The 121,387-nt window shown below is 36.6% G+C and overlaps 8 protein-coding genes and 1 pseudogene across 10 annotated transcripts; 3 read left to right on the top strand and 6 right to left on the bottom strand.

The window, feature by feature from the left end:
- The first annotated feature begins 493 nt into the window (after positions 1-493).
- LOC129273678 (E3 ubiquitin-protein ligase Midline-1-like) lies at positions 494-4,926 on the top strand. Its single transcript, XM_054910745.2, has 2 exons — positions 494-796; positions 1,271-4,926. The coding sequence occupies exon 2, from the start codon at positions 1,294-1,296 to the stop codon at positions 3,181-3,183; it is 1,890 nt and encodes a 629-aa protein (XP_054766720.2). The 5' UTR covers positions 494-796; positions 1,271-1,293; the 3' UTR covers positions 3,184-4,926.
- Positions 4,927-9,126: 4,200 nt separating this feature from the next.
- On the top strand, positions 9,127-10,512 carry LOC129283173 (E3 ubiquitin-protein ligase TRIM56-like). Its single transcript, XM_054919012.2, has one exon. The coding sequence runs from the start codon at positions 9,127-9,129 to the stop codon at positions 10,510-10,512; it is 1,386 nt and encodes a 461-aa protein (XP_054774987.2).
- An 8,101-nt stretch (positions 10,513-18,613) lies between these two features.
- On the top strand, positions 18,614-19,993 carry LOC129283185 (E3 ubiquitin-protein ligase TRIM45-like). Its single transcript, XM_054919023.2, has one exon. It carries the CDS (start codon positions 18,614-18,616, stop codon positions 19,991-19,993), a length of 1,380 nt encoding a protein of 459 aa, XP_054774998.2.
- A 37,089-nt stretch (positions 19,994-57,082) lies between these two features.
- On the bottom strand, positions 57,083-59,478 carry LOC129283195 (E3 ubiquitin-protein ligase TRIM56-like; annotated as a pseudogene).
- Positions 59,479-65,879: 6,401 nt separating this feature from the next.
- LOC135153279 (E3 ubiquitin-protein ligase TRIM45-like) lies at positions 65,880-69,856 on the bottom strand. The gene is made up of 2 exons (XM_064095798.1): positions 69,681-69,856; positions 65,880-68,577 (listed from the first exon to the last, which is right to left on the bottom strand). The coding sequence occupies exon 2, from the start codon at positions 68,379-68,381 to the stop codon at positions 67,215-67,217; it is 1,167 nt and encodes a 388-aa protein (XP_063951868.1). The 5' UTR covers positions 68,382-68,577; positions 69,681-69,856; the 3' UTR covers positions 65,880-67,214.
- Positions 69,857-74,561: 4,705 nt separating this feature from the next.
- On the bottom strand, positions 74,562-77,452 carry LOC135153278 (tripartite motif-containing protein 2-like). Of its 2 annotated transcripts, XM_064095796.1 has the most exons (3): positions 77,290-77,436; positions 75,048-76,324; positions 74,756-74,962 (listed from the first exon to the last, which is right to left on the bottom strand). In XM_064095796.1, exons 2-3 carry the CDS (start codon positions 76,316-76,318, stop codon positions 74,836-74,838), a joined length of 1,398 nt encoding a protein of 465 aa, XP_063951866.1. In that variant the 5' UTR covers positions 76,319-76,324; positions 77,290-77,436; the 3' UTR covers positions 74,756-74,835. The 2 variants fall into 2 exon arrangements, with proteins under 2 accessions (XP_063951865.1, XP_063951866.1); XM_064095795.1 differs by having other exon boundaries at positions 74,562-76,324; positions 77,290-77,452.
- A 4,371-nt stretch (positions 77,453-81,823) lies between these two features.
- LOC135157468 (E3 ubiquitin-protein ligase TRIM33-like) lies at positions 81,824-87,827 on the bottom strand. Its single transcript, XM_064113037.1, has 2 exons — positions 87,615-87,827; positions 81,824-85,292 (listed from the first exon to the last, which is right to left on the bottom strand). Exon 2 carries the CDS (start codon positions 85,284-85,286, stop codon positions 83,778-83,780), a length of 1,509 nt encoding a protein of 502 aa, XP_063969107.1. The 5' UTR covers positions 85,287-85,292; positions 87,615-87,827; the 3' UTR covers positions 81,824-83,777.
- A 4,938-nt stretch (positions 87,828-92,765) lies between these two features.
- On the bottom strand, positions 92,766-94,372 carry LOC129283204 (E3 ubiquitin-protein ligase TRIM56-like). The gene has a single exon (XM_054919041.2). It carries the CDS (start codon positions 94,370-94,372, stop codon positions 92,861-92,863), a length of 1,512 nt encoding a protein of 503 aa, XP_054775016.2. The 3' UTR covers positions 92,766-92,860.
- A 9,349-nt stretch (positions 94,373-103,721) lies between these two features.
- On the bottom strand, positions 103,722-106,662 carry LOC129283214 (E3 ubiquitin-protein ligase TRIM33-like). Of its 2 annotated transcripts, XM_064095794.1 has the most exons (3): positions 106,536-106,662; positions 105,988-106,113; positions 103,722-105,755 (listed from the first exon to the last, which is right to left on the bottom strand). In XM_064095794.1, exon 3 carries the CDS (start codon positions 105,747-105,749, stop codon positions 104,238-104,240), a length of 1,512 nt encoding a protein of 503 aa, XP_063951864.1. In that variant the 5' UTR covers positions 105,750-105,755; positions 105,988-106,113; positions 106,536-106,662; the 3' UTR covers positions 103,722-104,237. The 2 variants fall into 2 exon arrangements, with proteins under 2 accessions (XP_063951864.1, XP_063951863.1); XM_064095793.1 differs by lacking the exon at positions 105,988-106,113.
- Between the last annotated feature and the right edge of the window lie 14,725 nt (positions 106,663-121,387).

Here is a 121,387-nt window from a genome sequence, read left to right as displayed (position 1 = left end):
CCTCCCACATTTTTACTTTTCAACTACTAATATACCAATCATGTTTATAGTAATTTTAATTACTATACTTTCAGATTCCAATGGCTGAAATTACCATAGTCTTACTGTATGATTTTTATACAAGTACGCAATTAGAAACTCTGCTGTAAAAAAAAACTGACAAATGTTTTTGAGGGATTTTCTCCCTTTGAGGAAAATCTCCTGAACCTAAAAATTACTCTTTTCGCTTTCTTTTCCAAATGATGATAGCCTATAAATAAACCAATTTGAATTTGTTGATAATAAGTATACATCATTTAGTTTTAGTGTATATATTTGTGATGATAAAATCAAATCAGCACAATTAACATGGACCGTCCGTCATCTCAGAATCACTAGTGTGCACAGTGAGAAGGGAGTGAGAGAGAAAAAATAGAGGGCGGGCACGCCGGGCGGGAATATTGTTCGCGGGGAATCCCCAGGTCAACGTGCAGCTTCAAACGGTATCGTTTTTATTACACGTATTATCTGTGCAATATCGATATAAACAGGAAACGCACGTAAAGTAACATACCGCCATTATATGTGAAGCATCACGCGTTGTGATTTATTACCTTTAGTAAGCCAATGTCGGGCCCTTTATTACAGATGTAGCTATGGACGTAGGCCTAGGGCTAGGCTCTATCGACTATAGCTGGAAGTAATCTCGTTCTTTCACTGCACATGATCACTTGATATGCCAAGGAATATTGTTACACGATCAGCATTGACTCGACTGTACCAGAGCTTGCTCAACGCAGAATTCTGAATTCACGATGTAAGTAATTAATGTAGAGTTCCTGATCTCGGGCCTGATCTATCATAGTTGCATCATACTTCTTGCGATCTGTGTATGATTATCATGTAGTTTTTTACTGTTGTACCAGCAGATCAGCTAGCAACACTTCCAAGGTGTGAGACTGTGTGATACAAGAAATACTTGTGTGTCTAAATTGGGAGTGTATCGAGGTACAATATTACATATATGCAGTATTATCCTGAATGAGATTAAGAGTGTATTGTATTACGTTATCATTATTATCATTGAAGCTTATGGAGCTTATTTTGATTTACTGCAGAAGCAAAATGTCTATTAATGATCATAATGGTTTTCAGAAAAAAAATCTGTTGCACATACTTGTCTGTTATGATGTATAACTCACCATTGACAACTGTGATAAAAAGGAACAAAGCATCATTTGCGAATCTGCTTAGTTCAAAAAAATTTCCCCATTTCTTTCTTTACCATTAGACATTGGACCTGTATCAAGAAAAATGGCCTCTGCAACGCAACACTTGCTGAGTGATGTGACAGAGAGTTTACAATGTCCAATCTGCAAGGATATCCTCACAAGACCTAAGCTTCTGCCTTGCTCCCACACATTCTGCGAAGACTGTTTAATCCAACTGCACTCCATTCAATCACTTGGAGATCGAATAACATGTGCGGTGTGTCGCTCTGTTGCTCATCTGTCTGACAACACTGTTTCCAACTTTCCAACCAATCAAATAGTTCACAGCCTTGCAGAAGATTTCAAGGAAAGATCGGACCGGAAGTGTACAACAGATACAACAGATGGTAATCCCTCTGACCAGTGGTGCACTCTATGTCACCCTGATTGGCGCAACTTTGCGACACTCTACTGTCAGCATTGCTCAGAATTCCTGTGCAGTTCTTGTCTTGACCAGCACAAGAGGTTTAGACAGAATGCATTTCATGAGCTTGTTAGTGCAAGTGAGATTGCATCTGGGGAAATCAGAAAACAGCTTGCATGTCTGACGCATCCTCAAGAATTGCAGCAGTTTGTGTGTATCACATGTCTTGTTCACATCTGCTGTAGATGCCTAGAAATGGGACATCAACCTGATAAACATGAGGTGATTGGAATTGCAGAATATGAAGAAAGCCACAAAGCAGCAGTTGAACTCTTGCAGGAAAAAATAGAACAGAAGACTGCAGTGATTCAGAGCCACTCTTCCTTTGTGCAGGAGCAGATTAGCGCGGTACAAAATACAATCGGACAACAAAAGCAAGAAATCGAAAAAGCATGTGAGGATGCGTTCGAGCGAATCCGACGAAGGAAACAACAGCTCCTTGAAGAGTGTAACCTCTATGAGAGATCACTCATCCAAGACCTGGAAAACATTATCGAGTGTCATAATGGATTCCTTGAGGACTTGACAGCAAAGGCTTCTGTAGTTACAGAAGAGTCCACTGTGCAATGTGAGGACCAGTCGTTAACCGAGCGGGCAGCAAGGGTTGATGAACTTGAAGCTGTTGTGAATGGTGACCCTGATGCATCTCTTCCTGAAGCTATCGCTCGCCGGGCTGAATTCTTGACCTTCCAACAAGCTGCTGAGTCCGATGGTCTGAATCTTGGAAGCGTTCATGTCAAGGAGTGGGAACTTCAAGAAACAGTTAGTTTTGATGGAGGTTTGGCCTGTTCCACTGCGACGCCTGACGGCCAGTTGGCTATTGCAACTCGGGATGGACACATCAAGTTCTTCTCAACTGAGGGACAAATGCTTCAGACTCAAGCCATGGATGGTGTTCGCGGATTGGGCTACTTGATGGATGGCAGTTGCATTGTCCGCCAGATGAATAACAAAGTCACACGATACTCCTTACAGTGGGAGGAACTCGATGGGCAATTTGAAACGCTGAGCAGAGATGAAAATGGAATTGGTCGGATCTCGGTAGACAACCTTGATCACATCTATGTTGACTACAGGAAGAGCAGGATTATACAGGTGTTCTCTCCAGAAGGTGTGAAGGTGAAGGAGATACCATGTGATGGGTATGAACCATGGAGCATATCAGTGATTAGGTTTGGCAGTGAACTCTTGGCTCTGACTCACAGCAACTCGATTAGCATCATTGATGAAGAGGGTGAAAAGAGACATACTCTCACCAAGGAAGTAGGTACCCATATCCACCCTTCTGTGTGCAAAGATGGAACCATACTCCTGGCCTTCATGAACCACAGCAAGGCATCCCTGACTATTGAACAGTATACAAATGAGCTGGAGTACATCCAGACACTTGTTGCTGATCAGAAAATGGAGTTAACAGATGACAAATGGTGTTTCTTGCAAGAAGTTACCGGTGGGAAGGTTGTTCTTTGCACATCAGAGAAACTCTATTTTTATAGCAAACTTACCTAACTGCATATTCATTCTAATGAGGATGATCAATATCTAGGCCACTTTTCATAGCAAGCTTCATTATTTAGTTTGATTGGTATTTTTGTTTGTATTATGTCAGGATATGCTAAGGGGAATATTGGGTCTCAAGTAATTTTCTTTGTGAAATTGACTTTTTCTTTTAAAAGCAGCTCGCAATTTTTCTAAATTCTGTATATATCTCATTGATGGGCCTATCCATGGTGGATAGCAAGCTAAGGGATGGAGAAATTTTGATGCTCCTTTTATTTTATTTGTTGCAGAGGATATACACATCTGTGAAATTTAGACACTTCTTTCGCTTGTCATTTATCTGATGACGCTGTTTTTCTTTATCACAAAAACAATTATTCCTTTACTTGTGTAAGAAACCCACTTTGGTGTGGCTTTGATTATAGTCATTTAAAGGGCAAGTCCTTCCTAGCCATAAGTTCATTTGAATGAAGGAACTAAAAAAAATAAAACTAGCATAACGCTGAAAGTTTCATCAAATTGCATGTGAAAGAAGAAATTTATGACGCTTTAATATTTTGCATCATTCCATACAACAGTTATTTGCCTATCCCAGTCGGTATGCAAATGAGAGAAGCGATTATTATGCCAAATGCAAAATATCTTATTTTCCCCTCTTAATAATGTTTAACAAGGTTTGATTTTTCATGACAATGTTTGGTTGCCTTTGTAACCTGTTGCAATCCATAAAGATGATTCCTTGTTAAATCTGCAGAAAATTAAATGTTCTATATTCGATGTAATAACATAAACAAGTGGAACACCTCTGGCAGTCTCGCCTGCATTACGCAATTTGATATAGCAGCAGTGTTTCCTTTGAAAACAGCTAATGAATAATAATTCACAGAAGAAAACACTAATATGATAATAAAATATTATGTCCATTGACCCAAAATTATCTTTGACCATGATCATGTGACATAAGACATGTGCAAAAACAATCATTCATACATGTACATGTACTTGATTACCCTTATGTCGATGTTTCATGAGCTAGATCAATAAACCGTTATGATGCCAATTCAACACCAACACGGCCAGAGTTCATTGACCTTTAAATAACCTTTGATCTTGGCCATGTTCCTGACATGCACACAGGGTATTCAGGGATACATTGCTGCTCTTATATCCAAGTTTCATGAACTAGATCCATTAATAGACTTTTAAAGTTATGATGACAATTCCACAAATACCCCCAACATTACCAAAGTTTGTGGACCCTAAATCACCTTTGACCTTGGTCATGTGACCTGAAACTAGCACAGGATGATCAAGGATACTTGATTGCTCTTATGTCCAAGTTTCATGAAGTAGATCCATAAACTTTTAAAGTTATGATGATAATTCCTAAAAAACCCAAACATTACCAAAGTTTGTTGACCCTAAGTGACCTTTGACCTTGATCATGTGACTTGAAACTCGCACATGATATTTAGGGATACATGGTTGCTCTTATGTTCAAGTTTCATGAACTAGATCCATAAACTTTTAAAGTTATGATGACAATTCCTCAAATAACCCCAACATGGCCAAAGTTCGTTGACCCTAAATGACCTTTGACCTTGGTCATGTGACCTGAAACTCTGGCAGGATCTTCAGTGATATACTATTACCCTTATGTCTAAGTTTTATGAACTAGGTTCATGTACTTACTAAGTTATGACAACATATAAAAAACTTAACCTTGGTTAAGATTTTGATATTGATTCCCCCAATATGGTCTAAGTTCATTGACCCTAAATGACGTTTGACCTTGATCATGTGACCTAAAACTCAGGCAGGATGTTCAGTAATACTTGATTACCCTATGTCCAAGTTTCATGAACTAGGTCCATATACTTACTAAGTTATAATGACATTTCAAAAACTTAAAGGAGAATGAAACTCTTGGAGCAAGTTAGCTTTTGTGAAAGCAGAAAAATCAAAGAATAAGATCAACAAAACTTTGAGAAAAATAGGACTAGCAATAAAAGAGTTATGAGCATTTGAATGTCGAGATCACTAATGCTATGGAGATCCTCCCATTGGCAATGCGACCAAGATCTGTGATGTCACACACGTACAACTCTCCCATTTGGACACTGAAAATATACCCCAAAACATCTCTTTTTGCTCATTCTAATCATAATGACAAACGATTCATCAATGATATAATGTTGTGAAACCTCTGTACTTGTCATCTCATAAAGAGAACACCTCACCTTGTGATAGACTCTATAAAAGTGAGAATATAAGTGAAATAAGTACTAAAGTAATGAGGGAGTTGTACGTGTGTGATATCACAGATCTTGGTCGCATTGCCGTTGGAGGATCTACATGGCACTAGTGATCTCAATATTCGAATGCTCATAACTTTCTTATTATTCATTCAATCTTCCTCAAACTTTCAACAATATGTTTCTTTGATTTTTCTCTTTGATATGGATTCAGCTGGTTTCAAGGGTTTCATTCTCCTTTAACCTTGGTTATGATTTCAATGATGACGCCGCCGTCGCCACCGTCGGAAAAGCGGCGCCTATAGTCTCGCTCTGCTATGCAGGCAAGACAAAAAAACTGATTCTATATTTTTTGTCTGTCTTTTCTGTTTAAAATATTGAAAGTAGTGTTATAGTTGCCAAGTTAGGGACACATCGCACGGTGGTAACGAGAACTTGGCCAATTTATTCATGTATACACATTTGTTCAAATATTTTTCATGCTCGTACTTTGGATATAAAGGTCCATAGTACATACCATGTAAACATGCCTATTTGAGCGCCAGATGCCAGTAATTTTATCTGACGTTGAAATTCTTTTTTTTTTTTTTTTTTTTTTTTTTTTTGGGGGGGGGGGGCTTGTTAAAAGCTTATTTGCTAGTATAAAATGAGATAACAAACCGTTGCATGTTAATATGTACTTCCATAATATCTTTTGAGGCCTTTATCAATTTCAAGCTCTAAGCTTAAGATGAAGGTCTCCCACATTTCAAAATGTATTATTGTTGATATATGTATATATATTTTTTTTTTCTGCTATTTTTTTTTAACAATAAAAAAAGAAGAAATTTATCAGGTATAAGTTTATTTCAATTAGATTGTATATTATGCATATGTTATTAATTATATCATTTGCTTATTATGTTATGCTAAGAAAAAAAATGATTACACTTGTATATGCTTTTTTTGGAATGTGGAAATGAATAAATCAAATCAAATATTTATAGTGGGGCTGTTGTATGATATGGGGGCGTCGTTGTCTAGTGGTTACGGCTCTCGTCTTTCAATCTGAGGAACATGGGTTCCATTCCCAGCCATGGCGTGTTTTCCTTCAGCAAGAAATTTACCCACTTTGTGCTGCACTTAGCCTTTATGAAAAGCGCTTTATAAATCGAGCCATAATTATTATATTATTATATCATTGTTTCATATAAGCAAATGATGTTTGATAATGTTGATAGCACTATAGAATATTTACATTCAAATTCATTTATTTTCATTTCCAACGGAACGAAATAAAATTGTATTAATTACGACATTTTCATATGATATAATTATACGAAAAAATGTGAATTGAGATATGTATATGATATTTTTTCACGAGTATGCAAAAGAATATGTAAGCGCAAGGTATTATAATGTACATATTACAATGATTAAAACCAACTTAGAAACTTAGAAATACATGTCAGATAAAATATAACATCTGTAATAAACGGTATGAAGAAGATGTGGTTATTGAAACATTGATCAAGGTATGTCGGCTTTTCAACATGAAATAAAAGACTCACTAATGACCTGAAATATCTTAATATTTGTTTGCTTAGATTAATTTGTTTTGTGTAAATGTCATTCAAATGAATTTACACAACACAAAGAGAGGCGTTTGATAAGAGAGATATATTAAGAGAACTTTGAGAGAGAGTGAATGAGAGAGAGGGAGGGGGGAGGGGTTCGAACCAATAAGAGAGGGAGATGGAAAAAAAAGAGTATGCGAATATTATTGACTATTGGTTTTGGTTCAAAATCCAATGAATGGTTTTCTCTTTTAAAGTAAGAACAAGAATGAAAGAAGAGAGAAATAGAACGTAGGCAGAAAGATGACGAACAATCGTGTCCAAAGCCTCGCCTAAACTCCAAGCAAGGATAGATTTTAAAGAACATGACCAACCCAACAAAAAGTTGATTGAATAAAAAGTTTCGCTTAATTTACCAAAACAGCCAAGTATTAAAATATTAAAGTATTGTATAATTCAATCAATGAAAAAAAAGGAGTAAGGGTCATCATGGACTCTCTCATTTAAATATCAATGAGTTGGGAATATAACTGTTTTGTGAAAAGTGAGCGAAACTTAAAAATATCTTAATCTTATTGAACATCCGATTTTGATGAAATTTTCAGCTTAATGCTTGTTTGAATTTTTTCTCAATAATTGATCCAAATCAAACAGTTTTCTGGGGAAGACTTGAGCTTTAATAAATCATAAATAGGAGGGTTCATAAAGCACAAAATGGACAAATCTGTAGGTTTCCGTCCGTTTAATCACTAAGTATTCCTAATGATAAATCTCTGTGCAAATCATTTAAATATATATGTGGAAAACAAGAAAACTTTCTCCATGCACACGCTTGTAATCACAGGGCGGTCCGCATAAAATGGCGTCATAGAATCTTATTCCGAAGCCCAATGAAGCCAATTTTCAATGTTCTCAATTTAGCTGTTATAACGCAAAAAAATCAGCTAGAAAGAAATTTAAGTACATGAAACCGGCATAATTGTTTCCTTTCCATTAGCATAACTATGATATATAAGTTAATTATTCGCTTACAATAAGGTCTTAAAGAGCTCAAATCACATATTTATTCAAAGTAAATACTGAGTGATTGCCTGTGATTGTATGAAACTGGTACGAAATACTGGATTTTTGTTTGGAGTACCGTCTGCGGATTAAGGAACACTGGGGCAATAAATTCATCATATGATTGATCATCTGTTTTTTTCAAGTGGTGAGACACGGTAAGGTTTATCGTTAGGGAACTGATAGTGAGGGTAGTGAGGTGCCTGCCAGTTGTCGTCCTTTCTGGGATGCCTATAAAATCGTCCAAATACTTTTCTACAATATTCTGTGACACTGGGTGAGTAAATTATTTATTTCATTGATTTAGACCGAGTTTCGAAGATATCCAGATTCACGGATGAATCACATTTTTTCAGTGCACAACTAGATTGCACTTGCTAGATCATGATGTATTTTACACGTGGGAACAATAATTATGTGGGCATATAACCACAAGTTTTGGCCATGTTTATCTAATTTATGAAAGTCATACCAACCTTTTAATTGGGGAAGGGGGCGTCGCTGTCTTCTCTACGTATAGTGCATCTGCGTTCAGAAAAAGCGACGGTATTTGCCACTTCCCAACCACATGGCTCCGACAACGAGATGGGTTTTTATTTTCATCGCCGCTGGTCGGCAAACGCATGCCTTCAGGGGTGCAAATTTACATTCTTTGGTTAGGTGAAAACGGTTCCTTATATATTTACCAGGCTGTATATTTTCGATGAAAAATATAATTAGGGATAATGGGTATTAAAAATGATTTGGACGCCAAATGGATTATGCTGTTAAGAGTTGAATGGTTCAGTTTATAGAGTGGTGGTCTCGCAATTCGGGTTCCAACCTCAGTCCGTGTGCAGATGCCCTTTGGTAAGGTATTTATTCACATTTATTACTAACAGCATAATTGACCCTACCAACATGACCAAAGGTTTCACATTATCAAATATCCCATATTTGCTCATATAATTTTATAATGTTGACGAAAGATCACGAGAAGAGATCATAATTATCTTTCGATTTTCTAAAAGTATTCCACTTGGAGAAAATTTAAGAATGAGACGCTGAATTTAATTATCTCTTTTGAATTCTAGATTCTGATGCAAAAGATGGCTTCATCGAAAAAACTATCAGATAGTCTAGAATGTCCAATCTGCCATGAGTTACTCTGCAATCCTAAACTTCTGCCTTGTTCACATTCTTTTTGCGAAAGATGTTTGGCCGAACTTCACTCTTTTCATCAAACCGATTCTGAATTGACTTGTCCTGTGTGTCGCCAAGATGCAAATGTTATTGGAAATGATGTGTGTAACTTTCCGACAAATCTAATTGTCAAGTCCCTCGTCGAAGATTTCAAAAGGAGATCAGATGCTAAGGCTGAACGTATCAAAGGGAGTGGAACAACCGCCATTCAAACTTGCACGGTCTGTGATGGTGACGATCAAGACATTGCAACCTACTACTGCCAGAACTGTTCAGAGTTCCTTTGCGAAGATTGCTTGCAATACCACAATAGATACAAGCGGAATGCATGCCATGAGACGGTGAACGTAAGAGATATTGAGGCGGGAATTGTCAAAAAGAAATTCCCGTGCCCTGAACATCCACATGAACTGCAGCAGTTCGTGTGCACTACATGTCTGGTTCGGATCTGTTGCAGATGTCGGGAGGTCGAGCACAAGGAAGACGGACATGAAGTCCTCGAGATTACTGGGTATGAAGAAATTCAACAAAAGACAATAGATTGTCTTTTACTGAAAATAGAACAAACCTCTGTTGATATTCAAAATAACTTATCTTTTATGAATGAGAAATTCCGAAAAGTGAAAAATATTGTGTCGCAACGACGACAGAAAATTATTAGTAGTTACGAAACCGCAGAAGAGCAATTACGAAGAAAGAGAGATGAATTATTCGAAGAATGCAATACGTATGACAAAACACTCTGTCAGGAGTTGGAAGATATAATTGGGAGCCATTGTGGCATCCAAGAGACGTTTACGAACAAGGTTACACTTGTAACCGAGGGTCTAACAAGCCTACACCAGCAAGACATATCACTATCTAAACATGCAACGCAAGTTGAAGGTCTTGAAATTATTCTGGAAGAAGCCGTCCCCTTACTTCTCTCCAAGTCATCACACGTAGCACATCGTGCAGAGTCTCTCACTTTTCGTCCGGTTTTTCCTATCGGGTCAGTTGTAGGTACGTTCCATCGAGAGGAATTGTTCTTTGAAGATGAACAAGACGACAGCGATGGGGGAGGGGGGTTGGAGGTTATCCGCGAGGGTGGAGGAACAAACTGCTCGAATCAGACAGATAAACTTAAAGCATCTTGTGTAACTATGGCTATGCATGAACAAAGCAAAAATGCTTCTGATGGGTCTTTGCCAGGAAGTAAGAAGGCTCCGTTGCGTTCTTTCATCGCACGTCTTCCAACAAGAGGAAAACGCAAGACTAGGATTCGAGACCAGCCGCTGAATTGAGTCTGTAGTTCTCAGAAGGCACTTGAATACAATAGGGACTTCCCAATTCGCACGTTAATAGAGCATATGCAATACTGCCCGTCCACTGGATGTTATGGGAGGGGGTGAAAATACACATTATTTTCACGAACAGTTGATATGTCATGCAAAGCTGGCCATGCTCTGTGCAATGTGAGTGTGCCATCGTCAGCTATTTTGTGTAATGACCAGGCCGTGCAAAACTTATTTGACGAAATAGTTACGTGAAGCCTTAAAATGTCATAACTTTCTTTTTATGCATCCGACTTTGCCTGTTGTTCTTGACGTTTGTTTGATTTTCTTTGCATATGGAAATCCACTTGCGTTAGAGAAATTGACTTTTAAAACCACCTCTAACTATGCATTTTTCATTACTTCAAATAATGGGCCCTATTTCTTTTAAAAGTATTTTAAGTGCTATCATTAATATAGGCCTAGCTCATCTTTACCAATCAAAAGGCGTGTAAGAAAGTAGGAATGTGTTAAGTTACTTAAGATGAGACACACAATCTCTCATACCAACACAACTACACTCCAGTGAGCTCACACACAATTCGACATGTTCACACAAGCACCCCCCTCCGACAGGCACACACACAAACACATATATCCCCATCCATACTGCAAAGCGGGATAATTATATATATATATATATATATATATATATATATAAGCGTGGACACACACTTCCATATACAACTGTTATCCTGGGACGTCCGTGTATGTTTATGATTATTCACCGGTAACCGGGGACATAGGTGTACATACAAAGTTTTTTTTTTAACAAGTGCACACCTAGTTACCAATAATGCATTTAACATTTCCATTTATTTGAAGGCAGGAAACGTCCCCGGTGGGATAGACACACACCACCCCTACACATTTACACTAAGTAAAATATGTTCAACTTTGCACCATTAAAGGTGCAGACCAGATATCACGCTGGGTGCACCTTTAATGAGCAACTTTGTACCTTTTTGGAAAGGTGCAACTTTTCACCTCTCTGAAAGGTGCAAAGTTGAACATATAAGGTGCAGAATTGGACCCCAAATGTTCTTATTTGCACCTTCAAGAGAAGTACAAAGTTATACCTTTTCCAAAAAGATACAAAGTTGCACCGTAATGGTGCGCCCAGTTTGACATCTAATCTGCACGTTTAAACGTTGATCCAACATGTCCAACTTGCCTCGGTTTTTCTATCAGGATGTCACCGTGCCTGGCCGTCCACTTTATCTGTTTGGCCGATTTTTCAGGTGTTTAGGGAGTTCTTCTGCAATGCACATAATCAGACTCAGTGAATTCTGACTCTACCTTTAAGTCAGCAGTAATTAATTGGCACAAACAGGAAAGAAATTGTGGATCGTGTGTATGGGATACCAAACCTATGATTGCAACGTTTGGTTCCCCGTATTTATTGAAAAGGCAAGTCCACCCCTGCCAAAAGTTTTATTTGAATGAAAAAAAAATCATTCTAAAATAACGCTGAAAGTTTCATCATATTGGATCTGTAGTAAGAAATTTATGACGTGTCTATCCTGGTCGGTATGCAAATGAGGAAACCGATGACGTCACCCACCATTTCTTTTTTATTTCATTTTGCGAAATGAAAAATATCTTATTTTTTCTTTTTAATGATTATGTGGAACAAGGTTTGATTTCCTCTGACAATGTGAGATTGCCTCTGTTTTTACCTTTGTGCCATCCATAAAGATGCGTCCTTATTGTCAAATCTGCAAAAAAAAAAATACTCTATATTTGACGTCCTAACATACAAAAGAATCATATTCTCTATTTGTTTGTTGTTTTTATTTTCTTTTTTAATTGTTTAAAATAACTTCTTTCAATACGGTTTTTATTCCCCTTGAAAAAAAAATCATGTATTATAATTTCCTTGTTTCCCACAACAGTGGGCACACAAGGTGGTAATGAGGACGCAGCTTGCTTTTTGGCTAATTCTGTATGTATACTTAATCAAATATGCTCAAATACTCGTACTTTGGATATAGAGGTCCACAGTTTATACCCTTTATTGGTTTCATGTAAACATGCATATTTGAGTGCCAGAAACCAGTAATCGTACCTAGAGTTACAGTTCTTTGAAGTTTCGATTTATCATGGCTTGTTCAAAGCTTATTTGCTATTACATGAGATAACAAACCATTTCATGTCAATACATGTACTGCCATATCTGTGATATTAATAGCTGGGCTTTTGTAAGATTGTGTTTCATAGATCGTGATAATTGATAGCAGTATAGATTACATTTATTATAAAAACTCAAATTCGATTATTTTAATTTCCAATAGAACAAAAATAAATGTTAGCAATTACAATGACATTTCCATATAATACAATTGTGCACAAAATATATAAATCGAATTATGTATATAACATATTTATCACGAGTAAACAAAAAACTATGAATTTTTTTTATCTATGTACGTATTGAAATGATTTAAACCAACTTAGACACTTATAATTCTATATAAGATGAATTATAAAATCTGTAATAAAATGTATGACCAAGATGTGATATTGAAACACATTGACGATGAATCCATTGTAGTAAGCTGAAATCTTTTAATATTAGTTTACTTGAATTCATTTGTTTTGTGTAAATGTCATCCAAAAGAATTTACACAACACGCAGAGAGGCATTTGATAAGAGATATCTTATATTTAGAGAATTTTTAGAATGAGTGAATGAGAGAGGGGGTTAGAGCCAATAAGAAATGGTTAGAGCCAATAAGAGAGGGAGATACAGTAACAAGTATGGATTTTAATAATTTATAAATGATATAATTGTACATTCATATTGCACAATTTCTATACGGATATACTCATCTACGCATTACAATTGGAAATGGGTCCCTAGAATAATAAAATGGACAAAGTACATTGCACCCCTGAATCTGCTTTCATAGACATGCTCATGATTTTCCCTGAAATTATGTATGAAATGTATGAGAAATCTGGGCGACGCTGAAGGGGGAGGGGTATGAATATCTAGTAAAAAAGGGAGAAGAGGAAAGAAAAAAGAGAATTAAAAAAAATAATGAAGGAAGATATGGGTCGTTAAACTCTATACTCTAGTACCTCTTCTTTTGAACTGAGAAATAAGATTAAAAATTTCTGGGCGATGTCACTGCGGAAGCGTGCCCCTTAATATAACTTAGATTAGTACCTGGATGTTGGAGAGGATGTCCTTCGGGGAAAACCCAGAACACAACACTCATGCCTTGCGTACTGAAGGCCCACTCGCTCAATTATTGAAACAGCAAGTTTTGTATGTGCTAGTCTTTGCGTGGAGACGCACTTGTTGATCAAAGTTTCAATCAGGGTTTGTGCCTGCAGACTACGTACAAATGGTTACGTGATTGTTGTGTTTGTTTAGGTTTTTTTTTTTTTTGCATTGTCAGCCCCCGTTTTATTTCAGCGGCCCTTGTTTTTTATATCAACTCAGTGTGCATTTATTCTAGTATATCTGGAACAAGAACAACAAATTTCTTTACCTGGGCCCAGTCTTGCAAAGACTTACAATTGATCCAATCAATCATAACTCTATGGAAATCCATCAGTGTCATAATTTTTGTCTACTGGAAATTTGCACAATGTCCTTCGTAAACAAAGAGAAGCACAGTGAATTTTAAAGAAAACAATGTATGAATATACATCATAGTTTTAACAAATATTTTGAACAAACATGCATAATAGATGTTGACGTTGCTGGCCGTCCATAGTTGTGATTGATTGGATCAATCATAACTCTTTGTAAGACTGGGACCCTGACCCTCATGTACAACCCCCACAGAAGGCACATGCATATGCTCCTACTAATCTGTACGCCAGAAATGCTTGATGGACACAGAAGTCGTCGCTTTCTATGCTGATTTTCAGAGCATAGCTTTACACTTTCGAAGACTCACTCTTCGCCTTTTACACACGCATCTTAACCCTCATTTGACCAGATTCTCAATCGATTGAAATGGCGCCCTTTGTCTTAAAATCGGATTAATTTGTTAGTCAAATGAGTATTTCTGCATCTAAGAGAGTGTGCTTGACCACGTCAAGAGTTCATTACAGGACAAATCCTGGTTTCTCTACCTAGGGCCCGTTTCATGAACACTTCCGGCAATTCTTCCATTATCATGATTATCCTATCCTCATAAAAAATGGATATCAGGGTCCCGTCTTACAAAGAGTTACGATTGATCCAATCAATCATAACTCTATGGAAATCCATCAGTGCCATAATTTTTTTCAACAGGAAATTTGCAAAACGTCCTTTGTAAGCAAAGGAGAACACACCAAATTGTCAAGAAATCAATGAATTTATGGATATACATTCATATCTGGGGAAAAATATGAACAAACATGCATTTCATATGTTGACTTTCCTGGCTTTCCATAGTTGCGATTGATCGGATCAATCGCAAATTTTTGTGAGACGGGCCCATGAATTGTGATTGGCTGCTGAGCCCTGTTACCATTATACATGTAGTTGTCATAAATAGCAAAGTTAGCATAATTGTATTTTTTATGAAACGGGCCCCTGAACTAATTTTGATTTCCATAAAATCAATATGTTTTCGTCATCGTTCACCTAGGGAAATAATGAATACGATTGGCATGCACGTTGTGTAACAAATCTATAAGTGCTCGATACTACTACTACTACTACAGTCCAACTAATGAAACAGAGCCCATGCAGACATATCAACGCTTATAAGTTATTTGTTATGGTATGATATCATCGGTCGGTTTCAAGTCGGTTTCGTTGGTGTCAGTTGAATATATACCGAAGAAATGATTCACCAGAGAAGTTTACTTCAATATTTGATTAATACTTTATCATACTTGTTACACACGATGCGAGTATTCACTGGAATATGTATCCTTGATGATTTAAAATATCGCTGTAGAAAACAGCATATTACATATTCATCTTAAGTTTAATCTTAATATTTTACAAAATAATCTATTCTATGTCGATATTTTTTTTTGTTCACAACTTTCATTATGGATATAACAAAGCTTAGACCAAAGAAAAAAAAATATTGTTAAAGTTGGCATATCTGATCGATACTTTAAAAATTAGTGGAAATTGCCCCCTTTTCCCCAACCCTTTCTCTCCATTCTCCCTGTCTCTTATATCCCTCCCTTTTTTCACACATTGCCTCACTCTGTCTCCCTCTCCCTCCCTCTCTTCGCCCGTCTCTGTCTCTCCCTCCCTCCTTCCGTCTCTGTCTCTTTATATATCTCTCCATGTTTCTCCTAATGAGATTTTGGGGGAATTTAGAGTTCAAATTCCTTCAATTTTTGTTTATTTTGAGTAATGACCTTGTTCAAATACTAGATCGATTAAGTTCATTGTTTTTATCGGTTTTTGTTCTTTTTAAGGGCTAAGATAATGCTTGTTTAAACAATCATTGAAAAAATATAATTTCCAAAAGGAGCTTAATCAAATTTTATGATAATTAAAAAACTATGAGAGGACGATTTCACCGTCTCCTTAGTGTCTTAGGAAACATACATACATACATGAGAGTGGGACGGCCAAATAATACTATATGCCTACTGTATAACAATTTATAAGTTGTCCTTCAAATCTGAATAGAAAAGGTACATTTTTTTTAGATTATTCAATTCAAACTATGTATGCCATAACCTGTTTTCACATGCACATTTACAAGTTTTTCACAATTGTTTTTCACAATTAGCACGAGCAAGAAATGAAAAACGGTTACTCAAGAATTAAAAAAGTACCAGTTATCATTAGTTACATTCGATAAAATGTATCATATATAATTATTTACTTTATCTATTCATGGGACCACAGGTTATATTTTTCCTAGGAATAATATAAGTGTGGTTATGACATTTTACTATGTGGACGATTTGGACGAGAACGTCATGATTACGCCGTATATAGAGGAATGACGTTCCGCGTCGTATTCTTATTTGCTTGTTTTATATCTGTGAACATCCTCTTGCATTCACCTGAAGTACCAATTGTGGATTTATCGCCTTTTGGAATCAACTATTGATATTGTTACTGATATGAAATTATGGTATTTCATACGCTACGATATAAAACGATGGGGAAGTTTGGAACACGGAACTAATTAAGTGATACATCGTTCTCTCAACAGAGACCCAGTCGTATCAAGTGACACTATATGTAAGTATTGAGTACGTCTTTATTTGGTAAAAAATACAACTTTTCTTTAAGCTCAACAATTATATTTTGTATATAGTGTTGAATTTTTTATGCACTGAAATGCGTTTCCACTAATTAACCAATTAGAGTGGACCCTTATTCAGACTGGGACAAATGAACCGTCTTTCTATACATGGACCCTTTGGTATTTGTTGTGTATGCCAAGATTTCAATAGTCATGATGATGAACATGATAGAAAGGAAAAGTGTAGATTTTGTGTCCATAACTTCACAAGAGGAGAGGGTGAGGGTGGGGTGTCCACCCCGAACAACGGGTCGATTCGATTTGAATAAACAGAGAAGAATCGTATAAATTGGTTTCAAGTCCCAGTCACTTAATACAATCGACTTACGATATCGTCTGTCTCCGTATTACAATGTTCAATAGCGAGTTTTCGCAATGCAGAGGGTGCGGATTCTAGAACATAGTATATTTATTGGAAATGCCCGTCAAACCACAATGAACAGATGAGAGGTCTTTGTCAAAAACTGGTGAACCGGGACAGCAGATTCGGAACTGACAAAAAAATGCAAATATGTCGTTTTTGCAGGGTCCAGGACGACATCGCTGTTTTGATTCACCGATTTCGACAAAGACTGATTTGTCATAAAGCGCTATTGACAATAGGTTATTTACGTTCAAGAGATCGTCTGCGCCGTGTTGCGAAAACTCCCAAATTAGATACGGTGTTACACGACTGCATAATTTATTCAAGCATCGCCTTAGATAATAAACCAGCCTAAGAAAGAATAAAATGTAAACGCTTATTCTCATGCCGCAATCAGACCGACTAAACCGACACCAAATCGACCGATGGTTTGTCACTTGATATTTACTCGGTCTGGAATCTGTCTCACAAAATGTTTCTGTGGGATACCGCGTATCATCCTCAGATACGTGAGATAGATAACATTGCAGATTTATCTGGGAGATAAAAAAGATTTCAGAATGCCAGTTTCATTTCAAAGATAACATTTTGTTTTTAAAGTAAAAATAGATTGTAGAATCTCACCCGCTGACAATAATACATAAATGTTATATGAAGATTGAAGTATTCAAATTCAAGTAAATTTGGTAACTGAGAAGCTCTATACAACAAAACTAAAATCATTATAAGTTTCTATAATAAAATTGTGGAGCGTTGTGGCCAGTGGATTAGTCTTCTGACATTGAAAGAGAAGGCCGTGGGTTCGAATCCCCGCCATGGCGTGATTTCCTTCAGCAAGAAATTCATCCACATTGTGCTGCACTCTAGGTGAGGTGAATCGGGTACCTGGCAGGAATTTATTCCTTGAAATGCTACCGCGCTGTAAAAGGCTGCGGGACTAAAGCCAGGGAAATACTATCCAAGTCCTTTGGAAGCGCAAAGGGACGTTATGACATAATGTGATATGCGCTATACAAGAACTGCGTTATCATTATTATAATTGTATGGGTGTTCAATGAAGAATCAGTACAAAATAATTCGGGTGTGAGATATCATCGGGTTCGTCAGTAGTATACTTCTAATTTAAGCATAGCACTTTATTGTGCAACCAAGTAAAATTTGAAAACGTCAGAATGTTCCTATTTTGAATATAATTTATATCAGTCTGATGATTACGTGATCCTCTCTGTTTATTCAATTTAACTTGATATAGGTTGAAAATGGCATTTATTGAAGTATTTTGCAGAATTATAATATTAGTTTTAGAATAAATTAGCATACAAAGCAAGTATACTATTTTAGGGTTAATTGTTTTCTGTTTTATTGCCAAAAGGAGGAAAATAGGGGGGTCCGCTAGAAATATGGCTTGTTGATTTTTGATCCCTGAATCAAATTAGATTACGAAATCATTTACTTTATTTTGATTCCGGTTTAGATGCACAAGATGGCTTCAGCCAAGCAACTATCAGATAGTCTAGAATGCCCGATCTGCCATGATCTACTCTGCAATCCTAAAATTCTGCCATGTTCACATTCTTTTTGCACAAGTTGTTTGAACGAATTTCATTCTTATCAACAAGCTGATTTGGAGATACGTTGCCCAGTGTGTCGTCGAGGTGTAACTGTGCCGCGAAACGACGTATCCAACTTTCCGACAAATCAGATTGTCAAGTCCCTCGTCGAAGATTTCAAAAGGAGATCCGATGCTAAGGCTGAACGTATCAAAGGGAGCGGAGCAATCGCCATTCAAACTTGCACGGTTTGTCATGGTGATGATCAAGACCTAGCAACCTACTACTGCCAGAACTGTACGGAGTTCCTTTGTGAAGATTGCTTGCAACACCACGATAGATACAAGCGGAATACATACCATGAGACGGTGAAAGTTAGAGATATTGAGGCAGGAGTTGTCAAAAAGAAATTCACATGCCCTGAACATCCACAGGAACTGCAGCAGTTCGTGTGTACTACATGTCTGGTTCGGATCTGTTGCAGATGTCGGGAGGTCAAACACAAGGAAGATCGGCATGAAGTCGTCGAGATGACTGGGTATGAAGAAATTCAAGAAAAGACAATAGATTGTCTTTTACTGAAAATAGAACAAACCTCTGTTGATATTCAAAACAACATAACGTTTGTGAATAAGAAGCTCCGAAAAGTGAAAAACATTGTATCTCAACGACGACAAAAACTTATAAGTACTTACGACTCTGCAGAAGAACAATTGCGAAGAAGGAGAGATGAATTATTCGAAGAATGCAATATGTATGGCAACACACTCTGTCAGGAGTTAGAAGAAATAATTGGTAGGCATTACAACTTCCTAGATACTCTAACTGCTCAGGCTACACTTGTAACCGACGGTCTAACAAGCCTACATCAGCCAGACCAATTACTATCTAAACAGGCAAGGCAAGTTGAAGGTCTTGACATTTTTCTGGAAGAAGCTGTTCCCTCGCTTTTGTCCAAGTCATCACGCGTAGCACATCGTGCAGAGTCTCTTACTTTTTGTCCGGCTGCTACCACAAGTTTTGACTTAGGTACGTTCCATATAGAGGAATGGTTCCCAGAAGAAGACCAAGAAGACATCGGTGGTGAAGAGGGATGGGTGTTTATCCCCGTGGGTGAAGGAACGAACTGCTTAAATCAGACAGAGACAATGAATGCAACTTGTGTACCTATGGGAGAACAAAGCGAAGGGGCTTCTGTTGAGTCCTTGCCAGGAAGTAAGAAGGCTCCGTTGCGTTCTTTCTTTGCAAGTCTTTCCACAAGAATAAAACGCAGAACTAGAATTCGAGACCAGCTGCTGCAGTGAGTCTGTAGTTGGCACTTGAATAGGCCTACATTCATGACAATAGTGACTTCACAATTTGCACGTTATCAGAGCATGCGCAATACTGCCCGTCCAAGAATATTGGCGAAAGACGTTATGGGAGGGGTGGAAATACACGTCATTTCTACGAATAGTTGATATGTCAGGCAAACTTAGCAGAGTTGGTCATGCTCTGTGTGGTGTGAGTGCGCCATCATCGACTCTTAATTTTGATTAATGACCAGGAGGTGCATAACTTATTAGGGAAAATACATTAAATTTAAAAATACCATGCTTTCTTATTAGACATCCGACTGTTGTTCTTGTCGTTTGTTTGATTTTCTCTGCATATGCAAATCCACTTGCGTTAGAGTGGGCTTGACTATTAAAACCTCGTTTAATTGTTCAGGGCCATACCTAATTTTTTTTTTCAAGCCAGTATTTCTAAGTGCTAGATTTCTCGTTACCCTTGTAAAGTCGTATATCATTAACATAGGCATAGCACATCTTTACCAATCAAAATATGTGTAGGAAAGAAGAAACATAGGCTTAATTACTTATATAATAATGTGTTAAGTTACTCAAATTGAGACACACAATCTGTCATACCCATTCAACCACACTCCAGCGAGCTCACACACAATCCAACACGCACACACATGTACCCACAACTCCCTCCGACACACACACATATCCTAGCACATGCTGCAAGGCGGAATTTATACACTTCTTATGGAAACAAAAATATATATAACCGCATTCAAGCGTGGACACACTCTCCCTTATACAACATGTATCCTGGGACGTCCGTGTATGTTTATGACAATTCACCGGTAACCGGGGACATAGGTGTACATACAAATTTGGGCCCATTTTCTAAAGTAAAGCGCCATCTGCATTCGATATGAGAGGCTATAAAACGGAGACCGTCCCCGTTTTCGTAAAAGTCCCCGGTGTGACAGTCACATATCATCCCTACACATACACATAATTGTACAAAGAGCAGCATTTTTCATTGTGTTGCTCACCATACTCACTAGAGTTTGCATGACCCTATTAATTATTGCATCTAATTGCATATACAAAGACACGGATTATCTTTCTGACCAATTATTATGTGGTACCATTATGTACTGGTGACATAGCATGAATATAAGTCCCCAGAATTAAAAAAAAAAGACGGTTTACCATTGAAGGTTGTCTTTAAAAAAATATATATATCAGGAAAGTGTCGCTCCACGGATATTAATGCTGGAAATCAGATAGACTGCTAATTGGAATTTTGTAACGTGAACAAGGAAATGCAACAGTCGGGCCACAAATTTTCAAGTAGTTTGCATTCGGGGTGTATGATAACTGTCGTTGGGCTATTGTACTTTTTTCCTTCTGGTCGCGTCTGTTTATAAATCTACGGCGGGAACCGGAGACAAGAGGGAAATTGGATTTATTTAAAAAGCAGACGACGATAGCAGTACTCAAACGCATTTTTAGATAATCGATCACGGTCATTTTATATGCGTTGAACGTAACGACTGTGTATTGCTGTGACGTAATTATGGAATGGTCACGTTCGCTTGTGATATGGAGTGCTTCTTGCAAATACACAAATTAATTGCGCAAACTTTCGATCAGTATTGAATGTCGTTTCACAAACAAGATAAACGTCATTTAAGATATCATCGGCGAAGAAATTTGTTCTCTGGAATACTATAACACGTCATGAATGAAAATCGCAATCACTATATGATTAGCTGTATTGGTCAGGGAGAGTTTTTATGTCAGGGAATTCCAGCTCTTCCTGTCTCTCCTTTAAATCAAGCATTCATATCCCCAAGTCTTTTTAATTGTGACCATTTTCTTATTATTCTTATGTATACGTATACTTTTTGCATTACCAATCCTTGTATCAAAATTATCCTTATGTTGTTCATGCAAAATTACATATGCCTTAATTGCTATGATGTGTTTCTATGTTTAATATTTATAAAGACATGGGTGTGGTTAAGACTTTTGGCTGCGATATGCAGTATTGAATAAACCATTCAAAATCAATCAATCGCAGATCGGTAAAGATTGATCAATAAAAATAATTTGACGACATTATTTGTTTGTGCTTATTTTGACCATATAAGATACGTTTTCACCAACATATTGGTTATTTTTGGTGGTGATTTTTTTTTTACCTGATTGCTAAGAAAGCATGAATGCTTGTAAGCAAGCAACCAGAGGACCGACGGCTTAAGGTCCCCTCCGAAGGACCTGGTACTGAGGATTAATGCCTTACCAAAGGGCACTAGCGCACCAAGTGGGAATCGAACCCGGGTCACCGGAATAACGAGTCCCCGCTCTACCGACTGAGCTATCGCGCCTCCATTTTGACAAAACTTTTGAGAGCGCATTAGGCTTGTCATTTTTTTAAGTGTTGTATTTGTATAGCTATTAATAAAACAATCTAATCAGATCTTGTCTTCTTCAATTCACCGGTTCTTTACTGATGAGGGTGGAAATGGTGACATTTTCCAAACGGTAGATTCTACACTTTTTTCATGTGGAAGATTCAGTTTTTAGAGCTCTGAATTCGAACTAATCTTACATGAGATATTTTGTCACCCCTTTACGTGTGTAGGAATTTGTTAGGGCTATGACAATGTTTTAGTGATTAGATCGTCGTTTTGTGTCCATTTTGTAAATATGGTTAATATCAAATGTTTATTCATAATATACAACAGATTTTGTGAAATTTTACATACATATCATTAAAAGAGTAAAAAAAAAGCAAAGCAGGTTGGTTTTAATCAAAGCTCAATCTTGTTTACTGTTGTTTTCTGGATCGGGTTGTTACGAGTCATTGAATTTGTGATGAAGTGTTATACTGAAATAGAGCTTTTGACGCCCCTTCAAATGACGATTGATGAATGTTTGTTTGGTCCTAGTCACACAAACCAATTCAACTACGACTGGAATCATTGCCTCGTTCGTAATCCAAAGAAGTATCGCGGTCACACCTACAATATACATACCGTCACCCGGTTCGCATCCGTTCCATTTGCGCGACTTCAATATGACACAATCGTTTCGTTCGTATTTGGAGTCGGTTGCGTTCGTGTGAAACCGGTACACGAGAATGGTCAAGAGTCCGGGCGCTGTCCCCCTTGAAACTCAATATCACATTTAATTGGAATCGGTTGAAGGGGCCTTAACACCTCACCCATGGAGAAGCTAATCTACCGGTGACTATTTCAAATGAACTATTAAAGAAGCTTTTCAGCTGTGTTATTTCTTTTTATTTGATTTCCTCTTTGGATTGAAAAAGAAATGCTCTCCCGAAATAGAAAAAAGATTTATAGACAATATTTTTGATATCTTATAGCTTACAGAATGAATCATCATTTAAAGTTAATGGGTTGAAATAAGCCCTCTTATATATGTAACAGGATAATATTCATTGCTTTGTCTTGTCTTGGTCATCTCGAATAGTACGATTAAACATCATGACATTGTATACCTGAGGGAAGGGAACATGGGATCATAGAGTGTTGTTTAGCTTTTCCTGCTTCCTTTTTTTTATTATTTTTTTATAAATCTTATCATTATTCATATTTTTATTTATTTATTTTCATTAATTTAATTTTTGTGAGGGTGGGTGGGTGCTTCGGGAAATGACAGTGAACTTTGACCTCGTTTTCAGAAATTTATTGCCCATCTTGGCGTGGTTTTCCAGGTAGGCCACTGTTCATGAAATCTGCCAGGTAAATACACAAAAGCTAGGTTACACTGTAAAGATTTGAACTAATGTACAATTTACATTATACTGAGTCATTTCTATTTTGTAATTTACTGTAATTTACTTTGGCGAGATGAGGCGTTGATGAAAATAATCTCTTTATACATGGACACAAAAAAGGGGGAGGTTGTGTTCCAGACCATTCTTTAAAAATGTTCGTCTTATTTCTCTCTCCTAGGTGTTGAACAATAAAACCCTACGGGGTAACCTCTTGCCCCCTTGTAACTCCCCATGAAGAAGCGAATATTCTCGGTAAATTAACCCCTCTAGTATGGCTCAGGGAAGAGGACCAGATATACAACTCTCGTAATTGATCTCGAGAACTAGAACTATGATTAAGAATGCCTATGGAAACTGGCACTACATTGTTTATGTAGCCCTGGAGTAAATGTTACACAGTTGGCGGAGACAAGAAAAGAAAAGAACCCCGAAAACTGGTCAGGAGTAGTGCTGCCTCGTGTTTTATCTGTTTTTGAGGAATATAGACCCAACGTTATAATGAAGCCCTTACCACCGAAAAAACAACATTTTCTCATAACGATTGATTGGGATTCTTGCGTGGATTTTAATTAACTATGTAGTTTCCATCAAATGCACCATTTTCTGGCGATCATGATTCTGGGCAGCTTGAATTACAGTTGCGTGAGCCCTCTAGCGGCAAAACCAGGGGCATGGTTTTCCCCCATGAAGCTCAGAAAACTAGAACAAAATTATCAGGGGACATTATGATTGCCTCATTAAACTAGCCACCCCCACACGACACACCGGGGGGGGGGGGGGGGGTAAGGGATAGGCGAGGTAGGAACTCGAAATCGATATTTTGTTTTTAAAGATAAAAACCGATTGATTTATAGTCACAAATATTTCTAAGAGACTGAGTTTCATAGATCTTGATTGCCTATTAAATCATATAATTGTTTCAGTTTCAGTTTTATTTTTCTCATTTCCAACAAGACAGTAGACAAAATCCAGAAAAAAAATACAGTTATAACGTTTGAAATGTAATAAAGAAACATGTAACGCAATACATATATTCATCTTAATTATACATTTGAAACTTAATTTGGATCATTAAATATGTGTAGCTGAAATTAACATGCTGGAAATGGAGAGGTCCACTGTAAAGCTGTGCTGTAAATCGTGGACCCCTTGTTAAATATTCAAATTCTCTGTTTCTTATGCCAAGCAGGTATCAATTTGTTCTGTAGATGTCATTTATGTGACCCTCGCCTTGCCCCCAAAATGAGCATTTTCGCAAAAAGAAAATTTTTAGAAGATTCATGGCACATTTTGGTACACATCACACCAATCTTCCCCTAGAAAAAATTGGAGCACAAAGTGGATTATTTACTGTACACACCTATTTTTTTACATGGTTGCAGCATTTTTGAATGGTCAATGGTTTAAAGATTGTTTTTAAAGTTATTGGCAGTTTGCCAGGGTGTTCATACTAATTTCCAGTATTCGACTTTAATCGTTACGCTGATCCCAGAAATCCAAATCAGTTTAATTAACCGTAGCCGCAAAAGCAGATTGCTTAAAGATTTTTGGATTTTAATATTTAGTTGGTGCCATAGTTGGTTGATACTTAGAAATCTGAGAAGCACACTTGGTCATGGGGGGCCATGGGTAGGTGAAGTTGGGCAATAACACACAAGAGTGAAGATCTCGGCTAATTATTCCCTCGTACCTCATATATGACGCCATTATATCAGAAGACGAATGTAAGAAAGTGATTTTTCAAAATCATTCACAGAAATTCGTCGCTTTCTTTGAACAAAAAATGTCTTAAAAACATCTATTTTTGACAGATTATCGTCTTATTCCCCCTTCGAGAGTTATCTTTAACACGAATGTGTTATTATTTCTTTGATGTGATATATATCGTTAATTGACTCTTGAATAATTTATCTGAGCGTTCCCTTGATTCCAATTTACATCCATTCTGCGATTGTAAAGCACCCGTATCATATTCTTCACCAAAAAATAGCAATCATTTTTCTTTCGGATATATAACATTCCACGCAATTGAAAGTAAGAAAAATCCAACCGGTCAGCGAAGAATTTTGTTTGCTGATTGATGTCAATAATCTTTTGACGATTTCCAAGGGAATGAATGTTAACCTTGTAATACATCACATTACTGATCCTAAGGAAAATCACCTTTAATCCACTTTAAGTAATGTTAGAAATTTCCCATTTGGAATCTACTATAAGGTGATAAAATTTATATATAACCAAGTGCAGTTCATGGGAAAGCTTTCCTATTGTATGATCTTTTTATGGAATTTTCTTATGCATACACCTTTCTTTTGAAATACCTTGCTACGGATATGAGCAAAAAGTCATTGATTAGAAATCATTGGGCTTCAGTTGTGATTCAGGAATGTTGCCCCACAATATTTTGGGATTGACACGCCTTACTATTAGGCCTTCCATAAACATGATAAACACACAAAAAATATAAAAAAATCAAATGAATAAAACAGAAAATAAATGACGTCGAATGAGAATTAAGATAATTTTACAAAAAACCACAACATTGGACACAAACAGACTCATAATTATCCTCACACACAGTCCTTACACACCCTCACCCCATATGTACACCTTCCCGTGCGCTCACACACACATTTAGACCCACATTCCGCACTCACAAACCTACCTGCCTTTGCACACAAACACACACACCCTCACACACACACACCCGCACACTAGCCCAGTCATTTTAAGTCTTTTCACTTGGAACAAATTGCAACAGAATTTATTCCAATGCTGAACATTTCTTTGAGGTCCATAGAAGACCATTCTAAAAGTCCCCAAAAATCCGAGTAGGGGGAGTGTTCTAATTTGCATAAACAAAATGGTTAGTTTTGGTCTTATTCCCTTATTTAGTTTGCGTAGCAGACGACGCTAGTGTATACTATGTGCTTAGACCCGATTGCAAATCAAATCAATTCCGTACTCGATACTTCTATACATATTGGCTTTCTAAAACTATAGCTATATCATTAATATCAGTAAGCAAAGATTTATACTACAAGAACATTGTTACTATTAACATTAGATGCATAAGTTCGATTCTGTTTGGACTTTATTCATTGTTTAAAATGAAAGGGTCTAGGCACGGAAACTATCACATGCTAGTCACATGTTGTTGTACCTCAAAACAATGACACTTTCTGCCTGCTCGATCTTAGAGTTCAAGAGAAAAATAAAATGAAGCCATTGGACCTGCCACATCCCACTATACTAAAATTACACTACTGAAGTCACCCACCCCTTTTCCGTATTCTATTTATGGGGAAATCTGTCAATTTGGAGCCCCTAAAGAGGGAAGGCGTCGATGTGCTAACAATTTGTTATATGTAGCTGATAGAAAAAAAAGTCTTCTCTTTCATCTCCAAGTGGTTTTAAAAAATAAAAGTGACTTTTCTCTATAGCAGAAACCTCTTATGCCTCAATGGTGGGCTAAAATTGACTAATTTAACAATAAGGCAAAATCGGAAAAACGGGGGGTGACTACACAGCAGCTCCTGAATTAGTAGCGTCGATGTGCCAGCAGTTTTTTCCATGTAGCTGATAGACGAAACACATTGTTTAATATTTAAGTGGTTTCAAATTAAAAAGTGACTTTACCATATAGCAGAAATGTATTTTTGCCTGAACAGGGGGGGGGGCAAAAAATGCGATTTTTTTTTTTTTTTTTTAAATAAAGAGGGAAAATAGGCATAAGGGTTTGGAGATTTCGGCAACCTGAGGGGTAGGCTTTACTGAGCCAGCACTTCTATTATGTAGCTGATAGAGGAATATCTACTTTTCTATCTCCAAGTGGTAACGAAACAATTAAAGTGGTTTGCTATAGAGCAGAAACACCGTTTTGGCTCAATGGGGGGGGGGGGGGGGGGGTCCAAATTGGCAGATTTTCCCCATAAATTGGCAAAATAGGGAAAAGGAGTGGGTGAATTCAGCAGCCCTCTGAGGGGGTAGGATTCAATTTGCCAGCACTTCTTTATATGAAGCAGATAGAAGAAAGGCTACACTTTCGTCTCCAAGTGGTTTTAAAACATTGAAAGTGGCTTACTATATATCAGAAAAACATTTCTGCATCAATAAGGGCTCCGAATTGGTAGATTTTTCCATAAATTGGCAAAATATGGAAAAGGGATGAGTGACTTTGGAAAACCCCTGAGGGGATAGGCTTTGATGTGCCAGCATTTCTTTATATTTAGCTGATAGAGGAAAATCTATTTTTTCATCCCCTAGTGCTCACAAAACAATAAAAGTGATTTACTGCAAAGGGGAAACGCCTTTTGCCTCAATGGGGCTAAAAGTGGCAAATTTTCCAAAAAAGGGCAAAATACGAAAAGGGGTTGGTGAATTCGGCAGACCCCTGAGGGGGTAGGACTTGCTGTGGCATCACTTCTTTATATGTAATTGATAGCAAAAAGCCTACTGTTTTAACTCTAAGTGATTTCAAGACAATAAAAGTTGTTTTTCTCTGTAGCAAAAACACCACTTTATCACATTGGGGGCTCCTAATTAAGCCTATACGGATAAGGGGGGAGGCCTTCGGCAGGCTATTGCGGAAATATGCTGTAAAGTTCTTGAACGTAATTGCATGCCGCGTGCAGAGCATTACTTCCTCTTATTTTTCCAAGAGATTTCATTAACATAAAAGTTGTTTTAATATGTAGAAAACACCCTTTGCCTACATACCCATTTAAGTATTAAATATACACCTTTCTATCGCTATTCGAACATTACATGTATTTATGCGTGTTAGTCACACCAACAAAGGCGAGGCAAGACTGATTTAATATATTGTACTCTCTATAAAGGCATGCCAGCGATGGTGTCTAGTCGATATCAAAAGTGTGACTAAGACACGGAGGTTGGTTTTTGGTGTCACTTTATAGCAATATCGAGTAATACATTCGGATGTATTTGCGCTTTATCTAAGCAAGTTAAGACATTAATACAGTTATGGAGCATTTCAATTTTCTTGTTGATGTATCCTCTTTCGTGTCGAATGCTGATATTTGCATTAGTTGTTGATGTTAATGTTAGCACAGAAATATATCAATGCACATGCAAACTTTTGACCGAAAACATGGAAATTTTTGCATAAATAATTCTCACATTTTTCGAAAAATATTAATCGGACAGTCCCGAAAACGATTGCAATCGATTTATGATATCTCAATCATAATGAATTGCGTATTCATTTAAAGATTTTCCCATTGTTTGTGCAAACAAATATTAAGGATAAAGCATATCAATTATTTTTGGCAGCCATCTTGGATTTATGCAAATTAGATGCCTTATCCCTATTCGGATAGTTTGGGACTTTTAGTATGTTGTTCTAGGGACCTCACAGAAATGCGTTGTTTAAAAAAAAAATGGTTGCAATTTGTTCCAAGTTTGGTCAAGATTTGGGCTAAAATGACTGGACTACACCCTAATAAGCGAGTTCCTATATTATTTACACTCTGATCATTTGAAGATAAAGATCATTTGTACGGTATTACCAAGGAGGTATTACCAAACTCACCCACTGACTTGGAACGCTTAGTTAATCCCCTGACATAGCACCAATCAATAGGGAGTTTTCGAGCTTACTACGAGGAAACTCTCGACAACGCATCGATTCCTTTGAAATTGCAAATAAAAATCACAATGAGGCTCTTGTCGAAAGTTGGTGGACTGGGACAGCAGATCATCCGAAGATTTGCCGCGGAAGAAGAATTGCAAATTAGTCGTTGTCTAGAGTCAAGAGATTCCGATGCAGTCCCGGTCCATCAACTTTCGACAAAAGCCTATCAGTTCTCCATGTGATTCGACTTGCATATTTAAAGAATTGGTGGTTGTAGAGAGTTTCCTCCTTAGAAATGCGAAAGGTCCGGAATTTGATACCAAACATCGAATCTCATTGAAATTAGAAAGCGGGTGAATAGAAAAGCTCGTCTCTCTTGGCATGATAGGTGGATGCGTAAATTGGAACACCCTTACACAAAAGCAGTATTGTTATCTCACAAGTTCACAATTAGGCTTGTCCAGGTCATATCATAGGGTCTTTGAGCTATACAACATTCTTCGAGCAAGGAAGTTTCTTGAACCGATCTAGATTTTCAGCTGTCCCCATTCTGTCCGCATAGTCTAGATAGTAATTTAATACATTCTAAATCGTATAACTCTTGATGAACGAGTCTTGATGTCCTCTATAACCAGGTCTGGCATACTTCATTTCATAGGCAGCAAATCACTTCCATATAGGCATTTAATGTGGTCAATAGAACCCGCGAAAAAAAAGGGAATCCGCCATGTTGCACCTGCAAAACGACACGTCACCATGTTTAATCAGGAATAAAAGTACTCGCAAAGACAGTGAGGAAGAAAGGGAATAGGAGGGAAAAGGGAATTGATGAGAAAGACAGGGACAGAGAAAGTGAGATAAAAAGGATAGGACGATTGGGATGATCGTGAGAGTCATGCTTTATCTGAGAGAGATCCAGAAAATATCAGCACTTTTAATCGACTGATTATCATTAAACAATGCATGTTCTTTAAGATAGCTCTTCTTGGCTTTTTAGAAGATAACGACTTGTAAGACGGAGAGACTAGTCTATTTTTATACGCACCTGATTTTCATCAATGAGCAAATAGCACGTGTGACTGCCCCATGCACCGTTGTTACAGATTCAAGAATCTCTGTTCAATATGGCACAGATTTATGAAAAATGATAGCTGTTAGATGCTGTCATGTCCCGTTAGTGTGGTAATAACCATTGTCTTCGGTCCTTTGATGGAGGATAAGGATTCTCCTAATGCCATCAGCAAGCATCTAACAAGGTGGGGAGGACTGCGGCGCCTCCCCGGGAGGTATGTTTCACCTGCTCGCCATCAAACAATCGGTCATCCCAACCGTTCATTAGAGACGTGGCAATTAGATTACAACTAACAAGACAGCTTACATGATCCCTTAATGTGACACGGCCTACATGGAACTCACACGCGCCGCTTATTACTTAGCCTAAATGTAATATTGAGTCCATAGGGAATTTGATGTACTGACAATGCGCGCACGCTGTGTACATTTTCTATCTTTGCTTAAGAGCATTCAGACCATTTAAGTAAGCATTTATTCTTAACCAATCTAATAAAGGGCGACCTGGATACCGATTTTAATGCTACTTAGTTTCCAATACTCATTTGGAGCTGTTTATCACCACATACAGAGCTCAACAGCATCGTATTCGCAAAGACAAAATCCCCCCCTCCAAAAAAAAAAGAATATATATATATATATATATATATATATATATAAAATGTGTGTGTGTATGTATATGTTTAGGATATTTTTATTCAATTCCATGAACCACTGGTAAAAAATTAAAAACATGGTATTCCCGTTATGTGAAAAAAAATGCCTTCCAAACCTACTTTATGTTGATTTAATACTTAAGATTTGGAGTGCAAACAGCTTCCCGTATTTGAAGCAGTGCCAAGGTTTTGCGAGATTTTCGTGGTTATAAGAGTTCGAGGAGACTTTTTCCAAGATGGAATTATTATGTATAAATGTAAATATTTGACACAGTTTCGTTCAGTGGTTTCACTAAGTAATGGAAAGTGCATGACATCCATTTGTTGGCCTTATTTATTTTATTCCATAAGTTCAGGAAATCAAGATTTTCGTTTTTTTTTCTTGTTTCTTTGTCTCTTTTACCTTTTAACATCAATTATGGATTCCCTTAGGACTGGGCATGCGCACATCCGAATCTACCGTCTTCTTTTTCTTCCCATATGTTCATCCCTGTTTTAACAAACACAATTTGTCTTAGACCACGGTCTAACTCTGTGCTGAAATTATGGGAGCCAAAATATCAAAATTTTTATATTGTATATTTCTTTATTTCTTATGTTTTCTATTTCGTTTCCTTTTGCTTTCACAATGAATGAAAATACTTCAGTTATCAGTCCCAGACAATTATGAACAATTTTAGTGTCAAAATAGTTAATAAAGTGGATTTGTACTGTTAGAGATTTGTGCCCCACTTGGCTATCCATATTTAAACCATAACTTAAGACCAGGGTTTAATTTAAACCCGAGTTCAGAGTACGGGCCAATAGGTCTGTTGCATAGAATTTTTCCAAAAAATATTTAATGCAACAGGCCTCTGGGGACCCAAAGGTTGCATTTGAACGCAAGTCAAAAATCAAGTAAACTGATATGATATTAATATTATTTTAACTGTTGGGCGTCCTTAAAAGACAACCCGAAAAATAAAACACAAGTCCCCAATGAGAGCTTTTAATTGGTTGAATATAAATTATACGGCGATGCCCAGTACGCCGAAGCACATATACTGCTGGGAGCTACGTTTGAAAGCATTAAACGGTGAATCTTAAACCGATAAACATTTATCATTAATGTAGCTCCAACAGATGGATTTTTGTGCCATGGTTCGGAGTTTAGAGATAATAGATTTAGTAGATCTGAAGTGTGAAAAGGGGTGACCTCCAGGTCATCGCAATTTGTTCTGTCACGATTCTTTAATGATTGACCATAAGAAGTGTCATTTGTCAGGGAACTCCCCTTCCTTAAAGAGTTAATTTAGAAGTCAAATAATTTATTCTTAATCTTTGACTCTCTGAATGGAGAAAAATAGATGAATGGGAAGCTGAGGAGTGATCTACTTAAAAAAAAAAACGTGATGGCGGGATTGAAACCTGAACGAAACGTGGGTGTGGAAGGAGAGCATGCGATTCGGGAGATTGGATATAAGAACTGTTCATAGTTCAAGGAAGATGGAAAACAAAATAATAAATTGTCTTACCTAAAGCTTGCTCAAAAGGTATAAGATGTCACTTGCCACCTGAGATTATAAGTCAAGTCGGTGTGTACATGACTGAGTGTGTGTATTGTGCGGAAATGTATGTAAGGGTGTGGGTGTGTGCAGAACTGGGGTGTGTTTTGGTGTAAGGGTGTGTGCGCGAATGTGCGGGGTAGATGAGGGGAGTGTGGGGTTAGGGTATATTGTGTGTGTGTGCGTGAGGGTGATGTGTATTGAGTAAGAATAGGTGATTGAGAAATCAAGCAAGGCAAGACAGTGTCATATGAAATGAATTTCGTGGTTAAAGCGGAAGGGACAATCAATCTCCCGTACTGCGTTGCTATGTCAGAAGAGACATTCATTTCATTTTGAAGAAATTGGTACCTGTACGACGTAATTGATCTTAAATGCTTTCCTATCCAATTATCAAACCAGTGCCAAGTGGGCAATAGCCATGTTATAAAATAATGATTTATGTATATACACACACACATATATATATATATATATATGACTGTCGGAATATAACTTTGACACTAAACTTAACATGACTAGCTGCAAAACAGTTATCTAAACATGCTAAATCATAAAATCACTTTTCTCCTAATGGTGTTAATTTGTGATTCATTTCATGTCAATGATTCCTCACGCGTTAGCTTCGTTGATTTGACATTTTGCTTGTTTTTTGCTTTATTTTTTTTTCTGATAACTGATATCCAACACGTCCAAAGAAAGGTAAGAAAATTGAGATGACGGTACGTACTTAAAAATGCTTCATCAACACATTTATAAAAAACTATTTCTGCATCGACCAATACTGTGATGTTAACGTTTCATATTACATGCCTAGTAGCTACATTCCTTGAAAATCGTTTTGATCAATATGTAGCGCTTTTTAGTGGTTCAAGTGGATACCCTTTTCTACCCTCCTTATTTACCACTAAACTGTTTCATTTCATGCCGTCTGAATTTCCCAGGTGCGTGTTTTTTTTTTTCTTCAACAAGATGGGCGAATGATGCGAACAATGCAATGAAAGTTCGGCTTACATTTGCTTATATAAAAAATATGCAACATTGAAAACTGCAAATACTTTATTTATGGAATAATTTTGCTGAATAAAAGTCCTGTCTGACATGAGAAGACATAGTATCTTCAGTAGATAGTAACACATCGTTTAATAAAAATGGTATCCCACATGGAAACATGCTATATCCTTAATGATTCATACGAGGAGTGCTCAATACGAAAGGCTCTTGTGTATATTAACAGTTCAGGTTACTCGAATAAATGTCTGTATGCTTCTTTACACCTTTAGACTAATGATGATAATGTAAACTTCTTGAATACACTTTAAACATCAAAATATAGATGTAAGCTCTGGTTTATGGAGTCGAAAACACACAAGAGAAAAAGATACGTGCCAACGTGCACCCCTCCCACTCCAACATCTTTGATGCAGTAATAAATGATGTTTCATCGTTTGGTATAATTATGATAATACCACACACATGCCATCTTGGGTGACTCTATTTTTGACTCAGTAAAAACATTTTTTTTCTTTTTTGTATTATGTCTTTTCATTTATTTTCAAGGGAAGCGAAAGATGGATCGCTCTAATTTGTTTGAAAATGCCACACCGAATATAGAATGACAGCTCTTGTTACGATGTTCGGTTTATCATTTTTATAGTTCAATATAACGCATCAAATGTGATATCCTGAAAACAAATCACAAAAAATTATGAATTTCGAAAACTGTCTTCATATTTCATCTTTGACGGGGATAATGCCCTGAAGAAAAAGATAGAGTCAGTCATTTTGTCCTGAAATCCAGATATTGTTTCGTCTTACTTTCCCCACTCCCCCATATCTCCTCCCCTCTCTCTCCCCTATCTCTTTCTTCCTTTTTTTTTTTATCATATCCACGGAATTATTTTTTTTAAATAAACTTTTGCGAGTCTAATTTAGTCCCATTAACTTCCATAAAAACATGCTACAAAACATTTCAAACATATAGATGTGACATAATAATAAGTATTTCATTTGATAATGCTGTAAACTTTATGTAGTTGAATTGAAGAGAAATCTATTTTTTTTTTAAGCTACAAATTTAACAATCACAAAAAATGACACTTCCTACTCAATTCAATTCAATTCAAAAATGGTATTTATTGATTATCAAACATGTTAACAATCATATATGCATGAAAAAAAAAAACAAGAGCTGGGAAAATCATGTTTACAAGTTGGTGTTGGCACATTATTAAATACATAGTAAAAACCATAGTAGAATGCATTAAAAAGGCTATACATTTAAAAGTTAATACAATTTAGATAAAGCATAAAAGGCAATGAATGAATGAATGAATGTAATATGATAATGGCAGACTTGAAGGAGAGGAGACTGACACTTATTTAAATGACAAAAATAATTGTATAGTGGGGTGGGGATGACCATTTTGCATTGCCTTTCCTAGTCGACACACTCATCTTTTGTTGAGTATGTCAACCAAAAAAGGCAATGGACTGTTTTTAAATCTTGTTGTTCTTATTGGAAATTGTTGGTAGTTGTTTGTACGACAAAGATATATGTTTGTATGTTTTTTTCGAGGTAGCCATGTCTTACACAAAGGATGAGTTGAAAGTGATTTTGCAATTTTTTTACACAATTTTTAGTCTTCTCTCTTCAAGTGTTGGTAAATTACATACCTGACATGCATTTGTGTATGTGATGTAATTATGTCCTAAGATAATTTTACATACTCTGCGTTGTATTCTTTCAATAGTATTATTTTGTTTTGCTGTAAGACTGCTATGAAAAACTGAAGCACAATATTCTAAAATTGGTCGTATATAACCCATATATATTGTCACTAAATCCTTCAAAGGTAAATTGAACTTTTTCAGTTTCCTTAAAATATATAATTTTCTGTTGCACCTTTTAACCAAGTCATTCACATGTAAATTCCATTTCAAATCAGATTGTATAATAACTCCAAGAATTTTGATACTTTCTACATTAAATAAGGCAGAGTTATTAATGGCAAGAACCTCAGGAGTGATGGGGTTTTTCATAAAAGTAATATGTATTTATTTCAAATTCCTACCCAAATATCTGAAATATATATATATATAAAAACGCATTATTTATATATTTATACAATTTAACTCGACACTACCCGACATGCACATTTAATTACAGTGGTCTGATTCGCCATCTCGACGGCCTTATATTTTGAAACATTTATCAATTTTTATCATTGAATATATGTCACGGGGACAAATTCATAATGATAAATATATCGCACGAACTTTCTCTACTATTTCAATTTCATAAGCCAATAAGTACGACTTAAAGCTTACCGTGACCTATATTCATGATCTTTGTTTCATCCAAACAACTCGAACCCACACGGAGGAATTCGGTGAGGTAATATATAATCTGCCTTGCGTGGCATGCGTCTGAAACTCCTTGATCCCTTAAAAGACCCAATCCCGTCATTCCGGATCACTTTACGCACCAGCGTTTTAAAAGAAAATCCAAGAATGAAGAACAAATTTGTAACGAAAGAGAGCCACTTGACCAGGACTTCTCAAAACGCACGTAACAGAAAACAAGCAATTTGAAGTATACCTTGATTGTTTACTGAACTCAACTGATTGCAATCCTGTTAGATAACACCAAAACTTTTGGATTGTCATGACCGTATTTTAAAGTACTGTTGATTTGACACGAGTTACTGATTTTTTTTTTTTTTTTTTTGGGGGGGGGGGGGGTGGGGGGGGGGGTCATTACATATCGACATGGGTTTTTTTATATTAAAAGTTCTTGTATCCAAATAGTTTTCCATTGAATACAACAATAGTACAAGTATAGATACTTGCCAATCAACTTTTCACCAAGTTTTCGAAGTGTGATTGCACTTTTGTCGATTGCCTGTGAGTCAATTTTTAGAAAACAAACCAAATGGAAATCTATGTCAATTTATATATGTCAACATGGTGGATGTTTCATATAGTTGTTTGCAAGATACGAGTGACTCCGCGCACGCAGAAGAAATGGTCACCTGTCATGAAAAAATCACTTGCAACTTATTATTCCAAACAACTTAATATAAAAACGGCTCCTTGCTAACATTAAAGTAAATCTCAAGGAATCCGTTCATTATCAATTTCAAAGTGCTTCAGCATATATTGTGTTACGCTGCTCATTTTAGCTTGCAATGATACGCACTGCATTGTTATGATGTGATATATGGCAGGGGCCGCCCTTCCCCCCTTGCATTCAATTAAAAAGTAAAAATTTATTTATATAATTATCTTACAATCATTTAAAAAAGAACAGTCACTTAAAAAAGTTGTTGGAATCGTATGGAAATGTTCCTATTTTAAACTTCAATTCCTTTCCTCAGGCGAATTCTAAGCGGCGTGATAATATCCCACAAATAAATTGGTTTATTGACGTAATGTACCTGTTGGTCAAGTCGTCGACTGACCATGTTCTTCACCACAAGCCACAATCGATTATTCCTAGTTATGCATTAAAGAACGTCACCTAATTCGGTTAAAAAAAACACACATATCTAATGAAGGTTTTTTTTTACTTCAAGACATGTCAGGACGTACGGGGAACTAAGGGTGAACGGGGGGAAGAAATGGAAAAGCAGAGAGCAAATGGAAAAAAATAGGGAGTATACAGGAGTGGGGTGGAGATCGTGTGAAGAAGGAGGAGAAGAAGTTGATGATGTAAATCATTTATAGAAATAGGAAGTGTAAGTGTGGGGTGTATAGGGATGAGAGTGGGTGTGTGGGTGTCTGAGCGTGTGTGTGGAATTTGTGTAACTTTGCGGTCAAACTTTGGCCCAAGGTCTCTGGGACTTCGGGCTCAAATGTTGGCACATCATATTCCATTCGCTGGCAAGTTCAGGCATAACTTTGTGATCAGCTTCATGGAACATTCCTCTGGAATGCCCTGAAATGCCCTGGAAACAAAATAGGTCCTGTCAAAAAACACATTCACCTTGGTGTGATAGAATTACAAATTCATGTTTCCACTCAAAGTCATGACTGTTGAAAATGTCAGTCCCGGTATTCTCTTCTTTCTCCAATATCAAATCAGACTCGTAGAGGAAGATTACCATACGAACATGACCGGGTAAACGATAAGGCCCACCTCCGTCTACTAAACTATTTCATTTAATTATACGTGCTTGGCTCTCCAAAGCGCATACGCATTTAGATTTTCCTTAAAAAATCAATGTCTGGTTGCTTAGAGGGAGTCCATAGATATATTTCATGTATCACTTTATATTGTTTTCGTGCACTGATTTGAATTTTATAATGTTTTGTTTGCACACTGATTTTTTTTGTAATCTTTGTAATCGTTAAATTGAAAATTCGTTCATACGTAAATTGAACATGAGTATACGCATCCCCTTTCAAGGGTCATCTCTAAATTAAACTGCGATTTAAGTCCTTAAAACGTGTAACGTGTCCAACTTAAACTGACATTATTCTAATGGATATTATTTTCAATTCGCAAATAAAATGATATCAAAAGCTTATCTTTAAAAAGAAAAAAACAGAAAAGCAGCTCTCAAATGGCAACCAACCCTGTAAATAAAAAAATACAGTATCTTCAAGAGAAAACTGCAGATGATTACCTAATATCAATTGTAAAGACTCAACACTAGAAAGACAATCAGCAGGTTCCCGGAAATTTGCATTAAAAAGAGCTTAATCTCCTAGTGTTTTTGTAAATGTTTTCGCATTAAAATTGCTTCTACACTAAAATTATATATACTTAAATATAAATGTATAAACATTTTCACGTTTGCCTCGTTTAAAAAAGTGAATTTCGACATCACCACCATCTTAATTGGGCATCTCCTTTATCTAAGTTTGATGTGAAATTCTCATATACTTTTATTTCTAAATATATTTGAAAAAATGCAGAAATAGTCAAGTATGTCAAACGTCGTAGTAAAGATAATTTTGTTGAAATTAAGACACTAAATCTCACAGAAATATAGATACCGTAGTATCAGTGTATATTGTTGATATTAAAATTCACCCCTTCTCTGTGATGTCATTACTGGTACCATGACCTTCAAACACTTTAATCTGATAGATTTAATTAATGTATACAATATTTTAGAATAGCCTTAAAAATGGACATACTGAAGCTTTTGACATGCACTCTTCGGAGTAAAATCGCATGAATGAATGAAACGCTAGAGCAAAACAATATATAATAAAATATAATATTTTAGAAAGCTATACGAGGATTGTACCTGGAATTTTCGTCCATTTCTGTGCTTGAGAAGTAGCTTTATATCCACATAAAACAAACAAAATGTGGACATTCTCTAACTGTTAACTTTACTCGTTTCCTTCGATGCGAAAGGGCGTTTTTCACAAAGGAAAATTGTAAATAAAATTTGACAATAATTATGACGATTGTGAAAGACAACAGCAACAGAAAAAAAAAAAGATTTATCATCTTCATTTTAATTCCCTTTAAATTCTCAATCAATCTGAAGAAACTGAACTTGGACGCCAGAGTCATTGCCATATATAAATAAACAAAGAAGCCGAAAAAACAGTGGAACGTTATTTATTTTAGGTATGTAACATGAACCGATGTGTGTTGAGATAAACCAGCGGGCAGTGTCCCTATGAGGTAGCAGCCGTTAGCAGCGTGAATGTTTATCAGACAACATTCGTGATGTCCTTTTTTCCTCTTCTTTCTTTCTTAGGGAGAATTTACGACTTATTATGAATAATTTTGCTCTCGCTTGCGATCTTAGACGTACCATGGAGAGTCATATATTATTCCATTTGTTTTCTGCCCAGGATTGGGGTGGAAATACTGTGGAAAGCAGTTGGATAGAACGGCAAAGATTGGCCCCTGGTCCGACTTGAGTTATTTCAGATGAATTCATGGTTAGGGGCTTAGGGCCATCCCTCGCCCTCACCCCCCCATCTCTCTCTTCTTCCTCATCCTTATCTCTGTCCCCTCCCTCTCCGTTTCTCTTTCACTACTTTCTAGCCATCTCCTCTCTTTCTTTCTTCGTGCTTTCTTTTCATCAAATCCTCAATCCATGTCAATCATTGTTTATTTTGAATTATATTTCTTGGGCATTTTTCAAGAGTATATACCCTATGTCCAACATGGCACTTGGAAATGATATAAATGATATACTTGTAGGGTGACTGTCTGGTAAAGATGATGGAGAGAGAAGGGAACAGGTGGAAAGAGAGGGAATAAGATTGAGACGGTGCATGACAAGAGAGAGACATATAGATAGAAAGATAGATAGGTATAAAAAAAGAAAGAAAGAAAGAAAGACAGAATAGAAACACCGGTAGGTAGATCGATAGATATAGATAGATAGCTGTAGATAGATAGATAGATATATAGATAGATAAATAGATATATAGATATATAGATACATACATACATACATCCATTCACCCATACACACACCCATACATACATACATAAAAGGGCAATAGAAGAAAGAAGAAAAAGGGAACATAATTCAGAGGGGAGTTAAGAATATCAACTATTGCCTCTGAAATATACTATTTCACTCAATGAAAAAGTTAGTCTCCATCCATAAACATTTCATTTTTGTTGTTATTTTTATTAATATTATCAATATCACTGTGCTCAAAGCGATTAAAATCGATTACATTAAATCAAATTTTGTGCAATTATTTGATCTTAGGAATGCAAATTACAACAGAGATGGCTCTATAATGCGTTACTAAATAGTCACGGGTGAATTTAAGTAACAAATAATTCCAGTAGTATGAACTTGACAGTACATAATTCATTCGTCAACTCTTCTGTGCGTGCGTTTGTTTAAATGCCTATCTGATTATATCATCAGGTATCATGATTTTATGACTTATATAATAGATTATGTATTGAAATTTTGCAAAATTATTACTGCAGTTTAGGCCAGATACCAAAATTTCTTCCCCGACAGACCAAAGAGACATCCAGTGCAGGCAGCCCTAAATGCAACCTATATGGTCATGGTGGTGCTGATTTATAAACACATTTCCCCATGTAATCTGATCCGTCTGAAAAATAAATATTTGTTTCAAATGACGTACACATTGTTTTCATCCACTCTTATACGCGTCAAATTCCAACCTTCATTAATTGAAAAAAAAAAAAAGGATTGTATCTTTTGGTAAGTGGATATTAAACAAAGTGATTGAATATTGACATGGTAATGCCGTCAGGAATTTGTTTTCGATATCAAGCGATAATGAAAGGGAATCGATATCAAAGTATGATGACACCTGTCTGTTGCTATGTCATAATTACGGCCGAACAAACAGAGGCGAGAGAAGATACCCCCCCCCCCCCTCCCCGAAACTTCTCTGCTCCCTTGCCTTTTCATTTACAATATCCAAAATGTCTACATATTTATGTTGTGTCCACCCCAAGCCGAAAATACATCCTTTTTATGGCCTCGCCATGATAGTAAAATGGAAATGAATAGTATTGAAAGATTATAAGATGTCATTTTGATGATATCCAGCATGAAATACAATACTGTCATGATTGCATTATATGATATTGTCATTACATAGTATAAAACACTGTAAACTACAATAATAATGCAATGTAATGATAGTTGAGAAAAAGATGACTTCATAAATACGTAAATTAACTTAAAAACAAACAAATACATGTAATAGTAATTCTTATATATTATAACTTTTACATGACATAACAAGGGAAATTGAATTAATGAAACGATAAGTGGCACAATGAGGCAAAGGAATTTAATAAAAATATTTGTATGCAAAATTTTTAAAAAATCTGATGTGGTATGTAAATATCTTAATATGATGTTATTCAAATAATTTCTATGAAGTTGTCATCATGGTGAAAAGTGTAGTACAATATATATTTTTTATTATTTAGAGGTTTGCATTCAACTGTTTGATGGTAATGCCAAATACGCATTTAAAGAGGACTGACGTAAAGCCTATTCAACTACAATCATTACAGTGATGAAGAAACTGTTGCATAAATCATGAAAGGGTACTTCTTATCCGGATTTATCCTGGAGTGGTTCTGGAGTGAAAATGGTTCTTTGCATTGGTAATTACATTCTGAGGGTAGAGCTAGAATTGATCTTTCGCTTGTTTCCGTCTTCCGCAATACCTAAATTTTATCAAATTGAAGGATACAATGAGAATTTCCTGAGATAGTTCATGCTACTTAGAGATTCTGCCATTGGGTGCGCTTGTAGCATGGAACCACTAAGTTAAGATTTTTAAAAGAGAAACGTGAATAAGTTACTACGTGGAAGAAATCTGCACTTGAGGGTTTATTCTTAAGGCAGTTGAGACGTGGTCACTTTGTAAAAAGGGCTCAGCATCTACTTTAAAAGGATCGTTTATTTATAGCAAATTTTTATTTTCAATCCGGATGTCTGTTTAACGTGGCCATGACATAAAACAGCTTCTGGAGGGGGCGAAAATCAGAAGATAGGGCAACGACCTTCTTTTCAGCATCGGTTTCATGAAAAATCATTTGTTTGCAATCGAGTTTTGTATTTCATTTCTGTAAAGGAGCCAGAAAAGAGAAGAATGAGAGAGATAAGGAGAAAGAGAGAAGGAAAGAGAGAGAGAGAGGATGGAATGGAGAGAGAGAGGAGAAAGTACCGATAAATGGATCAACTTGAGACCTCAAAGTATAGTTTTTAAATCAATAAACATGATATGCATTCATTGTTTGACCACATAATTTGTAAACGAAACAATGTTGCTGAATAATTTTGTGTTACTATAAGGCATTCTGAGAAAACAGAAGGTATTGATAATAATATTTATCAACGATCTTTGTGTTTAACAAGTATGTTATACCTTCTCCGTTCTAATAAACCGAGCGCCTGGCCAAAAAAAAGCATGACTCGGCTGGAAATCGAATCCATGATCTACTTACATTGTTCACTAGGCACGTTAGGTGGATTTTCTCCCTACCACTTGGCCGACATATCTGCATCTCACATGTATTGCATTACATCAATAGGATTTACTTGATCCGAAGGACACTCGGAAATATTATGAATATAAAACATTCGCGTAAGATAACATGAACAGTCTTTTATTAACATGTCGAATATGAGCTTTTCAATTTTATTAGAGGTATTTTCTTTCAAAGTTTTGACATAATAACGTATCATCTGCTTCTAATCCGAAAGAGGCCAAGTTTTCATCGTTCTTTGGTACATTCAACTGATTGGTGAGAAATGCAATAGCTGGGAATTTAATTGCTAACCGAAGAAAGAAACCCGGCTGCAAAAAAAAATTGTGTCTCATAACATTGCACTAATGGCTACCATTTCCTGTTGCTACTTACCTTGTTTCATCATCAAAGATGGCTCTGTTTGCAGACAGTTATTTGTCAAAATGTTCCAGACATGGATGTATCGATTAGCCGTGATTGCCGCCATTTTAAATGACATCAATTTTTGCCCCAATCACACCTACCACCCTGACGCCACACGCGTGGCCAATACTGCGTAATCAAAACCAACGCAATCGTTTCAATAATCCCATGTCTGGTTGTTGGTGTGGCATTGACTTGACAATTATTCTATTGGCGAGGTCACCGCGGAAGATTCGATTGGCGACGTGCACCTACATGCGTTTTCCCATTTCTAAAGTCTTCCAGGAAAATCTGAATGGATTTGTGTTTTTGGTATGCCAACAATTTCATGCTTATGTAAGATATTTTCCGCATTTTTCCCCCCACAAAGTACTTCTGCTTGGATGTTCTGTTGACATGTTCACATCTTCATGAGATGACACTTTCTTGGAAAATGAACAATGCCAATATTTTAATCAATTAAAGGATTCATTGATTGATTTCCTCTCTCTCATTCTCTCATTCCCACCCTCCCTCACTTACCCATGTTTCATAGAACATGGGGGATGTATAAACACACGATATGCTACTATACGCCAGACGCACCTTTTTATTTTTGTTCATATGACTTATTGCAATCTTCATAATATTTTTACTTATTTAATTATTTTTCGGACGGGTGATGATGGCGCATGTATGAGTTTAATATATTAGCTGTAGTACTGTTGTGCAAAAAGTGGATCGAGCATCCCTCACAATAGATACATAGGATTGCACCGTCAATAGGTTGAATAAAAATATAAATACCTCTACCTTTATTTGGTTATAAAAAAAATGAGTGTTTTTTCGGCAAAATATTGGGTTGAACGCATGTTCAACCGCCAAATTTTCACTCATCAAATTTGATACATCAGCTGGCGTAAATCTTAATCAACGAGAAGCTATGTTCCTTTATTTAATCAATATTGGGTAAATCTTGTTAGATTGTATGGTCAAATGGAAACAAGTACGGTATATCCACCATGACAGGCTAAGATATCAGTTTAAAATAATTGTATTAACTTTCATGCGTATAGCCTTGATAACAACCGTCAAGGGGTACTGAACTCCAAAGAGTTCGTTTACACATAGAATCTATCATCATAGATCCATAGTCTTGATTATTTCTTTTCTATTGGCAATATCGTGTACAAATATGGTGTCATTTTTTTCATTGCAGAGTAGGAATGCGTGGAAACACATATTGTTATGCGTGGAAACACATATTGTTTGTAATCATATCATGTTTCAGCAAATATTTGTCGTACGAATATTGTGAAGACAACTGAAAAATTATTTATCTTTCTAATGGGCACGTTGCTAGAATACATGATCAAAATGTGTGCTTTGTAAGTAAAGAAAAAATTATGACTCGAGATTATACAGTTCAAAATGGAAGTTGCATATTGTCTTTGAAATGAAGAATTTAAGAGAAGTCTGGGAGCAGTCACTGGCGTGAACATTTGTCAACATTGTTGAAAGATGTGATTGTTACGGCTATCAAAGGGAATAGATTATACCTCCGGGTGTGATAGAAAGATTTTAGTGCCTGTGAATGATGCCAAAAGAGCCAAGAGGAACTTTAAGAACTTTACGTTTACAGGACCTGTTTCACGAAACAGGATTTTGAGGTTATCATGTTTGTGGAACATGTTTTGAGCGATACCAAATAAAGGTAATCCAATTCAGAGGGTTAATGATAAAAATTGATTTGAATTTATTGAGATTATGAAAATAAATTATCAGTTTTCAATACTTTACTATGCCACTGACAATGTCGTCAAGTACAGATTCCATTTCCAGGTTTTTGGAAGAAGGTTGAAGTAGTTATGCTGCAGACATATTTCTCCTACGGCGGCCATACGGCGAGTCGAAAACATTCATTTATTCATTATTAATTTTTATTCAAAACCACTTATATATATATAGCTGGTATACAAAAAATGTTAAAACGGCTGTTTTCGACTCGCCGTACGGCCGCCGGAGGGGAAATGAGACTGCGCCATGAATGATAACTGTTTTCTCGCAGTCAGTCATTCAGTCATGAAAACTAATCTTTTTAGTCTTGAATTCACTGACGTAACCTACACCTGGGGCAGTGGGGCCATCAAAGGTTTCCATGCCAAGAAATCGCTTAATTTTTGGCCTCAGTGCACGCAGGGTCTATCTATGGAGCACAGGGACCGAGCTCGTGCCAAAGGCGCTATATACTCTCAGGGAACATAAATTGTCCAAAAACGAGAAAATGGGAAGAAAAAGGAAGACAAATCATTAAAAACTGAATCTCATGAAAATCCAAGAAGGCTATCAGCTTCAAAAACGTGTAATTCCAACGCTGAGTCCCGGTGTCAGAAGTCAGAACGATGCGTGCTGCGTTTTTTTCTTTTTACTCCTCATACCGCTGCATTAGTATGAACAGTCCAAGTTTCAAGTCAGTCTTGTTAACACATAGAAAAACTATACCTCATTTGTTTTCTTTAACATGAAGCAATGGACTGATGCATGACATCCGACGTACAAGCAATGTATCAATCTAACGTGGGAAGTCTTATTAAATATATCAAATTTGATAATTGATAAATAACAGCTCTCTGAGTTTTGGCATCTGTTTTAAAGGTATAATTAAAAAAGCTATATAGTGAAGAAGATGTTATGTATTTTTTTTCTCATATATCATATGTTGCAAGAAGCTGACTGGATTCACAATCGTTGCAGATCTAAAATGATTACAAGTTAACTGCAGAGTAACCTGGCAGACTATTTCGTGAAACCACTCTCCGTCATCCACCACTATCTGCTCCAATCCATTGGAAAGAATTCCAGATGGAATTGTGCAAATTCCGAAGTAAAATGCGAGCTGTCTCTGGCGACTCTTTAAAAAAACTAAGCCCGCCAGAATGCTCTATGAAAATCCTGAATAATATTGTGCAGTTGCCTGGCCATGACGGCGATCGACACTATTATCTTGATTAATGTTTCAAGCAGAGTTGAATGGGTGCCTTGATTTCTGTATCAAAGTATACATCAGTGATCAGTTCAATTTCCAAACAAAATACAGTAGGTTAGCTCCAACACGGAATCGCCATAAAAATGCTGTGAAACTCATTTTCCCGATCTATAGGTATAGGTCAAAAGAAAGTAATGGCTCACCAATTCAGAAATTTGCATACTGAAGTAGATATAAATTCTTCAACATTTCCAACAAGAACGATAAGGATTCATCAGGGAATTGGAATTTGATAGATTAATGTAACAAGAGAAAAAAAAAGGAGGGGGGAGGAGAAACGGGAAAAGAAAAAAAAAGAAGAGTAAAAAGAACAAGTTTGGGCATTATAACTTTACTTGCCTAAAATACCTTTATAATTCAATTCAGACAATCTTGCCTTGCTCCTCCGTCCTATCAAAATATTATAGCATTGTCCCTGAATCCATTTAATATTAAATTTGTTAATTTATATTAGATACCTCGTTGTATTAAAATAGGACATAAGCACCCTTTCACTGATATTCCCCTTTTGGTGTTAGGCCAGAGAGAGAGGGGGAGGAAGGGGGGGGGGAGCATCCTTTGACTGCTACCCATCTTTGTAGGGAAAACGGATAAGGCCATATCAAATTGTTAATACATTTTTGTTACCCCTCTGGAAAATGAAAGCATTCTTAAATGTTTCATTTTCTTTTTTTCCAACAAGAGCAGTGTCACGATTTATAGGGTTTGACAAATGAAAGTGGGCAAAGGAGAAAGAGGACAAATAAAGAAAAAGGATGAGTTTTGAAGATTGTGTGCTAGGTCGCGTTACCACCCTAATCTTTTATTAATGGAAAACATGAAGGCATATTCTAAGGGTCTCCTTCGCCCTTATCAAACTACCCTAATAACAACACTTGTTTACTAAGTGATAATTGTACAGATGAAGTTACAAAGAACTTTACACTTTAATCACCGATTTGGGAATACATGTATGGCTACGACGACAATTGAAAATGAAATCTTACACTCCAAATAGATTTTCAAATATACAATTACTGCATTTTCCGACGCAATGTTTTATTCGTATGTTGAGAAACGGAAAAGGTGTATTGAAATCCATACTTTGAGGAAAATACTACATTATTTAAGTTATTGCAGAGTAGCAGTTCTCAAGAGAATTGATTGAATGTAAAATCGGATTTCACGCGAAAGAACATGATTGGACATTAATAATTAAACATCGCAGTGCTTGTTGTAAAGTAAGACTTATGCGTGCTCCGTTTTATCCATCATTACGCACATGAACAACTTCATCCCATCTCTAGTATGTACTTGAAATCCATTATCATGATGATATTTTAAAGAGTCTGACGTAGATGCACTTGTATTATTAAGTCTCTTCATCGAATAGTTGGTTTGGCTTTCAATAATGTTGCACTGCTAGCTTGCTGTGAGGAGAAATGATGACTTTATCATAATGGCTATCCCTATTATTATGGACCCCGTCATGCTGACCCTATAACATTTGTAATAAAAAAGGATTTGGTAATTAAATAGAAGACAAGATGAGATCATTATATTTTCAACATAGAACGATGAAGGAATTACATTAGTTTTTAAAATGACATATCCCGGTCCTTCTAATTCAACAACCTCCTTTATCATATATTCTTTTCTTTCTCATTCAACTTTCGATCACTAGAAAAAAAAAGGCGATTTTCACCTCCTCAACCCACTAGCTCTTAGTCTAAATTACAAGGATTTAGAATTTATTCCGGTGGATGGTAGTTAGGGACCAATCAAAATTCTGGATTTCGTTTTAATATCTAAAATTCATTTTTAAATCTCAAAGGATTAAAATTCAATTCCCTGAAGATCTAAAAATATTTTTATAGGATTAAAACCAAAGTCAGAATGCGATTGGTCCTTAACTACAATCCATCTGAATTTTTTTTCTAAATTCCTATAATTTAGAGTGTATGTCGTCGCCAATAAGTAATAGCTTAATATCTACCTTAGATCGTTACATCTCCTCGCTTGTTACTTCAATTACAAAATGATATGAATCGTTGTGGGCTTAAAGGGTGATAATGCCCACCGTGGACACTCATGAGCAAAATTTGATATACGAAGCACATTAATCTTTAAAAACAATCGAGTGATCTGCTAACACTTTGTCGGGGGGGGGGGACTTAATATTCGATTATGGTTCAAATGAATAAAATTGCTATATCAAAAAAAGGAAAATTAGCACCTGTTCTTAATTATGCGCAATGTCGTAAAAAAATCAGACCAATGACATATGTATTTAATGTATTATTTACCAATAAACATTATCAGAGCGGACCTTATAACATTTCTTTTATTTATATTTTCTGTTTCGATGTAATTTAGTGAATATAACTTTGATACATGCCTTAACAATAATGGAGGTCCAGCATATTACCTTTTATGAAACAACTTTCAGAAGACCAACTGTTTTTTTATAGGTCTATATGATTATTTTCGTTTGCCTTTACTTTTTGTGTTCTTTAACTCCAGGCAAGAAAACATAATGGCGACCACCGGGAATTTTACTCTTCCGTTCTAATCAGAAATATTTAGAAATTCGATCGGCGATGAAATTCGAGGTATCGAATGAATATTATGTACGACGAGGGAGGAGGGAAATGCAGGTTTAGCACCTGAAAACACTCGTTTTGATGCGTTAGTGAATATGCCTGTGGCTATATGTCCAATGACCCTGAATGGTAGAGTCCTTATCAACTTGTTAGATGAACAAACCAGAAATGGTTCAGAAGGATTCGGGGTCACAAACTTTGTCCGAATATATATCCCCAACCCACCCCCTCTCTCTCTCTGTCTATCTATCTACCTTTATATCGATATATTTAATTAGATCTGTCTATCTATCAATATCCCTAATGCTCTATTAATCCAATTCCCAATTCTCTCTCTCTTTCTTTCTCTCTCCCTCTCTTCATCTATCTGACCCTCTCTGTTTATCTCTCTTTCTAACTTTCTTCTCTAAGCATTTTTAGATGACATAACAAGACTAAGTTGACCTACAGAGTAGAATTATGCAAGGCATCAGCAAATTAATAAATTATGGTTTGATTCAATATTGCTATTTACAAAAGTAATTAGTGTTTGAATAATGGATGTAATCAGTCAATTCTTTGGTCTTATCATAAGAATAGTATATTTTCCTGATCACCTATCAATCGTAAACGACAACAAAAACTACGATTCTCAATGTGATAATTATAGAGGCTACTGTACTATTTCTCAGATATAATAATGTTGGTAAAAAAAACTTCAAAGTGTTAAGAAACCGACCGTCACATACTCGATACTTATCAACCGAAAGAAAATACTGCTTTGCAAATTATGAGTATTGCCTTCCACTTGGGAAAGGAGTACGATTTTTAGCGAGACACATCTTATGGAGGAAATGTTTCGAGGTATATTTCTCTCGGGAATGGACCGTTACATTTCTAGAATTCCATCTAATGACCCAGCGATTATTAAAATTCTTTTCTTTTTTACTGAGCCAGACACATTGCATCCATACTCCGCCCTGCACGCCTGTTTAGTTTCCAACATCTATGAATCAATTGTAATTGTACGTGTATTAAGACATTCCCTTTTCATGTATCGTCCTTACCTCTGGAAGGGGCTCGTCAGTATTTGGACATATTAGATTGCATTTCCCATTTCAATTTTTAATTAATCGGCAATATATAAAAGCTGTGGAATTTCACAACAGGAAAATGTCAAATTAAATCATACTTATAGAGTTTGAAAATAAATCGAAGTAGGAAAATCAAAGTATTTAATTTGACTGATATCCGATCGAAAAAAGAGCCAAAAATGTGTGATTTCCTACGATGATTTTGAGTCAGTTATCATGAATAGTTTGATAAGTATTTATGATAAATGATTACAAGCAAGTGTTTTTGCAAATATACAAACTTTTTAATGCATTACGTGTATCGATAAAAATGAACTGATATTATATTTTAGTATCATGATAATAACATTTTATAGTTGTTTCACTTTTCTGCGAAACATAACTTTAAATTTAATTACAGACTAAAAGTGAAAAGTACTCATAATCTATCGAAATGTGCTTTTCAGGCAAAATGTTTAAAATGTTATTTTCTAGTGTGTATTGGTGATATAATCTTATTCTCCAATGTAGGTTTTGGAACGTCCTGTTTGAAAAAAGACGGGCCTTTAAGTCTACTTTTAGGGTCGAACGTTACTTTATCACATAAATGACTTATCTTTATTCCTCTACTTTCGATTGCATCTGAATTTGCATTTTATCAAATGTCGTTTTTCACTTTCCACTGGTTGGAAATATATTCAGTGTGTATTTTTATCATCCATCTCTTTGCAAAATTTAATGTAAGCTGAAGAAATGGAGGGATTCACTAATATGCATAACTTGTTGAGTGTGGATCCCTAGTTTCATGTTATTTTCCCTTATAAAAGTGATTGGATGGATAAAAATGAATTAATAAATGATTTGATAAATAAATATATAAATAAAAATAAAAAATAAATAAAAAATTAAATAAAAATAACATTAAATTAAATAACTTATACGAAACCTTGAACCGCCATGTTGATATTTTTCAGTGTAAACGACTCCCGCTGATACGGATTTCGGCTAGGCCACATTCAGCCGGGTTGCTTTACCATTATCCAAACTATGTCGGCATGAAGACTATAATACAAGAACAATGTGATGGCTAATGTCACAGACCATCTCATAGCTGAGTAATAGGTTGAATAATGTGTTTCTATTTTGCGCACATGCGTACAAATTCCCATGTCACTTCGTTGCATGTTACACATCTCTTATATTTCAAACTTTGTTTTTACTTCCAAGACGCTATCACTATATCTATCAGTCAAGACAATGAAATGTTTGTCTATTTTAGGTGACTATGAGAGAATTTCTTTTGGTGAATTTTGGGACCATTAAACAACATTATTTTGTGCACTGACTTTTTCCTTTATGATATGGTCTCAGGAGAATAAGTAACCAAATAAAAGAACAAAATTTAATTTTGATAAAAAAAAAAACATCGCAGAAACCACGTCGTTTTAGGAGTTTGAACAGATATCCTCCTACTTTGGCTCCTTGCTTTAAATGGACACTCTGGGCTGAAAATAATAAGCATTTCAATAAATAGAGTAAAATTTATCGAGGACAATACTGAAAATTTCATCAAAATCTGTTAAAAAATCAAGGAGTTATTGAATTTTAAGGTTTATCAATATTTTATGGAAACAGTATTATGCACGTTGTCATAAATATTCATTAGGCATGTTAGGTGGGTTGATAATGGCACATCCCCACTTTCCTTTTTTCTTTTGTCATTATATATATGAAATCATTATTATTTCATTTTTTCATACATGTGTAAAAACTATGTCTCCTATATAATGAAAATAATTTACAGCAATGAATATCTAATGCATTTGAATCAATTGTCAATCCAAATTATTTGGTTCTTGGAAGAATAAAAACACAAATTCATGTAATCAAATAAAAAAGGAACAAAATAACACTTTAAAATGTCATAACTTTATTATTCCTTGTTCGATTTTGTCTTCTGTTCTAATTTTCATTTCATCTGTTTAAATCATTTTTTCAGTCTAGAATAACCCTTTAATTCAGGGAATTATTAAGTTCGTAATTATTACATCAATTCTCAAACATGTTTTTTGTTCTCGCTTATTTCATTTGCGCCAGTACCAACCCGAGCATTTAGTCCTCTGATGGCGATAAGTATTGTAGTCCCGGGCCCTGTCTTACAAAGAGTTAAGATTGATCCGATCAATCGTAACTCTATGGAAATCCATCAATGTCAGAATTGATTTTGCAGGAAATTTACTCAATGTCTTTTTTAAGCATGGAAAAGCACACTGAACTCGCAAGAAAAGGATAAGTGCATGAATAAACAGCATATCTAGAAAACATTTTGAACCAACATGCATTTTAAATGTTGATGCTGCTGGCTTTCCATAGTTGCGATTGATCGGATCATTCGCAACTCTTTGTAAGTCGGGGCCCTGGTGTCGCCATCGGTCGTGACTCTATTCCCTGTATAAAATTGACGTCAAAATTTATTGTGCATTAAAAAATAAAATGATATACAGGGGCCGCGGAACCGGCGGCTGGGGGAGGGGGGGGGGGTTGCTTCAGCCCTCCCCACCCCTTTTTTTTTTTTTTACAAAACCGTGTACAAAAACGTAAAAATTACCATCTGATTATGATTTTTTGGCATTATCAGCCCCCACCCCACTATGGGCTGAGCCCCCCCCCCCCCACTTTCAAAATCGTTCCATATATAAGTCATGAATAAAATCATATGAAATAATCATAATCTGATAAAGTAGCCAATTCATGACTTGTATATTGGCAGCGCAGGCAGAATGCAGTTGCCTAAAATCATAAACCAGTATTTGAATTATACTAAGTGTGTATGAATAAAGAGTAGGCCCTACATAAGACAAGTAATTTATCTTTTTTGTGTGTGTTTTTTACAATTCGTAAGCACTTAAATGCTCAAAGGGATTTGAAATGTCATTTACTGAAAAAAGGCCATGAGGCATTATGCATCTACTTGTAATAAAATGTGCGTTAGATTCTTACAAAAATATAATTGATTAATAAATCCTATGAAATGACATGATTATGGCAATCTAATAAAGTTGTCCAATTCAGTTGATTTTTCGTTCATTTTATGTTGAACCTCTGTCATACTAAGTTATTTTAGAAAATTATTGATGCAGACCAAGGACCATTTAATTAAAGTTGCCATCAATATCAACGGTAATCATTCTTTGTTACTAAAATAACTTTGAGTCTAAAAACTAGACATTGTCTGTCATGGCGCGTATTTGGCAGGTAACATCACAAGTCATGATTCAGCATCGACAGAAGAACATGGTTTGGAATATCAAAGATTCAAATTAAGAATGGCCAAAACATATTTTACATCGTAGGATTACTTACGATTGAAGACGACAAATCTTGGGAATGTCGTCGTTTTCGTCAAGCATAAGGCGATGACATAGAACATCCCAACCTTGAAATTGAAGACATGGAAGATGCTGCCTGCAAATGATAACAGGTCGTTATCTCTTCTCTCTCTTTTTTCCGTTATTTTTTTTCTTCAATACTCCTGCAAAGGCTGTATATTTTCGTATTTTGTACTTTTTATCATATTCATGATGTTATATGACCTTGATATTAGTGATTTTGGTTTCATTTAATATGACTAACCACATGGCGTATATACTATAGGAGTGGTCTATGCACACTTGGTCTAATTTCCAGATGGAATAATTATGTGAAATAAAGTTATTTCCTATTTATTAAAAAGACTGCAAAAAAAGAAAACTGCAATCTGACGAAGACGCTATTGGCTTAAAGCTATTCACTTTTAATTGCGTTTAATTATCAGAAAAGTTGTATCTTTTATACATAAATACATTTAACTCAGTCAAATGAAAGGCAATCATTTTTGCTATCATTCCAATTTAAAGTCTCATGATATACTTGTGATGCCCTTGTGTAGGCGCCCATTAATAATAATAATAATAATCCGCTTTTATATAGCGCTTTATACATCGGAACGACTTGTCTAAGCTCTTTACAGATATATCATTATACCGGTCATCGGATTCAATCAGTCATTCCCGCACACAATGTATGCACATCCTCCACTCCCTGGGGAGTATTCCAGTCAGTCGCCGGTAAGGCGCACACAGTACTGGACAAGCTACAATGACTCCACATCCTACCGGGTACCCATTTAGCACCTGAGTCGAGAGTGGCAAAGTGTGGATCAAAGCCTTGCTAAAGGACGCCATACCACAGTGGGAGATGAACACACGACCCTCTGTTTACAAGGCGATTGTCAGAACCACTACACCACGGTTTCTCCATTCAGTCCAACGTTGCAAGTAATTTTTTTTCATTAGAGGTGGTAAAAATCGATTTCCGACTTTTAATAGCATAAAATTATAAATATTATGTATCATAATTGTAATTAAAGGGTTACCCAAAAGGGTCATCAGTCATTCGTAGTCTCGCTCGTAATTTACGTACAAACAGCTTTATCAAACACCAACCAGAGTTAAACTTCCTTTAATCATCTCCTATTTACTCTAATTTATTACGCTATAATTAAAGTAAGTATATATACAGTATATATATATATATACATAGGCGCATCCAGCCCCCCCCCCCCCCTATTGGCGGAGCAACAGGCTGATATGTAGCTTAAAATATCAAGTTTTGAAGTCAATATACAAAACATATTTCAGCTCGGACATCGAGCTTTTATTATTTTGTTTGATTTACAATTTTTTTTAAGTGCTCTGTAAAATGTCCGTTTATGGTGTGAATATCATTTGAAGCTTTTTGCGCTGTGCGCTCGCATTATTTGATTTGCCAAGTAGGCCTACATATTGTAATTGTTTATTCCAAAAGATTCTTTATATATTAATTTTATAACAAACTACTTAAAATCCCCCTTTTATGACAGTTTATCAAAAATTTCGTCTCGCGATTTACGCTCGCATTAATAGTTAAAAATATATCAACTCATAAATCCTATTCATGATTACAAAAGTGCGTAAAATATCCAGTTTTCAGGCCTCAAAAGTCAACAAATCCACTCATTAAACTTAGTACATTAATAAATATGATACTAAAATTTTCATGAATTCCTAATAACCAAATTGTCCCTTTTTGGAAAGGAATACCGACAAGTTTCATATCGCGCTTAGGAAGAGGAATAGGAAGATAGTCATCCTTTTCATATGATGACAACATGTCCTTAGGCCTAGAATGTCCAGGACCTAGGTAAAAATGATAATAAAAATATCAGCTCACGCTTCGCACTCGCATCATTTATTAAGTGCTATCCACATACACTTCACAATTTTAGATGTAGTGCTTTAGTGCTTAATATCATTTTTTCCGTTCGCGCTTCGCGCTCGCATTATTGATTTTCATGATAAAAAATAAATGTATTCAGAATGCCCAGCTTCTGTCTAACTCTAAAACACACTCACACATGTTTATTGAAATACGCAACTTGATATTCAAAACATGCTAAAATTATTTAGTTTGCGCTCGCATTATTAATGTAGGAACTTCCTTTTTCATGATTTACAAAACATGAATAGAGTGTCCCATTTTCAGGTCTGAAATCTCAATTTTTTTCCCGCTCGCGTTTCACGCTCGCATCAATAGTTTAGTTTTATACCTATACCGTTTATTAACAAAAAGTGCTTAGAATGTCAATTTTTTTTAGGTCGGAATGTCAAAAAAAAATTCAGCTCGCGCTTCGCGCTCGCATTATCTAAAAGTTCAAATATGTATCATCTTAATGGCTTACTGCAATTCGTCCTTAACAGGTCCCTTTTCGATCAAGGCAGAACCCATATTAAACATTTCTGCTCGCGCTTCGCGCTCGCAGTAATTATCTAGTTTAATACGCATCTTGTTCAGGTTTACAAACAGTGCCCAGGATATTCAATATTCAGGACAAAATACATGAAATTCGATAAATTTTCACCTCGCGCTTCACGCTCGCACTATTTAAATATGGCTTATGATATTATTACATTTTTTAATGTTATTTTAGAAGAATAAAGCTAAGAAATGACTGTTAGGGCATCGGCGCCCCCCCCCCCCATTTTTTCACGACCAAGAAAATGGAGAGAAAAGGAAAGGGATAAGTGTGAAATATATTTTTCAAATGTCATGTCAAAATCTATCACAAACTTTGATCTTTGTAATTAAAATGTCAAATTTTTGCTTGCTCGCTTATTATTGATTTTACGCGATATGCCGTATCAAGCCTCCTCAAAATTTTTGGCTCATTACGCCACTGAGACAACCCCTTCAAAGAAACAAACAAAAATCAACTTTCAGCGGCCGATCGGGGAAAATATGGGTGAAATTTTTTTTCGGGCAACCCTATTGGCGGGAGCTGGATCCGCCCCTGAATATATATATATATATATATATATATATGTTTTTTCTTTCATTTAATCTTTATCAATTTGGAAAAAAAATGTACATCTTATTACTAAGCAATAAAAGTTCTCGTTAAAATAAGGCAGCTTTCAATAATGAGAGATCGGCATTACTCCCATCTATTATCAATTTGCTGAAAAAAATCAAACTTTTTCTTACTCGAAAAGGCATCGTTCTTTATTCAACTTTCCGAAAGCTGGTCAATTCACTCACTTTCGAACGTCTTTTCACTCGTTTGAATGTTAAGACTTTACGTGGCATACGACAAAGTATTCCTATGTCTGTTTTTTTTTCGGAATAGTATCCATACACGAAAGATGTAGGATTGGACATATCGTCGAAGGGAAAGGGTTGCATTATTTTCTAATATTATTTAAGAGACATATTGCTTAAGTTTGTGAAAGCAATGGACTCAACTGATTACATCGACAACAGATATCCGAAATAAACTAGTTCGACAGTTGAAACCAAGTGTCATAGTCATGTTTATTTTTTGAAATGCATACGCTCTAAAAAATATTGGGTAAAAATGCTCCATGAGGGTAATTATGTGTCCAACCGACATTGGGCATTTCTCTTGGGCATTTTTATTTATCCAGTGTGATGGAAATTTTTGCCGATTCTAAAGTAATTGCTGCTGATTTTCTGGACAATATGCTTTCCGCGTTGGGGAAATACTTTCCAAATTGGTTGCACACATAATTACCCTCGTGCTAGTTAAAATTCTACCCAATATTTTTCATAGTGTATATGTTGCAATTGGTCAACTCCTTTCAACAAGATTGACATTATGTATGTTCAACCATGGATTTTTTTATGTTTAATACACATGCAACCCAATTTGTTATAACACCGACATAAGCACTCTCATTCCGCGGCCATATGCAAATCCACATTCGCGACATTAGCCTTTTTTTTTTATCTCACCACTGGCAGCAGTCTAGATGATGCCTTGTAAACGCCATTACTTATAATTCTGACATCAATTAATTACTGAGAATTAGGGACTCGAGATCGGTCTCGAATGCTGATCCGTATTCGAGCCTTACGCTTCATATTTGAAAAGAAAGATCGCACTGGACCTCGGTTCTTTTCAGGGCAGGAGGACATATATGATGTGCTAGGCATGTTAGGTGTATCAGAAAGGTCAGGTGTGTCAGCGGACAACTTGACTCGATTAAATTGTTCACTTATGTCATCATCACTGTCGGGAAGGGACTTTGCTTCAGCCTCCGTGACATTAGATACAGAAGAATGGGATGAATGAAGATCTTTCACGTCTTTCTTTTCGGGAGTATCCTCTCCCGTTGAAGCCATGCAGGTTGCTTCACAAATAGAATCTTCCAATTCCTCTTCAGGTTGATGATCCTTGACCTGAACTGTACCGAGATCAATGGTATGATCAGCCGGACGAAAAACCAGGGACTCTGCACGAAGTACTACGTTCGATGCCTGAGCAAGAAGTGGTGAGAGGGATTCAGCTTTGAGACAGCTTTCAAGCTCATTGACTTGTGTTGTATGCTCAGCCACTGATTGGTCTGGTAAGTGTAGACATCTTGCCCCCTCCTTTACAAGTGCGGCCATGACAGGTAGAGTTTCTAGGAAGTCACAATAGCGCCCAATGATATCTTCAAACTCCCAACGGAACATGTTGTCATAAGTATTACATTCTTCTAATAGTTCATTTCTCTTCCTTTGCATTTTATCTACTGCAATGTCGTGAGCATTTTTTATTTGTTGTCGTAGTTGAGCTACAATAGTTTCCACTGTTCGAATCTTCTCATTCACAGAAGATAAACGATTTTCAATATCGACGGATTTTTCTTCTGTTTTTGGTAAAAGGTGTTCTATTTTCTTTTCTTGTATTTCTTCATACCTAGTCATCTCGATGACTTCATGGCCATCTTCCTTGTGTTTGACCTCCCGATATCTGCAGCAGATCCGAACGAGACATATAGTACATACGAACTGCTGCAGTTCCTGTGGATGTTCAGGTCACGGAAATTTCTTTTTGACATATCCGGTTGCGATGTCATTTGCTTTCACAGTCTCATGATATGCATTCAGCCTATATTTATTGTGGTGCTGCATACAGTCTTCGCAAAGGAACTCTGAACAGTTCTGGCAGTAGTACTTTGCGGCGTCTTCATCATCGCATACCGTGCAAGCTTGAACAGCCCCTTTTATACGCACAGCCTTAGCATCTGATCTTCTTTTGACATCTTCAGCAAGGGACTTGGCAATACGATTTGTTGGAAAGTTACTCACATCATTTCCCGGAACCGTTGCAACTTGGCGACACACTGGACAAGTTAACCCGGAATCAGCTTGCTGAGAAGAAGAGTGATATTCGGTCAAACAATTTGTGAAAAAAGAATGTGAACATGGCAGAAGTTTAGGATTGTAGAGTAGGTCATGGCAGATGGGACATTCTAGATGGTCTGAGAGTTGCCTTGCTGAAGCCATCTGATTCTAGACAACAAATTAAAAAGACAATATTTCCATTGCTAATTTTAGATGAGTGTTATTTCAAAATATATAATTCGTTAGATTTGAATCCAACTTGTCCAGATATAATGTTCAATACAATGACATCATCATTAAATAGTATACAAATTATGTTCATGAGTGCAATGGACAAAATACTTCACGAGGTGAAAGATGAAATGATCCATTTCATCTTTCACCAAGTATTCTGTTAATTGCACAAAAGAAAAGAACATTATTTGTTTCCTATGACACCTAGAAATGGATCCTTGTCATTTGACATTTATAAATTTGGATGCTAAAGTGCATTCAGCGCACAAAGAACAATTTAGATCATGTAACACAAAAACATAATATTGATCGTTCGCTTGATCTTCTTCTGAAGACGACAAAATCACACTTGTCGAAAAGTCGAGTTTGGGTGGTCCTTTTCAGGACCAACAATTGCCCAGGAAAGATACATGTTGTATCGTGAAACCTATACTATACTATTGATTTTCATGATTGATTGTGAATACAACCATTTACATGACCACTAACTTGCTAAACTTTGTTTTACGGAGCAAAGGACATCCTGAAACAAAACAAATTAATAATTATTGTTTTGATATTATTTCTTTTAATTCAATTCATATAAATACAAGTGGTGTTTGCCATCCACGGTATAACGCCATGAGGTGGAAATGGAGTATTTTCGATGCTTGTTTTCTGAACAGAGTCGGCGAAATCGGGGAGAGGTACTTTTTCCAATAAACGTTTAAAAAACGTAAAAATCAACACCTGATTACATATTTGTGGGTTTTTTTTTTTGTTTTTTTTTGCATGGTCAGCCACACCCTCACTCCCATCTGCTCGGCTCCACCCACGGATTGAATATTGGCATGAGTCTCATGATACATTTCATAATCAAGGGTCAAATGACTGAAAATTTTGTGGCGGTTAATATGTACCTGTGAATCGCACTGTTAAGCCAGTTAGCCTATTATATTCATACATTAAAGAAATGCTATTCGTCCATGAATTACAGAAGGCCTACCTTAGAAATCAGTCTATTTGAATGAAATATATGTAGAGATTTTACTTACGCGCTATGTCACTTGATTTTAGCAAAGACTTTGGAGATATCAATTCCGTTCTTCTTTAGGTATCCTTGGTGGACAACGGGAAATTCAGTACCCTGAAAGCAGTTCCCTACACCCTATGACACTAGTCTGTTGTGTTTTAATACTTGACACAGCTTGAACGATTCCTTACCCCTGAGTTCCTCAATCTGTTGTCAGTACTTCACGCAGAAATTCACATCGGTTATAATCCTACCTTATAAGGCACATACCCATTAATTGTAAAAATATATTTAACTTTGAACTCTGAATATATCCAGGTTCTCGGGAGGTAGATTTGGGTAGAAAGAGAGAAAGAGTGAAAGAGAGAGCAATGAATAAAGGCAGAATAAGGGGGACTGGGCGGGCTTGAAATTTGTCTAGCACGACACGAAAGAAATCATTGTTGACTTTAAAGGACAAGTCCACCCCAACAAAAAGTTGATTGGAATAAAAGGAGAAAAGTCAAACAAGCATAGCACTGGAAATTTCACCAAAATCGGATGTACAATAAGAAAGTTATGACATTTTAAAGTTTCACTTATTTTCACAAAACAGTTAAATGCACATCCTGGTCGGTAAGCAAATGAGAAGACTGATGTCGTCACCCAAGTTGGTCCTTATTGTCAAATCTGCGAAAAATGAAATATTGTATAATTCAGACATTAAAAAAACAAAAGAAATAGTGAGTGAGTGAGTGACATCATTGACTCTCTCATTTGCATATCACTGAGTTGTGCATATAACTGTTTTGTGAATATAAGCGAAACGTAAAAATGTCATAACTTTCTTATTTTCATCCGATTTTGATGAAATTTGCAGTGTTATGCTTGTTGGATTTTTCTCCTTTTATTCAAATTAACAATTTTCTGGGGTAGACTTGTCCTTTAAAGCCGCTCTCTCAAACTATCATCCAGGGATGATCAAGCAACAAAGCATTTATATTTTTCCAAGATTGAAATACTTAGGTACAATAGATAATAAATTCAACCGGCGTGATGGAATGTCGGTCCATAGTGGCGACAGCCCATGCAAAAATATTTTACATGAGGAAACTTACATGTTGATGATAAACCCATTCGCAGTGGCTGCCGGGCCCACGATCAATTGGGCAAAACGAATTTGTAGAATATTTATTTTTCTGACTCCTATTATGAACAATGAACATAGGATTTTCTTTTTTTTCATGTTTTTTTTTTCATCCTGCGTCTTTAAAAAAAATAAAAATCTATTGTGGAGAACATGTTTTTTTTTCCTCTTTAACTGTGTTATTCGGTTTGGGGCATGCAAGAAGGAGGACATTCAGAAAGTGTAACGTGTTGTGAAAGACAGCCAGTAAAAATCATAGGAAGCAAACAAGACCTGCCAGAAGAATTTATATAAAAGACGAATTTATTACAAAGCAAAGCATATTATGTCTAGTGATGATCATAATCTTTAAGACCTGTATAAAATCCTGACTTCAGTATGTTCATGAAGACGGCTTCGCTCGATGAAGCGTCGGACAAGTCGGTATTACTTGCATAGATTATTTTACCATTTTGCTCAGATTCGGTTGAAGTTTGCGATGCTTTCTCGCGAAAACGCAGGGGCGGCGAAACCGCGGGGCAGGGGGGGGGCAATCGCCCCCCCAAAAAAAAAAAAAAAAAATCTAGGTAGGACAAAAGTGCCCTGTTTTCAAAGTGAAATATGCCCTTTTTCATTATGAAATAACATTTTTAAAGTAAAACATTTTAATTTAGAAAATCACATTGTGGCTCGCATTAATAATTTTAGTAAGGTACTCATTCTTCTCCTTGTCTAAAAAATATGCTTATTAAGTCCAGTTTCTGGATGAAATATCATAAAGTTTCAGCTCCCGCTTCGCGCTTGCATTATCATTAAGTGCCAGAACAATGACACATCAAGCCCATATCATTTACGGCCTAGTAAAGGGGTACAGGCCTGCATGCTACACAATGCCATGTCACGTTGGCTGTGAAGATCTTCATGGTGCTGCATCATCTCAAACGCATCAGGCTGTAGTTTACCATGGACCTATAGCTGGTTTACAACTCGAGGAAAAAACAAGTACCGCATATGCTACGCATGTCAGGCTTTAAGGCATTTTTGCTATGAAAAAAAAAAAAAACACATGGAGCATGGAGGTATCCCGGGGGGGGGGGCACTCGACCAAAAAAGTGGTAGGGGTGTGCCGCGGGCGAGGCAAAAAACGGGGGCCTTGGAGCGGGCTTATTGTAAAAAGGAGGGTCCTCGGAACGGGCTTCGGAACTACAAATGTTTGTGAAACGGGGGTCCTCGGAACGGATCTCCGTATCTCTGTGAGTGCGTATGCATCCCTATGGAACGGGCAATCGTGCATGACGCAGCTATAGCGCGGCCTCCGCCGGGTGCGCTCGCGCTTAGGCGATGGTCGAAAAGCGCTCTACGGCCGCTTTTCACCAAAATTGTAGCAAATCAACGCGACCGGAAAGGCGTAACGAAAAATATGCGAAGCTTTGGAGCTGATTTCTTCCTTCTTTTTTTCTCGATAAGAAGGAAATGCTATGCCTTGGAGCGGCTTTCTTTGTTCTTTTTCTCAATAAGACAAAAATGCTATGCCTTGGAACGGAAATTTGAGTGTAAAAATGGGGGTCCCCTCCGCGGCACATACCCACTATGCATTATATACTGAGTGCCCCCCCCCCCCCCGGGAGGTATCCTTACTATAATTTGGTGTGTCCTTCCGTTTGTTTGACGGCGCTTTTCTCCGTGGTTTTCCACTTAGTCGAGCTGGATTTTTTTTCATAACATGGTTAAATTGTTCGCAGATTGTCATGAGGGGTGTTGTTTGTGGTATCTTGGTCGCATTATTTAAAGTGTATTTATAAGTAACTTTTTTGCATTCCTTTTCGCGGCCCTAAGTATAGCTTCGAAGTTCTCAGTCCCTTTTCCCTCTTTCGGGTCAGCGAAATACAAAGCATGCATATGCCATCATGCCGACCGTCGACCGGGTATGGTAAGGGTCGGTATGGGTATATAGCCTCTTGTCTAGGCCCAGGCGGCTGCTTCCCGAGCGAAGCGAGGGATATCTAATTCGCTCAGGAAGCAGCCGCCAGGGCATCGACAAGAGGCTATTAAGGGTACGGTATACGTACTCATGGCTGCATGCGTATGCATGTGCTGCTGAAACAAATGACAACATTGTAATCGGCCGATGTCCTCAGTGGTTACCAGTGAGCAGGGGCGGATCCAGCTTTTTATAAAGGGGGGGGTTGGGATGGTATGCGAGGGAGCGTAGCGACCGAGTCCAAGCGAGCGGAGCGAGCGAGGGGGGAGGGTGTGGGAGGGGGGTGTCCCCCCTCCCACAGTAGGGAAAATTTTTGAAAATCTGTGTGTGAAAATGGCGTTTTCTTGCATCTAAAAAAGATAAGATTTTAAAAAATGGTCCCCGGATTTTTTTTTTGGGGGGGTTGCAACCCCCCCAACCCCCCCTCTAGATCCGCTTCTGGTGAGCATGAGTACGACTTTCTGACAAACCTATTTATTTATTTTATTGTGAATGATTCTGCAGTGAAGCTCCATTCTGAAATTCTAACGTATGATAAATTTGTGTGGCTGATGTAGTACAGAGTACCGTACAAAACTTTTTTTCAATTTTGTATGGGAGAGGGGTTCAAATTCAAAATAGTTAGAACAGTATAGATCTAGCCTCTAACGTTAGGCCGAGAGAACTTAACGTTACTTAAAGGACAAGTCCACCCCAACAGAACGTTGAAAAAGAGGAGATTATGACGTCATCCGCTCACTATTTCTTTTTTGTATTTTATTATATGAAATGTGAAATATTCTAATTTTCTCCTCATAGTCAAGTGATACAACGATTAATTCCTCCCCAAATATGTGGAATTAGCATTATTTAATACTATATGGTTCAGTCAAGTTGGTCCTTATTGTCATATCTATAAAAAATGAAACATTATATGTTTTAAACAATACAAAAACAAAAGAAATAGTGAGTGAGGGACATCATCGACTGTCTCATTTGCATGTCACTGAGTTGTGCATATCACTGTTTTGTGAAAAATAAGCGAAACTTTAAAATGTCATAACTTTCTTATTTCACATCCGATATTAATGAAATTTTCAACCTTATGCTAGTTTGATTTTTCTCTATTTATTCAAGTCAGTATTTTCCCGGGGTGGACTTGACCTTTAAAAGACTCTAGATCTAGAAATCTATAGCCCAGCCCTAGGCCTAGGATACTTTAAAAAAAAGCACATGGAAGCCATGTAAATCGTTTTTTTTTTTATTACAATTAACATCTAACCCCCCCCCCCCTCTCTCCCCCCCCCCCTCGGTCTTTTGTATTCTTTATAATTTCTCTATCTCTCTCAAGTTCATCTCTCTCTGATTTTCCTACTGTCTCTCACATCCATTTTACCCACTGTCTCTCTCATTTTCCCCACTCTCTCTCTCTCTTTCATTCATTATCCCACTGTCTGTCTGTCTGTCTCTCTCTCTCTCTCTTATTCATTTTCCCCGTGTGGGTCTCTTTCATTTTTCCCTCTCTCTCTCATTTTCCCCATTGCCTGTCTTTCATTTTCCTCACTGTCTGTCTGACTCATTTTTCCCACCACTGTTTCTGTCTCCCTCATTATCACCCCCCCCCTTTCTCTCACTCGTTTCTTTTCGACATCCCGCTGTACTATATGATTGAGCAACCTTTAATTTAAAAAGTACAAACAATCGCAGTCTAATGTATATTGTAAGGTACATGTGCAATTTACTTACATATTTATTTCTGACCCAATACATGTAATGATAACATAACTGTATAAATATATTTGCCTCTTGACTGCTTACTTAATACACCGTGTTCTAATACATTTTCTATTTTATAGTTAGATTTGGATTTCACTCCGTAATGATTATTGAAGTTCTTCCTACAGTTCAACCTTAGATGCTTAAGTTAATTGAACATCATATCTATACTGAAAGAGAAGTCCGCTATGAATCAGTTGTTTAATATACTTTTTCATCAATAAACTGCTTGGCTTTCCGTGTCAATAGGCAGTCTAGCTGTAAATACAGGAATGTCACCCCCCCCCCCACACACACACACACACACATCTTGATAAAGAAGAATGACTCCTACCCCTGTGCTGACACGGCTAATTGCTGCTAGTAAATTTCAATTCAGCAAGGACGTGCGTTGATTCAGCTGGGCTGATATATGGGACTGGCACCCCTGCTTCCCGGGTTGGTAGTGGTTGCAGCATGGACCTATTACAAATGGTTGCAGTAACTGAAGGTTGCACGGGCCTAATCACAAGTGGCAGGCCATAGATATTCATTCGAGCCAACCCAATTTTTTAATTTGATCTTGCTGAATGACAAAAATTAATGAATATGATTGACAATCTAACACTGATTCTAGGGAGGGTACCTACTGAACTTTTGTTTTCCAAATTGGAAAGATATATCACCACTATGGAACTAAATTTTTACTGGCGGAAGAATTAGGGTCATTTTACTCTCTCAAGTGATGATTTTGATCCCGTCAGGTGTAGTCTTCATAAATGCTGATTTATTTTTAAAATGAGCCGGTCGAGGTACCTCTTTCTGGTCAGATATGGAATGTCAGACATTTATCCTATCCACTGGTAGTAAACATTCAACCCTCGAATTTCCTCCTTATGTTTAATGAATTCGGTGCCACTTTAACACACGAGTCTATGGGGATTGAATTAGGACTGTGATACCTGAAGATCAAAACACTATGCTCTGCTACGTTGACACTGTACTGATGGAATGCACTGCCGTGAAACACTAAGGAAGAGAAGACTTCTACATCCATGCTTTTACTGATGTGCCTCATTTGAATTTAAAAATTGCTTTGAATTTCTTTTGTATGGTCTCACTGCCTAGCACCTGGAAATATGCTAGCCCTCTGAAGGCTTGTACGAATGTATGTAATAGAATCTGTGGATATTGACTTGGAAATGGGATATTCAAAGTTCCATGCTAGCAGATTATCTCTCTGAACATGCTGATCATGGAGTGCGAGCGCGAAGCGCGAGCGAAATTTTTATTTTTATGTAATGACCCGATTTTCCAATCATCCCCTCCCTTTTTTCTACTAAAATTTGTTTATCTACTTATCTTGATAAAACTTCTCCCATCTCCTTCCTATTTTTCTTTATTTTTTTTTAATTTCGTCGCGTAGCGGAAGCCTGCATCGGGTGGGGTCCAGGGAGCGAAACCCCTGGCAGCTTCAGAATTCTGAAATTTCCAGAGAGCATTTTGTAAAAAAGAAAGAAAGAAACTTGTTTATATGAAATCAACATCCTAAATTTGTCAAGTTAATCTCAGAATATTTATTATTTGAAGGTATAAGAGCAGGCAACAACCGATAATAGTTGAGTTTTTTTATTAGCTATAAAAAAAAATGTTGGAAAGCCTATTGATTACTGACTATATATATAAACATGAAGTGCAAAATTTAATCACACTTTTAATTAATTTCATAGTTATTGTGTTTCCAGTCTTTTTACTACTACTCGTTATATTTCTTTTTAAAAGGTACTAAACAAATTCCCGAAATGAACATGACCCTGGACAGCATGGATGTAGAGTCAACGCCAAGATGTTTATTGAAATTGGGTTCTAATTATTAGTTTTTGCTTTTAATTTTTTGAACGAAATCGATTGGGAGCGAGTTCAAAATGTGTGTTTTCCATAGTAAAAACTGTCATTTTTGCTATTCTAATTGATGTACTGTAGGTTTCAACATTTCTAGTTTCAGCTGCTCAGTATAATTGATACATTTTTCTTTTCCTTTCTTTTTTCTTTTGTTTCTTCTTTCTTTCTTCCTTACTTCCTCTCTTTCTTCATTGTTTTTTTTCCTTCCCTCTTTCTCTTTAGGAGAAGGAGTCTCCCCCCACCTGAAATTTAGAAGGGGGACATGTCCCCCATCCGCCCACCACCCCCCCCCCCCGCCCCGCTTCTGCTGCCTATGCATGGGTTAATACATTTAAACATTCATGCGAGCGCAAGGCGTGAGCTAATTTTTTTTTTATAAACCATTATGAACAGGGGATTTTAAATAGTTTGTCAGAATTCATATAGAAGACATATTTCACTAATCAAAATGCGAGCACGCAGCGCTAGCAGATATGTTTTGACAATCGGACCTAACAAGGGATATTATGAGAATTTAATGGAATACACAAAGATAATAGATACTTCACAAATCAAATAATGAAAAATGTAGATATTAAGACCATAAAACGAGACACCTACAGCGCACTATTTAATAATCGAATCGAATAATCGAACAGGCGATGCGAGAGCGAAGCGCGAGCGGAAATTTTACATAGTTACATGAAAGATTCTCGTTTTAATTTTCCAAATCTTCCCCTCATCTAATTTTATTAATTTGTCTTCCTCCTGTTTTCTTCTTCTTTCCCTTCTGTTTTTATTTTTAGGTTTATCCCCCCTTGCACCGCAAATAAGGGGACCGCAGCTCCCCCCCCCCCCTCCTTAGATCCGCCTACAAATAAAACTGAGAATTCGGGAGTCGAGGTCGATCTCGAGTACTGATCCGTATTCGAGCCTGACGCCTCAGATTTGTAAAGAAAGATCGCACAGACCGTCCTGAACGGGTTGAATGAAGATCTTCCACGTCTTTCTTTTCGGGATCATCCTCAATTGCTGAAGCCATGCAGGTCGCTCCAGAAATAGAATCCTCCAATTCCGTATTAAGCTGATGATCCATGGCCTGAACAGACAGAACAGTACCAAGATCAATGGTACGATCAGCCGGACGAAAAACAATCGATTCTGCTCGGAGTACTACGTTTGATGTCTGAGCAAGAAGCGGGGAGATGGCTTCAGCTTTGAGACTTCTTTCAAGCTCATTGACTCGTGCTGTATGCTCTTTGAGTAAATAGTCTGGGTTGTGTATATTCCTTACCCCATCTTTCATGTCGTTTTCGAGCGTGGCCTTCAGAGCAGGTAAAGTTTGTAGGAAGTTACGATAGCACTTACTTATATCTTCAAACTGCAAACGGAATGTGTCGTAATGCCTATCGCATTCTTCTAATAAAACATTTCTCTTCCTTTGCAAATTTTTGTCTGCAATGTCGTAAGCGTTTCCAATTTCTTGTCGTAGTTGAGCCACAATATTTTCAACGGTTCCAAGCTTCTCATTCACAGAAGATAAACGATTTTCAATATCCGCGGAGGTTTGGTCTGTTTTCATTAAAAGGCATTCTATTGTATTTTGTTGTCTTTCTTCATACTTTGTCATAAGGATGACTTCATGTCCATCTTCCTTGTGTTTGACCTCTTGACATCTGCCACAGATCCGAACCAGACATGTAGTACACACATACTGCTGCAGCTCCTCGTGATGTTTAGGGCATTTGAATTTCTTTTTGACAATTCCCATCTCAAGATCTATTACTTTCACAGTCTCATGGTATGCATTCCGCTTGTATCTATTGTGGTGTTGGAGACAGTCTTCGCAAAGGTACTCCGAACAGTTCTGGCAGTAATAGGTTGCAATGTCTTCATCATCACCATCACAAACCGTGCAAGTTTGAATGGTGGTTCCTCCACTCCCTTTGATACGTTCGGCCTTTAGCATCTGATCTCCCTTTGTAATCTTCGACAAGGGACTTGATAATATAATTTGTTTGAAAGTTACGCACATCATTTCGCGGAACCGTTGCAACTTGGCGACACACTGGACAAGTTAATCTGGAAACAGCTTGCTGAGAAGAGTGATATTTGGTCAAACAACTTAAGCAAAAAGAATGTGAACATCGCAGAAGTTTAGGATTGCAAAGTAGATCACGGCAGATTGGGCATTTTAGATGGTCTGAGAATTGCCTTGCTGTAGCCATCCGATTCTAGACAACAAATTAAAGAGACAATATTTCTATTGCTAATTTCAGAAGAGTGTAATTTCAAACTCTTTAATTCATAAAATTTGAATCCTACCTGTCCAGACATAATGTTCATCACAATGCGATCATCATGAAATAGTATACAAATTATGTTCATGTGTGCAGCAATGGACAAAATGATTCATAAGGTGAAATATTAAATGATCCAGTTATCTTTCACCGAGTACTCTGTGCATTGCACGAATGAAAAGAACATTCGTTATTTGTTTCATATGACACCTAAAATTAGATCCTTGTCATTTGAAATTTATAAATTTGGATGCTAAAGTGTATTCAGGGCACAAAGAACAATCTGGGTCGTGTAACACAAAAGCATTTGTCGATTGATCGTCGATTGATTTTCACCTGAGGACGACAAGAACACTCTTTTCTAAAAGTCGAGTTTGGGTGTTCCTTTTCAGGACCAACAATTGCCCAAGAAAGATACATGGTGTACCGTGAAACCTACACGGTACTATTGATTTTCATGATTGATTGTGAATACAACCATTTCCATTACCACTAATTTGCTAAATTTTGTTTTACCGAGCAAAGGACATCCTGAAATAAAACGCTTCAAACACAATTAATTATTGCTATTATTTTTTTTTTTCATTCACTTCATATAGATACAAGTGGTGTTTGCCATCTAGGTATAACCCCATGAGGTGGAAATAGCGTATTCTTGATGCTTGTTTTCTGAACAGAGTCGGCGAAATCGGATAGGGGCACTTTTTCCAATAGACATTTACAAAACGTAAAAATCAACATCTGACTATATATTTGTGGGGTGTTTTTTTTTGCATGGTCAGCCACACCATCACTCCCATCTGCTCGGCTCCACCCACGGATTGAATATTGGCATGAGTCTCACGATACATTTCATAATCAAAGGTCAAATGACTGAAAATGTTGTGGAGGTCAATATGTACCTGTGAATCGCACTGTTAAGCCAGTAAGCATATTATATTCATACATTAAATAAATGCTATTCGTCCATTAATTACAGAAGGCCTACCCTAGAAATCAGTCTATTTGAATGAAATATATGTAGAGATTTTACTTACGCGCTATGCCACTTGATTTTTGCAAAGACTTTGGAGATTCCGTTCTTCTTTAGGTATCCTTGGTGGACAACGGGAAATTCAGTACCCTGAAAGCAGTTCCCTACACCCTATGACACTATAGTCTGTTGTATTTTAATACTTGACACAGCTTGAACGATTCATTACCCCTGAGTTCCTCAATCTGTTGTCAGTACTTCACGCACAAATTCACATCGGTTATAATCCTACCTTATAAGGCACATACCCATTAATTGTAAAAATATATTTAACTTTGAACTCTGAACTTATCCAGGTTCTCGGGAGATGGATTTGGGTAGAAAGAGAGAGAAATGAATAAAGGCAGAGAAAGGGGGACTGGGCGGGCTTGAAATCCGTCTAGCACGACACGAAAGAAGTCATTGTTGACTTTAAAGGACAAGTCCACCCCAACAAAAAGTTGATTGGAATAAAAGGAGAAAAGTCAAACAAGCATAGCACTGGAAATGTCATCAAAATCGGATGTACAATAAGAAAGTCATGACATTTTAAAGTTTCACTTATTTTCACAAAACAGTTAAATGCACATCCTGGTCGGTATGCAAATGAGAAGACTGATGTCGTCACCCAAGTCAAGTTGGTCCCTATTGTCAAATCTGCAAAAAATGAAATATTGTATAATTCAGACAATAAAAAACAAAAGAAATAGTGAGTGAGTGAGTGACATCACTGACTCTCTCATTTGCATATCACCGAGTTGTGCATATAACTGTTTTGTGAAAATAAGCGAAACGTAAAAATGTCATAACTTTCTTATTTTACATCCTATTTTAATGAAATTTTCAGTGTTATGCTTGTTGGATTTTTCTCCTTTTATTCAAATCAACAATTTTCTGGGGTGGACTTGTCCTTTAAAGCCGCTCTCCCAAACTATCATCCAGGGATGATCAATAACAAAGCATTGATATTTTTTTTCAAAATTAAAATATGTAGGTTCAATAGATAATAAATTCACCCGGCGTGATGGAATGTCGGTCCATAGTGGCGACAGCCCATGCAAAAATATTTTACATGAGGAAACTTACATGTTGAATATAAACCCATCCGCAATGGCTGCCGGGCCCACGATCAATTGGGCAAAACGAATTTTCTGAGTACTTCTCTTTCAGATTCCTATTTTTGAACAATGAACATTGATTTTCCTGTTTTCCTGTGTCCCCCCCCCCTTCCTGCGTCTTTTTAAAATATAAATCTATTGTGGGGAACTTTTTTTTTCCTTTTTAACTGTGTTATTCGGTTTTGGGGCATGCAGGAAGGAGGAATTTCATAATGTATAACGTGTTGTAAAAGATAGCAAGTAAAAAATCATAGGAAGCAAAAAAAAAGACCTGCCAGAAAAATATAAAAAGACGAATTCTTAACAAGGCAAAGCATATAATAGTAATAATAATGATAATAATAATAATAATAATAATAATAATTATAATAATAATAATAATGATTATAATAATAATAATAATAATAATAATCCGCTTAATATAGCGATTAATACATCGAACGACGTGTCTAAGCGCTTTACAGATACTACCCCGGTCATCAAATTCAATCAGTCACTCCCGCACACAATGTGTGCACATCCTCCACTGCCTGGGGAATATTCCAGTCAGTCGCCGGTATAAGGCACACACAGTACTGGACAAGCTACAATGGATTTCACATCCTACCGGGTACCCATTTCGCACCTTGGTCGAGAGTGCAAAGTGTGGATTAACGCCTTGCCAAAGGACGCCAGACCGTGGTGGGATTCGAACACACGACCCTCTGTTTACAAAGCGAGAGTCTTATGTCTTAATTCTATGTTTGAGATCTTGACTTCATCATGTTTATGAAGAAGGCTTCGCTCGATGAAGCGTCGGACAAGTCGATTTTACGTGAACTATTTCACCATTTTGTTAACATTCGGATGTAGTCTGCGATGCTTTCTTGCAAAGACACCTTAGCATCAAACTTAATTGTGAATTATTCTTGAGCTGTCTTTCCAATTTTACAAAAGTGTATTTTCATGTATGTGAGACCTTCATGACATTTTCTGTCTCTGATTTTTTTGGTTCTTATGACAGTCTGCAATGGTCAGTTGATGAAGTGATGGAAGAAATGAGAATGGATGTCAGTCGTCAGATGTACAAAAATGATGAATAATTTATGGAATAGCCCTACTACTACTACTACTACTACTACTACTACTACTACTACTACTACTACTACTACTACTACTACTGCTACTACCACTACTACTCACAATGATAATGATATGAATTATCATCATCAACATCATCATTATCATCTTAATCATGATGATAATGAACTCAGATTATACTGCGAAATTATATTTGTAATTACTCATCATTTCAGCACAATATTAGGGGCTGTCCTCTTTGCAACTCGATCCTAAACATCAACGAGCGTTGATAATACAAATGCACCCTCAATAGAATGACGAATGTGATTGTCACTATACTGTCTACAATAGCCTTTTATTGAAGCATGTTTGCATCAATACAATGTCAATATCACATTTGATAAAGTAATATGAATATCGTGGTTTGGAATATGAAAGATCGAAACTAATCAGAATATGACTGTTATGAATCCGAAGATCATTTCCGAACATAGACGAAAAAGGTCTTTGGGAATGCCGTGGTTTCCGTCAAGTATAATAAGGCAATGATATACAACAACTCAACCTTGAAATTGAAGAGACTTCACGCAAATGATTCCAGGCCGTTATCTCTTTTTTCTCTTTAATTTTATTTTTTGAAGTTCGAATTTTGTCCTTTTACCATATTCACGATGTTATATGACTTTGACATGAGTGGCCTATGCACACTTGGCCTAAAACTGCTTGGTCTAATTTCCAGATGGGGTATGTGAAGTAAAGTTCATTTTCATTTCACGTACAAGACTGCAAAAGGATGGAAAACTGCAATTAGACGGAGACGCTATAAGGTCAATCCAAGCCACCCTTAATGTATGTTTACTGATCATAAAAGTTTTATACATACATACTTTAAAATAAAAGGCAATAAAATTTGCTATTAGTTAAATTCACTATAATTCTAATGATATACGTGTGATACCCTCGTTTATTAGGCAACCTTTCAGTCTAACGTTGTAATCATACATTTTTTTCATCAATGGCTGTAAAAGTCGATAATTCCTACTTCGTAATAGCATAAATAATGATAGTATCATTTTTGTAATAAATATTAGAAAAAAAGCTTTTTTGTAATTTAAAAATTTATCAAAACTTCTAAAATTAATTAACTTTCGACAAAAGCCTCATTTTGATTTTAATTTCATTTTCAAAGGAATCGATGCGTTGTAAAGAGTTTTAAATGCGCGAAAACTACCTATTACCACGAATTGTTCTCGCTCAAAATTTGACAAGTGAATAACATTTCTTTAAAATGAGTGATGTTTAGATTTGAAAAGAAATTCACAATTTTGAGAAAATATAAAATACTTGTATCTTGTACCACCCTCCGCTGGATCTGTGCCCGATTGTTAGGCCAACGCGTGGACCTCATACACATTATAATTACTTATACAGTATACATGATGATTTTAAAAAATCCCGTCATGAAACAGCAGCAGTAACCATGATGACGTCTCGGAAAATAAAATACCTACTGATATCAAGATGATATGAATTTATACAGATAAATGGAGAACAAATTGTTAATTTACCAAAAAACAGATGTTTATAAGAAAATTCTTTGATTTTATGTAATGTTTATAACCGTGGTGGTACATTCAAATGCGATGACTAATGCTATCGACTCCTCTCACCTTTCATTCAATTAATCTTTATGAATTTGGGGGAAATGTACATTTTATTCCGAAGCAATAAATGTTTTTGTTAATATATATGGTTTCCCCAAAAAATAATGAGAGATCGACATATATTCACATTTATATACACGTATCGATTTACTGAATTTCAAAAAAATTCACGCTTTTTCTTATTCGGAAAGGCCTTGTCCCTTATTCAACTTTCCGAAAGGTTGTCAATTAATCCACTTTCGAGTGTCCTACCACTTTTTTTAATGTTAAGAATTTACATGGTTACAAGTATTCCAATGTCTGTTTTCTGAATAGTATCCATATATGAAAGAAGTAGGATTGAAAATTAATTATCGACGGGTAAGTGTTGCATTATTTTCCCCAATATTATCCATGAAACATATTTTATTTTATTTACCAAGTTTGCGAAAACAATGTCTCAAGTGATAACGTCAATAGATATCCGAGGTAAACTAGTTCGACAGTTAAAACCAGGTGCCCGTGGGGGCCACTTCCATTGACGAGTGGATACCATGCGCGACCATGGGGTCTCAAAAAGCACACTAAACACGTATTTTCCATATTCTGAAAATGCACCCTTAGTATTGGTGTGTGAAACCCTACCCTTACCAAGTATTGGAAACAAAACAATTCTCTTGGCAAGTATTCCCTGAATTGAACCGCTAAACAAGTACAACGATATTTTTATTGTTATGTCACTGTCGTCGGTCGTCGGTTTACCACCTGATTGGGTTTAGTACAGCCCCATCTCCCACGTCTCGCGCGATAATCGTACTCTAAACACGTAGTGTTGACTCTTAGGGCAAAAAGTACATCCTTTATAAAACATTTTAGTCTTAATTTTTTACACCCTCGCAAATTTGACCCTAAACACGTAACTTTCCTAGCGAAAATAGATACCCTTTTTTCATTATTTTATTGTTTTTGACACCCTTATTACGTTACTTACGTAACGTGCCCTATCTTGAAAAAGACATCCTTTTTACGTGTTTTTTGGTTGCGAATGTTATCCACTTGTCAATGGAAGTGGCCCCCGGGACAGGTGTCATAGCCATGTCTAGTTTTCCAACTGCAGATATGCTCCAATTTGCAACACATATGCAATAACAACGTAAGCACTCTCATTCCGTGGTCAGATGCAAATAATAGATTATCCTCATTCGTGACATTAGTCTATCTTGGTCTCGCCACATGTCCAGTGGCAGCAGTCTACATGATATCTCGTTAACACCAACACATATAATACTGAAACTTATTAATTATTGAGAACTAGGGACTCAAAATTGGTCTCCAGTCCCGGATCGTAATCGAGCCTTCAGATTTGCAAAAAAAGAACGCCTTGAACTTCTGTTACTTTCCGGACGCGCGGACACGTCTGATGTGTCAGATATACTGGTATCAGAAAGATCAGACGTGTCAACGGACAATTTGTTTCGTTCCAACTGTTCAGTTATGCGGGTTAGATCATGAAGATCACGAAGATAAAAATCAAAGTCAAGAATGTCATCATCACTGTCTGGAAGGGACTTTGATTCGGGCTCCATGAATTTAGATACAGAAGAATGGGTTGAATGAAGATCTTCCACGTCTTTCTTTTCGGGAGTATCCTCTACCGTTGAAGCCATGCAGGTTGCTACACAAATAGAATCTTCCAATTCCTCTTCAAGTTGATGATCCATGACCTGAACAGTACCAAGATCAATGGTACGATCAGCCGGACGAAAAACAATCGATTCTGCTCGGAGTACTACGTTTGATGCATGAGCAATAAGTGGTGAGAGGGCTTCAGCTTTGATACTTCTCTCAAGCTCATTGACTCGTGTTGTATGCTCAGCCAGTGATTGGTCTGGTAGGTGTAGACTTCTTGCCCCCTCGTTTACAAGCGTGACATTTTCAGAAAAGGTCTCAATGAAGTCATAATAGCACCCAATGATATCTTCCAACTTCTGACAGAATGTTTTTTCATGCGTACTACATTCTTCGAATAATTCATTTCTCTTTCTTTGCAATATTTCTTCTGCTTTGTCGTAAGCATTTTTGATTTCTTGTCGTCGTTGGGACATAACATTTTTCACTGTTCGAAGCTTCTCATTAACAGAAGATAAGTCATTTGGAATGTCAACAAATGTTTGCTCTATTTTCAGTAAAAGACGTTCTATTTTTTCTTGCTGACTTTTTTCATACCCAGTTATCTCGATGACTTCATGTCCACCTTCCTTGTGTTCGACCTCCCGACATCTGCAGCAGATCCGAACCAGACATGTGCTACACACGAACTGCTGCAGTTCATGTGGATGTTCAGGGCATGTGAATTTCTTTTTGACAACTCCCGCCACAATATCTATTACTTTCGCAGTCTCATGGCATGCATTCCGCTTGTATCTATTGTGGTGTTGCAAGCAATCTTCGCAAAGGAACTCTGAACAGTTCTGGCAGTAGTAGGTTGCAATGTCTTGATCATCACCATCACAAACCGTACAAGTTTGAATGGTGGTTCCTCCATCCCCTTTTATACGCTCGGCCTTAGCATCAGACCTTCTTTTGAAATCTTCGACGAGGGACTTGACAATAAGATTTGTTGGAAAGTTACTCACATCATTTCCAGGAACATTTGCATCTTGGCGACACACTGGACAAGTTAACTCGGAATCAGCTTGCTGAAAAGAGTGAAGTTCGGTCAAACAACTTGTGCAAAAAGAATGTGAACATGGAAGAAGTTTAGGATTGCAGAGTAGATCATGACAGATGGGACATTCTAGACTATCTGATAGTTGTTTCGATGATGCCATCTTTTGCATCCGATTCTAGATAACAAAAGAGATAATCGACGTCTCATTGTTAATTAAAAAAACTAAAAGTGTGCTACTTTCAGAAAATTGTTAATACAATTATGATCGCAACTATACCTCATGTTTGTGTAGGCTTTGCATGTAGCTAACATCATGAAATTAAAATAAATATGGGATAGATGTGAGAACTTTGGCAGTGTCATTTCTCTGTGCATGCTGCTAGTAATGTGGATAAATGACTTACCAAAGGGCCTCAGCGCACGGACTGGTTTTTGAACCCGGATTGCGAGACCACCACTCTACTAACTAAACCATTAAACTCTTAAGCAAAACAATCAACTAGCCATTCTAATCATTTGATACATATTTTTTTTATAATAAAATACAATTTACTCTTGATACACAATATTCCTTGGCATCTTTTTCATTGAAACTTGAGAAATACACAACCTCGAGAAAATGAAGTATAACGTTTCATCATGAATTATTTTCCCAATAACCAAGACCGATATATAACAAATTTTTTTAATGAAGTAGTATAGAAGGCCTACCCTACCATATTAAGGGATGTTTGCCGATCAACGGCGTTGAAAAAGAATAAATCTCGTTGTCCAAAAAGACAACGATGACGCCATGTGCTGGAAATGACAATTCTCATTGCCTTTTCTGAACGCGGTTGCGGATACGTCGATAGAAAAGAGAGCGACCCTTCCCCTTCCCCGATTACATTATTGGTAGAAGTTTTATGAACATCAGGGCCCAAATGTCTCGAGACTTGCGGTTATATGCCTGTATAATTATTATGAACCTGTATATGCATCATGACCAGACTGATGTACGCCTATCTAGTCTGATTTGATTTGATTTGATTTGATTTGATCTAGTCGTTCACTGAAAGAAATTACATACATCCATGAATTTCAATATCTTAGAATAGAAAATCAGACTACATAAATCAAATCAATATTAAATTTACTCACACAGTATTAGAGAATATTGTAATAATTATTGAAGACGATATTGTAGGCATCCCGGAAAAGACGACGATACCACCCGAACACTCAGTAACATTTAACCATTTGAAAGAACACGAGCAGTAATATGATGAATTTATTGCTCCAGTGTTCCTTAATCTATACTGACGGTACTCGACACCGAAATCCCCGATTTTCTACTGGTTACATATTACCTCACATGGCAATCACTCACTATTTACATTAATCCGTGACTTTGAACCCTCTAATATCTTATTGTAAGTGTACGATTAAAAAAATATGTCATGTGCAAAATACAACTATACCAGTTTCATTCATTGTAACAGCTTACTTAGCTGTGTATTTCCGTTAGAACAACTAAATTGAGAACATTGAAAATTTGCTTTATCGGACTGCTCACCTTAAAGGTTTCTGCATTGGTGATTACATACCTTTGCACGTAGAAAATTTTGATTATCGGGGGGGGGGGGGATTCCAGATATTATTTAATGATTTGCGCAGAAAATGTCATTTAAAAAAGCTTAGTAATTAGATGAAGAGAAACCTGTATATTTAGACCATATTTAGTAATATCTTTGCTTGCATCATTCACGGCCATGTCTGCTTTATTGTGGAGGTGGCACCGTGGCCGAGCGGTCTAAGGCGCATGAATACACGTTTGAAAGGCTGGGGTTCGATCCCCATGTCAGCTATGCCCGTGACGTGAGCAAGGCGTTTAATCGACAGTGCTCTTTTATCCTACATGCAAATAAATGGAAATGCGGTATGCTCTCTTAGTAACTAGGTGTGCATTCGTTTATAAAAGGGAAAATCGAAAATAAATATCGAAATCAAGAAGAAAAAAAATGCATACAAAATGCACGTAAACTCTTTTGACATACGATGACGTCATAGAATTGGAGCTGTTGAGAAGCGCAATGCAAAACCCATTTGCGATGCTCACGAAATGAGTGTTTATTCAGCAAAATAGTTTACTGATAACCAGTGAAAATAAAATACTTCGAAGACGCAGTTACTATCTATCAGTGATGACAATGAAAAGTCTGTCTATTTTAGGTGACTACATGAGTGAATGATGTTTTTGACCGTTACACAGCATTATTTTGTGCACTAACGTTTTCCTTTCTAATGTGGAATCAGGAGCTTATGTAAGCAGTTTTAGAATGCAATAATCATGTTTGGGCGATACATGATTTATTTTTCTTCACAATTCACACGTAAGTGAGAATGAATAATTATGTCATAAAAATTGAATTTTGGAATACGGCGAATTATAAAACAAGTTGAATAAAACATAACTAAAAAGCATCGTATGACAAACAATCATAATTACAAAGAAAATAACACAATTTCGTGATTTTCTTACCATTGGTAAGCGCCGTTATTGAAATGCATGTGATAAAATTCGTGTTAGAATCTTACAAAATAGTATTGTTTGAAATTACAAAATCATGATAATCTGATAAAGTTGCCAAATTTTTCGTTGACTGTGTGTGGTACCTCTGCCATACATAATCATTTTAGAAAATCATTCAGACAAGACCAAGGACCGTTTGATTAAAGTCATCATCAATATCAACGATTATCATTATTAGCAACTAAAATAACGTAGAGCCTGAAACATGACAATGGTAGACATGTTGTGCAGTTGGTAGATAACATAATTTACGAAATGATTAGCATGGAGAAAAGAACATGGTTAAAAAATTAAGACTGATCAGGACGTGTTTGAAATGAAATGATTACATACGATTGAAGAAGACTAGTCTTAGGAATGTCATGGTTTTCGTCAATCATAAGGCGATGATATAAAATAAGCCAACCTTGAAATTAAAGAGGCTTCCCGCAAATGATTCAAGGCCGTTATCCCCTCTCTCTTCATTTCTTATTTATTTTCCCGTAAGTTTTTTTTCTTCAATACTCCTGTGAAGGCTGTATATTTTCGAATGTTGTATTTTTTAAATCTTATTCATGTTGGTATGAGCTTGGCATGAGTGGTTTTTTTTTGGTTTCATTTAGGGAAGTTTATTTACGTTTCATATACAAGACTGCAAAAGAAATCAAAACTGCGATATGACGAAGACGGTATTAGTAAATTGCAAGACACCTTTAATTGTATGTTTACTGATCACAAAAAGTCGTATCATCGTATTTGCATAAAATTGTATTTCACTATGTCAATTGAAAGGCAATAAATTGTGTTATCATATACTTACGATACCCATGTGTATGCGCCAATTCATACAGTGCAACTCTAGAAGTACAATCATATAACATAATTTTTTTTTATTAATTTTATTTATTCGTAGTATCTAAATGCAATTATTGAAAGTGGAAAGGAAGCTTTTCATGTCTCGTAACTTTAAAGATTTCATGAATTATATCATCAATGTGTCAATTATAACTTTGGCATATTTCCTCTCAAATACACCTAAAAATTACTGACTTTATATGTAACGTTTTTATCATGAATTCATATCGCATTAATATGCTAAATCGTTCCCCATTGTATAATCATGATTACTGGCATGGTCATTGCATGGTCGCTAATGACCATACGGATTAAGGTTTAAAAACTATCGAATTACACAACTAATCAGTAACCGCAACAGCAATAACTACCACTTTTAACTGCAGGTGTTTCCTTTGTGAATTTGTTGTTGCTGTTGTTGTCTCTATTCCTCATCATACTGTAACACCATGCATATAATTATATCTATAATAGTTCAGGGCCTACCAGTTCTATACACGTATGGCACAGTCACACTAACGATACCGACTATAAATCGACCGATGACGTAATTGAAAATAACGTATTAGCTTTGATGAACCTGGGGGGCGTTTCATGAAAGGACTTGTCGGACGTTTTATCCGACAAGTCCCATTTTATCCGACAGTTACCATAGTAAACAGTACCTCTCAGCCAATCAACATCAGAGAAAGATGTCAGATCTGACAACTTGTCGGATGAAAATGTTGATGAAACACTCCCCTGGAATCTGTCTTATACAAGGAGTTACGATTGTTCAGGACCCCGTCTTACAAAGAGTTTAGATTGTTCCAATCTATCGCGACAATGGAAAACCAGCAAAGTCAACATATAAAATGCATGTTTGTTTAAAAATTTTCTAGATATGAATGTATATCCATATATTCATTGATTTCTTGACAATTTGGTGTGTTCTCCTTCGTTTACATTTGGCTAATTTTCTGTATAAAAAATTATGACACTAATGTATTTCCATGGTACATGGAAATCCATCAATGTCATAATTTCTTTAAGGAAATTTGCTCAATGTCCTTTGAAAACAAAATAGAAGCATACTGGATATTGTCAAGAAAACAGTGAATGTATGAATATACATCATATCTACAAAATATTTTGAACAAACATGTATTTCAGATGTTGACGTTGCTGGCTATCCATAGTTGTGGTTGATTGGATTAATCGTAACTATTCGTAAGACGGGGCCCAGGAGTCGATTTCACCTGTGTAAATATTCCATCAGAAACTGCATGTCATTGAATGATAATTTGTCATTTTCCTCTAAATTTTACCTCAGAATTATTGACTTGAAGTCACAGAACATTTATCTATTTATATTACTAATCTTAAAATTTCACCTTTTACCCATGAAATGTTTGTCTTAAATATGCTATATACATTGTCATCCTTTCTATGCTATATTCAATAAAATTGGGATACCACTCGTGTTTTAGGATAAATACCTGCACACACACACCGTTATAAGATTACAAAAATATATCCAATTACATAACTAAGTAGTAACTACTGCGACAGTTACTACGACTTATACTGCTGACATTTCCCTTTTCTTTTGTATCTATTATTCATCGTAATTATGTCAGTTTGCAATTGATTGCAAAAAACATTTGCAATCAATTAAAAATTTCAGTTGCAACTTTACTCTAGTAGATTAATTTATAGATGTTGAAACAAGAAGCAGGCCAGCGGTCTGTTGAAAATGTATTAATTTATTAATTGCAAGGCTTACTGTATGTTTCATTTTGTCTCTGATTTTTTGTTCTTTTGACAGTCTGTACTGTTCTCTAATTGACCATGACTTGGTCAGTTTATGAAGGGAAGTAAGACTTGAGAAAAATGGGGGTCGGACGTACAAAAAGGTTTATCATTTTATGGAATTGCCCAGCTTTAAAATCTAAAAGAGTACACAAAAATACAATATATTTTTCATTATATGCAATAAATTGTGGTCAGAGGCGGATCTAGGATGGATATGGAGGGTAAAAAAGATTAAAAAGATAAAACGAGGAAGAAACAAGGTGAGGGAAATAATTGGAAAATATAAAAATCTGGTCATTATAATAAAAATTTCGCTTACGTTTCGCTCTCTCATTGCCTTGAGTGAGATAATTATCTGCTCAAGAGGATATTCAAACAATTAAGTCACTTAAATTATCTTGTTTTCAAGTAAATAAGTACAAATATTTCAATATGTTCGCAATTCGATTTGTCCATTTCTTTTTCTTTTTGTTTATGTCATTTAAAAAAGTGCTAAATATAAACAATTTTCAGCTCGCGCTACGCGCTAGCATTAATTGATTAGCGAGATGCGTATCCTCTTCATGGATTCCCCAAAACAGTTCATGAAACGTCACCTTTCTAGGTCAGAAGGCCCATATTAAATATTTATTATCGCTTTGCATTCACAATAATTGTTAAGTTAAATACACATCATGTCTAATATTAACAAAGTTTGATTAGAATTTCCCGTTTTGGGTCTAAATCCCCAAAATTTAAACTCGCATCATTTATTTAGGAGACACCCGTTCTTTTCATGATTACGAAAAGTGAAAAGAATGCCCAGTTTCGGAATAAATCTATTAAAAAAAATCATCCCAGTATTCATGCTCGTTTTATTGAAATACACGTCTTGATCTAAATGAGTGCTTAAACTGTCGAGTTTTTCAGGTTGGAATATCAAACATTATCAGATCGCGCTTCGTGCTCTCACCAATAAATTTATTTGATTATATCCTGATCAAGATAAAAACAAAAATGCTTAGAATGTTCCGTTTTTAGGTCTAAATCTAAAAAAAAAAGAATCAGTGCTGTAAACTGTCCAGTTTTTTTTTTATATCAAACATTTTCAGCTCGCGCTTCCCGCTTCCATTACTCGACACGTGAGATATGAATCCTCTTCATGAGCAACTGCAAACACTCCCATACAGGTTCCTTTTCAGGTCAATTTATCGAAAATTTAAGATACCGCTTCGACCTCGCATTGTTCGTTAAATTAGATACGCATCTTGATCATTATTTGATAAATTGCTTAGAATGTTAAGTTTAAAGGTTTGAATACATAACAAAAAATGAGCTTGGTTTGAGCTTCGCGCTCGCATCATTTATAAGCTTTTTGAGATACCTTACCTTCGTAAGAATAAACTTTGAGTCTTTAGCTATGAATACCCCCTAAAAGGAAAACGACAAAGAATAGCTTTAAGTGGCCATCAGGAAAATGTGGGCGAAAAATCCCTTTTCCGCCCTACTGACAAAAGCTGGATCCGCCATTGGTCCCCTCCCCCTTGCTGGTTAATCCTGTCTTCAGCGTTTACACTGCCCTTTCCTATTTAAATATTTATGATATGTTCAATATATTAGTGTAAGAAAACAGAGTGATGTCCAAGCAGCAAAGGAAGATTGGCCCGATGTTGGTTACCGACCAGGGGGGTGTTTCATAAAGCTGTTCGTATTAAAGTTAGGAGCGACTTTAAGAACGACTGGTGAACCTTTCTTACGCGCTAAATACCCACCAAATGGTAAATATCACTTACCACAAGAAATGATCACCAGTCGTCCTTGAAGTCACTCTTAACTTACGAACAGCTTTATGAAACGGCCCCCAGGTCCAACTTCCGATGACAACCGATCGAACGGAAAATGGTGAATGGGCTTGATTGAGTAATCATTTCGGCAGTGGTAACTATGCTGTCCTAAAATAGTCGAATATGAGGCCTGAGCCTGCTAATTGTTGATCGACCCGATCAAGGTGTATTGATCATACTTTTCCGAACTATAGACCAATCAAGTCCAATAGTGGCTTGATGATGCCTGATCGATTTGACAAATCGGTAGAACCATTGTCAAGTTCGAAACTGGGAATCTACTCAATGGTCGAGTTCAAGTCAGAACTTAAAAGTAGGGATACGAGCACTGGCGTACCCAGGATTTTCCAGAAGGGGGGAATTTATTTGGAGGATATTTCGTCCGCGGAAAAATTAAACAAGTAAAAAATAAAAATAAAAAAAAGGTCTTCAGGTTCAAATTTACATTACAAATTAGTAATTTGGTTTCTCAAAAGGCGGGGGGCACGTCCCCTGTATCAGTTGTGACTCGTCAGGGGGGCAGGGATACGTGCCCTGCATGAGTTGTAACTCGTCAGGGGGGCAGTCTGCCCCCCCTGCCCCCCCCCCTTAGGTATATATATACGCTAGTGGATACGAGCCTTCCGCTTACCTTGTCCGACGAGATTTAAAAAGCGAGAACGAACACTAGCCCTGTTAATATCCGGACACTCGGAGGTCCGTCTGAGTTCTTCATTTAAAGAATGGCTTTCGTTTGTCGGAGTCGTACTGGTAGCCATGCTGGCCTGTAAATCATCTATTTTCCTTTCTAGAGTTCCAAGATCAAGACGATCATAGGGACTTTCATAAGGAGCTTGACTGTCGGAAGTGGGCTTTGCTTGGGAGGTTACGTTTGTCGACGTAGAAGGATGTGAAACAAGGTCATCGGAGGCTTCCTTCTTGAAAATAGTATCCCCTTTCCTCGGAGCTATCGCTATCGCATCACTACTCTTTGGTTCTCCATCCAGCCGATGGTCCTTGACGAGAACAGTACCAATGCTAAGATCAATGGTAGAAGCAGCCATACGGGAGGTCAAAGATTCTGCACGCTGTCGTATGTTTAATAACTGAGCGAGAAGTGAGGAGATGTCTTCATTCATGAGAAAACTTTCAAGATCACCCCATCGTGCTGCATGATCAGCGAGTGACAGATCTGGTTGATAAAGTTTTCCCAGGCCATCGTTCACAAGCGAGGCCCGATTAGATACAGCTCCTAGAAATGTATTAATGCATTCTTCTTTTTCTTGCAATTCCTGATAGAATTTGTTACCATCATTACTGCATTCATTGAGCAATTCATCTCTTCTCCCTCGCAATTGTTCTTCTGCTGTGTCGTAAGCAATTTTTATTTCTTGCTGTCGTTGAGAAATGATACTTTTTACATTTTGACCCGTCTCCTGCAATACAGACAAGTAATTATTGATATCAACACCTCTTTCATCAATTTTCGCCAACATAATTGCCGTTTTCTCATGTTGATTCTCTTCGTACATGGCAATCGCGATGACTTCATGTCTATCTTCTTTGTGTTCGACCTCCCGGCATCTGCAGCAGATTCGAACCAGACATGTGGTACACACGAACTGCTGCAGTTCCTGTGGATGTGTAGGACACGGGAATTTCTTTTTGACAACTCCCACCTCAATATCTATTACTTTCACAGTCTCATGGCATGCATTCCGCTTGTATCTATTGTGGTGTTGCAAGCAGTCTTCGCAAAGGAACTCTGAACAGTTCTGGCAGTAGTAGGTTGCAATGTCTTGATCATCACCATCACAAACCGTACAAGTTTGAATGGTGGTTCCTCCATCCCCTTTTATACGCTCGGCCTTAGCATCTGATCTTCTTTTGAAATCTTCGACGAGGGACTTGACTACTCGATTTGTCGGAAAGTTACACACATCATTTTCAGGAACATTTGCATCTTGGCGACACACTGAACAAGTTAACCCGTAATCAGCTTGCTGAGTTGAGTAAAGTTCGGTCAAACAATTTGTGCAAAAAGAATGTGAACATGGCAGAAGTTTAGGATTGCAGAGTAGGTCATGGCAGATTGGACATTTTAGATGGTCTGAGAGTTGCCTTGCTGAAGCCATCCGATTCTAGACAACAAATTAAAGAGACAATATTTCCATTGCTAATTTTAGATGAGTGTTATTTCAAAATCTATAATTCGTTAGATTTGAATCCAACCTGTCCAGATATAATGTTCATTACAATGACATCATCATTAAATAGTATACAAATTATGTTCATGAGTGCAATGGACAAAGTACTTCACGAGGTGAAAGATGAAATGATCCATTTGCTTGTTTTCTGAACAGAGTCGGCGAAATCGGGAAGGGGCACTTTTTCCAATAAACGTTTACAAAACGTAAAAATCAACATCTTGCTATATATTTGTGGATTGTTTTTTGCATGGTCATCTACATCCCATCTGCTCGGCCCCACCCACGGATTGAATATTGGCATGAGTTTCATGATACATTTCATAATCAAGGATCAAAATGACTGAAAATTTTGTGGCGGTCAATATGTACCTGTGAATCGCATTGTGATGCTAGTAAGCCTATTATATTCATACATTAAAGAAATGCGATTCATCCATGAATTACAGTAGGCCTACCTTATAATACCCCCATCTCACTAGGAAGGCGATCGTGGCGACCATGGCGATCTGTGTAAATCCCGCAAATCGTAGCAGAATCTTCCTCGAATTCTATTTTTAGCCTGCGAGACGATTGCACTGCAACTTCTATGCGACCGACCTGCGCTGAAGGCGATGGTAATACGCTGAAAGTACGACGATGCCACTTTCTTGCGACGATTCGAGGCAGATGTGATGCGCTGCTTCTGCGATCAAAGCGATCATACAACGAGGCTCATACGCTAATTAGGACCTCGGTACGGTGGTGCTACGAATGAAGCGATTATGTTACGTTCATGATGGGCTCTTGAAACGATTTCAAGCAATCGGCATACTAATCGCGGCACATGACACATTTTTCAGTCGATTGCCAACCTCCGACCAACATGGATGTCCAGAATTTGGTTGGACTTATACATCTTGGCATTCTAAAAGAACATCAGTTAAAAGTTGAATGCGAGGACAGGACAAGGAGGAGGCCAAAAAGATACAGGGTCCGATCCTGGCTGTCACCTAAGTCATAATATACAATATTTTTAAAATTTCATTCAAAAGATGTCGATGAGCCTAATAGTTAATATGAGGGATGCATCCAGAATTTCATAAAAGAGCATACAAATCTTTGATATTCTGTTTATTTTTTTCCACAAAAGTTTGTCACTCAAAAATATTTGGTAAATTCCTTTCAAATTTGCTGACAAGAAGTAGTCTACTGATGTGAGAGCACTCATAAAAAGGGAGGGGGAGGGGGGCACAATGCCAGAATCTCCCTAAAGATTGCATTTCCCAATCAATACATTCGTGATCGAATCATTAACAAAATTTGATGTTGTCTACTGTCACTGTGGTTAGAATTCAATTTATTTTCAAAACATAATCAATTTATTTATTTCTGCAGAGGTAACCCATTTCGTCATCAAGACATGTGAGTGTCTTTTTTTCTCTTTCCAGCTGGCTCAGCAGTAAGATTTTCATCCTCCTCCTGTACCCCCTCCTCTTCCTCCTCTACCTCCTCCTCCTCTACCACCACCATAACCCCTTGATCTTCCTCTTCGACCGCCGGCCTAAGAGGGGTATATAGCTTGGGCAGCTTTCCCTTTTCTGGTCCTTTTTCTAGGAGGTATGTTTGAAAACGCCGTGGTATCGCCTCGTAATCTGTTGCAAATATGATAATCCGCCACCATCGGCACGGCGTTTTATAGCAGCGCGGACGGTTGTTGTGCAATCGCTGCCCAGTCATCAGCGGCGCAGCAAAAGCGCAACGCGAACGCCTGTAGCGGGCTGAGAACGTGTGCCACATGCCACCCAAAGAAGGAAGCGTCGTGGTGGAAGCTGTGTGAAGCGTGTCGAGCGCAAGGCAGTCGCCTTGTAAACGGAAGCAGCGTAGCAGAATTGTCTTGGGAACGGGCTGAAAACCACGGGCGATCGGTGCCGCTTTTAATGCGCTTATACTACGCTTTATGCGTTGGGGCTCCGTTACAGCTACGAATATGTCGTTTGTAATACGCTCATGACTCGATTGTGATGCGCTTTAGCACCTCCGCGATCTCGCTACGTAAGTTTTGAACATGTTCAAAATTTTGTGGCGACCAGGAAGATGGTGGCGATCCTTGCCGCTTCAGAAAAGATCAAGGTACGACGGAGAAGATTGAAAAGATCAAGGCACGATCAAGCTACGTTATACCACGCTTTGTCGATTTTTGACGATCGCAGTGGAATCGCCATCTAGTGAGATGGGGGTATATTTGAATGAAATAAATGTAGAGATTCTACTTACGCTATGTCACTCGATTTTAGCAAAGACTTTGGAGATATCAATGCCGTTCTTCTTTAGGTATCCTTGGTGGACAACGGGAAATTCAGTACCCTCAAAGCAGTTCCCTATACCCTATGACACTAGTCTGTTGTGTTTTAATACTTGGCACAGCTTGAACGATTCATTAACCCCGAGTTCCTCAATCTGTTGTCAATACTTCACGCAGAAATTCACATCGGTTATAATCTTACCTTATTAAGGCACATACCCATTAATTGTTAAATTGTATTTAACTTTGAACTTTGAACTTATCCAGGTTCTCGGGAGATTGATTTGGGTAGAAAGAAAGAAAGAAAGAAAGAGAGAGAGAGAAATGAATTACTGGGCGGGCTTGAAATCCGTCTAGCACGACACAAAAGAAATCATTGTTGACTTTAAAGGACAAGTCTACCCCAACAAAAAGTTGATTGGAATAAAAGGAGAAAAGTCAAACAAGCATAGCACCTGAAATTTCATCAAAATCGGATGTACAATAAGAAAGTTTCACTTAATTTCACAAAAGAGTTAAATACACATCCTGGTCGGTATGCAAATGAGCAGACTGATGCCGTCACCCACTCACTATTTCTTTTGTATTTTATTATATGAGATATGAACAATTCTAATTTTCTAGCTCCTCATTGTCATTTGAAACAATATTCTATTCTTCCCTGAACATATGGAATTACCATTATTTTAACAGTTTATGGTTAAGTCAAGTTGGTCCTTATTGTCAAATCTGCAAAAAATGAAATATTGTATAATTCAGACAATAAAGAACAAAAGATATAGTGAGTGAGTGACAACATTGACTCTCTCATTTGCATATCACTGAGTTGTGCATATAAATGTTTTGTGAAAATAAGCGAAACTTTAAAATGTCATAACTTTCTTATTTTCATCCGATTTTGACGAAATTTTCAGTGTTATGCTTGTTGGATTTTTCTCCATTTATTCGAATCAACAAGTTTCTGGGGTGGACTTGTCCTTTAAAGCCGTTCTCCCAAACTATCATCCAGGGATGATCAAGCAACAAAGCATTGATATTTTTTTCAAAATTCAAATATTTTGGTTCAATAGATAATAAATTCACCCGGCGTGATGGAATGTCGGTCCGTAGTGGCGACAGCCCATGCAAATATATTTACATGAGGAAACTTACATGTTAAAGATAAACCCATCCGCAGTGGCTGCCGGGCCCACGATCAATTGGGCAAAACGAATTTTCTGAGTACTTCTCTTTCAGATTCTTATTTTTGAACAATGAATTGCCCTGTTTTCCTGTTTTTTTCTTCCTGCGTCTTTTTAAAATATAAATCTATTGTGGGGAACGTTTTGTTTTTCCTTTTCAACTGTGTTATTCGGTTTGGGGCATGCAGGAATGAGGACTTTCAGAAAGCATAACGTGTTGCAAAAGATAGCAAGTAAAAACCATAGGAAGCAAACAAGACCTGCCAGAAAATTATAAAAAGACGAAATCTTAACAAGGCGAAGCATATAATAGTAATAATAATGGTAATAATAATAATAATAATAATGATAATAATAATAATGATAATGATAATATTAATCATAATAATCCACTTTTATATAGCGATTAATACATCGGAACGACGCGTCGCGACGTGTCTAAGCGCTTTACAGATATTATTACTACCCCGGTCATCGGATTCAATCAGTCATTCCCGCACACAATGTTAGCACATCCTCCACTCCCTGGGGAATATTCCAGTCAGTCGCCGGTAAGGCGCACACAGTACTGGTCAAGCTACAATGACTTTCACATCCTACCGGGTACCCATTTCGCACCTTGGTCGAGAGTGCAAAGTGTGGATTAACGCCTTGCCAAAGGACGCCAGACCGCGGTGGGATTCGAACACATGACCCTCTGCTTACAAGGCGAGAGTCTTATGTCTTATGTCTAATGATGATCGTAATCTTTAAGACATGTATGAGATCTTGACTTCATCATGTTCATGAAGAAGGCTTCGCTCGATGAAGCGTCGGACAAGTCGATTTTACTTGAACTATTTCACTATTTTGTTAACATTCGATTGTATGTAGTCTGCGATGCTTTCTTGCAAAGACACCGTAGTATCAAACTTAATTGTGAATTGTTCTTGAGCTATCTTTCCAATTTTACAAAAGTGTATTTTCATGTATGTGAGCCCTTCGTGACATTTTCTGTCTCTGATTTCTGGTTCTTATGACAGCCTGCAATGCTGTCAAATGGCCACGACTTGGTCAGTTTATGAAGTGAAGGAAGAGATGAGAAAAATGGAGGTCAGATGTACAAAAAGGATGAATAATTTATGGAATAGCCCTACTACTACTACTACTACTACTACTACTACTACTACTACTACTAAAATGATAATGATATGAATTATCATCATCATCTTAATCATGATGAAAATAAACTCAGATTATATTGCGAAATTATATTTGTAAATACTCATCATTTCAGCACAATATTAGGGGTTGTTTACTTTGCAACTTGATTCTAAACATCAACGAGCGTTGATAATATAAATACACCCTCAATAGAAAGACGAATGTGATTGTCACAATACTGTCTACAATAGCCTTTTATTGAAGCGAGTTTGCATCAATACAATGTCAATATCACATTTGATTAAGTAATATGAATATCGTGTATCTATAGCATCGAAGGAAGAACATGGTTTGTAATATGAAAGATCCAAACTAATCAGAACATGACTGTTATGAATCCGAAGATCATTTCCGAACATAGACGAAAAAGGTCTTTGGGAATGTCGTGGTTTCCGTCAAGCATAATAAGGCAATGATATAAAACAAATCAACCTTGAAATTGAAGAGACTTCACGCAAATAATTCCAGGCCGTTATCTCTTTTTTCCCTTTAATTTTATTTTTTGCAGTTCGAATTTTGTCCTTTTACCATATTCACGATGTTATATGACTTTGACATGAGTGGTCTATGCACACTTGGTCTAAAACTGCTTGGTCTAATTTCCAGATGGGGTATGTGAAGTAAAGTTCATTTTCATTTCACGTACAAGACTGCAAAAGGATGGAAAACTACAATAGGACGGAGACGCTATAAGGTCAATCCAAGCCACCCTTAATGTATGTTTACTGATCATAAAAGTTTTATACATACATACTTTAAAATAAAAGGCAATAAAATTTGCTATTAGTTAAATTCACTATAATTCTTATGATATACGTGTGATACCCTCGTTTATTAGGCAACCTTTCAGTCTAACGTTGTAATCATACATTTTCTTTCATTAATGGCTGTAAAAGTCGATAATTCCTACTTCGTAATAGCATAAATAATGAATATAGTATCATTTTTGTAATCAATATTTGAAAAAATTGTAATTTAAAAATTTATCAAAACTTCTATAATTTAATTAACTTTCGACAAAAGCCTCATTTTGATTTTAATTTCATTTTCAAAGGAATCGATGCGTTGTAAAGAGTTTTAAATGCGCGAAAACTACCTATTACCACGAATTGTTCTCGCTCAAAATTTGACAAGTGAATAACATTTCTTTAAAATGAGTGATGTTTAGATTTGAAAAGAAATTCACAATTTTGAGAAAATATAAAATACTTGTATCTTGTACCACCCTCCGCTGGATCTGTGCCTGATTGTTAGGCCAACGTGTGGACCTCATACAAATTATAATTACTTATACAGTATACATGATGATTAAAAAAAATCCCGTCATGAAACAGCAGCAGTAACCATGATGACGTCTCGGAAAATAAAATACCTACTGATATCAAGAATTTATACAGATAAATGGAGAACAAATTGTTAATTTACAAAAAAAAACAGATATTTGTAAGAAAATTCTTTGATTTTATGCATTTATCTGTAATGTTTATAACCGTGGTGGTACATTCAAATGCGATCACTAATGCTATCGACTCCTCTCACCTTTCATTCAATTAATCTTTATGAATTTGGGGGAAATGTACATTTTATTCCGAAGCAATAAATGTTTTTGTTAATATATATGGTTTCCCCAAAAATAATGAGAGATCGACATATATTCACATTTATATACACGTATCGATTTACTGAATTTCAAAAAATTTCACGCTTTTTCTTACTCGAAAAGGCCTTGTCCCTTATTCAACTTTCCGAAAGGTTGTCAATTAATCCACTTTCGAGTGTCCTACCACTTTTTTTAATGTTAAGAATTTACATGGTTACAAGTATTCCAATGTCTGTTTTCTGAATAGTATCCATATATGAAAGAAGTAGGATTGAAAATTAATTATCGACGGGTACGTGTTGCATTATTTTCCCCAAGATTATCCATGAAACATATTTTATTTTATTTACCAAGTTTGCGAAAACAATGTCTCAAGTGATAACGTCAATAGATATCCGAGGTAAACTAGTTCGATAGTTAGAACCAGGTGCCCGTGGGGGCCACTTCCATTGACGAGTGGATACCATGCGCGACCATGGGGTCTCAAAAATCACCCTAAACACGTATTTTCCATATTCTGAAAATGCACCCTTAGTATTGGTGTGTGAAACCCTACCCTTAACAAGTATTGGAAACAAAACAATTCTCTTGGCAAGTATTCCCTGAATTGAACCCCTAAACAAGTACAACGATATTTTTATTGTTATGTCACTGTCGTCGGTCGTCGGTTTACCTTTACCTGATTGGGTTTAGTACAGCCCCATCTCCCACGTCTCGCGCGATAATCGTACTCTAAACACGTAGTGTTGACTCTTAGGGCAAAAAGTACATCCTTTATAAAACATTTTAGTCTTAATTTTTTACACCCTCGCAAATTTGACCCTAAACACGTAACTTTCCTAGCGAAAATAGATACCCTTTTTTCATTATTTTATTGTTTTTGACACCCTTATTACGTTACTTACGTAACGTGCCCTATCTTGAAAAAGACATCATTTTTACGTGTTTTTTGGTCGCGCATGTTATCCACTTGTCAATGGAAGTGGCCCCCCGGACCAGGTGTCATAGCCATGTCTCGTTTTCCAACTGCAGATATGCTCCAATTTGCAACACATATGCAATAACAACGTAAGCACTCTAATTCCGTGGTCAGATGCAAATAATAGATTATCCTCATTCGTGACATTAGTCCATCTTGATCTCGCCACATGTCCAGTGGCAGTAGTCTACATGATATCTCGTTAACACCAACACATATAATACTGAAACTTATTAATTATTGAGAATTAGGGACTCAAGATTGGTCTCCAGTCCCGGATCGTAATCGAGCCTTCAGATTTGCAAAAAAAGAACGCCTTGAACTTCTGTTACTTTCCGGACGCGCGGACACGTCTGATGTGTCAGATATACTGGTATCAGAAAGATCAGACGTGTCAACGGACAATTTGTTTCGTTCCAACTGTTCAGTTATGCGGGTTAGATCATGAAGATCACGAAGATAAAAATCAAAGTCAAGAATGTCATCATCACTGTCTGGAAGGGATTTTGATTCGGGCTCCATGAATTTAAATACAGAAGAATGGGTTGAATGAAGATCTTCCACGTCTTTCTTTTCGGGAGTATCCTCTACCGTTGAAGCCATGCAGATTACTTCACAAATAGAATCTTCCAATTCCACTTCAAGTTGATGATGAACTGTACCAAGATCAATGGTATGATCAGCCGGACGAAAAACAATCGATTCTGCTCGGAGTACTACGTTTGATGCCTGAGCAAGAAGTGGTGAGAGGGCTTCAGCTTTGAGACTTCTCTCAAGCTCATTGACTCGTGTTGTATGCTCAGCCAGTGATTGGTCTGGTAGGTGTAGACTTCTTGCCCCCTCGTTTACAAGCGTGACATTTTCAGAAAAGGTCTCTATGAAGTCATAATAGCACCCAATGATATTTTCCAACTTCTGACAGAATGTTTTTTCATGCGTACTACATTCTTCGAATAATTCATTTCTCTTTCTTTGCAATATTTCTTCTGCGTTGTCGTAAGCATTTATGATTTCTTGTCGTCGTTGGGACATAACATTTTTCACTGTTCGAAGCTTCTCATTAACAGAAGATAAGTCATTTGGAATGTCAACAAATGTTTGCTCTATTTTCAGTAAAAGACGTTCTATTTTTTCTTGCTGACTTTTTTCATACCCAGTTATCTCGATGACTTCATGTCCACCTTCCTTGTGTTCGACCTCCCGACATCTGCAGCAGATCCGAACGAGACATGTAGTACACACGAACTGCTGCAGTTCCTGTGGATGTTCAGGGCATGTGAATTTCTTTTTGACAACTCCCGCCACAATATCTATTACTTTCGCAGTCTCATGGCATGCATTCCGCTTGTATCTATTGTGGTGTTGCAAGCAATCTTCACAAAGGAACTCTGAACAGTTCTGGCAGTAGTAGGTTGCAATGTCTTGTTCATCACCATCACAAACCGTACAAGTTTGAATGGCGGTTGCTCCATCCCCTTTTATACGCTCGGCCTTAGCATCAGACCTTCTCTTTAAATCTTCGACGAGGGACTTGACAATAAGATTTGTTGGAAAGTTACTCACATCATTTCCAGGAACATTTGCATTTTGGCGACACACTGGACAAGTTAACCCGGAATCAGCTTGCTGAAAAGAGTGAAGTTCGGTCAAACAACTTGTGCAAAAAGAATGTGAACATGGCAGAAGTTTAGGATTGCAGAGTAGATCATGACAGATGGGACATTCTAGACTATCTGATAGTTGTTTCGATGATGCCATCTTTTGCATCCGATTCTAGATAACAAAAGAGATAATCGACGTCTCATTGTTAATTAAAAAAACTAAAAGTGTGCTACTTTCAGAAAATTGTTAATACAATTATGATCGCATCTATACCTCATGTTTGTGTAGGCTTTGCATGTAGCTAACATCATGAAATTAAAATAAATATGGGATAGATGTGAGAACTTTGGCAGTGTCATTTCTCTGTGCATGCTGCTAGTAATGTGGATAAATGACTTACCAAAGGGCCTCAGCGCACGGACTGGTTTTTGAACCCGGATTGCGAGACCACCACTCTACTAACTAAACCATTGAACTCTTAAGCAAAACAATCAACTAGCCATTCTAATCATTTGATACATATTTTTTTTATAATAAAATAATATTTACTCTTGATACACAATATTCCTTGGCATCTTTTTCATTGAAACTTGAGAAATACACAACCTCGAGAAAATGAAGTATAACGTTTCATCATGAATTATTTTCCCAATAACCAAGACCGATATATAACAAATTTGTTTTTGTTAATGAAGTAGTATAGAAGGCCTACCCTACCATATTAAGGGATGTTTGCCGATCAACGGCGTTGAAAAAGAATAAATCTCGTTGTCCAAAAAGACAACGATGACGCCATGTGCTGGAAAATGACAATTCTCATCGCCTTTTCTGAACGCGGTTGCGGATACGTCGATAGAAAAGAGAGCGACCCTTCCCCTTCCCCGATTACATTATTGGTAGAAGTTTTATGAACATCAGGGCCCAAACGTCTCGAGACTTGCGGTTATATGCCTGTATAATTATTATGAACCTGTATATGCATCATGACCAGACTGATGTACGCCTATCTAGTCTGATTTGATTTGATTTGATTTGATCTAGTCGTTCACTGAAAGAAATTACATACATCCATGAATTTTAATATCTTAGAATAGAAAATTAGACTACATAAATCAAATCAATATTAAATTTACTCACACAGTGTTAGAAAATATTGTAATAACTATTGAAGACGATTTTGTAGGCATCCCGGAAAGGACGACGATACCACCCGAACACTCAGTAACATTTAACCATTTGAAAGAACACGAGCAGTAATATGATGAATTTATTGCTCCAGTGTTCCTTAATCTATACTGACGGTACTCGACACCGAAATCCCCGATTTTCTACTGGTTACATATTACCTCACATGGCAATCACTCACTATTTACATCAATATGTGACTTTGAACCCTCTAATATCTTATTGTAAGTGTACGATTAAAAAAATCAGTCATGTGCAAAATACAACTATACCAGTTTCATTCATTGTAACAGCTTACTAGCTGTATATTTTAGTTAGAACAACTAAATTGAGAACATTGAAAATGTGCTTTATCGGACTGCTCACCTTAAAGGTTTCTGCATGACGCCATTTTCTTGTAGACGGCTTGGTGATTACATACCTTTGCACGTAGAAAAGTTTGATTATCGGGGGGGGGGGGGAGATTCCAGATATTTTTAAATGATTTGCGCAGAAAATGTCATTAGAAAAAGCATAGTAGTTAGATGAAGAAAAACCTATATATTTGGACCATATTTAGTAATATCTTTGCTGGAATCATTCACGGCCATGTCTGCTTTATAGTGGAAGTGGCACCGTGGCCGAGCGGTCTAAGGCGCATGAATACACGTTTGAAAGGCTGGGGTTCGATCCCCACGTCACCTATGTCCGTGAGCAAGGTGTCTAGTCGACAGAGCTCTTTTATCCTACATGCAAATAAATGGAAATGCCTCATGCTCTCTTGGTAACTAGGTGTGCATTCGTTTATAAAAGGGAAAAATCGATACCAAATATCGAAATCAAGAAAAAAAAAATGCTTACAAAATGCCCGTAAACTCCTTTGACATACGATGACGTCATAGAATTGGGGCTGTTGAGAAGCGCAATGCAAAACCCATTTGCGATGCTCACGAAATGAGTGTTTATTCATCAAAATACATGTAGTTTACTGATAACCAGTGAAAATGCATGTAAACTTGCGTTGTTGTCACTTCGTTGCATGTTACTCATATCTTATATTTCAAATTTTGTTGTTACTTCGAAGACGCAGTTACTATCTATCAGTGATGACAATGAAAACGGTCTGTCTATTTTAGGTGACTATATGAGTGAATGATGTTTTTGACCGTTACACAGCATTATTTTGTGCACTAACGTTTTCCTTTCTAATGTGGAATCAGTAGCTTATATGTAAGCAGTTTTAGAATGCAATAATCATGTTTGGGCGATACATGCACTAGCGTACCCCCCTGACGAGTCACAACCCATGCAAGGGACATATCCCTGTCCCCCCCCCCTGACGAGTCTTGAAGACCTTTTTTTTTTTCTTTTTTTTTTTGCTTGTCAATTTTTTTTTCTGGTACGAAATCCCTTATTTTTGGTTGAAGACCTTTTTTTTTTTTTGCTTGTCAATTTCTTTGGCGGACAAATTTGCCCCCCCCCCTGTGAAAAATCCTAGGTACGCCACTGGATACATGATTTATTTTTCTTCTCAATTCACATGTAAGTGAGAATGAATTATTATGTCATATAAAAATTTAATTTTGGAATACGGTGAATTATAAAAAAAGTTGAATAAAACATAACTAAAAAGTATCGTATGACAAACAATCATAATTACAAAGAAAATAACAGAATTTCGTGATTTTCTTACCATTGGTAAGCGCCGATATTCAAATGCATGTGATAAAATTCGTGTTAGAATCTTACAAAATAGTATTGTTTGAAATTACAAAATCATGATAATCTGATAAAGTTGCCCAATTTTTCGTTCACTGTGTGTGGTACCTCTGCCATACATAATCATTTTAGAAAATCATTCAGACAAGACCAAGGACCGTTTGATTAAAGTCGTCATCAATATCAACGATTATCATTATTAGCAACTAAAATAACGTAGAGCCTGAAACATGACAATGGTAGACATGTTGTGCAGTTGGTAGATAACATTATTTACGAAATGATTAGCATGGAGAAAAGAACATGGTTAAGAATATCAAAGATTCAAATTAAGACTGATCAGAACGTGTTTGAAATCATATGATTATATACGATTGAAGACGACATGTCTTAGGAATGTCATGGTTTTCGTCCATCATAAGGCGATGATATAAAATAAGCCAACCTTGAAATTGACGAGGCTTCCCGCAAATGATTCCAGGCCGTTATCCCCCCTCTCTTCATTTCTTATTTATTTTCCCGTAAGTTTTTTTTCTTCAATACTCCTGTGAAGGCTGTATATTTTCGAATGCTGTATCTTTTATCTTATTCATGATGTTGGTATGAGCTTGGCACGAGTGTTTTTTTGGGGGGGGTTTCATTTAGGGAAGTTTATTTACGTTTCATATACAAGACTGCAAAAGAAATCAAAACTGCGATATGACGAAGACGGTATTAGGTCATTGCAAGACACCTTTAATTGTATGTTTACTGATCACAAAAAGTCGTATCATCGTATTTGCATAAGATTATATCAACTATATATGTCAATTGAAAGGCAATAAATTTTGTTATCATATACTTACGATACCCATGTGTATGCGCCAATTCATACAGTGCAACTCTAGAAGTACAATCATATAGCATTTTTTTTTAATTAATTTTATTTATTCGTAGTATCTAAATGCAATTATTGAAAGTGGAAATGAAGCTTTTCATGTCTCGTAACTTAAAAGATTTCATGAATTATATCATCAATGTGTCAATTAAAACTTTGGCATATTTCCTCTCAAATACACCTAAAAATTACTGACTTGATATGTAACGTTTTTATCATGAATTAATATTAATATGCTAGATCGTTCTCCATTGTATAATCATGATTACTGGAATGGTGATTGCATGGTCGCTAATGACCATATACGGAGTAAGGTTTAAAAACTATTGAATTACACAACTTATCAGTAACCGCAACAGCAATAACTACCACTTCTAACTACAGGTGTTTCCTTTATTAATTCGTTGTTGCTGTTGTTGTCTCTATTCCTCCTCATACTGCAACACCATGCATATTATTATACCTATAATAGTTAAGGGCCTACCAGTTCTATACACGTATGACACAGTCACACTAACGATACCGACCATAAATCGACCGATGACGTAATTGAAATAACGTATTAGCTTTGATGAACCTGGAATCTGTCTTATACAAGGAGTTACGATTGATCAGGACCCCGTCTTACAAAGAGTTTAGATTGATCCAATCTATCGCGACAATGGAAAACCAGCAAAGTCAACATATAAAATGCATGTTTGTTAAAAAAATTTCTAGATATGAATGTATATCCATATATTCATTGATTTCTTGACAATTTGGTGTGTTCTCCTTCGTTTACGAAGGACATTTGGCAAATTTCCTGTATAAAAAATTATGACACTAATGTATTTCCATGGTACATGGAAATCCATCAATGTCATAATTTCTTTAAGGAAATTTGCTCAATGTCCTTTGAAAGCAAAAGAGAAGCATACTGGATATTGTCAAGAAAACAGTGAATGTATGAATATACATCATATCTAGAAAATATTTTGAACAAACATGTATTTCAGATGTTGACGTTGCTGGCTATCCATAGTTATGGTTGATTGGATTAATCGTAACTATTTGTAAGACGGGGCCCAGTAGTCGATTTCACCTGTGTAAATATTCCATCAGAAACTGCATGTCATTGAATGATAATTTGTAATTTTCCTCTAAATTTTACCTCATAATTCAATTCAATTCAATTCATTTATTTGACATCCTTTAAAAACATATGTACAAGTATACAACAACAAAGGAGTACAATAATTTAAATCACAGTATAAGCGATAAAAAATTGTCAAAATATAAAAGAAATGAAAATAAAATGTAGCGGATGTAGGAAGTCAGAAAGGCCATTGACCTGTCAAAGCCGACTCCCTTGATTACTACATTATGGTACGATTAAAAACACAAATAGAATAGTGGCCAAAAAACAAACAAACAAAACAGACACGAACACATCGAAATCAACCCCCCCCCCCTCAGATAGGCAGTTGGAATTATTAACTATAAGTAGACAGTTGGTTTTGTTTCAATCTACGTTTCAATGATGAGAATGTAACAGATAATTTTAAAGTATCGGGTAAATTATTCCACAAGTTTGGTCCTTTATAACGAATTGTAGATTTAGAAAGCGTATAACGAAAGAACGGTATATATAATTTGTTTGAATTTCTCGTTACATAATTATTTATACTGCTATTAAATATAAAATAAGTATCAAAACAAGATGGAAAAATAGAATTTAAATTGAAATATTTGTACATAAATAAAATAATTTGCGATTCATAAAGTTCATTTAGCTTTAAAAGTTTTAGCTTAAAAAATAAAATCTGTGTATGAGCTCTAAAAAAGGAATTTGTTATTACCCTTATTGCACGTTTTTGAATCACATATATCCTTTGGAATAAATATGATGCACAGCCACCCCAGATAATTAGACAATAGTTCAAATGTGGCAAGATCAAGGTATTATATATATTTACAAGGATGCGTAATGGTAAAACTTTTTTGACTCTGTTCAATACTCCAATTACTCTAGAAATCTTTTTACAAATGTAATCTATATGATATTTCCATGTCATATTTTCATCAAGAATTACTCCTAAGAATTTTACTTGATTAACCTGCTTTATTGCTTTATTGGCAATTGTTATTCGTATTGCACTGTTATCAATATGTTTATTATGTGTTTTAAAAATAACATAATTTGTTTTTTCGAAATTAATAAAAAGTTTATTGGCAAGAAACCATCGTTGAATTTTGGCTATTTCAGTATTTAATATAAAATTCATATTAAAAGGATCATTACCAGATAAAAATATTGTTGTGTCGTCAGCAAAGAGAATAAATGATAAAATACTGCTAACACTTGGCAAGTCATTTATATACAATAAAAATAATAATGGGCCAAGATTAGATCCCTGAGGTACACCCATTTGTATATTGCTATATGCTGATGTATTATTGCCAATGCTCACATATTGCTTACGATTTAATAAATAACTTTTCAATAATAACAATGGAGTCCCTCTAATTCCATAAAAATACAATTTATGGAATAAAATATTAAAATCAATACAATCAAAAGCTTTTGATAGATCTAAAAATATACTGATTAAAAATTCATTGCACTCAAAAGCCTGAGATATGCTATCGACAAATTTTAAAAGTGCATGGCAAGTAGTATGGTTTTTTCTAAAACCAAATTGCTTTTCGAATAAAATGTTATTATTTTCAATAAAAACAATCAACTTATTATATATAATTTTTTCAAAGATCTTACTGAAAATTGATAATACTGATATAGGTCTATAATTATTTAGTGAAGAGGTATTACCACTTTTAAAAACCGGAGTTACTCGGGCGATTTTGAGTGCATCAGGAAATATACCACGTTCTATGGCCAAATTAATTATATTACAAAGAGAAGTCAAGACTATATGAATAGATTTCTTCAAGACTTTGGGGTGAATGTAATCATACCCTGGACCTTTACTTACATCAAGTTTCAGGACAACGTTTAAAATATCCCTCTCCGTAGCAGGATGTAAAAACAACGACTTTTCAAAATGACCAGTCATACACTCTCTAAATGAATTTTCTGTGCTATTACTGTTGATGTTTTCTCTTAGCTTCACACCTACTGAAGTGAAATGGTCATTGAACTCATTGACTATTTCCTGTTGATCAGTTATTGTACTACCATTTATTTCTAACCCTCTTACAATTGTTTTCGATATATTTCTATTTAAAGTCTGGTTTATAACATTCCATGTCCCTTTCATATTACCTTGTAGTTTCGCAAATTTCGTGTGAAAATACTCGCGTTTCTTTTCTCTTATCAAGTTACCGAGATCATTACGGCACCTTTTATAGGCGTTTTCACATGTATCAGATTTACCCTTCAGGTATTTTTTGTATAGAGCATGTTTTCGTTTACTTAGGTTTATGATATCTTTCGTTATCCATGGTTTTCTTTTTGTGTTTACTTTCTTTTTCTTTATCTTTGCACTAAAATATCTATTATAAACATCTCTATACAGTTTCAGAAAACAATCATACCTTATGTTTACATTGTCAATTGCGTTCAAAACATCCCAATTTACTTTGCTTAGTTCACTACAAAATAGGTTTATATTTTCATCACTGTAATCTATTTTTTCAATTTCAATATCTTTTTCCTTATTTAAGTTATTATTTTCCAGTACAATAAATGGTGTCAAATGATCACTAACGTCCGTAATTACAATACCACTTTGAATAACTTTTTCAGGAAAGTTATACAATATATTATCGACAGTCGTCGCACTAGTGTTGGTAATTCTTGTTGGGTTATGAATAAAAGGTAAGTATGAGAAAGTAACGAAGCTATTGAAAAAATCTGCTGTGTCAATGTTTTCATTTCTTTTGAGAAAATCGACATTAAAGTCTCCCATTATTATGCATTCTTTATTTTCTCCTGCAATCTTACTCATACTTCCACTAATATCGTTTAAAGCATCTACAATTTTTCGATTTGGCGGACGATACATCACAGCTACAATATAATTCTTAATCTTATTTGGAATTTCAATGAACAGGCTTTCTATATTTTCAGTAAATGTGACCAAGTCTGGGCGTTTAATATATTTCATGTTATCATTTATATACATACCTACGCCTCCTCCTCTTTTATTATTTCTGTGTTTGCCTACAAATGTATAACCTGGAATCATACATTCATGTTCTTCCTCATTATTGAGCCATGTTTCACAAGTACCAATAAATGACAATTTCTGACCAATTTCATCAAGACAATTAGTGAATGTCTCAAAATTACACTTTAAACTACGGCAATTGAAATTTGCCAAAATCAGATTTTTTTCACCATGTAATTTCAAGACATTTCCGAATTCCGTAGGGGTATAATATTTATTATTTATCAAATTTTCAAAGTACCCATCATTTTCATCAAAACTAGTTTCAGATTCCTGTTCATTTCTTAAAGGCCTACATAAGAAACAATCGTTACAAGTTAAGTTACATTGCCTGCTACATAATACACAGTTACAGTTAGAAGACATTTGGCATTTCTGAGGAAAAATATACAAAACAAAAAATATATATATATAACAAAATATATATATATATAACAAATACAAATATCAAAGTCTATGGAATTTTCTGTTCAAGTCAACAACTTCCAGAGTTAATTGCATTTCATCTGTCATATCAAATCTCTATTTTTATCTAGTAGATGATGAGAGTTTCTTCGCTTCCTCTAGTGATCTAACAAGTTTCTTGACAGTTTTGCCATTTGATGCAGGTAACGCCACAAAGGTTCTGTGACTTGAAGTCACAGAACATTTATCTATTTATATTACTTATCTTAAAATTTCACCTTTTACCCATGAAATGTTTGTCTTAAATATGCTATATAGATTGTCATCCTTTCTATGCTATATTCAATAAAATTGGGATACCACTCGTGTTCTAGGATAAATACCTGCACACACACACCGTTATAAGATTACAACAATATTTCCAATTACATAACTAAGTAGTAACTACTGCGACAGTTACTACGACTTATACTGCTGACATTTCCCTTTTCTTCTGTATCTATTATTCATCGTAATTATGTCAGTTTGCAATTGATTGCAAAAAACATTTGCAATAAATAAATTAAAATTTCAGTTGCAACTTTACTCTGGTAGATTAATTTATAGATGTTGAAACAAGAAGCAGGCAAGCGGTCTGTTGAAAATTTACAATTAATTGCAAGGCTTACTGTATGTTTCATTTTGTCTCTGATTGTTTGTTCTTTTGACAGTCTGTACTGTTCTCTAATTGACCATGACTTGGTCAGTTTATGAAGGGAAGTAAGACTTGAGAAAAATGGGGGTCGGACGTACAAAAAGGTTTATCGTTTTATGGAATTGCCCAGCTTTAAAATCGAAAAGAGTACACAAAAATACAATATATATTTCATTATATGCAATAAATTGTGGTCAGAGGCGGATCTAGGATGGATGGGGAGGGTAAAAAAGATTAAAAAGATAAAACGAGGAAGAAACAAGGTGAGGGGAATAATTGGAAAATATAAAAATCTGGTCATTATAATAAAAATTTCGCTTACGTTTCGCGCTCTCATTGCCTTGAGTGAGATAATTATCTGCTCAAGAGGATATTCAAACAATTGAGTCACTTAAATTATCTTGTTTTCAAGTAAATAAATACAAATATTTCAATATGTTCGCGATTCGATTTGTCCATTTCTTTTTCTTTTTGTTTATGTTATTTAAAACAGTGCTAAATATAAACAATTTTCAGCTCGCGCTACGCGCGAGCATTATTTGATTAGCGAGATGCGTATCCTCTTCATGGATTCCCCAAAACAGTTCATGAAACGTCACCTTTCCAGGTCAGAAGGCCTATATTAAATATTTCTTATCGCTTTGCATTCACAATAATTGTTAAGTTAAATACACATCATGTCTAATATTAACAAAGTTTGATTAGAATTTCCCGTTTTGGGTCTAAATCCCCAAAATTTAAATTCGCATCATTTATTTAGGAGACACCCGTTCTTTTCATGATTACGAAAAGTGAAAAGAATGCCCAGTTTCGGAATAAATCTATTAAAAAAATCATCCCAGTATTCATGCTCGTTTTATTGAAATACATGTCTTGATCTAAATGAGTGCTTAAACTGTCGAGTTTTTCAGGTTGGAATATCAAACATTTTCAGATCGCGCTTCGTGCTCTCACCAATAAATTTATTTGATTATATCCTGATCAAGATAAAAACAAAAAATGCTAGAATGTTCCGTTTTTAAGTCTAAATCTAAGATTTAAAAATCGAGAACGAACACTAGCCCTGTTAATATCCGGACACTCGGAGGTCCGTCTGAGTTCTCCATTTAAAGAATGGCTTTCGTTTTTCGGAGTCGTACTGGTAGCCATGCTGGCCTGTAAATCATCTATTTTCCTTTCTAGAGTTCCAAGATCAAGACGATCATAGGGACTTTCATAAGGAGCTTGACTGTCGGAAGTGGGCTTTGCTTGGGAGGTTACGTTTGTCGACGTAGCGGGATGTGAAACAAGGTCATCGGAGGGTTCCTTCTTGAAAATAGTATCCCCTTTCCTCGGAGCTATCGCTATACCATCACTACTCTTTGGTTCTCCATCCAGACGATGGTCCTTGACGAGAACAGTTCCAATGCTAAGATCAATGGTAGAAGCAGCCATACGGGAGGTCAAAGATTCTGCACGCTGTCGTATGTTTAATAACTGAGCGAGAAGTGAGGAGATGTCTTCATTCATGAGAAAACTTTCAAGATCACCCCATCGTGCTGCATGATCAGCGAGTGACAGATCTGGTTGATAAAGTTTTCCCAGGCCATCGTTCACAAGAGAGGCCCGATTAGATACAGCTCCTAGAAATGTATTAATGCATTCTTCTTTTTCTTGCAATTCCTGATAGAATTTGTTACCATCATTACTGCATTCAATGAGCAATTCATCTCTTCTCCCTCGCAATTGTTCTTCTGCAGTGTCGTAAGCAATTTTAACTTCTTGCCGTCGTTGAGAAATGATACTTTTTACATTTTGACCCGTCTCCTGCAATTCAGACAAGTAATTATTGATATCAACACCTCTTTCATCAATTTTCGCCAACATAATTGCCATTTTCTCATGTTGATTCTCTTCGTACATGGCAATCGCGATGACTTCATGTCTATCTTCTTTGTGTTCGACCTCCCGGCATCTGCAGCAGATTCGAACCAGACATGTGGTACACACAAACTGCTGCAGTTCCTGTGGATGTGTAGGGCATGTGAATTTCATTTTGACAACTCCCATCTCGATGTCATTTGCTTTCACAGTCTCATGGCATGCATTCCGCTTGTATCTATTGTGGTGTTGCAAGCAGTCTTCGCAAAGGAACTCCGTACAGTTCTGGCAGTAGTAGGTTGCAATATCTTGATCCTCACTATCACAAACCGTGCAAGCTTGAATGGCGGTTGCTCCACTCCCTTTGATACGTTCAACCTTAGCATCTGATCTTCTTTTGAAATCTTCGACGAGGGACTTGACTATTAGGTTTGTCGGAAAGTTACACACATCATTTCCCGGAACATTTGCAATTTGGCGACACACTTGACAAGTTAACCCGGAATCAGCTTGCTGAAAAGAGTGAAGTTCGGTCAAACATCTTTCGCAAAAAGAATGTGAACATGGCAGAAGTTTAGGATTGCAGAGTAGATCATGACAAATGGGACATTCTAGACTATCTGATAGTTGTTTCGATGAAGCCATCTTTTGCATCAGAATCTAGATAACAAACAAAAGGGAAAATCGGCGTCTGGTCATCAAATTCCCCCAAAATGGGCTACTTCTAGAAAATCATGATGATAAGATGATTATGATCCCATATCGTGTTTTGTGTATTGAGCTACTTTCGTAAACATCGTAACCTTAAAGGATCAATATGGAATACATGTGAGAACTTTGGCAATATCATTTCCATTGTGCATGCTGCTAGTAATACGGATAAATGCCTTACCAAAGAACATCCGGCACACCGACTGGGTTTTAAACCCGGATTGCGAGACCACTACTCTACCAACTAAGGTACTCTTTGACATCCAATATCCCTCTCTTTTTCATCGAACCTAGAATAATACGCAACCTGTGGAAGATGATGCAAAAAACTTCATATATCATAATTTTCAATCAACTACCCAAAGAAGACATTCATAACAAATTTGCACTTCTGAAGGCCTGCTCTAAGTGCGTTTGCCAATCAACGGCGCTGAAAAAAAATCTTACTTTCCAAAAGACATCACCGACGCCATGTGATGAACAGTGGCGTAGTACGTAGAGAAGTGACACCCCCTTTCCCGATTAAAAGGTTGGCATGACTTTCATAAATTACATAACAGAGCCCAGTGTAGTTACATGTTTGCGTGGCTATTATTCGCCTGTATAAAAGGCATCATGATCTAGCAGGTGTAATCTAGTTGTGCACAGAAGAAATGAGATACATCCGTGAATTTGGATATCTTAGAAAATATGGAAAATCGTTTAATATGAAGCAAATAAATAACTTACACACACAATGACACAGAATAACGTAGGAAATATTTTAGACGATTTTGCACGCATCCAGGAAAAGGATGACAATCGGTGCTTCACCCCCAACAATCAGTTCCCTATCGATTAACCTCAGTCAGCTTGTAATGTTTTACCACTTAAAAAGAAAAACATGAGCGATCGTATGATGAATTTATTGCCCCAGTGTTCCGAAATCCGTTGACGGTACTCGACACCAAAATCCCTGAATTCGTACCGGTTACATGTTACCTCACAAGGTAATCACTCACTATTTACATTAAATAAAAGTGTGACTTTGAACTGTTTAATGAATTATAATCGAAATAATAAACTAATAAATCATAATAATGCCGATGGAAACAAATGCAACTTTGCCACCATTTGAATAGCTTTACTAGCTGAGAATATGCGTTAGAACAGCTAAATTGAGGACATTGAAAATTGACTTCATCTGGGCTACTCACCGGATAGGATTCTATGACGCCATTTTATGTGCAATGATTTGTGATTAAATGCGTTTGCATTATAGAAAAGTTCGATTTTTTTTTTCTTGTTTTCCAGATATGTTTTAGTGATTTGCACTCACTGGAAATAAAAATTGATTAGAAATACTTGGCGATTGAAATTAGGACGAAAACCTACAGATTTAGACCATATCTTTGTGATTTCTATGGTTTCATCGTATGCTAACGCACCGAAAACGTGCAAAAGTCTTAAGTTACCGTCCAAAATGTCTAACATACGAATGGTTCCGTAGTTCTGCTCCCAAACATTCAAATTCATGTTTAATATTTTCCTCATACTCTCCAGATTTGCAGAAGAATCCAGGAGACGAATATATTCTGAGGACGTTAAAATGTTGAAAATATGGGGTCCATGGGCTCATTTTTAAACTATCAGTGTCCAAAGTGTTGCGAGTTGGCTTGAAACAGTCTAAAATGCGCCTAAAACGAGCAAAAGTCTAATACCGTCTAAATGTCTAAAATACGAATGGTTCCTTAGTACTGCTCCCAAACATTCAAAATCCATGTCATTTTCATCATACTCTCTTATATTTATAGAGTAATATATTCTGAAGACGTTAAAATATTAAAAATATGGGGTCCATGTCCTCGTTTTCAAATTACCCTAGTTTACCCTAGCTTCCCCCCATTGAAATAAAGATACAGGACATTTGGAGGTCTTTTATTTTATTCTGTGCGAGCTCACTTTGAAAAGGCTATCACAACTGGCATGCAGGGAGATCATTCTGCCTGGCAGAAGATATTATAGTAACACAGATGTATCTCCTGCGGTGTAATATGGCTATACCAGGATCGTATCATGCCCGAGTAATGGGTACGACTCCTCGGGTGACGTGTCTTTCTAGAAAACCTTAAAGGACGCGATACTCGGTACCCTAAATAGGTGCCCAAGTCAAGCTTTCTGGAATTAGATGTGGGGAGACGGATTTGTGAGACGAGCTGAGCTGCTAAAGTATATCTTCTTGTGTCATGCTGACCATCCATGTGGGCCAGTGGCGTACCGTGGGTCACGGCATTGGGGGGGGGGGGGCACCAGCAAAAATTTCGAGTCACTTAGGTAGTTTACACTTAGGGAGCGCGCTCAGTTGTCAGGTATACTGACCTAATAGAGATATTTTAAGGACATGCAGTGCCATTAAACGGATATGTATCTCACTGATTAATAATGCGAGCGCGAAGCGCGAGCTGAAAATTTTTGATATTCAGAGCTAAAAAGGGACATTATAAGCCAATTTTTTGTAATCATGATACGTAACTGTCTCGCTAAACAAACAATGCGAGCGCGAAGCGCGAGCAAAAATTTTTGTATATATTGACCCTAAACAGGGAAATTTTAAGGACTATATTTTAGAATCCATTAAGAGTATAAATATCTCACCATAGTCATCTAATGCTAGTGCCAAGCGCTTGCTGATTTTGTTAGAATTACATCTAAACACATGAAGCAATTTTTGAAGTCATTGTAATCATGATTATCATACGCGGCTCACTAATCAAATGCTGCAAGCGCGAAGCGCGAGCTGAAAATTTAGGAAATTCAGACCTGAAGAGGGGCATTCTAAGGCTTGTTAGTAGGAATTCGCTAAGACCCTACGTATTTCACTAACCAAATGATGCGAGCACGAAGCGCGAGCTGAAAATTTTGTATATTCAGATCAGAAAAATTGACATTCTAGGGACCGATTTTAGGAGTTCATGAAGAGCAGAAATCCCACCAATCCACTAATGCGAACTTAAGCACGGACAGGAAATGCTTTCTATTAAGACCTTAAAATAGGGCAATCACTTTAAGTAGTCATGAAAAAGAAGATTATGTCACTACATAAAACAATAATAACTCGAATTGCGAGGAAATATATTTGTTGTATATTGATTTGAAAACGGGAGGTTTTAGTACAACATGATTATATATCTCGTTAAACAGTCTATGCGAGCACCATGAACAATGAAGAGACAATGCAGCAAATAATGTTTCATAAGTTATAAAAAAAATGCTTCTTATGTAATATAACATAATACAATATAACATTATTTCTTTCAATAATTTCTTCTTTCCCCACTACGTTTCTCGTCCTTTTTCCCTCTCTTTCTCCTTTTCCCCGTTTTTTTTTTTTTTTTTTTGCCAGCCGATTGGGGGGGGGGGGGCACGTGCCCCCCCATGCCCCCCCCCCCGTAGTTACGCCACTGATGTGGGCTGTATTTGACTTGGACGAGTTTTCATTTCTTAGCTGTGGTGGAGGAGGGTTTTGACAACGCGATGACAGTGGTGTCACGCGCGTAAAACATTCCCCATAGACTTGTGTGTTAAAATGGCACTTCAGAAAAATTCATAAATGTGAAACTAGAGGGTCAAATGTTTACTACCTTTGGATAGGATATATATCTGACATTCCATATCTGACCAGAGAAGGGTATTGTAGCCAGCTCATTTAAAAATAAATCGCCATTTATGAAGATAACTATGATGGGATCAAATTCATCGAATGAAACAGTAAAATAGCCCCAATTCTTCTGCCAGTCAAAAAATAGTTCCAAATCATTGATATATCTTCCCAATTTGGGCAAAGGAAGTTCAGTAGTTACCATTTCTAGAATCAGTGTTAGATTTCGAATCTTATTCATTGAAAAAATTCGAATGGGTTGGGTCGAACGAATATCTTTAGCCCTCCTGATGTAATTAGGCTCATGGCACCCAGTGTTACTCCAGTGCTACGTACCCCTTTGGAGCTCCATCTCGCCTGTTTTAATATAGTCAGGAGTCGGGACAGACGTCGCTAGTCACAAACCATAAGGTGCAGAAACGTTTTCATGCTTCATACATGCGTCGCTGTTTTTTTTCCATACACAAGGACATTGGTGTTATCATGGAGATGGTCGCATGCATTAATTATCCCGACGGAGGAAGTGAAATGCTCAAGGAGAACTCGGCCTCAGCGATCCATTCATCAATTGGCCTTTCATTGAAGTAAAAATTCTTATCACTTTAAGTCATTGTGTATCTAGTTTGAGGATAATGTCGACTTGCATGATTGTACAACTGGTTAGTAACGAAGTTGACATTGTTCTAAGGGAGCTGTGGTATAGCCCCCAGTCGCGGTCACCGCACCATACGTACAGGTCTGTTGGACCTCAATTGCCCCAATAATTATGGAGCTTGACATACCATATTCTCAGGGTTTCAAGTCATTCAATCCCTTTCGCAATCATCACGGACTCTAATATTAGGGTCCCCTAACACAAAAGTTGACGCTTAATCATACACTTGATTTTTAAGATTGATTGTACATTATAGTCAATAGAATCAAACGTAGAAAACTGCTCTACAATCAATGCTAAGCTTTGTGTTGCAGGGGGGTTACAGGTCCTACAGATCTGCTTTTCGTGTGCAAAATTCTTTCCCGCGACACCCGCACCATACATGCATGTAGGGCCTACATTACGACTGATGGCTGGAGATATTCGAAATGCAGGACCTACAATAGATTATGACATGGATAAGAAAGTGGTTTTTCAAACAAATCGAGTACATATTGAGTGAGGAAAAAGTTACTGAATTAAGGCTTAGATATAGATCATTACAGTCCATCGAATCGACATTGCATTTAATGTGGATTATTGGTGGATCTCTGGCAATTGATTCCATGGGTCAAATCACCTCTCCAGTCGAAACCATTTCGCATGCGTTGATTATGTACACAGCATGTATACGTCTGAAGACGGATTTTTTCTTTTGTTTACTTCTACACAAACGTTATGCCTCTAGCACACAATGTAATGGGCATTATGTTTTACTTTCCCCAGAAATGGGGATTAGATTCGAATTCCCGGGGGACCACTTCCATTGATGAGTCCGGACCTTTCGTTTGAGGACGCGCACGCTTATTTACGACGTTAGTTGATTTTGGAAGAGACTTTTTGGGCCCGTCATCATGGTCGTCCTGCAATGCAAATTGTGTGACATGAGATTTTTTTTTCGTTTCGCATCTGCGACGGAAACATTCAATATGCGTTTCGTGTGCAAAATTTTGGTTGCTACTATGGTAACAGCGATATATCTCATTGAGGACGACTTTCCAAAGCCACATTTGACTCCTCCTAGAGCTCGAGAGGCCGCCCGGGGGGCCCACTTCCATTGATTAGTGGATCCCAGGAGCGACCACGCGTAAAAGGGGACAGAGTGGGCAGGTACGTTACGTATAGGCCTATGTAACGTTATAAGGGTGTCAAAACGATGTTTAAAATGCTGACAAAAAAGGGATATCCAATACTTGTAGGGTTTCACAAGCCAAATTCTTGTTAAGAGATGCATTTTCATAATCTGGAAAAGAATTACTTCCCAGCTTGTTTAGGGTATTTTTCGAAACCCCATGGTCGTGCCTGGTATCCACTCATTAATGGAAGTGGTCCCCCCGGAATTTGAATCTAATCCCCATTTCTGGGGGAAGTAAAACATAATGCCCATTACATCGTGTGCGAGAGGCATATCGTTTGTGTAGAAGGAATAAACAAAAGAAACAAAAGAAACAAAAAGAAACGAGTTCAAATGTATTACATAATGGTGTGCACATATCAACTCACGCGAAATGTTCGGCTGGAGAGGTTGATCTGACCCATGAAATCAATTGCCAGTGATACACCAATAATCCACATTAAATGTAATATCGATTCGATGGACTGTAATGATCTATATCTAAGCCTTCATTCAGTAAGTTTTTCCTCACTCAATATGTACTCGATTTGTTTGAAAAACCACTTTCTTATCCATGTCATAATCTATTTTAGGTCTTCATTTCGAATATCTCAAACCATCAGTCGTAATATACATGCTATGTATGGTGCGAGTGTCGCAGAAAAGGATTTTGCACACGAAAAGCAGATCTGTAGGGCCTGTAACCCCCCTGTAACACAAAGTTTAGCATTGATTGTAGAGCAGTTTTCTACGTTTGATTCTATTGACTATAATGCACATTCAATCTTAAAAATCAAGTGTATGATTAAGCGTTAACTTTTGTGTTAGGGGACCCTAATATTAGCGTCCGTGAGGATTGCGAAAGGTCCCAGATGAGTGGATACCAGGCACGACCATGCGGTTTCGAAAAGCACCCTAAACAAGGGAAGCAAGGCTCTTCCAGATTATTAAAATGCATATCTTAACAAGTATTTAGCTTGTGAAACCCTACAAGTATTGAAAACATATCCTCCTTTTCAGTATTTTCAGTATATTTAATGAAATTATGGAAATACAAGCATCGTTTCGAGGGAACATGACTTTTTTACTTCTTGACCATTTTTTTGTGATTAAGGTATCAAATAAAAGAGCAGATATTGAACTTTTTAGGCATGTGATTTCTTTTTGAAATTCAGAAACCCCCCGCCAAATGAGTTTTTGGTATCCTTTCTTCAAATTGTTTTTGCTCACTCATGCGTGAATGAAAAAATAATCCAAGTAATATCAGATTGAAGAGGAGATTCTAAGCTTTACATTGATCGGTCATTTGTCTATTGTATTTATGATTAAGTTATGATAAATCATCGCTTAATTTCGGTTTCGTTTTTTGTGGGACGCACTGTATATAATATCCTTAGATGTGTAGATGCCGATGATTGTGCAAAGTGCTTAATGCTTTAATTTTGAACGTGGGCCAGAATGAGTTGAAAGTGCGCCAAATTATAATTTTGGCGCACTTTCGCCGCGGCGGTTTCACATCCGAACTTGAGGCGATCTTCAGGCAGACTGACGTTATTGACTATTGACGATCCGACATGGCAATGAAGAGAAAAACTACTTTGGGCTTGCAGGGGGGGGACATTAAAAGATAGATATAGAAACCACATTAAATCATTTAAGCATGAAAGATACCGGAATGAAACTCAACTCTCAAAATACATATGGAATCTAAAAGAAAACAACATTGAATCTACGCTAATTTGGGATATCGAAAAAAGGTCAAATTTAAACCAAAGAAAAAGTGGCTTTTGCAATCTTTGGAGGAAAAAGTTATATGTTATGTGATTTAGACCTATATTTTTTTGTTATTAAGCTATTATGTCCCATTTTACTTTTAGTTTAATCGGCTTGTCATAATCAACGATAGTTTTGATCTGCATGACTGCAGAGCTTTACCGTGTTTGGTATGGCGTTCAAGACTCGATCTCAATGTGTCTTGAATATCAAATGAAGCTCTTATATCATGTATATCATACAATATGTACAAATGGGGGCGGTATATTTAACACACTTATTTCATAATGGAAATATTTTATTTCTCCATGATTATAAATAGCTAAAAACTAATTACTCCCACACCGTAATTACGTACGTAGGACATTATATCCATGAAAACATGTAACGTACTGTTAGAAAGTCTTGAGTGTTCGTTGTTGGAACACTCCCAAGGTATTGGAAATTGTGCGTAATATGCGGGCAAGCCAGAATTCGTTGACAGGGGTAATAATCTGTATAAAGCGCCCATAATATCGTTTCGACGTGATATAAGAGCTATATAAAAAGCGGAATATTTATACTTGTAACCTGGTATAAAGTTTATCAGTTCATTTATCGGTCATTCGAACAATTTCAGTATTTGAAATGTTAATTCAATTATACAACATGCCTAATAATGAAAACAAATGATCTAACCATTGATAAAATAAATAATCCTAGGTGCTATAGGCTTAATATCCCAATCTCCCATTAATAGAAATACACCCTGTTAGAAAATGAAATTTAATGATACAATAGTTCATTTGAAAATACTCTGAAAATACTTTGAAAAATACACTTATTAAAAAAAATGAGTAATAGGCAGCTGGGTCAAATATATTGCGCTGAATTTCACTGTAATATGCGCTATATGAAAACCTCTGTTATTAAAATTTGTATTATATTACGATAACGACGTTCTTCCCAAGGAATTTTTCTATTCAACAAGCAATACAGGGGAGAGGGAGGATAAAATACGGGCCATACAACAACGAGCCCATGAGATACCTATTTGTCGGCTGGCTACTCCAGATCAATTACTTTATGGCGGGAACTTCAAAGGTCACATTCTAGATATTTAGCAACCTGTTGAGAACAGACGGTCAGGAAAGAAGCGCCACCAGACGACTCAATTTTATTAATATAGCATAATTAGTCTGCTTTAAGAGATCGCTAAAAAATTACCCGCTCGCCTAACAATATTTAATTTACATGATTTATGAGTATAGATTTAATCCTTTAATGTAAGTGAAAGCGAAACGGGCGGAACTTCACTGAAAATTGTTACAAGGAGCGAAGAATCTGTTTATTATTTTTAACTTAGATTTATCAAGATCATATTCATGTTGATTAATGACGAAATAAATATTCATCGGCATAGTGGGTCCATACTTTTTGAGGGGGCTGAACATGACATCCGATACAAATTTTGAATAGTCGCGAGTGAACGAGCGAGCGTTTCCCGAAATATATAAGCTTTTAAAATAAGATTTTTTTTTTAAATAATAAATATAATAATTCTACATTCTATCCATTCCCCTTTCTTTCCCCTCTCTATCTCTATCGTGGAATTAATGGGGAAGGTGTCATCACCCCCCCCCCACACACACACACACACACACACACACTCCCATCTGTACGCCAGTGTCATTAAGCTACCTTGTGCTGAAACTAGCAAGGGAATAAGTTTGTCTCTACGGTCAAGATGGTTCAAAAGAATGCAGCGCAATGAAATTGCCGAATGAAATTTAAAAGGGCAAAACACGCATCGGGATTAACACATCCATATCGGACACTGATGGTATGTTAGATGTAAAACACGTAAAGGTTAGATTTTAAAGCCACTTATGATGCTCATTAAACATGGGACATAAGTTGTAGCAATTGGTTTACAGCATTTTAGTTATACAAAACTCTACCATGTAATTCAGTATCAGGCTGTTACCAAATATCGGCATAATGGCTCCATACTTTTATAGGGGGCTGAACATGAAATACGATATAAATTTTGCATTTTGAATTGAATAGTCATGAGTAAACGAGCGAGCGATTCCGAAATATATAATCTTTTAAAATAAGAATATTGTTGTTGTTTTTTATAATGAATATTATAATTTTATATTCTACCCATTCCCCTTTCTTTCCCCCCTCTATCTCTATCGTGCAATTAATGGGGAAAGTGTCATCACCCCCCCCACACACACACACACACACCCTCACACACACACAAACACTCCCATCTGTACGCCAGTGTCATTAAGCTACCTTCTGCTGAAACTAGCAAGGGAACAAGTTCGTATCTACGGTCAAGATGGTTCAAAAGAATGCAGCGCAATAGAATTGCCGAATGAAATTTAAAAGGGCAAAACACGCATCGGGATTAACACATCTAGATCGGACACTGATGGTATGTTAGATGTAAAACATGTAAAGGTTAAATGTTAAAGCCTCTTATGATGCTCATTAAACATGGGACATAAGATTTAGGAATTGGTTTACAGCATTCTAGTTGTATAAAACTCTACCATGTGATTAGGTAACGGGCCGTTACCAATTGGTTTGAGTAAAAGCATAAAATGGGCCTAAGAGAAACATATTTACGAAGGTTTGACAAAACTTAAGTTTTTATTTTTGTGGACAATTGCATGCGAGCAACTGCCATTCACATGACATGTGGTGAGCCTTCCTCTGACGTGTCTGGGTATTTCAAAGGAATACTTTCTCCCAAACTCTCATTTTCACATTATATTTTATAATGAAGCACACTCTCTTATTATTAAAAAAATGCCAATATTGGTATGACAGACTTTGAAAGAAAACAAGAAGCTTTGCATAGCATACATTTTCAAGCAAAATGCTTGAGCGATAGCTCATTCGGTATAGCGGGGGTTTCGGATTCCGGTGACCCGGGTTCCATTCCCACTTGGTGCGCCGGTGCCCTTTGGTAAGGCATTAATCCTCATTACCAGGTCCCTCGGAGAGGACCTTAAGCCGTCGGTCCTCTGGTTGCTTGCTTTTAAGCATTCGTGCTTTCTTAGCAATCAGGTACAAAACAAATCACCACTATCTAATTGAGAGTGCAATATACATTTTGAAGTTATCAGTGTATTTTAGTTTGTAGTATAAGAGACTATTTCTTGCGCTATGTAATTCCCCTGTCTCACTTACACACACCCCATTCTCTGGCTGTCCCTCTCTGAACATGAATAAAACATCAAGTAAGATATTGATCAATCCGATTTAAAGGTTTTATTCTAATTCAGACCTAAGTCTTTATGTACTAACTAATACTTGCAAAGAGCAATGCACAGCATTTCGAGTGAAATGGATTGTTTACTAGCTGCATGCATTTGTCGAAATCAGGTTGGATTAAAACTCTATATATTGCAGGATCTAATCCGAACTTAGGCGAAGCTTACGTCTCTTGGTACAAGCTATAAATGTTAAATGCGAGTGGTAATGAATTAATGAACAACCACATATGATGAGGATATGAATCTGATAGTGATGATGTTGATGAATTTGACGACGACGACGACGATGATAAAGATGATGATAATGGTGGTGGTGGTGGTAGTTGCGATGATGTATTTATGCGTGCGCCTATACTGTGAACCACCATCATCATGTTGATGTTATTAGATGCTGATGACGATGATGATAATGGTGGTGATGATGATGATGATGATGATGATAATGGTGATGACGATAATGATGCTAATGATGATGATGATGAAGTTTAAGATGATTATGGCCTTGATGATGTCATAATAACCTCTCGAAGAGATTCAATACGTTCATTCTAAATAATTCCATAATGTCGTTGACCTTTCATTGTGATGTCTTCATGGCAATATCGAAGATCAACTTCAGGGACTCAAAGTCGGTGAACACCTCCAGGCACCGTCATCATCGTCTGAGTCAACGACCAAATCGTCATTAATTCTTTGTCTAGTCCCTGATGCTCGAGGGGGAGTAAACACCGTCGGAGAGAATTCAATACGGAGAGAAACATGGTCAAAGACAATATTGTTTCGGGGTAGGTATATCAGAAGATTAAAAGGGCGGAACTTAACGAAATAAAAAATTATATTAAAATGTCTCATATCCTTACATGTTTAAGTAAGTTGTTCAAAAAAAATTATTAAAAAAATGCACTGAGAAAGAAAAAAAAAGCACATTTTCTATGAATAATATCGTATGTGCATTCTGTAGGGCGTTTATCCATCTCACTTTAACATAATTTGATAATTCCTCAACCTCAAATAAAGTTTTGCAATTAGTTCATTTTTTTTATATGAAAACAGGCATAAAGCAGCAATCTTTGACTCTTGGTATTAATCAAAGAACATGAAATGATGTGGCTATTTATTTTCATCAAACCGCAAAAATTAAAGCAAAATAAACACACTCGTGACAGCATAAGATTGTTAATCAGTTAATTTGTAATTAATAAGAGATTGAGGAAAAATTAATAGAAAAAATAATTTAATTAATTCTTTCAACTTCTTTTCACCCTTCTTAAAGTTAGCAATAAGAAAACGTTATACATGCAGGCATGACAACGGTACAAAATGGCGGAAAGCATGATCAATAAAATATTCATTCGATTCCTATTCATGAGTCCTTTCCCAGCACGTTGAAGAAAAACCATGCATGAACATAATGATTGCAAAGAAAATTATACTTGCCGGTCTTAAAACATCTATTCATGCATATCTTTCACCATATTCGCGTTGGCAATCTCAGAACAAAAGTACAGAGTTTTATATTCCTTCAACTTAATATATTCTCGCATCATTTCACGTGATAATGCTCAAGATTTTCGTTTCCTATTTCAAAGAAAGAAATGCAGGATTTTAAAGAATGTAATAATCTCGCACGTTGTATTCACCGTGTTCACGGGTCTTATTCACATAAGCGAACTGAAGAAAATGACCTGATACTATTTGATTGAGAAGAAGACAGATTATTTTATTTCGAACCAAATGGAAACACCTGTGGTTTGATATTCTCAGGTAACTATCGAGATAGCTCGAAAGAGACAATGATCTCCCATTGGCATGCACCTTGCATGATAATACTAGATAGAAGAGAGCTGATGCCACAATCACTCTGCTGAAATCGACTCCAGAAACCGACCATCAGCAATCGTCACAATCATAATAGACATCTAAACTACATTATTCCCGAAATTCAACACCTAAGAACATATACAGGAAGTATAGTAAGACGATGAAGAAGGGGGCTATCGAATTATCTAATGGTATACGTTCATGAATATCCATGACCTGTACCGAGACAAACATATAGCATTTTGATATAACCAACGATGTCTATAACACTCTTAAATCATGTAAATGGTGTAAAAGTATCCTTACAAACATGTTATCACGGGAATGGGCTTATGTTCCGTATGTGATTAGATGATTATTTCATACCTTAATCATCCAATTAGCATTTAAAAGAGAATGAATCTTTGAATGTAAGTGTTGGTAATCAGTGATGGTGATAATCAGGGGACTGCTATTCAGTCACTCGCTATGGATGGTACGAACAGTTTTGCCACGTCCAAGCTGAAAAAAAATCCCTTAAAAATGCCTTAAAATCCCCTAATTGGATCTAAACACAATAATTTCAGAAAAAGGATAATTTTTGTTGCCCAAAAGTGAGATTGTGCATGCTTTGCCTGTTCACATTTTTTCAACAATGACGTAACGACGCAACGTAACCCCAATTCGGCTGGGAAACTTTAGATTGGCAACACTGCCATTGTATCGTACTAAGTTCATGATCAGTGTGCCATCATTGAGATTGCGTAGGACATGCGCTGATACTCCCGACCTTTCGTTGGAAGAACGCGACCGCTTATTTACGACGTTAGTTGATTTTGGAAGTGACTTTTGGGCCCGTCGTCATGGTCGTAAAACTCTGTCCTGCAATGCAAATTGTGTGACATGAGATTTTTTTTCGTTTCGCATCTGGAACGGAAACATTCAATTTGCGTTTCGTGTGCAAAATTCTGGTTGCTACTATGGTAACAGCGATATATCCGATTTAGGACGACTTTCCATATCCACATTTGGTTCCTCCCAGAGCTCGAGAGGCCGCCCGGGGGGCCCACTTCCATTGAAGAGTGGATTCCAGGCGCAACCACGCGTAAAAAGGGAAAGAGTGGTTAAGTACGTTTCGTATAGGCCTATGTAACGTTATAAAGGTGTAAAAAACGATGATTTAAATACTGAAAAAAGGGAAAAATTTCCAATACTTGTAGGGTTTCACAAGCCAAATACTTGTTAAAAGATGCATTTTCATAATCTGAAAAAGACTTGCTTCCCCTGTTTAGGGTACTTTTCGAAACCCCATGGTCGTGCCTGGTATCCACTCATCAATGGAAGTGGTCCCCCCGGAATTTGAATCTAATCCCCCATTTCTGGGGAAAGTAAAACATAATGCCCATTACATCGTGTGCTCGAGGCGTATCGTTTGTGTAGAAGGAGTAAAAAAAAGAAACAAAAGAAACCCGCATGTTCAAACGTATTGCATACGCACGCTGTGTACATATCAACGCCAGCGAAATGGTTTCGGCTGGATAGGTGATCTGACCCATGGAATCAATTGCCAGTCATCCACCAATAATCCACATTAAATGCAATATCGATTCGATGGACTGTAATGATCTATATCTAAGCCTTAATTCAGTAAGGTTTTCCTCACTCAATATGTACTCGATTTGTTTGAAAAAACACTTTCTTATCCATGTCATATTCTATTTTAGGTCCTGCATTTCGAAATATCTCTAGCCACCAGTCGTAATGTACATGCATGTATGGTGCGGGTGTCGCGGGAAAGAATTTTGCACACGAAAAGCAGATCTGTAAGGCCTGTAACCCCCCTGTAATACAAATCTTAGCATTGATTGTAGAGCAGTTTTCTACGTTTAATTCTAATGACTATATTGTAAAATCAATCTTAAAAATCAAGTGTTTGATTAAGCGTCAACTTTTGTGTTAGGGGACCCTAATATTAGCGTCCGTGAGGATTGCGAAAGGTGGCAACTATCTTAGTAGATCGCATTCATAGAGGTTACAGAAAAAGAGCGAAATTTTCTGCCTTTCACCAAAACCTTCAAAAATAAGCAAAAAATCCCCAAATTTATTTATATCCCCAAATAATTTTTTCCATCCCTAAAGGCTTCTGAAAATCCTAACAAAATTTCATGGAAATTCCCAAATGGCAACGCTGGGTGCAAAATGGATTTATGTAGCTTCAACATCGATATAATATGGATTCAATGAGATCTTCAGACTTTTATCCGGAGCTATATGTATGCAATAGTATAAGCAATCGCAGATTTATAGGAAATGGTAGGTCAATGACTGCCAGAACATTGTGGATCTATATTACTACGCGCGAATCAAAATAATAAATGTTAAAACAAAAGTTTCTAATATTATATACATAATCAATGAAATTCATAATATATTCAAAACAAGTGCAAAAAGACCACTCCAACTAGTTATGCGGATAGTTTGTCAAAGTCTGTTGGTGCCATCGTGATCTCAGAATGCTTTGTCATCAACGAGCTCGCAGTTCTCAGTTATAAGGTCAATAAACTGGTATTTTTCGGAAGGGACATTGATAAAGATTGAGATTCATTGGAAAGTTAAATATAAAGGTGTAATGATTGCAAAGAATTATATTTTGCTTATACAACTTTAATGTCATTTGCGTGAAAAGAACAACAATTTTCTGACGTTTGTCGAAGAGTTCGGATCTTTTAAGAAGGACGCAAAATTAGGCGCCGTTTGCCAATAATTTCACAATACTGAACTTTTATTTTAAACATATAAGATCCTTTATGTCAAAACGACTTTTAACATTGCCATTTGAAGACTTACACATCATTAAAATCATAGACCCTGTATAATATCCAAGATTTAACATTTTGATAAGAACTTTTGCATTACAAATTATTTCCTAAATTTCCTTATCTTTTCAGTACTATGACTTTATTTGCCAAAACAAACATTCATTTTTTTGGCATGCTTTCATACATTCTTGTTTATCAATGGAGATAAAATGAGTCATATAAATATATAAATAAGTGTTTGGTACCCCAAATCGTAAAATAGCCTTAAAAACTTACATATTTAAAGCTTTCGACATGCACTCATCGGAGTAAAATCGCATGAATGACTGGTCAATAATGTAATTTTACTCCAATGGGTGCATATCGAAAAGCTCCAGTATGCCCGTTTTTAAGGCTATTCTACGATAAATATAATATAAAAAATTACAATGTATTTCCAATTACGATGTTAATGAAATGGTATAAGTAA

The sequence above is a fragment of the Lytechinus pictus genome, chromosome 2 (assembly GCF_037042905.1).
Source record: "Lytechinus pictus isolate F3 Inbred chromosome 2, Lp3.0, whole genome shotgun sequence".
In the NCBI taxonomy this organism is placed as follows: Eukaryota; Metazoa; Echinodermata; class Echinoidea; order Temnopleuroida; family Toxopneustidae; genus Lytechinus; species Lytechinus pictus.
The sequence above is the reverse complement of the archived record's forward strand: the minus strand, read 5'-3'. Positions and strand labels throughout refer to the sequence as shown.

Excerpts from the sequence above, each read along its gene's own strand:
- LOC129273678 (XM_054910745.2), top strand. The coding sequence starts at position 1,294 with ATGGCCTCTGCAACGCAACACTTGCTGAGTGATGTGACAGAGAGTTTA.
- LOC129283173 (XM_054919012.2), top strand. The coding sequence starts at position 9,127 with ATGCAAAAGATGGCTTCATCGAAAAAACTATCAGATAGTCTAGAATGT.
- LOC129283185 (XM_054919023.2), top strand. The coding sequence starts at position 18,614 with ATGCACAAGATGGCTTCAGCCAAGCAACTATCAGATAGTCTAGAATGC.
- LOC135153279 (XM_064095798.1), bottom strand. The coding sequence starts at position 68,381 with ATGATGTGCGTAACTTTCAAACAAATTATATTATCAAGTCCCTTGTCG.
- LOC135153278 (XM_064095795.1), bottom strand. The coding sequence starts at position 76,318 with ATGCAAAAGATGGCATCATCGAAACAACTATCAGATAGTCTAGAATGT.
- LOC135157468 (XM_064113037.1), bottom strand. The coding sequence starts at position 85,286 with ATGGCTTCAGCAAGGCAACTCTCAGACCATCTAAAATGTCCAATCTGC.
- LOC129283204 (XM_054919041.2), bottom strand. The coding sequence starts at position 94,372 with ATGCAAAAGATGGCATCATCGAAACAACTATCAGATAGTCTAGAATGT.
- LOC129283214 (XM_064095793.1), bottom strand. The coding sequence starts at position 106,589 with ATGCGTGCAAAATCGTCTAAAATATTTCCTACGTTATTCTGTGTCATT. Across the intron at positions 105,756-106,535 it reads TATTCTGTGTCATTGTGTGT|ATTCTGATGCAAAAGATGGC; the intron begins GTAAGTTATTTA and ends TTTGTTATCTAG.